General features: G+C 41.4%; 4 protein-coding genes across 16 annotated transcripts in view; 3 read left to right on the top strand and 1 right to left on the bottom strand.

The window, feature by feature from the left end:
- Window positions 1–24,510: 24,510 nt before the first annotated feature.
- On the top strand, window positions 24,511–88,548 carry si:zfos-2326c3.2 (misshapen-like kinase 1). Of its 4 annotated transcripts, XM_062393314.1 has the most exons (34): window positions 24,511–24,675; window positions 26,347–26,412; window positions 37,593–37,649; window positions 40,719–40,844; window positions 41,089–41,199; window positions 44,311–44,401; window positions 44,581–44,711; window positions 47,713–47,767; window positions 47,942–48,020; window positions 51,435–51,607; window positions 54,331–54,403; window positions 55,190–55,310; window positions 56,087–56,203; window positions 56,531–56,665; window positions 59,765–59,830; window positions 63,701–64,027; window positions 65,253–65,387; window positions 65,590–65,727; window positions 67,611–67,681; window positions 69,071–69,150; window positions 70,928–71,016; window positions 71,118–71,212; window positions 71,399–71,483; window positions 71,827–72,003; window positions 72,867–72,969; window positions 73,594–73,749; window positions 73,897–74,040; window positions 74,615–74,749; window positions 74,877–74,977; window positions 76,678–76,827; window positions 81,024–81,183; window positions 82,393–82,532; window positions 83,468–83,547; window positions 83,644–88,548. In XM_062393314.1, coding segments are annotated over exons 1-34 (3,825 nt in total). In that variant the 5' UTR covers window positions 24,511–24,618; the 3' UTR covers window positions 83,645–88,548. The 4 variants fall into 4 exon arrangements, with proteins under 4 accessions (XP_062249298.1, XP_062249299.1, XP_062249297.1 ...); XM_062393315.1 differs by having other exon boundaries at window positions 71,923–72,003; window positions 83,468–88,548; XM_062393313.1 differs by having other exon boundaries at window positions 83,468–88,548.
- Window positions 88,549–90,727: 2,179 nt separating this feature from the next.
- myot (myotilin) lies at window positions 90,728–118,986 on the top strand. Of its 2 annotated transcripts, XM_062393327.1 has the most exons (18): window positions 90,729–90,851; window positions 98,749–98,801; window positions 98,930–99,104; window positions 99,300–99,362; window positions 99,646–99,787; window positions 100,162–100,185; window positions 100,845–100,964; window positions 101,105–101,306; window positions 108,005–108,227; window positions 108,833–109,962; window positions 111,198–111,345; window positions 111,720–111,821; window positions 112,446–112,483; window positions 113,200–113,338; window positions 113,523–113,730; window positions 113,848–114,013; window positions 114,339–114,472; window positions 117,032–118,986. In XM_062393327.1, exons 2-18 carry the CDS (start codon window positions 98,794–98,796, stop codon window positions 117,172–117,174), a joined length of 3,165 nt encoding a protein of 1,054 aa, XP_062249311.1. In that variant the 5' UTR covers window positions 90,729–90,851; window positions 98,749–98,793; the 3' UTR covers window positions 117,175–118,986. The 2 variants fall into 2 exon arrangements, with proteins under 2 accessions (XP_062249312.1, XP_062249311.1); XM_062393328.1 differs by lacking the exon at window positions 111,720–111,821 and having other exon boundaries at window positions 90,728–90,851.
- A 4,827-nt stretch (window positions 118,987–123,813) lies between these two features.
- hdac3 (histone deacetylase 3) lies at window positions 123,814–130,484 on the bottom strand. Its single transcript, XM_062393329.1, has 15 exons — window positions 130,304–130,484; window positions 129,597–129,679; window positions 129,322–129,464; window positions 128,685–128,766; window positions 128,090–128,146; window positions 127,943–127,998; window positions 127,718–127,851; window positions 127,467–127,547; window positions 127,250–127,323; window positions 127,022–127,086; window positions 126,623–126,712; window positions 125,708–125,766; window positions 125,337–125,416; window positions 125,045–125,202; window positions 123,814–124,941 (listed from the first exon to the last, which is right to left on the bottom strand). Exons 1-15 carry the CDS (start codon window positions 130,356–130,358, stop codon window positions 124,872–124,874), a joined length of 1,287 nt encoding a protein of 428 aa, XP_062249313.1. The 5' UTR covers window positions 130,359–130,484; the 3' UTR covers window positions 123,814–124,871.
- A 2,667-nt stretch (window positions 130,485–133,151) lies between these two features.
- LOC133958493 (NACHT, LRR and PYD domains-containing protein 5-like) overlaps window positions 133,152–144,179 on the top strand; it is a 12,197-nt gene continuing 1,169 nt past the window's right edge. Inside the window, exons 1-12 of one of the 9 annotated variants that reach the window (XM_062393317.1) lie at window positions 133,152–133,221; window positions 134,526–134,717; window positions 134,818–134,937; window positions 135,039–135,158; window positions 135,259–135,378; window positions 136,214–136,338; window positions 136,642–138,445; window positions 139,698–139,871; window positions 140,744–140,917; window positions 141,298–141,471; window positions 143,188–143,364; window positions 143,735–143,911. In XM_062393317.1, coding sequence (XP_062249301.1) covers window positions 134,674–134,717; window positions 134,818–134,937; window positions 135,039–135,158; window positions 135,259–135,378; window positions 136,214–136,338; window positions 136,642–138,445; window positions 139,698–139,871; window positions 140,744–140,917; window positions 141,298–141,471; window positions 143,188–143,364; window positions 143,735–143,911 — 3,209 coding nt within the window. In that variant the 5' untranslated portion in view covers window positions 133,152–133,221; window positions 134,526–134,673. Of the gene's footprint in view, window positions 133,222–133,500; window positions 133,633–134,036; window positions 134,318–134,525; window positions 134,718–134,817; window positions 134,938–135,038; window positions 135,159–135,258; window positions 135,379–136,213; window positions 136,339–136,641; window positions 138,446–139,697; window positions 139,872–140,743; window positions 140,918–141,297; window positions 141,472–143,187; window positions 143,365–143,734; window positions 143,912–144,179 lie in introns of those variants that run through there. The other 8 variants (XM_062393319.1, XM_062393321.1, XM_062393326.1 and 5 more) reach the window with 8 other exon arrangements.

Raw genomic sequence — 144,179 nt, 5'->3', positions numbered from 1 at the left:
TTAGGTTCCAGCTTTAATTCAAATGAACATTTCAAATCTCTCAGATCAAACTATCTTTAATCAAAATTTCAGCTCAAGTAATTTAAATGTTTGAAGTCTGTAGCTAATTCTCCCGATTTTACCTGGAGATCACGTCTGACTACGATTTAAGTTTCCATGGAACTCGACCAGTTACATTTGTCATTGTTTTTGTGATTACAATGTAGAAATATGAGCAAATCAACTATGAGGGACAGAAAGTAAATAGCAGCTTCACGTCTCCTGTATGCAGTGCATTTGTACAATCCTCACAGTAGAAGGTAAGAAAAAGGTAGAATGGTAAGATCTGTGTCGAAGCCTCGGACAGCTCGTCTCACCTTGGGATATTATCAGGGTCGGTGATCCTTCATTTGTTCCTACTAGGCACAGTGGTCCAGGGCTCCTCGTTCTGTACGCGCTGATTTCTCTGCTCACTTGGATCTGTGGAGACACACCCACACTAAAAACAAAAAACAAACAAACAGGGAAATACGGGTTTAAGATTAGTTCACAGGAAATACAGTGCAGTCAAACGGCTGTGAAAGTGGCAGACAGAGTGACATCTCTGACTGTTTCTGTGGCATGCTGCGTTACAAGATGACATATCATAGCTCAGCTAGCAGATGGGAGGGAGTGAGGGGGCTTCCTGTCTGCTGTTGGGCACAAAAGCATCTCTGCAGGTTATAGGGACAGGAAGTCTACAGACTGGCTTACTGAGGCACTATAGCTGTGTCGATGTGATTCTAAGCCTTAAAGAGGATTTAGACTGCAGGCCTGACCTGGCTGTCTCTTTGAGTCCTTGGAGAGAAGTTGCTGCTGCTCTTTTCTCGCCTCCTCCTGCTCTTCAATCTTTGCCTCCTTGTGGTCAATCCGAGATGACGTCTTCCCCTCTTTGATGATTTTTTCAATCCGGTTAAAATACTGATCCATCTGAGGCTGGTGAGACACAGAGGGAGAGAGACGGTTAATTTGAGACATGAAGTTCATGTTCAGCATGTCTCCATTCAATCTACCAGTCAGCAGGTTGTAGATATTATTATTCTACAGAGTTGACCAATTGTCCAGTTTATCACTTGGAACAGTCCTGACCGCCCGAGATGAACATTTCTCTTTTATGTCTTGGAAACCATGTCCTTTTAAATCAGAAACAGCTCTTAAATCACTTATTTGACACGTGCAGAAGAAAACATCTTGGTGGGATGAAAGCAGAGACATGAACTGATCTTCGGCTGCATTAATGTCAAAAACACTGCTGACAAAAAGTTCACATCATATCTTCATCCCTGCATACAATGCATTGCTATTAATACTGAATTTTGGAAAGGGAAACCTGCCACATATTATCCTGTAGATTATATTCAAAGCTTTCAATCTGTAATCGTTCAGACCTTTTCTAAGAAAGTAATAAAATAAATTTAAGATTTATGTCAAATGTACTACCACCAGCTCATCTTGGCGTCTGCTAAGTCAAAGTCCTTGCCAATGGTGGTGAGCACGCTGCACAGACACTCTTAAGACTCTTCGTCATGGTTGTTCAGCAGCTTGACCAGGCAGTCATGCATGACGGGCGCCTTTAGCATCTTGAGCTTGAAGAGTTCGCTGATGAACTTATTGTTGCCAATGGAACGCCGGCGGATAATATCCTTGGCCATCTGCAGCTCTATCAGAAGTCGGGGACGATCCGTCTAATGGGAACAAGGAAACAAACCTTTTGAACAGAGTTGAAACCGAAACTAAAAGACGTTTCGGGAAAGATCTGGCGTAACACTTCAGTCAGGTAAGTCAGGCTTGAAACAATCATTGAAACGTTTAGTGTAGCCAATGACACTGACACCATATGCAGATCTAGTTGCTTTCAGACATGTACATGACAACTGAAATGTCTGTGTCAGTTGATACGGACACTGTCTGGAACTTTTCCAACCGGTTCCTGAGGAAAATGTGCAGAAACGTTGATGTTGAAAACTTCCTTTTATGCTCCAATAAACAACTCATAATTACCCTGAATTACTTTACAGAAATGTGAATGTGATATTAGGGGGCACAACCCTGCTCAGATACTTTGGTGCATTGGTTCTTATGGCCATTGATGTTTCAGCGTTTAATTCAGAGAAACTCAAATGTTCTGATAAGCTCAACAAATGCTGAATCAGACTCCACAGCTGTTAAATAAACAAAAGCTGCTGAATAGCTGCAAAAACCTCTTTTTGTGCCCGAGCTGCCCAGCCAACCTTTCAGTTGTACTAAAAGTGTGACACGTGACACGACTGTGTTCATCAAGCAGCAATGTGGCCTCATCTCTTGGATCACAGAGCACACAGGATGTAGGAAAAAAAACTGTAGCTGCTATAAAGACTGCAGCTACAATGGCTTCTATAGAACGTGTTTCAATCAGTTGATTAAGATTAAGATTAAGAATAAGAATAAGATGCATTTATTAGTCCCAAACACAGCCTGTGCTGATGTCTTAATAACAAAAAAAAAAGCGTTTTCTGGAACAGAATACAAATACTCAATGTCTCGTGTCAGACATGAACAACCTCCTGCTGCGTTCTTCATATGTTTAAGGCAAAGTTCTGATGGGCATCTATTAAATAACATTATATACATTTCCAACAAGTTTTACCAATTACTATGGAATAATTCCTGGATCCGGGTACCAGCAAACTGATATGATCAGGCACGTACCAGCAAATTGATATGATCAGGCACGTGCACAGATAGACCCCTAGTGGTGCTCAAGCACCTGCCCTTTTTGCCCTGGATGAGAAAAGTGCCCCTTCAGCTGACTCCAATGTTAAAAAGCCCGAATTAAAATTCAAGGTGATAATCTCCCACAGAGCTGTTGATAACAGTCCCCATCAAGTCTCTCCACTTCTCTCTGTGAAAACATAATTATATTATGAATAATAATAATAAATACACCTGTGTATCGATTTTTGTGAAGATCGGTCAATCGAACACACGCTCCGGGGGTCTCGGGGGGCACCGTTGAGCCATTTTGCGACGCCCAATGAGAAATTGTATTATGTAGTTGGTACTTTCCAGGGTTGAGAAATTCTGGTTATATTATAATTATTATTTATTTCCTCTTGTAATTACTTGGTTGATGTTAGTTTCTCAATTCACTTTTTTTTATATGTTTTTTTTTAATACAACTTCAAATATCCTGCATAATCAACATAAATCATAGTGCCTTAAAGAAGTTCTCTACATAGTGCGCTCTTGAGTCCTGTTTCAACAATGCAAATACACTCAGTATTATATCCTATGCTGTGGTTGTGCTCTAAGCAAACTCTATAAGGTACCTCGTAATTCTACCTTCCAGGTTTATTCTTAAAACCTTGATTAAAAAATTGACACAGCTTTCAACCATCATGGAGTTCCTGTCTCCTTAGACAAGTGATTTTCAACCAGTGTGCCGACGAGACATTGTCCGGTGTGCCGTGGGAAAATATCTATTATCACCTAATTAACCATTGTCGAGTGTCCGTGCTGTAATAAAGAGTGGCAGATCATGTAATACTCTTTTATTCCAGTGGGTGGCAGCACACAGCTAATTGACTGTAAAAAGACCATAGAGTTAGTGCTGCACGGGACAGGTGGCAGTGACAGTGGTGCTTCACAGGGCCCTGGACAAAATACTGACCCAGATGAAGGCCCAAGTATGAGTGGTAGACAAAAGAAGAAAGACAAGACGGTGAACTCGAGGCAATACAGCGAAAGCTATCTTTCATTCGGATTTACTTTCACCGGAGATGCGACAGCACTGACTCTGCTGTGCTTGGTGTGTGGTGAGAAGCTGTTTAATAGCGCCATGGTGCCGAGCAAGCTTAAACGCCATCTCCAAACGAATCACCCGTCCGTTCAAAACAAGCCGATGGATTATTTTTTACGCTTACGTAAAAACAATGAGAAACAGGCAACTTGTTTGAGAAAAACCACGAAGGTAAACGAGAGAGCCCTCAAAACTAGCTACCTTGTTGCTGAACTCTTAGCTAAAACAAAAAAGTCCCACACTGTGGCAGAAACATTAATACTGCCAGCTTGTAAAGCCATCGTCAATGAGATGCTCGGCCCTGACGCGGTCAAGGAAATAGCTAAAGTGCCTCACTCCGATAACACAATTGCCAGACGTATTGATGACATGTCTGCGGACATCGAAATTGTTGTTTTGGAAAAGATGCACATCAGTAAGAAATTTGCATTGCAACTTGATGAGTCGACGGACATCAGTGGACATTGTCAGCTCCTGGCCAACATGCGATTTGTGGATGGAGAAGCCATAAGAGAAAACTTCCTCTTTTGCAAGGCACTGCCAGAAAAATCTACTGGAGAGGAAATCTTTCGGGTCACGTCGGAATATCTGGACAAAGGAGGACTTATGTGGGAAAACTACACAGGTGTCTGCACTGATGGAGCCGCAGCCATGGTCAGGCGCATCAAAGGCTTCGTAAGTAGGGTCAAAGAAAGAAACCCAGATGTTATTGTAACGTACAGTTTTTTCCACCGTGAGGCCCTCGTTGCAAAGACCTTACCAGCAGCTCTAGCTCCTGTGTTGGATGATGTTGTGTGCATAGTGAACTTTGTGAAGACGCGACCTTTGAAATGTCGCATATTTGCGTCTTTTTGTGAGGAAATGGGAGCGGAGCATAAAGTCTTATTGCTCCACACAGAGGTCCGGTGGTTGTCGCGTGGCAAGGTGCTGGCCCGTGTGTATGAGCTGCGAGAGGAACTTAAAGTATTTCTGACAAATGAGAGGTCCGATTACTCAAAGCTGCTTGCAACTGATGAGTGGTGTGCAAAGCTGGCCTACCTGGCTGATATATTTAAGATAAGATTTTTTAAGATTAAGATATGTTTATTTATACCAAACACATGCACAGACATGCACTACACACTCATGCAATGGTAGGTAAATTTAACCTCTGCATTTAACCCATCTGTGTGCAGGACACACAGAGCAGTGAGCGACCATGTACGGCGCTCGGGGAGCAGATGTTGGGGGAGTAAGGTGCCTTGCTCAAGGGCACTAGACAGGGTAGGGAGACTCTTGGATTTTTGGACAGATCAATCCAGGTTCGTCTTTTGTTGTCTCTCCGTGGAGTCGAACCAGAGACGAACCAGAGACCTTCTCTGCCCATAGTCCAAGTTTCTGCCACTAGACCACCGCCTCTCCCTCTCACCTGAATGAACTGAACACACGGATGCAAGGCCGAAATGAAAACCTGCTTACAAGCACTGATAAAATAAATGGATTCCGTTTAAAGCTGCAGCTCTGGCAACAACATGTGCAGCGTGGCAACCTTGAGATGTTCCCACTGACTGAGAAAAGGCATGATGTCAACACTGCTGCAATGTGCAATTGTGCGGTGATAGGCACACATTTGAAAACTCTTGAGGAGAAGTTGTCATTTTATTTCTCTTCAGCGTTCACAGAATGCCTTGACTGGGTTAGGGACCCATACAGCTCAGCATCAGTTGCTGGAAAGGACATGGCTTTACAGGAGCAAGAGGAACTCATTGAACTGAAACAAGATCGTGGTTTAAAGCTAAAGTTTGCTGATCTTCCTTTGGACAGTTTTTGGTTATCTGCTGCCAAGGAGTTCCCCAATCTGGCCAACAAAGCTATTTGGACATTGCTCCCATTTTCCACAACATATCTGTGTGAGCTGAGCTTTTCAAGTTTGACTTCGATAAAAACTAAAAACAGAGAGAGACTGAGAGCTGTTGAGGAAGATCTTTGTGTGTGTCTGTCTTCCATACCTGCCAGAATATCTGTCTTGTGTTCAGGCCCAGGTTTCACACTGAGTGAGTGTAAATACATGTATTAACTACTATATTACTAACCATATTTATTATATGTACTGTGTTAGGCCATAGAGTGTTATTTTGGTTGCTTGTGTGCCCCAGAATTTTGTAAATGTAAAAAATGTGCCGCGGCTCAGAAAAGGTTGAAAATCACTGCCTTAAACCAACTTCTCCGTAACACTATGCTTTGCTGGTATAAATTGCATTGGAAATTGTGATGGAAATCTGGAGATACAAGAGGCTGGAAACAATGAAGTTATTTATGTGTATTTAATAAGGGGCTTGCTGCAGAAATGATCAACACAGGGAAACCACAAGGATCTCAGAGTGAAGATGCAGAACAGTGAAATGCAGAGATCTTATATAGGATAACTTAGGGCTGTCCCTCTGAACCAAACCATAGGTGCGGGAAGGAGAGGAATTCAAACATTACAGCTTCTTTCGAATCTCTTGATAAAAATCAAAGCCTCGTTGGAACAAATGAGTGGATTCGAAAGGTGTAATTTTTCAAATTAAAAGCACTCCAGCGCTTCTGTTGATGGAATCCATTTCCTTGTTTAAATGGTTTTATGCCCTGAAATATTTGCAAGAGCGGAAGATTCAGTTCACCATTCATTACCCTCATGCCCCTGAAGCTCGACACCTAGCTCAGAGACCTTCGGCTCAACATCGAGTTAATATTTACGAGTTAATATTTACAGGCCTGGATCAAGACTCAGATTAGGAGGGCAATTAGGAGAGGCGGTGGTCTAGTGGTAGAAACTTGGACTATGGGCAGAGAAGGTCTCTGGTTCGTCTCTGGTTCGACTCCACGGAGAGACAACAAAAGACGAACCTGGATTGATCTGTCAAAAAAAGAGTCTCCCTACCCTGTCTAGTGCCCCTGAGCAAGGCACCTTACTCCCCCCAACATCTGCTCCCTGAGTGCCGTACATGGTCGCTCACTGCTCTGTGTGTCCTGCACCAGATGGGTAAAAAACAGAGACCTTTTCACACAGTGGACTTAGGGCCTGATCTACTGATGGTTTGCAGGTGTAAAAACTTGTGCAAACTTGATTTCACCTGCAGAAAAACATGCAAGCTGAACTACCAATAGTGCGCACTGAGGATTGTGTGCAGAATAACGTTGTCCGTTACATTTCCCACAAATATGGAGAGGACTCAAATGTACCTGCAAGGATATGTCGTTAATTTATTTCAAAGTAGGCCGACACTTGCCTGTGTATTTTCTTCTTCTCTTCATAAGAGTTTGGGCTTTTCCTTTGTTGTAACAGGTAAAAAACAGCAATAACATGTCAACTGTCGTTCTATAATTTCATAGATGCAACTAAGTATAGTTTTGTTAATGTTATTTGGGGGAAGAGGGGGCAAAATGGCTCTTTTGATAGATTATCTTACCTACCCCTGCTCCATTACGTTCATCTCCTACCGTGTCCTCTCTTCCCTCTCGATTCCCCGGCGGTGTGGGACCGCTTGTATTGAGGGACCTCACCACGGCCTGTACCCCATTTTTGGTCCCTCTTGCCAGGGCACTGATGGCCATCGTCACACGTGTATGCTTCCACCCCCCTCCTGTTTTATTTGCAGAGGTTTAATAATGAGACATTTTTTCTTTTGTTCTTTTTCTTATGTCCTGCCATCTTGTCTTATTATGTGTGCCTAGTGGTACACACCAATTATTTCATCAGTTGTCCTTTTCCTTTTACCCACAGCCAGTCTGTCTCGCAGATTCCCTTCCCCATATACCTCAAACGTATCACTACATTCCCTAACCAGAAGCCATGGATGAACAAAGAGGTCCGTCTACTGCTGAAGGCATGAGACATCGCTTTCAGATCAGGTGATGCTCAGGCCTACAGTTCATCCAGGGCTGACCTGAAGAGGGGCATCAAGAAGGCCCAGCACTGCCACACGCTAAGGATTGAGGAGCACTTCAAAAACAACTCCGACCCCAGACGTATGTGGCAAGGCATCCAGGCTTTAACTGACTACAAACCCACAAACAGCTCCCCCCAAAACAGTGATGCCTCCTTCCCTGACAAGCTGAACAGCTTTTATGCTCACTTTGACAGGGAAAACCAGGAGGCGGCTATCAAGGCTGTGCTCACTTTAGACCACCAGCCCCTCACACTCTCCTCCATCGACGTGTGTGCTTCACTGAGCAGGATCAATGCACGTAAGGCTGCTGGCCCTGATGGCATCCCCGGACGCGTGCTCAGGGCCTGTGCTGGGCAGCTAGCTGAGGTCTTGACAGACATATTCAATCTGTCACTGGCCCAAGCAGCTGTCCCCACGTGCTTTAAAACCACCTCCATAGTGCCGGTGCCCAAACACTCGACTGCAGCGAGCCTCAACGACTTCCGCCCTGTTGCACTCACCCCCACCATTATGAAGTGCTTCGAGAGGATGGTCCTGGCTCACCTCAAAACCTGTTTACCACCCACACTGGACCCCTTCCAATTCGCCTACCGCCAGAACAGGAGTACGGAGGATGCCATTTCCACGGCACTTCCCTCCGCACTTTCTCACCTGGACAATAACAACTCCTATGTAAGAATGCTGTTCAAAGACTTCAGTTCAGCTTTCAACACTATCATCCCCTCCAAACTGATCACAAAACGCGGCGATTTAGGCATCAACCCTTCCCTCTGCAACTGGATACTGGGGTTCCTATCCAACAGACCCCAGTCTGTTAGGTTAGAGAACCACACCTCCTCAACCCTGATCCTCAACACCGGCGTGCCTCAAGGCTGTGTGCTAAGTCCTCTCCTCTACTCACTATTCACGTATGACTGCATTCCTGTACATGTAACTAATACTTTTTTCAAGTTTGCAGACGATAGTACGGTGATTGGCCTCATCAGCAACAACGATGAGTCGGCCTACAGAGAAGAGGTCCAGCACCTGGCGGCGTGTTGCGGCGACAATAACCTGGCTCTCAACACCAAGAAGACCGAGGATTTAAGGAAGAAAGGCGGCACACACATCCCCATCCATATCAATGGGACGGAGGTCGAGCCTGTCACCAGCTTCAAGGTCCTGGGTGTCCACATCTCTGAGGACCTCTCTTGGACCCTCAACACATCAACCCTGGTCAAGCGTCTCTTCTTCCTGAGGAGACTGAGGAAGGCTCATCTGTCTCCTCAGATTCTGGTGAATTTCTACCTCTGCACCACCGAGAGCATCCTCACCAACTGCATCTCAGTATGGTATGGCAGCTGCTCTGTTGCGGACCGGAAGTCACTGCAAAGGGTGGTTAAAACTGCCCAATGCATCACCAGTTCCTCACTCCCCACCATTCCAGCTGTCCAGGGCAAGAGATGTCTGCGGAGAGCGCGCAGCATTGTCAAGGACAGCTCTCACCCCAGCCACAGACTGTTTGCCCTCCTCCCTTCTGGGAGGCGCTACAGGGTCCTCCGTTCCCGGACTAGCAGGTTCAGGAACAGCTTCATCGCTGCAGCTGTCACCCTGCTGATCTCTGCACTGCAGTGATAGCAGCAGTCCCCCTCCCCCCCCGGCCCCACACTCTCACTTTTCTTTACTACTGTATTATCCTGCCTATAGTATATTCATATCTATATATTTTTAGATATTTATCTTGCTTAAAGTTATTATATCATACAATACCTGTTAATACTGTACTACTTCAGATATATTACTTCTTGCTCATAGTTCTTATATCAGACAAAAGCTGTTAATAGTGTACAATTTCCTTTATTTACTGCTCATAGTTCTTATATCATACAATACCTGTCAATACTGTATTATTCCATATATATTTGCTACTGTACATATCTTATTTATTTACATTTCATATACGCACAATACTCTGCACTTTAACTCCTTTTTTTGCACTTCTGGTTAGACGCTAAACTGCATTTTGTTGTATAAGTACTTGTACTGTGCAATGACAATGAAGTTGAATCGAATCTAATCTAATCTAATATTGTGTATCTTTGAGTTTCATTAATATTTCTTTGCTGTTGCTCAACAACATGTTTGTTTGCCTCTTCCACTAAAACCTACAATTCCATTCCAAATTACTCTAAACAACAAGTTACTTGCATGCAGATGCAGTTTAAAAAAATCTGAGTGTACTCCACAGTAACTTTGTGTGACAAAGTTAAAGTTAAGAAAAAGTCTGATGCAACCTGATAACGCATGCATCCACCATTGCTAAGCAACTATATATCAGCCAGAGCACCTCAACCACCACCTTGGGAGACCTCCTCCCTGTTGACGAATGGGACATGGACCGGAAATTCCCTATTTGAGAAAAATAGATTTTTCTCAAAGTTGGTTTCTGTGAATTCATCTCACGGGTGGTAAGTTTGGTGTTAGTCATAAGAACTGGCTGAGATTGACAGCTGAGACTGACTCCTGATTAGTCGATTCTGGCTCTGGCTCCAAATGAAGTCATCAGTGCAAAATGACAGCGTTCATACATGTTGGCTTAATTTCTGGATAGTGGGAGTAAATGGAGACATGTTGTCCATCTTTATATCAAGTCTATGGTACCTACAAGAGTCCTAATATTCCCTTGCATGGTGTATAAATCCAGCTTTTCTCCCTGTTATCATCTTCTTTAATTGCAAGATGCTTCTGTAACCTACATATACACTTTAACCTACGCAGTTCTTTCCGGCATACCCACACCCATATGATTTCATAATGGACGAGCTACACAGATGTCGACAGGAAAGACCATTCTTGGTTCTCATGATCCCAGTAGCCCCCCATAACAGAGGGACCTGTGATGTCATCCGTAAGACATGGGGCAAAGAAATCAATGAGTGTGTTCGTTAATGAAATCTGAACTAGTTTTTGGAATCCATTTTGACCAATCAAAAAAGAAAGACTCATAACTGAAGAGAAGACAAATTGGGTGGAAATCAAGCTGCACTTCTGCTTGTGCTGTTTGCAGATGACAAAAAAATGGAAAGAGCAACAGCAGTCGCTTTTGTTATCAAAACCCTCACAGGGTATCAGAGCAGAGAAAGCTTGAGATGCCAGGTTACAGCTGCAGTCAAACATAATGCACTACCGAGACGTCTCCTCAGACCAACTCTAAAGTAAACCATGTTAGCTTTAAAAGTTTTTGGTTCCAGATTTGCGTTTCCATTTTTTTTTGTAGAGACCTGTGGTGAATAGATAGTGAATTCTTATTTTTGATTAACTATTCTATTAAGTTCCGCGAATGGATGTTTAAATAAACAACTGGTTGCTCCCTTGTTTACCAAAAACATATTTATTTGAATATTTAAAACTAAGTCTGTCAGGCCTGGACTAGAAGGAGGATTCACGTGCCAGCACACTTATTGAGATCGGTTCCTCTATGCAGAGTGACAAAAGATCAAGGCTATGAAAAAACTTGATTAATCTATTCAAAACACTCACTAGGAAAAGGAGTTCTTAAAACATAAATCGCTCCCTACGGAGGTCAAACAAAAGGCTAGGGCAGGAAATCAAAAGCGCTCCCGAAGGAGGAAAACCAAACTATGAAAATGAGACAAAAGAAAAGGCTCACCTAAAAAGGAGGCTCAATAAACTAACTAAATCTCTCTAAACAAAAATCACTCCAAAAGGGAGGAAGAAAAACAGATTACCAAAACAACACAAAAAGCTAAACTAGAAAACTTTAACAAACCAAAAATCACTCTCATGGAGGAAACAGAAAAGAACTTACGCGGCGTAGCAAAGATCACGGTCAATACGACTATGGCTGTGGAAGGGCTTGGGTGAACGAACAAGAACGAAACACTTCGGCACAAGACAAAGGGGAGACGCAGACTATAAGCAAATGAGGGTGAAGGGAACAGGTGGAAACAATCCGGAATCAGTGACACATGAGGAAGGGCAAGTGACCTGAAACGAGAGGGGAGTTAGGATTTCAAAATAAAACAGGAAGTTACGAGACAAAAACCCAAGACAAGACAGACCTCACCACGGTGTGACAGTACCCCCCCCCTCTAGGGCCAACTCCTGACGGCCCAGGCTGGTCCCTGTGGAAGTCTCTGATGAGAGTAGCGTCAACAATGTGACAAGACGGGACCCACTGCCTCTCCTCAGGACCATATCCAACCCAGTCCACCAGATACTGTTTACCTCGGCCCCTTTTGCGAACTGCCAGCAACCGCTTGACCTTGTATACTGGACCGCCTTCAAACACTTCTGGGGGTGGCGGAGGGGTAGCGGCTGGAACCATCAGACTCTCCTTGGCGGGCTTGACCCGGCTTATGTGAAAAGTCGGGTGAACACGGAGGGATCGGGGCAGGTGAAGGCGAACTGCTGCAGGGCCGATGAGCTTGGTGATGGGAAACGGACCCACGAACTGCGGCGCCAGCTTCTTGGAAGGGACCTTAAGGTGTAGATCCCTGGCGGAGAGCCACACTCTCTGTCCTGGCTGGTAGGTGGGGGCGGGTCGTCTCTTGCGGTCCGCAGTTTTCTTGACTCTGTCCCATTTGCGAATCAATACCTGCGTGGCAGCTGCCCAGATGCGGTGGCAGCAGCGAACCATGGCATGGGCGGAGGGCACAGACACCTCCAACTCGTTGTCTGCGAAAACAGGAGGCTGGTAACCAAATGCACACTTGAATGGTGACATACCTGTGGCCGAGGTGGAGAGTAGGTTGTGGGCATACTCGACCCAGACCAGGTGTTTGCTCCATGTTGAGGGATTCTGAGAGACCAGACACCAGAGGCCGGTTTCTAGCTGCTGGTTTAGGCGCTCGGTCTGGCCGTTGGCCTCCGGATGGTAACCCGAGGTCAGGCTGGCCTTAGCTTCGATGAGCCGGCAGAACTCCCTCCAGACCGGGAGACGAACTGGGGACCCCGGTCTGAGACAATGTCTTTGGGAAATCCGTGAACCTTAAAAACATTGTTCATCATGATCTCCGCCGTTTCTTTGGTGGAAGGCAGTTTTTGCAGAGCAATGAATCTAACCATCTTGGAAAATCTATCCACCACTGTGAGGACAGTGGTGTTACCTTGAGAGACCGGAAGCCCCGTGACGAAGTCTACCGAGATGTCGGACCACGGTCTGGAGGGGATGGGAAGTGGCTGCAAGAGTCCCATGCGTGACTCGGAGGACGTCTTGTTTCGGGCGCAGACCGGACAAGCCTCTACGTACTCCCGGACCTCCGGTTCCATGGAGGGCCACCAGAACCTCCGGGAGATAGCGAACATCGTTCTTTGAACTCCCGGATGGCAGGAAAGCAGCAAGGTGTGGGCCCAGTGGATCACCTGTGGGCGTTATTCAACCGGGACAAACAAACGATTCTCTGGGCACCCACTAGGTGATCGGACCTCACCATTAGCCTGCTTAACCTCATCTTCTATCTGCCAAGCCAGTGCTCCAACCACACAGGTAGGTGGGAGGATCGTTTCTGGGTCCTTGGCAACAGGTTCGGGGTCGAAGAGACGAGACAGAGCGTCTGGCTTGACGTTTTTGGACCCCGGCCTGTATGAGAGAGAAAAAGAGAATCGGTTAAAAAAATAGCGCCCACCTGGCCTGGCGAGAATTGAGTCTTTTGGCTTTCTTGATATATTCTAGATTTTTATGATCAGTCCAGACAATGAATGGATGTTCAGCCCCCTCCAGCCAGTGTCTCCACTCCTCCAGCGCGAGTTTGACCGCCAGCAATTCCCGGTTACCAACGTCGCAGTTCCGCTCCGCTTTGGATAGCCGCCGCGACAGGAAGGCACAAGGATGCACCTTACCATCCTGTTATGACCGCTGGGAGAGGATGGCCCCGACCTCTTCGTTGGAGGCGTCCACCTCTACCACGAACTGTCGTTGAGGGTCCGGCATGGTGAGGATGGGAGCCGAGGTAAAGCGATGCTTGAGGATCCGAAAAGCAGCATCAGCTTCAGGAGACCAGTGGAACTGCACCTGTGTGGAGGTAAGAGCATGGAGAGGGGCCGCTATTGTGCTGAAGCCTCTGATGAACCGCCTGTAAAAGTTAGCAAACCCAAGGAACTGCTGAACCCTTTTGCACCTATCAGGTGTAGGCCACTCGACCACAGCGCTAATTTTAGCCGGGTCCATCTGCACTCTTCCAGGAGCTACGATGAAGCCCAGGAAGGAGACAGTGTCGGCATGGAATTCACTTTTTTCTGCTTTGACATACAGGTTATTTTTTAGAAGTCTTCTCAATACCTGGGTTACATGGTCGTGGTGTTTTTTCAGGTCAGAGGAGTAGATAAGTATGTCATCTAAATAAACATACACGAAAAGGTCAAGAAAGTCTCTTAACACGTCATTTATCATTGCCTGGAAAACGGCAGGAGCATTTATGAGACCAAAAGGCATGACTTTATACTCATAGTGTCCACTGGGTGTATTAAACCCAGTCTTCCACTTGTCACCTTCTCTGATCCGCACCAAGTGATAGGCGTTGCGAAGGTCCAACTTGGTGAAGATCTTGGCCTGTTGGAGCTGGTCAAACACGGATGACATTAGAGGAAGTGGATAGCGATTCTTTATAGTGATGTCATTGAGTGGGCTGTAGTCAATGCATGGTCTTAGAGAGCCATCCTTCTTCTTCACAAAGAAGAACCCGGCTCCGGCTGCTGATGAAGAGGGGCGAATCAGCCCCGCTATCAGGAAGGTTTCGATGTACTCCTGCATGGCTCCCCTCTCCGGCCCAGAAGCCGCGTACAAGCGGCCTTTAGGAATGGTTGAGCCCGGAATCAGCTCAATGGCACAATCAAAGGGTCGGTGAGGAGGAAGTGAGAGGGCTTTAGTTTTGTTAAAAACCTCTTTGAGGTGGTGGTAGCAGGAAGGCACGGAGCTCAGGTCCGGGTAATTGGGATCTGCGACGGGATTGACAGAGATCAATTTAATGTTTGTGACTTCCTCCTCCCGAACCGAGAGGTTCAAACAGTTGCTCTCACAGTCCCCTCCCAAGCCCAGGATCTCTCCTGTTCTCCAGTTTATATGGGGATTGTGCTGAAATAACCATGGCTGTCCCAAAATTAGAGTCTGTGACGGTGACATGAATACATAGAAACGAATCTTCTCCTGGTGATGGTTAATGCACAGTTTGAGAGGTGCTGTGATATGCCTGATTGTAAAAAGTTCCTGTCCATTAAGTGCTGTAGCTCTGATGGGCTTAGCTAACAGTTCTGTGTGAAGGCCCAGTTGTTCTACTAGTTCCCAGTCCATCAAACTTTCATCAGCCCCTGAGTCGATGAGCGCCTTGAGTTCCGTAGTGGTGTGGTGCATTACCTGGACGGTCGTGAGAGTGCGTGAGGTGGTGCCAGAACCCTTGAATTCACTCACCACCATGGTCCTTCTGGCAGTGCAGATGGCAACGAGATGACCGGATTCACCGCAGTAGAAGCATCGACCCTCCTGCAGACGTCTCCGTCGTTCCCCGGATGTAAGTCAAGCTCCTCCTAGCTGCATGGGCTCTCCCTCTTCTTCCGGATGGGAATAATGATGTTGCTCTGGCGGTGATCGACGGGTGGTGGAGCATCCTGGCGCTTGAGTGAGTAGGGATCTCTCCATCGTTGTGGGTCTTGGGAGACGTTGCTGCCTAAGTTGACGGGTTCTGTTGTCTGTCTGGATTGCGAGTGCGATGAGTGAGTCGAGATCTGTAGGTAGGTCCAAGGGAACCAGAAGGTCTTGGATAGGAGCTGCCAGCCCCTTCGAAAACACGTCGTATAAGGCCGTTGCATTCCAGCCACTCTCCGCCGACAAGGTGCGGAAACGGATAGCGTAATCACACACGGATTCGCTGCCCTGTCTCAGCCCGCTCAGCTCCCCAGCCCTCTCCCGGTCGGTCGTTACCGTGTCGAAAGTCTTCCGCAGCGCCGCTTCAAACTCTGTGAGGGAGTGGCAAACTAAATCTCTCTAAACAGAAATCACTCCAAAAGGGAGGAAGAAAAACAGATTACCAAAACAACACAAAAAGAAGCTAAACTAGAAAACTTTAACAAACCAAAAATCACTCTCATGGAGGCAACAGAAAACAACTTACGCGGCGTAGCAAAGATCACGGTCAATACGACTATGGCTGTGGAAGGGCTTGGGTGAACGAACAAGAACGAAACACTTCGGCACAAGACAAAGGGGAGACGCAGACTATAAGCACATGAGGGTGAAGGGAACAGGTGGAAACAATCCGGAATCAGTGACACATGAGGAAGGGCAAGTGACCTGAAACGAGAGGGGAGTTAGGATTTCAAAATAAAACAGGAAGTTACGCTTATTTTGGCCCCCCGATATCTCTTCATGACTGGACGCGTGGCGAGGGACTCTTCTGTTTTTGAGACAATGTTTCAAAATGGTTTATGCCTGTGTCTGGCTTCGCCGAATCAACTTACCCACCGTTTGCCAAGGGACCGAGCTATGTGTTCTCAATGGATTTACCCATTAAGATACTGGCAGCGTCGTTGCAGATTAAAGCTATTTACCTTGAAGATGTGTGCATGTTGGACTGTGCATGAATCATCTGGGGTTCACACTAACAGATCCTCCTCACAATGACTACTTCAGGGTATCAATAACTGATTCCAACTGTAGCTGGAGCTCTGTCATTACATCAATGCTACAGGACTCTGACCAGCTTCGGGATGTTTGCGAAATATGTCAGACTCAAGTACTAAATGGCTGTTAAATCCATCTGCTGCACCCGCATCACACTGTTGCACAGAGCCGCTGTTACTGTGTCTACAATCTCAAGTTACGGCCTTGTTATACAAGATGATAAACATTTGGCTTGTTTGTATTTCTTCTAACCAATCACAATTGTCTTGGGTAGAACTAAGCCCAGGTTGCAGCAAAGCCACTGCTGCAAGTAGCAGTGGGATGGAGGAGGAGGAGCAACTTGCGAGGTGTTCACTAATACAACTGGACAATTTCACACAAAAAAATAAAGTTTGAGTCAACTGTGTAAATAATTGATCCAAATCTTAGTGGAAACTTGCTATTTTCAGCAGCTAATGCATTGTTTGTTGCAGCTCTGAGGTTGTTGTTTCCCCTAACTCTCTGCCCACTGGCAGATGCAGAAGGGGAAGAGATTGCTGTGTGATTGAGGCACCCAGTGACAGGCTCATACTCACAGTCTACATCTGGGGAGTCAGACTCAATGGGCTCTAGCTTATACCCAGTGCAAAATGTCTCAGACAAATGCAGTTGTCAATTTCACCAATTAGAGCGCCCTGTTGCCGCATTACTATTTGGAGAAAATGTTGTGAAATCGACCAACAAACACCTGGTCTGAAGTCAGTGGTACAATATTCTTCAGTTATTTTCAGGGTGCATTATCGAGATAGTAATATGTACCTAAAGAGGCGGGTGCACAACAAGCGTACACAAACCGTCTATGAGTGAGACTGTTTTCTCTGCAGGGACATGCTGTCTTATACTATCTGTCTCATCTCTTATAATTACAATCTGCCAGGGTGCAAGGACATTAGTAAAGGGAATGAGAGATGGCAATCTGTTGGTTTTTATCACATGCTATGCCCAAAACACACACATGATAAGTCAAGTACAACCTGTAGAACCATGTATGAAGCGCAGCATACTGTTTTGCCGATGTTAAAGCTTGTAAAAGTTAAATTCCATGTAATTCATTAAAATGCAGCCCAGTATAGCCCACTGTTAACAAGATGGACAACATATCAACATCATCCCAAAACTGAAGCAAAATCATCTTGATTGTCCCCTGGTGGCTGGCACAGTAAAGTTAATAAACCCCTCAGGTTAATATATATAAACATTTATATAATTTTGAGCCAAAAAAAAGTAGTTTCATGCATGAGTAAGAATGAACTCCTATGCTGGTTTATTCATGTTGCAACTAAAAAGTTCTTGAAAATAAAAACAGATCTGATAGTGAAGTTATGTATTACTGATTGATGGAAAGTACTATCTCTCAGATAACATGTTCTGGAATGGGATTAAGCTTGGGAACTTCTGAACTCTACAGCATTTCTCTGAAAATAAATGTTGTAACCTAATTAAATAGAATGTATTCCTTTTGGATACTTGTATGATGTCGGCCAGGATACACAGCTATATAGAAGACATTCCAAATTAAATTGAAATTACTAAAACTCTAGATTCAAATTCATGTTTAATTGGGGGATTTAAAAGTATAATCCTGCTAGTATTGCAAGTAACAGAGGAATATCTCTAACATTTAGTATTTTCCGTCATATATAAAAACAGTTAGAGGTATATGTACATTTTAGATCAGAATCAGAATCAGAATTCTTTTTATTGCCATGTATATTTGCACATACAGGAAATTGCCTTGGTGTCGTTGGTGTATTTTACAAAAAACAATATAAAAACAACAATATTGAACAATATAAACAACAATATAAAAAACAACAATATATACAGTAAAAGAGTTACGTGCAGTTTTAAGGTGCAGAGATTGGTGATAGTGCCAGTAATATAGAGTAAATTAATAAATATCGGGAGAGGTGAGCTTAATCCTCGCTCCCTGAAGCGCACCAGAGCCCCAGCGCGCTTTCCTCTCCCTCTCCGCCTCAGTCTCGCTGCGTGTCCGAGGAACACCGCACCTTTAATCAGTAAATCCACTAAATCCACGGAAGAGGCGAGAAAGTTGGGACATAAATCAGATGGTGTTGTGTCCCTGATGTTAAGAAGCTCGTCCATCGTGAAAGTAATCCGAGTTGGGTCGCAATTAACAGAATTAAATACTAAAAACAAACACAGAAGTGCGCACCAACACACGTGGCAGCCGTTCGTAGCGCCATCACAGTAGGATGTATTGCACTACTGTTGTATTAGACTGCATTGTTTACAGAAAAGTGACTGAACTGGCAACTGTGTGTGTTCCAATAATCAAAGCTAAGGTGTAATTGCACTTAGGCAGGTAACCATTTTCAGGGACTTTCCCTGCAGTGACCGCAAAGTAAATATCTTGGAGCATGATGTCAGACAATGAGGGGCTTGGTGTAACCTCTGATAGTCCCCCACCTGTGCTCCGTACTCTGGGAACAGCGAACATGCTGCTGCTGATTCCAATTAGTTTCATTGCTTAGTTGGAGTCACAGTCCTTTTTTTTATCTGCTTGGATGTTGTGTAGGGATGACAGTGTCACTCTGTCCAATGAATTAGTCAAGACTAAAATGTCTCAATTATTGGATGTATTGCCATGAACTTTTGTATTCTTATCTGTAATTTTATAAAACATATGTAACCCACTGGGTTCATGCTAAAGCTAAAGAGGAGACCAGAAGATCAGCAGTAAATGTAGTGGGTGAATTGTCAACTATACATCGTCGTCAGAAACACAACTTCAAATGAATGCTCATATTTCCTGTATCATCTGTGTAAATGCTGACAGTAACTGGTTGCCAATCTATGTGTCTCATATGCAGAGTATTAAAAGGTGCCTGAAGGGTCCACACAGAGATCCAATCAATAGAAGATAGAGAAAGAGGAAAAGAAGGGGATGGTAGCCACCCATCAATCTGAGTTTTTCTGTTTTCTTGCTCTTTGATTATGTCTCTTCAGTCCATACATCTAGAACACCAGAAGAAAGGACTGCTTTATCATGTATTTTCCAATGGCTCTTTACTGCCTAGCTGCTGCTTCTTCGCTGGTTTAAAACTGTCATGGTCGAGCATTTGTTTATAAGAAATATGTTCAGACTCTTTTGCTCTGTTAGCCTGCTAGGGACCAAAACCTGCTCAACCCTCACATTCATATTATACATATATTTACATTTAGAAACAATTAATGTTGATAAGGGTCACACAAGCCGTCGACAGCCCCTGAACACATTAAGAGATGTTCTTTAGCTTATTCCAACTGAAAAACATTAGAAATTCAGTTGTATTTTGTTTTTTTAACAAGTAGCTCAATACTTTAACTATGAGCAAGGTAAGACAACCTTGTGTGAAGCTGTGGAAAGTGATTAATTTAGTATTTGTGAGTAAGATTCCAGCTCAAGACTTTCCGCTCTCGTGCTTCTCTGCTTATTATCTTCCTTTTTATGTTATCTTCCTCCCAAAATATGATTTTCCTGTTGAAGGCTATGTATTCTACCTAAAATAGTTATGCAAGGAGGCCTCTTTAGGTGAAAAGAAAGCATTTTAATAATGTTGAAATTGTTGTTGATGCAGCTAATTTATTTGGAGGATTTGTTGTCTTTTAATTATAGAATCTACATTTATTCTTTTTTTTTCAAACCATGACTTATGTATCCATAAAAGCCACTTCCAGATTTAAAGCTGGAAGTGGCTTTTATGGGTACATAAGTCACGTGGTTGTTTTCGCTCTCTCTCACTCATATACAAAGTAATGTAATGTAACATGCAAACATAAGCAACCGCGCCCCCTTGTGGTAAGCAAGCAAATAATAGAATGGGAAAGGGACATATTAAAATGGATGTGGGTGTGGATAACATTTTGTTAACTTTTCATATGGATATGATCAAATTATTTGTCACAATCCCTTTAGAACTCTACACTTACTGTCCAACCAAAATCCCTTCAATAGCTTTTTCCTGGTTAAATCTCGGTGCATTTTTTATCTATTAAAGTTTGTGAGCCTGTCTGAGGCTCTTCCATGAGAAAAAGGCAGATAAAGAGACACTGAGGGAGACAGATAAAGAGAGGTGCTCAGCCAGCCTGGTAGAATCACTTCACTATGCCTCTGCAGAAACGTTTTCTCGCAGTAAAACTCATGTGTATGGGTGCTTATTCGTATATTTTTATATTCAGGGGGACCAAAAGTCTTCAGATGGAAAATAAGAAATGTGATCTATTGTGAGGACATGCTCCTTCAGCAAGCAGCCACTTTGACGGGTCTAAGTTTAAACGGTCGCCGATCCAGACTGCGTCAGCGATGATTGCAGACAGATTCACATGGTCTTTTTTCTTATTCTACCAGCATGGCCTCTTTAATGTCTCATATAAACTCTTTCTCTCTTTTCACAGATCCTAAGCTCCTGTCAGCTGCACTCATTGGAGCCATGATTGTACTAGAATTATGTTTTTGTAGTGCTATTATTCTCTTTGGAGGGTCTTGGGGGGCGCTGACATTGGGCTACAGGCGAGTTCCACCCTGGACACGTCCCCTATGCTTGCTTAGTTAATATGTTTTTTTTTTTAAATATATGTTATTATTGTGATCATGGTGATTGGTAGCGTTGGGTTAAATGAATACAAATCAGGACGTCAACCAATGTAACTCCGACCTGCCCGACCTGGGTCTGATGCATCATTCATCACAAGTTCAGGAGGAGTCAAACGACGAGTGTTCCAACCACCTGGTGTCAGTGTGTCTGTAGACCTGCAGCTTAAACTCCACTTTCTTTCAACATGTCGTGTTGTGCTTTAGATTACTAAATTCTCAGACTTTACAGCTGCAAGGAACATGTGGAATTGAGAGAGATCTTGTTCAGGATGACAATATCCTGAGTTCTTTGATGACTGCAATAATGTGAATCATAGGCTGTGGTTGAAAAAGTGTTATATGTGAGGAATTATCCCTTTTAAGTCAGTGCTCTCAGGAGATGGTTCACATAAGTGGAATGCAAACTCCCTCTTGACTATAATTACTTTTTATGTCACAAACACACACGGAAAATAAGAAACGATAGAGACAGACAAATGACATTAGTCACCCTGGAATTTTCTTTTTCAGTTATTTCACAGAATGACGATTTGTTTAGGTTGGATATGAGCCTTCTTGCTTGTGTGTGTGTGTACAGGCAGCTGACCTTAGTGTGAACAGGGCCACTGTTTGTGACCACAGAGAGACCATTCTTCACTGCAGCACGCACATTCACGCGCGCACACACACACATGCACACACACACACACACACACACACACACACACGCATACACACACATTGCCTTACCCCCTCATCTTACTCTTTAATTTGTCACATTCACACAAACAAACATTGAGAGGGAGCAACAGAGTCACTTGCCATCTTTCTCTTATTCTCCTTCATTCACACTAATCTTTCTGTCACTGCCCAACACACACACACACATACACACACACACAGTGTCTGTGTCCCAACTCATAATGACCCTTATTTCATCATGCTGACTGTGACTCACTGGCTCACTCAGGGGACTGGAATGTCAAACTCCATCTTCCCAATACATTTTACATTTGAACATATAATTTCATGGGTAAAGCAAATGAACACTGTGGAATTAATAACTGAGGTTGCAACATACATACATATATATATATATATATATATATATATATATATATATATATTAACTTTGAAAACAGAATTAATCTGAATCTGAGACATTTCTTCATACACATAAAGTGGTTACTGGACTGTTTTACCTCTTTAGTGGGCTACATTATGACACATGGCATAAGTGAGGTAGAATTTTTACTTAAACAATGAGCACATATCAATATTTTAATAAGATTTGTTCAGGGGTACTTGTATTGTCACAAATATATGTACCAACTGTCTCAAATTGTTTACTATCTATGTTTGGTTTTAAGCCGCATCCAACAGCAGACAAAGCTAACAACAAACTGGTGAACATAGTGGACACACAAATGGAGCTAAAAGAAACGTTAAACGTTTATGAATCATATTAAAGGTTAAGTGTGTAGAATTCAGTGAACTCTAGTGGTGACGTTGCATGTTGCAGCTCAATACCTCTTACCTCACCCTCCTCTTCCAAACATGAAGGAGAACCTGTAGTAGCCTTTGTTTATATTCAAATCTCAAAAGGTGTTTAGTTTGTCCAGTCTGGGCTACTGTAAAAAAAACATGGCAGGCCTCTGTAGAGAGGATCCATTATCAAGGTAAATATAAAGTATTTGAATATAGAGGGCCCATTCTAGGTTAAAGATAACATTTCAGACTACTTAGATAATTACACACTCATGAGGACATCACTAAGATTATTTTATATTCAATAGATTCCTTTCACCTATATCTTACACACTGAACCGTTGATTCAAGTCAATGTTGAGTTATTGACCTGTTTCCCCTGCCCCCAAGTGGACAAAAATTCAGCTCAAATATCAGCGAGCAACCCCTTAAATAATAAGCTGTATAGATAATGGATGGATGGATGAGCAATCATACAAAATTCTGAGACTTGAAAGTAGTATCAGCATGTTTATTTTGCCATGGACAGGCCCTATTTCCTCAGAGGTTAATTATACCGGCACAAGGAGAATACAGAAAAATCGGAGAAAACAATTAAAAATTAATGAATTTAGGGCAGTTAGAACATTTTTTAAATCGTACTAAAACATCAAATTTTGAAGGAATTTTTTCAATCTTCTCTGATCCAGAAATGGGAATGTGCATAGTGTAGCATGTGTGAATGATAAACTGTATCTTAAACTGATGCCTTCACTGGTTCATACTTGATGTTTGTTGGCAGTTGATTTTATGTAGGTAAAATTACAGACAACCTAAATGCTTAAGATGTTAACTGTTGTAAAAAGGGTTTGCAACATTAAGGGGCAGGAATGATTAGGGGAATGTTCAGTGTTGTCACACTTTAAATTGCCCAGTTTGTGTAAATGTGCAACCAGGGGCGGATCCAGGGGTGGGGCCAGTCCTCATCCTGTCAGTTGTTTAAAAAAAGAATATAGAAAACTTACACCTCCTAAGACCTCTAGCAATGATGTGTCTTTGCTCAAAGCTAACTCTGAACAAAGTATGACCTAAACGTGCATTTTACTGAGTTGTACATGGATGTTGGACATGTATTTGGCCCCTCATGTAAACTGTGGCCCCTAAATGGCCCTTGATTCAGAAAAATCCTTGGTCCACCACTGTTAAGTTTACTAAACAATAATCTTAGTACTCTTTTTCACTTCTCCCTTTCATCACAAAAAACACACGCGCACGGACACGCAGTTACACGTGGAAAGATTGTGGTGCAGCCTCCAACACTTGATCACTTCCAGTCGGCTGCACTGGTGAGGACGCGCTGTTGAAACAGGCTGTTGGCAAAGCACGGCCTCCTTGTCCACTCGTTTTTTTTTCCGGGAGTTTACTTGATGTCAATTTTCTGAAAAGCCAATTCTCAGGAGCAAAAACTCAGAGATGTCGAGTGAAGCTGAGTACATGCAGCCGAAAACATAGAGCTGGGCACTTCAAAATAAAAGCTGAGTAGTCATATTCTGACTTGGGCTTGAGACAGAAAATGTCCACATCCTGAAAATAACTCTCAATCACACCTTTGAACATTGGAACTTCAATATTGTTCGTGGAAGGTAATGATGAATTACCGATGGTTGTCGATTCATTTCCTCTCCATAACAATATATAATAAAAGTCACAAATGTCATTTTTTTGGCAAACTGCAGAAATCTAGGATTTTTCCAACTCAAGGGCATTTGAGGGGCTAAAATTATACAGTAAGTTCAACAGCAATGCACAATTCATAATTCAGTGAGGTTCAAATTTACGTGTTTTGAGCAAAACCACACATTATTGAATATGATGTGAAAATTGTTTTTCAAGGTTAGAAAATGTAAATTCTGAACAAATGGTCATATTTAGTGCTTGTATTATTTGTAGGTGACACTACTGACAGTACAGGGACACCTAGGGAGCCAATCGGATATCAGCTGAGGATCCCCCTGGCCTCTGGAACCACGATTTATTGTGAAAGCTGTTTCCAGGAAGTGGTGTGTGTTCGCGCCGCCTAGCTTGTCGCTTCCAGCGGAGCGTCCGAATGGACCCGACGGGAGGAAACGCCGTTAGTCAGTAAGTTAGAGAAGAAAGTGTGAGCGTCCATGTCTGCACCACAAACATCAACACGCTGACACGGTCACTGGCAGCAATGTCGAGGGAGAACACCACCCGGAGCCTGGACAGTATAGACCTGGCAGCTCTACGAGTAAGCACACAAACTGTTCTTTCTTTAAGAAACCTCTGGCTAAACAGTGGAGGATGTGGAGGGCTGCAAACCTAACGGTCCCTAGCCACTGGTTCTTCTTCTTCTTCTTCTCCTCTTCTTCTTCTTCTTCTTCAACTCTCCACTCACTTCTCGTCGTGCTGGAGAGACCTTTTTCTTTGTACCGTGTTTGAACTGTTAGCGAGGAACGTGCGTGTTTCATCCTGTGACGTGTTGCTTTCTGCCTGCGCCGTGTCCTGTTTGTTGTGAAGTTTACAAGCTGCTCTGTTTACACTCGGGGTTTTCCTTCTGGCTCGCTGGTTCGAGGAGTTGACCTGCAGCCGAGCAACAAGTGGTCGACAAGCTGAAAAACTTTACCTGTGTGTGTTTAATGTGAGGCAAACCAGCAAGAAATCAGTTCACGTGACTGGTTTTAACTCAAATACACATAATTATTAAACTTTGCTAGTTTAAAGTAGTGTTTTAATTGTATTCACCTTTTTTTCATTGCTCAGTCTGTAAAAGTCCCACAATGTGACCATATGTCAACAGTCCTGTTAAATCTCTCATTGTGCAAATATCTCTACGCATCAAAATTGCACCTTAAAGACGTTTTCAATGATTCTATAAACCTTATTTAAGATTCTTGTAGCTCATAATGTTATCAACATTTGTAGTTGCACTTCCTCAGTCCACATCCTACTGGAACACTGCATTGTTCTTCATCTGCCCTCAGAACTGAGCATATAAACTCAAACTTGTTGTATTTTAGCTTGGCATGAACTCAGGGCCTGGTCACACATTCACAATTCGTGGATAACAGTTCGCCAAAGTTTAACTTTTATTCGCCTCCCACTCGCACACATTGGAAGTGAAGGTGAGTGGAAGGTTCACCACTAAAACATTTGTGTGTGTGTGACCGGCACCTATGGTACGTTCACGCCACACGCAAAAGCTAATTTTTCGCATCATGAGGCTACATAAAAAGTCACATTTTCATGATGAAATGTTGCAAAAAACAATTAAGTTTGAGAATGTAACTCACCAGCTTAAGGTGCTGCCACCGACCCAAGCTAGCAGGTCATCAAACTGGCCACTGGTCAGCCTCAGGTGACTCTGGTAACAGAGGTCATCTAGGCACAGCTCCAGGAGAAGATGGTAATATTCCCTGAGCTCTCCATCTCCAGATGGTCTTATGGACCCACACACAACACCGCTGGTTACTCTGTTTCCACAACAACGAAGCAATTGTGGTCCCTTCAGCCAGAAGCCCTTCTCTCCCCTTCTCCTGAGGACAACAGGAAAATGTAATCAATTTAGTTTACTAACATTGCTCATGCGATCAATGCAAGTAAACACAAATCAGCCTACGGCCAAACTTCTGCGAGTGTTGTCAAGCAAAAAATTGTCCTCGGCTATACTCGGGCTCCCCCTATAGGTGGAATGTATAATAAACTGTCGGAAGAACAGAGGGTCTGAGCTGAGACTCTCCTTGCACAAAGCTTTACTTCGGAGGCCAAGGAACCATGTCGGCTGATAAGTCCAGAGATTTTACCCAAATGTGACAGGCTTGTTTGGCCTAATTGCTAAACCTCGATCAAAATAGCTTTACCTGACTTCTGATGATGAGATAACAAGTCGACAACTTGAACGTGTTTTCATGTCCCCCTACAGGATCCAGCAGGTATCTTTGAATTGGTGGAAGTTGTCGGCAATGGAACCTACGGTCAAGTTTACAAGGTAAACGCTCATTATTATTTTCTGCCTTTCCTTTTCAGTTTGGTAGCTGTTGTCTCATGCAAGTAATAGAATAAAAACTGCTGAAATGTGTGATGCCGATAGTTAATATAATGTCATGTTTCTCATCTAAATATGGTTGGCAGACTCAAACGCTGGCGATGAGTTTGATTGTCAAAGTTGATGTGTCTATCATCCATCCACTGCTCTGTCACATGCAGATGTGCTGTGTTAGCATGTATGCCACATGACTTATAGTAAAACGCACGACAGCCAGTTCCAGTTCTTGTAAGAGAAAAAACAACACAAAACTTTCAGTTGACAGAAATATCCTGTGGCACTTTAAACACACACACACATGCGCCGCAGCATCTGCATCATCTTTAAAGGGCCCTGGGTGGGGCTCACTTCCTTATCGCAATATCTGTTAGTCTACGTGTGTGAGTGGTTTGTGGTGACAGGAGGTGTTTAGTCTTATTTCAAATTGTGCAGATGCTTGTGCCCTATGTTCACATGCTGCTGCCTGACCACAAACTGCTACTTTGGCCGTATGGTGTCGTTTCTGTTTTGAAAATCAAAAAAAGGACTTATTGAAGAGGATGATTTATTTTTTTCCTGCAGGACAAGACATGTCCACTTAACTGTGTTGTGTCGAATTAGTTTCTATACAAACAATGCTATACCAAACTATACCGGAACAGTAAATCCATTTTGCAGTTCGACCAATCACATTTTCCTTATTATATAGATAGATATATAGATGTTTTGTTTTAGTTTAGCATCTTTTGCGTGGTATAAAGTTCCTCAAGGCGCTCTCTGGCTCATGGTGGATACTGCCGAGAATCTCCTGCTGTTTTCTCTCATGAGCTCACTCTGACATAATCCAACGTTTTGGCCAGTGGGCCGGCCGCAGCCGCTGACTCTGAAAATATGCGTTCTCATGTACAGCCCCTCCGGATCATTTCATGAATTCAGTTTTGAAAGCTGCTAAAAAGAATGTGTTGCTCATTTATGTATTTGGCAAGTTGAACATTGTTGGACAATTCATGTTTTCCAGCAGAATGTACAGTACAGTCAGTAGTACTGTACAGTAAAATAACTCTAATTGGGGTGGTGTGAAGACACTGTCAGTGCTTTTGTTGCTTAAACCAAACCACAGACTGTGGACAGTTGTTTTCCTTGTACTGGGTTGGTTCAGTAGGAGCACTTTCAGTTTAGTGGAGAAGAAGTCAGCTGTAAAAACCGCTTTGGAAGAAACAACTTTGGCTTGGTCTTGCTTAAAATGTAGCTTTAAGATAAGGGTATGAATTAAGGCAGAGGTTAAAAGTTTAGGGTGAAAGAATGAATGAAGTCCATGGAGACTTCTCAGCAGAGTGAGTGTGTGTGTGTGTGTGTTTGTGTGTGTGTGTGTGTTTGTGTGTGTGTGTGTGTATGTGTGTGTATGTGTATGTGTATGTGTGTGTGGAACTGAAGGTAGGTGTGTGCCTCAATAGCCACTTGATTTCCTGAAATAAGAAATGTTGCAAGAAATGCTCAGGGACAGCATGGCCTCTGTTGGCCCTTAAACAAGGTGCTATTATTACACAGTTGTAGTGGTAAAATCATAAATTTTAGTGAAACTCCACAGAATAGCAATGTTTCTGTGTTTCTTGCCATTAATTTCTGTTTCATGAAATGACTCCTCCTCAAATTGTCCCTGAGCTTCAGTTGAAGCATCACCAGTTCTTAGATTATTCTAATCACGGTTTGCCCTTTAAATGCATTTACCGTTATGTTTGTAAAACTCATGACTGCACTCGCAGTATAGCAAAGCTTAATCGTCTCTTATTGCTATAGTCAGTAATGGAGTTTTCTGCAAACAGGCTATTAATTGGACATCGATGAGGCCTCTTGTGTACAGATAACAGACACTTCCTAAGCGTGTGTATGTCTGCGATTGGGCTTTCAGCAGTGTAACAAGTCTCGTCGTGGGAAACCAGGGCAGGAACTGGGGCTGATTGAACAACGACTTCCTATACACACACACACACACACACACATACACACACATACACACAAACATACACATGGCCCCCAAAGAAAACACTTGGTTGGGGACTGATGTGAGTGCCGGAGATGCTGACTAAGCATCTGGTCTTTTCCTCTGTTTATTTATGTGTGCAGCATTTTCATTACATTGAAGTTTAAGTGTTTTTAAATGGGAACCCAGCACGGATGCTCTGATCTTATGTTCTAAGCTCACACTTCTGCTTTACTGATATATTATATTTAGTTTTGAACCTTGATGCAATGTGTCTCTATCAAATATGTAAATACATATATGAACTTTATTACATGAAAGGTGTTTATCTATCTTGGAAGAGTAAGACAACAAAACAATCACTTCCTGTGCCAAGATGGACTGGGGACTACAAGTCCCGAAGACACTCAGTCGTTTAACAGATCTGTCATATAGGCTACTTGTATTGCAGACTCACAACTTAAACACAGTAACACACCCTTTCTACAATGATGCTGAAATCACTGCGCCTTTCCCTTTAATAGTTGCTCTTGAAGCGTCACTCAAAGGTTTCTCCTAAACATTTGTGTTGCAGATGAGCAAAATACAACTACAGCTCCCTAAAAAGCACCGCTTCTTTGCTTTGATAAGCCGGTTGCAGAGTTTTCCACATAGTCTTCTTCAGAGTCCTTATAGTCTTTATAGATGGAATCGCAAACTCTTGTCCCCATTTCAATCTAGCTAAATTAAAATAGCTTGGAGCTGTGTGACCCTTATTCTTAGAGATGTATCCACGGCACATGAAATCCACACATGTTTAGTTACAACAAACTTCATTGTAAAATGTCTGTTTTACTTATGATTTCTGTAGTCTACAGGAGCCAGATGACAGACGATGGAGGAGTGTGTGAAGTGTTTGAGTCCAAAAAAACAGGGTTGAATAGTGCTGCAGCCAAATCCAAAACAATTGACGTAACTGGTTACTTCTTCCGACGGAATGAACCAGAAGAAAAATAAACACAAAATGCCTCCATAATGCCCGTGTGGTTTCATCCAACAACAACACACTGCACATAAGCTCTCGCTCAAGGGCATGCACAGGGTTCGTGTTAGCATCACTACATTTTAATTTTGGGGCTTCCGGAAACTTTTATGACATCACACATGGGACTCACTGTTGAGTGCAGTCTGTTTTAGGGCTTTCCTTTTTTTTACAAATCAAGTTTGAACGAATATGACATGACATGTATTTTGTTTGAATATATTCAAAAACCCATATTCCTCCCTCTCTATTTTCGTAGCAAAATAACTTAACATTACTGCCCTTTATTTACTGATAGGTCAAGAGGGCATGCAATAGGTCAAGCCGACAGCCCTCTACTGTATCACAAGTGATGGTCAGATGCACTTCTAGTCTGTAAACTTTGAAATCAAACTGGTCATTCCAGTTCGAATATGCATTTTCCCCCCACATTTGATTGAATGTTTCGAATTTCGAATAAAAGTGTCAGCCCTAGTTTGTTGTCATCCCTACTTCAAACCACACTGACCCACTTTCTGTTGTTTGGTTCAATGTTTTTTTGTCCAACTTAAGTTAGGTTGCTGTTTATTTCTACTCCAAATCAAAGCCTGCCCGCTGATCTGCGGCTAACATCAGGAGCGGATTGTTGTGATTGTTAAATTTGACTTTGACTCGTGTTGCACAGCCTCGTATGTTGAGGATTTGCCGGTCAGTCAGTGTGTCAGTGAGAACTGACACTGGAGGACAGTGACCCCATTAGCCTCATTTTCATTTGAACTCAGCGGAATGGCGTCCTGGTCGCGGCCATTCTAGTATGGACACAGTCAGAAGAGATGAAGTTAGATGGGGAGCAGAGAGGACTGGAGAAAACAATCAGGCCCTTTTTCATCCAAATAGCCCCCGAGACTGAGAAATCAGCAGCTACTTAGAAACTCAAAGAATCCTCAGTTCATTTTTGTTTTTGCATTACCACCACATTTTAAGAGCTGTGATGATTAGACAAAATAAGATCAATAACAGATTGTAAAAGCCACAGTGTAGCTTGAGACAACATCATTGCACGAAAGAAGAAAACAGAGTCATCATTGTTGCAAATGGGAGAGAGAAATTGTATAAAAATGCCAAAGAGACGAGTGGGAAGAGTGACGGAGACTTTTAAGGCAATGTCGCAAACTCCACCCTATGGCTTTGACTGGAAAGCAACGTCATGGTAGAGAGGAGTTTTTTGAACAAGAGATAAGACTGCATGGACCAAGATTCCTGCAGTGTTAAATGCAGGTAAAGTTCCTCTGTCCCCCAAAAAGTTCCCAGAAAACAGTCTTTGGTCAAAGAGGGAAGTGGTCCGACCCATCACATCACTACTTTTATATTGACTCCTCTTTGACCTCAAACTTCTGTTCGCTTCTCCTCACTTTAAACTCGATTTGATCGTGCACAGCATCTATTTCACATAGTTAACCTCTTGGGTGTCCCAAGCACATGCACCTAAGGACAACATCTTTTTTGTCCATCTCATGTTCCAGCTCCCATGCACAGTTGGTTCACAATAGTGTTAAAAGATGTATTATGTGCAGGAGCAATCACATGGTAGTTGTATGCCTGCAGTGGTTTTGTGGCCCCTAGAAAAAGAGATCCAGCCCTTAGATGTGGGTTGTAACAACCTCACAGGAATTTCTTGAATTTTGTTTTGTTTTGCCATGAATTATTGTCCGTTTGTGCTGTCTTGGGGTTACAACGGAAAAAACAGACATATTTACAGAGGGAAGATTCAGAATTATGTCTATAGAGCTGGACAGGAAAATTTGTTTTTTGATTCCTGAACAGCACAGTAGGTGATGGTCCATTGTCAATTCAGATGTGAAACTTCTCAAATAAACATAAGTTTCTGAGTTGCTTTGTTGGACTTTTCGAGCAGTATTGTGATGAGACAGAACCTGTGCTTGCTCCTCTCTCATCATCTTGTCATTACTCACATATGCACACACACACACACAGACACACTCTCAGGCAGGGCGTTTCCCTATTTGCAGAAGGAACTTCCCTTCCCTGCAAGCCATTGCTTTAGAGCCATCTGTGTGGTTTTCTCTCTCTCTGTGTGTGTGTGTGTGTGTGTGTGTGTGTGTGTGTGTGTGTGTGTGTGTGTGTGTGTGTGTGTGTGTGTGTGTGTGTGTGTGTGTGTGTGTGTGTGTGTGTGTGTGTGTGTGTGTGTGTGTGTGTGTGTGTGTGTGTGTGTGTGTGTGTGTGTGTGTGTGTGTGTGTGTGTGTGTGTGTGTGTGTGTGTGTGTGTGTGTGTGTGTGTGTGTGTGTGTGTGTGACAATGTCAAAATCCACTAAAGCTTAGCCCTATGGACACTGCTGCTGCAACACAGCTCTAAGGCGGAAATTAACAGCTACTCTGACTTAATGAAACAAGTTAAATTATTCTTGCTTCATCAGTCTGTTGACTTTGTCACTTATCTGCTTGGTTAAGTCATGTTAATAGCATGTATAAAGTATATTGAAACGTATCTCAAATGTTGTTTTGTCGCTTTAATCAGGTTTAAAAGGTCAAAGTCGTCCAAATTTGCTCTCGGGTATTGCTTCAATAGTTCTTAAAGCTTGCTGACACCATGTTCATGCATCACAGACTGTGCAAAGCCATCAAAAACTTTGCTGCAATACAATTCCCAGCATGATTCACTTCCTCAAATCCTTCTAGTTTCAATGGTGTCACCCATCTTCCTGTTACTGGCTACACATGATTCTTATTGGACATATGTTAACTAATCTGCTCTCTGACATACGAAAGATGTCCAAATGTGGACTTTGGCCATGTCTGAGGCAACTAGACAATCCCTACCTCATCACATCCTGCACAGGGGAAAACACTGGAGAGGTTTTATTTTGAAAAAGGTATTGAAATATGTTGAGTTTATTATTCATATTAAGACATAGCTCAGCTGAGTAAAAACATTCTCTCTCCGATAATACTGTCACACATTATTAGATTTCTTTTTTTTATGAAAACTAACTTATTTTGTAATAAAAGCCTGTGTTCCAAAGCCAAGCGTTGGTGGGTGGAGGTTTGAGCTGAGGGAGACAGGAAACATCCTCTAACACAGTGTGGAGTTGCTTCATCCTTGTCTGTTCGAGGTAAAACAGAAAGACTGGGAGGGAGGCACAGGAATAAAAGAGAGGAAGGGGAGAGAGGAAAGTGAGAGAGGGCAAAGGAAGGAAGGCAGATGTGAAAGGCAGAGAGACAGAGAGGAAGCAAGAGGGAGAGAGACAATTGAAAACTAGAGAGAGAAGAGGAAAGCAGCCCTCCCATGAGACTCAGAGCCACAGATAGTGTTGAATACCCTTGAGTGTGTGTTTGTTTGTGAGGGGGTTGGTTTTTTAGGGTAGAGAAGTGAAGACAAGAAGTTATGGCTAAGATTAGAGAAAGTCTCCGGAAAATAAATATAAATCTGTCTGCTGTCCTCTATCACACTGAAGGGGGGGTAGCCTCCTAACTGTTATACCTAAATGCCAAAACTATATTTAAAAGTATAAGATGTAATTCATATGCTCTTTAATAAAGCTAACACAAATGCAAAACTCACATGAACAGAAGAGTGGTCTTAATGCAGCAGAGGCTTAAATATCCAGTCTTTTATCCCATGGTATCATGGATCAAGCTTTAATATTATGAATCCCACAATTGCCTCAATGTGTTATGGTGCCTGACTTCAATGCCCTGGTTTGTCAAACCCTATGTTAAAGTTGTAACTACAGGCGCTCTGTTAAAATGGGCTGTCTCATCAAACTGAAGTCCAGATAAAGTAACGGTGATGACATAATCAGGGTTATTTTCCCAGGCATTAAAAAGCTCCCTCCAGAGCCACTGCAGACTTTATACAAGTCTCTGACACACTAAGGAGTTCTCCCTGAGAGAGCCGGGCCATCTGATCATTACCTCCACATGGGAGGTTATGTTTTCATTGCTGTGTGTTTGTCTGTCTGTCTGTTAGCAGGATTACAGACAAACTAGTGAACTGGTTTCCTTGAAACTTGTTGGAAGGCTGGGGCAAGGGCTGACGAAGAACCCATTCACTTGTGGAGTGGATTTAATAAAGGGATTGGTAATGCTGAGAATGTAATGACTTTTTAATGAAAAATGGTCTGATCTCAATACATGTATTTGCAAAACAAAGAGGCCAATCAGCCCCGGCATGTGCTTGGCATGTGAACAGTTCTCAAGATATGAGAACACTCAAAGAAAGACAGTCAGACAGAGAGAGGTTTCTGATATTAATAGATACATTAAGTTCATGTTTTCAATTTTGAAAACACTATCTTTAATGCAGTGTTCTTATTTAACTAGTACAAATAGATGAGTTCATTGCTGGTTTGAGTTTGGGTATGCATTTCAAAATTGGAGAAGAAAATCCCTATTCAGAACACGTAATTCTTTGCTCACCCTTACTCCCCATGATGAGATGACCAACATTCCAATCATGTGCAAAACTCACAAATTGACACTATCAGTAGTGTTTAGACCAATCAATTAAGGTTTTCAAAATTACTTTGATAAGATAATATCAGTTGATAACTGTTTAAATCAAGTCATTAATTTATCTCTCGTCTCTGATACATCAGAAATCAAACCACATGATATTGACGAAGAAGATGGTTTCTTCCTGAATCTCCTCTCTGACAGAAGAGACACACACACACACACACACACACACACAAACAAACACTCATACACACTCACACACCCAGTGGGAGCGGCTTCACTTTCTCAGCTCTCTCTTCATTTGCAGCATTATTCTCAATATAATAGAAACCAGTCCAGCCCTTTCAACCATGTAGTGCCAGCCAGTGAAAGTACAATGAGAATTGAATGTAGGGGGGAAAAGGGTTGCTTCACACACACACATACACATTCTTCTGAGAACTATCCATGGACTTGATTCACCAATTAGCCTGTTTTATAGTTGGCACAGAGAGATACACACACACAGTGTGATTTCAACTAGCACCATCCCTACATTTTGAGGGATGAGCCGTGATTGAATCCAGTCAAGCACAAAGTGCACATATGTAACTAACAGAGGAGGATATGAGAAAAGGACACACAGAGGGGGATGGGGGTATATAAAGTTCAGAGAACAACAGTGAGAGTGTTTCTCTCAACTGTCCCCGCGCTGTCTACATTATAAATGTGTCTCTCTCTATGTCATTTACAAATGTATGAATATATTGTAGTAACCTTTTCCCTGACACAATATTTGTAGTGTTCCCTTATTCTGTGTGTGTGTGTGTGTGTGTGTTGGATATATTGTGTGCAATTGATTCCTGGTAATTTGTCACAAGCCTGTGTGTTACATTCACAGGACGTCAATGTCGGAAGTGCAAAAGCTTTCTCCAAATAATTAAAGACCAAAGGGCCCTTTGAGTGTGTTGTGCACATGTGTGCGTTTGTGCATGTGTTTGTGTGTGTGTGTCAGTGCCGCAGATTGTTAATAGGTATGGCCCAGTTGGGGAAAGAACGTTTCCCATTTGTAAGTTGTGGCCACAGCACAGCCAGCAGACACCATTAAGTCTAAAGGGACAGGAAGGCCATTGCCTTATTTATCACAGTAAGAGCAGGAGCAGCTTGGATGTCACAATTCTTCGCAATTATGGAGACGATGTCCTCAATGCGGGGACAGAACCAAGGCCATATTGAACTGGGGTCAGTGAGCCTGACACAGTAGATCTCACATCCAGAATTAAAGTCAAATATATGAGAAGTCAGCCAGGTGGTTGTCTGAAAAGTTTCGGTCTCAATGCTCCCAGTTCAGCAACATCTTAGGGCCTTTTCACACCTGAAAGTCAAAACCAAGGTTCATTTCTTTGTTACACTGTTTGTACAACATGCAACAGTCCTGTCCTAATCACCTGGGCTGCATCGTCCTATACTTATATACACTTCACTACTACAATTGGTTTAGAGATGTGGATGTGTTTGGCGTCAGCGTGTTGTCAATTCGGTGATGGTATGGACTCACTTTTAAGTGCGTAGAAAAATATTAGTTGTAGTTGCAGTAAGTTTATGTCAAAGTTTTTCTTTTAAGTCAAGAAGGTCCAGGCCAAACAAGGTATCAGTGAAATGGACTTTAAATTCAATTTATTGTGAAGCATGCCTTTTGCATTTTGCTGTTTTTAAGAATATTCCTAACCTTCTAATCTCAGGTCTAAACTTATATATTTTACAAAGAATGCAGTGTTCGACAGTGTTTTGGATTTTTCGATTATATTCAAAAATCAACCTGGAAAACATTTGACATGACATGCAATCGTTTGAATGTATTTGATTATATGAATCCCCCCACGTTAGAATGAATGTTGGGATTTTGAAACACATGTGACATCCCGACTGGATATATTTCTGGGTTTCATATTGGTGGTTTATCTATTAACTCCACTTATTCATTAAAAAATAAAGTTTTCACAAGCTGAATGACAATACCTAAAGGGCATAATGCCATGTACGGGTGAGCCTCTATTACATGAGCCACGGTAAAAAAGGGAAGTTGTTTGCTCAGGACCACTTTGTCTTGTGTTATTGAACAAACACACAATTCTATAAACACAGTTTAACAAAGCTCTTATGTAGCAAACGTCCCAACGTTTCCTTAAAACACTCTCTACCAACATTTCCAGCCTTTGTGGTCAAATGCTTCCCTCAGATGTGTTTGCTGTAATGTTATTCTGTTTTTGGCTGACCTTGTGGACAAAAAAATAAAATTAAGGCTTGGACAAACATTTCACGAACCTTTTTTATTTCATTATTTGGATCGTGCACAGTCTGTACATTTGCGACACATTTTGAGCTGTGCATGTACATCTTCATGAGAAGACAACCTCACATAGCTCAACTAGTGGATTGTATTGAAAGTAACATATTGAATGGAAGTTTCAGAGAAGCAGTGCTGAATCATATTCTTTGAAGACTCTGCCGATGTGAAAGTAGTTGATTTAGAAACAGGTTTCAACACCGTGCTTTTCCCAGTTCTACTATAGAGAACTCAGTCCTGTGAGTAATACCTCTTTGGAAACAATAGACAGTGTTACTGAAATTTGGTGTTGACAAGATAAAACCTAATTAGACAAATACAAAATATTTTTTTATTTCAAATTCATCTTGTCCTCAAGGATTTTCGCTGGATCTCTGTCTAAACCTGAATATTGACTGATAGAGACTAGTGGGATTTGTCATGCCCTCCAGTCTGTTATGAACACACAAACACACACACACACACACACACACACACACTGCCATATATCTAAAAGGCCTACAGAGTAGCTTCTAGCTTAGTATCTTGTCAGCTTTCTGACTCATGACAAGGTTTTCAATTTTCCCCTTTTCACCTGACTGCACTTTACAGATTTACTGTGTCTGTGTGCGGGCCTGCTTGCTCCTCTCATCTCACGTAGTGTCATGTTCTCTCTGACTATGCCTCCGATGAGAAATTGAAATAATGTAGACGTGTGTCATAATAATAATAATATCACAAATTGCAAATTATATCACAAACCAGATGTTCATTCAAAAGTTTATACGTTATGCTTATAAATTCAACTGTAGGCACAGTTTGTGTTGTAATTAGGAGATGATAATATAGCGTGCCTGGTGTCCAATCTCTTATATTTTGATCCTGCCTGTCTTTCCAATTCACAAAGATGCCCATGTGATTTAATGCAAAGAATTATAGAACCTTTGCCTCCGCTTATTTGATGATCCATTTTTGTTGTCTTAAGCACATGAAAAATGCTACGGAGCTGATCAAATTGTAATTGAACATATTTGATTTTTACATCTGTAATCAGCAAGTAGAGAGGAATTGTTTGTTTCATTTTGCAGTTCATCCTGGTTTGATTGTAGAGCCATGGCCAAGTTTTTTTTTGTTCATCCCGTAGACAATTTATTCCAAGGCCAAAACCTTTGAGTTCTGTTCTTGTTTAGGAACAGCCACATGTGAGACCTTCTGTCCCGGGGACATTTGCTGATTCCAAACAACACTCATGGCTGTGGTTAAGAGTGATATTTACTCCATGTTTCATTTTATTCTGTGTGTCAAATTAAAAATGTTTATGTAGGTGTTAAGTCTTTCATATCTGCTGTGATCTGAACTCGTTCTTCTTCTGTCCCACCAGGGTCGTCACGTCAAGACAGGCCAGCTGGCAGCTATCAAAGTCATGGACGTCACAGAGGTAGAAACAGGCGCTTCATTAAGCCGCACACATACTGTCTCTGCCTCTGCTCTCTGCTTGGTCATTCTGTGGCTTTTCTTCGGGGGATATTATAGTGAAACATCAACACAACCAGAAAGAAATGCATGATGTCAACGTTAATTTATTCACAACATACATTCGTATGCACAATTATTCTTAATATTACAGCAAGCTGAAAATCCTCAAACATAAAAAACGACCAGTGGTTTAAAGTCAAAGGAAAATTCAGTTGCATTTTATTTCAGTTAAGAGTGGTGGTGTCATGGTGTCTGCTAAATCAGTCAGCATGTGGTTTGTTATTTGTCTTTGAAGGCAGATAAAGAAACCTCCCTCACTGAAGGCATCTGTTGCATTATGGGAAAACAGATTGACAGATGGAAAGCAGAGAAGTGCATGACACTGGTTCACAGAGTTAGAGTGGTATTAGGAGTTTAAAGCAGCCTGAGCTGACTTATTTTTAGGCTACATATATACTACTAAGTTTTTACATGAGAACTAATCAAATCTCCTACATACACACTCATATAAATGTATACATCAATGTCAATGAATCCTAAGAAGTCATCAAACTCTTAAGAGACCAATGTGTAATTGAAATTTGATGTTTTATTATAAATAAAAATAAAACACTAATATAACAAAATACACATTTTGTTTTTCAATGTAAGTGTAAACAAAAATATGATATATAATGTTTGGGGTCTATTTACAAAATTTTCCCTATCAAACAGAATGAGAGAAAATATACAATATACAACTCAGACTGTTATCAATCTGAGGATGAGAGAGTCTCTCTGAGGCTGTGAAGACGAAGACGATTTGACTGAGTGTGTTGTGTGTTGTGGTCTTCCAGCTGTACACGAGGACGGACAGCTGAGGTGTAGTGGTCTGGTTGAATATTGCTTGTGGTGTACAGATGTAGAACAGCAGAGTAGGGTTAAATATAGGCTAATAACAACATGTTATCACAGACTGTGATTGTAGCCATTAATTAACTAGAATAGAGCTTATTAAAGCACATACTTCTCTCTAGTCCCAACAGTTTCTTTAAATTAAAAAAAAAATTGCACCATATTTAAAGAATAGACTTCAGTACCCTAAACATGTCAAAACAAATCACACACTGTTAAAGATCATTTCATCAAGGTCAACATTTTGATTTCTTATTTATCCAAGATTTTCTTTTTAACTAGCTTTCTGCAAAACAAATGACATTATCATCATTATTACTTTGCCTTTTGTATTTATTAGCGACAGATAGCAAGCAATAAGACAGTTTGCTGTTGTTAGCCATTAACTGTGTCTAATATAGTCTTATGGAAGAGCTATGGCTTGTTCAAAATACAAAACACGCCTCATTTTCAGCCTCACGGTTCGAAGATGTAAAATCTTTCTTTATTTTACGTCCCAGCTAACTGAACCTTGTTTTTTTGTCCTGACAGACAAAACAATCACACACAAAAATGGAACAGGAAATAGTCATATTTCACAATTTTGTCAATTTTCATAGATTCTTTTTAATTAATGTAAATATCTGCAGAATAAATGAAAAGTGAAATAATCCTTAGTTGCAGCCCCACTAAATGTGAATCTGTAGTTTCTGTATAGCTTCCATACAAAATGTCACAAATCTGCTTATTTCAGAACTGATTGATTTGCTGTTGAGGATACTTGGGGACTTCTGTGTTGAGGGGAAGTCTTTAGCAGGAAATGCTGAGCTATTATCTCCCTTCTCACTTCACACTCACACACACATACACACACATACACACAAACAATCACACACGCTATATCCAGGAGTCTTTGTGTCTCGGATGGGGGTGAAAGCTCAAACTCTGCCTTGTCCTTTTCTCCCCTCCTGTCCTGTGGAGATTTAAAGGAGGTCAGTGACTGAGTGACGCTCTGTTGTTTCCTCTTTTCTGATTAACAGCCACATCCAGCTCCCCCAGCTCTGCTCTACTGCTCCTTCCTCCTCCTCCTCTCCTCCTCTTCTCCTCTTTCTCCTCCAGTCCAGCGTAGATTTAGAGGTTCAGTGAATTGGAGGAGTGACAAGTCTTTTCTGGGATTTATGGCAGAAAACAGAAAGTGCTGCACTCTGTTTCCTCCGGTCGCTCTATCTGTCCTTGCCTCCGACTGACTGATCAGCCTCCGTTGAGAAGTGGGAGCATTTGTATTAAGGTCCAGTGGACGGGCGAAGGGTCATGAAGAGGTGACACGACAGTCTGATCGGAGATGCAGTCTGTCTGGATGTATACGTGTTCATGTTGTATGGACTATAAAACTTCAGCTTTTCGTGAATGTTCCATCCTTCAACATTTAAGCCTTTTTATAGAGTTATGATTAAGCATCAACATATTTCTGATTTCTGATTTAAATGTGTTTCTTAGAGGAAGAAGTGTTGAAGGAAGTGCAACTATTAATATCTTCAATGTGCTGTAAGCTGCCCTCCTGTCTGCTTGTTTTTATGCCTTTGCACACTTAACAGCCACATTATCTCAACGCCTTGGGGTATTTTTTTTGGTGCAATGTTCAGTTGAACTTATTATGTTAAATTGTCAGATGTCAAGGTCACTGCGTCCTCCCACATCACATATTTTACCTTGTGAATGCAATAGCTCACAAACACCTTGAGGGAAACTTTTCAAATTTGGTATAAAAGTTCACTTGGACTCAAAGATGAACTCATTAAACTTTGGTGGTGAAATGTCATGTTGACCTAATGTTCTTGTAAAATGCTATACATGCAGAACCCAAAGGGAATTTCAGTAAATAGGACACAAACATTCAGTTGGAGTCAAGAATGAAACCATCTGGAAGTTAAAGCTCACGGGGGCCTCAGAAATTATGCTTTGGGCCTTTTGAACATGAGTTTTCAAATCTCTGACTAAAAGATGAACTGATTATTTTTCAGCTGTCAAATGTAACTGTTGGCTTAAATATATGCATGTACACTGAAACTGCTCTGCAACGACAGAGGGATACAACAGAATGGTAATTCTAATGAATAATCTGAATAAGCTTACAATATGTATATGTTGTTATGTTTAGGAGGAAGAAGAGGAGATCAAGCTGGAGATCAACATGTTGAAGAGTTACTCCCACCACAGAAACATCGCTACCTATTACGGAGCTTTTATCAAGAAAGAGCCTGCTGGTCAGGACCACCAACTCTGGGTTTGTAAACTACTTAATCTGTGTTTTTATTGCTTATTCCTTTTGAGTGAAAGAAAATTGAAATAACTATTTATTTTCTAAAACACCTGCTACCCCTCCAGGTTTGTCCTGTCAGGAAACGTCATATATCACCGTCATATTATTAAATGGACTTTCAGATCAGCAGACAGTGATATTAATAGTTGTTTTGATTGGTACAGTATCACTGTGTGTGATATAGACGCCTCTCCATCTGTCCATGTAGTTGGTGATGGAGTACTGTGGAGCCGGCTCAGTGACGGACTTGGTGAAGAAGACTAAAGGAAACTGTCTGAAGGAGGACTGGATAGCTTACATCTGCAGAGAGGTGCTCAGGGTAAGGTCACATGACACAGCATGAGTGCACACAAACACTTACTGTCACCCCTGTACCTTTACCGGACCCCCACTGGGTTTCTGAAGCTGATTATGATATTGATATTTAAGACTTTAGAGAATTGGCCATTACTTAATTACATATCTTGATTATTTATTTATTTACATCCCCCAATAATTTCAAAAATCAAAGCAGTCTGTCTAAGAGCCTTGCAGTTGAGTTCTGTACAGTTTGTAGTCTGACTATGTTTTTCCTGTATAAGTATTTAAAAAGGCGTGATGAGATAAAAGAATGTAAAATGATTGAATTATCTTAAGTGTTAAAATAGGTCGAAAAATGAACTTTTTAACAATCTATCAGTTTTTCTGTTGTTTATTATAAACAGTAATGTAATGTATCGATGGTACAAACATACACATATATTTTTGTATACATTAAGCTAATATTGGCCCAGCTCTAATCCATACAGTATTCCTTTGGTCTGGTCTTCATTCATTAACATTAATTCATGTCATCAGTTTGAACTTGAAACTTGTCACTGTTTTCAGTTTTGTATGTGTCTAAACTGAGCTTGCCTGATCCTTGCATAATTTTTTGTTATTATTGGTAAATCCTGAAATGAAACTGTTATTGTAAGATATATTCAATTGTGCTTACCAGGAGATCCCCTGGATAATTCAATACTTATTTCTGTTTTCTATTTCAATTTCATTTTTGAGATATAATATAATTTGTCATGGCTCTAAACACTATGCTATCCATCAGCCTCAACCTACATTACTAAGGATAACGAGCCACATTCAAATTCACTGTGTGAATTAATACGAATGTAAGTGGGAGTAGAACACTGCAGAGCACATGTACCAAATGTATTCAAAACTGACCCAGAACTCCAAACTAAAATGATTTAAGCTGCTGTATGTTTCTACAAAGTCAAATGTATAGCTTCCACTTGACATATGTGATAGAACATGCAGTGTTTTAAGCTCTGATTGCTCGACTGAGCTGCTCACTGCGAGCTGTAGTTTTAACATATATTACACAGGGATTGTACTTTTGACTCCTTTATTGAATCGCTGTTTGCCTGCTGTTATAATGGTAATTCCACTTTCACACATGTAATCCCTGGAAGTGCTCCAACCACCACCCATCTAATATTGAACAGAAAATTAACCCTGTACTCAAGATAACACTTCTTACTGTACAGCTCTGCAGTATACGGGGGTGTGTACACTATGTGGAGTACGTCATGTACTGTACTAACACAGATCCCTGTTGCTCTGTTGCATAAGTGGCAGATCTAGGATTTTTCTCAGGGGTAATAAAGGTGCAACAATTTACACAGAGGGGTCAATTAAATGTCCAACATCCATCCCCGCCATGTTCACACCTCGACTTCTAGATTTCTATAGACATTATACTAGCAGGCAAGTATAAAGTCAGTAGTAACTGTGGAGCGTCTCAATCTGACATTTGTGGAGTCCAGTGCATGTCTGAAAGCAGCTTAAAGTGCAAAGTTAAGTGATTCCTTGTTTACTGTTTGGGCAAAGACACACATCATTTGATCTATTTTGAAAATTACTCCTTTTTCAATGTTGTGTTGTCATGTTTATTAGTTGAACTGTTTGTAAGTGAATAATTTAATAAAAAAATAAAAAACACTGCTGAGCAGACAGGGGCACTTTAGCAGCCAATCCGATATCAGCTTGAGCCACTGCCTTCATCTAATGTGATGACACATTTTTATTCAATTCAATTCAATATAATTCAATTTATTTTTAATAACACCAAATAATGACAACACATTATCTCTAGGCACTTTGAGTAGTATGTTGAGACCTTACAGCAAAATCCAAAAGTTCCCGCAACGTGCGAACACTACAGTGAGCGTGGAGAGAACAAACTCCCTGGTAACTGGAAGAACCCTAGAGAACCAGAATCAATCTGCCTTGACCAGTTGGGATGAGTGGAGAAAAATGGAGAATAGAGCAGAGGAGGGTTGAAAAGAGGGGAGAGAAGAGACAGAGACCAACAACAGTTGTGTTACTGTCATATTTAAATCTCTGATTGCTTGTGCCTATGAAATAATAAGGATGCTATTTTTACATGTAATGGTGCTATTAAATGATAGCTATTGCTACTACTGATATTTATAATAATGATAATAATAATAATAGATAGGTTTTGTCAGATCTGGGTCCTGCAGATCTGCTGCCAGAGACACTTGCAGTCTTTAAACAACTTGCACTACATACACAAACAATGATAAATGAACTTCTTCAGGATGTATAGGCTCTTAGGTCAAAAGAGAAGTTGATGTTTTCTAAGAAATAAGATTATTTTCAAAAGCATCAAAGGGAAGAAGCCAAGCCGATTCGTTATATTGCCGGATCGGCTCGTAGAGGGAGTAATTGATTTATTTTCTCATTTGAGTAGTTAGAAGGCCAGTTTAAAACACATGTCTGTAAGATGTTATGGTTATCATTATAGGGGATCACAAGGTCCTGAGAAAGACTCCAGGATGTTTGCAGTGCCCTCTGCGTCGGTGTTTGTGTTTGCGGCTCCTCTGACAGACCTGCACATGCAGATACAGCGTATCAGCTCATATTAACTCAGCTCCTGCATATCATGTCCTTGATGCTGACATGATCAAGGACAACATTAAAAAGATTACTTTTTTTGGTGGTTTAAAGCTGTGTGGGACAACAGGCTTTGGATGGACGCCAGTGTTTTCTCTGCGGCTGTCAGCCACGCTGTCTCCCCATTGTTTTATTGTGCACAAACAAACTCACGCAGACACTCAGCATATCATGGTGAAGTCATCGTCTGAATAAGACTCACTTCCTCTGTTTATTTAACCTCCAGACCACACAGAGACACCCATATTCAAACTGTGCCACTACCACTCTGTCAATCTGCCACCTAAAGAAAAGTTATGTTGAATTTCCTCAGGAGTGGGAAGCAGTTTGAAATGAACCCCACTCTCTATTCAGCATTTCTTGACAACAGACAATGAAGGCAATGTTTGTGACATCGTATTTATAGTGATCATCATCTGACTGTGTTGTGTGTGTGTATGTGTGTGTTTATGTGTGTACGTCTGTCTTCCAGGGTCTTTCCCATCTTCACTCCCATCATGTGATTCACAGAGACATTAAGGGACAAAATGTTTTGCTCACAGAGAATGCTGAAGTCAAACTGGGTATGACACATCTACACATGCTTTGCAGATCCTCAGACACACGTGCGTCCCTCCAGGCCGACTTTAAGAACAATCAAAGTCATGCACACATCAATAAATCACACAACCGTGCAGAGAAAAAAAAACCTCAAAGAAGTTGTGGTTGTTTGCAGATTGTTCTTCATGTCTTTATGTTTCAGTTGACTTTGGAGTGTCGGCTCAGCTGGACAAGACCATTGGTCGGAGGAACACCTTCATTGGCACCCCCTACTGGATGGCTCCAGAGGTCATCGCTTGTGATGAGAACCCCGATGCCACATATGACTACAGGGTACTTGATGACGCAGTAGTATTCTGGCAATCTAAGAGGACATTTTTGAGTAACCTCTTGGGATGTTGCAAAAAAAAACACTGAGGATTATGTTGGTTCCCATCAGCTCGGTTGACTCATGAATATAAACGTAGGGCATCCAGCAGAAACATGAAGAGCGTTTCAAACAGTGATTAGTTCTGTGGAAGGTCATGTTCTTTAGTATCAGTTAACACAAACCATATGTGAGATTTTAACCACATTCAAACATTGAAGTGACACAGAGATTAGTTGTACAGTATTGATAGTAGGTCACACATGTCAGTTAGTCTGTGTAGTCAAGCACATAAATAAATAAGTACAAAAATAGATTTGGGCCGTAAAAATGTTTTTGGGGGAAGTGGTTATTTGAATGTACCAGGAACCGTTAAGCAGCCTATGGAGAACCATGTCTATTTTGACAGATGCATGTGAGATGGAAAACAGTGGGAGGAAGAAAGAGTTTTTAGCTGAACCAGGTCGTAGAAGATATAAGAGGAATCGTGTCCATTAAGCATCTGATTTGGAGCAAAAAAATAAAACAAAAGGTATCGGTACAAAACTTTGCATATCATCATTTTAAGAGTGAAGAATCCCATGAATAATTTCTTTCTGATGACTTCCAGCCCTGCTTCTACAATTTTAAGATTTGGTGTTGATTTTCAATCTTTTTGGACTCTTTTCCGCCGCATGTCAGAGAGTTGGTTGCTCGGTTGCTCTACGGATAACTTCTGGTTTAATTCTGAGTTTCCGTCCTACAAAACTCGTTCACTTCTTAAAGGGGTAAATCACCATTATACTGAATGGATAAACTTCTCCGGAGCAGGTTAATTTGAAGATAAGAGATCAAGCAGCATAGAAGCAGCGCCTATCGACCAATTAATTCATTTGAATCATGACATCACAATTCTTAGAGGATCCTGTGGAGCACAAAAAACAAGAAGAGGATCCTGTGAAGCTCAGTGCTCAAATTGAGGTGGACAAGGGTCTTCAAAGACTGACAAAATACTCATACTCTGATGGGTATCTTTATGAAAGATGTAGACTCTCAACAGAGGGAACAAGTCATCTGCCAAAGTCGAACATAACTAACCTGACATGTAGGAGCAACATGCTCACAGTACCACAGACTGTCTGCACCGCTCTACGTTTCTTTGCTTGTGGTAGTTACTTATATTGATGTACTTGGTGTGTTAGCAACCAAATAACCAGACATAGTTAAATTTATTTTATACTTCTCTTTAAGTTAGTTTATCCTATGAAATTAAATATTTATTTGGAATGGAGGATAGATAGTTCAGAAATTTATCATTGGACGCCCACATCCCTTCAGCCCGGCTGTCTCTGTGAAACAGTCATCTCTCACCAAAGTGACAGGATAAGGGAAGTTTAAAACAATGTCTGGTTTGTTAAGTCAATCCCCGCTCCTAACACACCCAGTACAATCTCCCCCTGTTTCCAGATGCGCCAGGCGCATCCTGTCACCACTGTTCAGTTCCACAGGTTTTGTTGGTAAAGAACAGATTTATATCTCTATACCTAGGCGTAATTATGTCTGTGTTACATAAAGTGCTTTTTATCAAATGTGACCAGAGGGGTAACTTACACATTCACACAATCAGAGATCCTTTTACCAGCCTTCCTTCCTGCATTTAGCAGCAGAAAATATGTTTGTTTTAGTCTGGATAATATGTATTTACTCCTCCCATTAACAGTTTGCTCCTCAGTTGTGAAATATGCAGATCTGCGATCAGTTCACTTTCATGTCTGTGATTGGTCATTTGCAGTAAATCCCACCCCTTTCATGTGCATGTGCTCAGATCTTGATGGGGAAAAACTGGGTTGACTTAATGAGTTCGATAACCAATTTCGTGTGACTGCTTAGCCAGATTGCGACTGTTAGGTTAAGTCCAGCTGGATCTCAGTTAGATATCCTGGGTATGTTGAATTCACTTCGTAGTACAAACCCCAGAAGGTTCATTTCACATTATAACAGCAAAAAAGTAATTTGACCTGGGAGTGAATGCTGATATTGGTCAATCCTATTGCAAGATACGTTTTTGGAACAGAGGAAAAGGGGCTTTATATATCCCAAGTCAACCCTTCTCCTACACAATTTATTTACAACAATAACAATGTAGCTGACAAGGTAGATACAATTGCAATTATCCATAGCACTAACTTGACACCCATCGATGAACTACAAGCGAAATAGAGAAAAATTTGCTCATCTTCCCCAGTACAAACCAGTCCTCTCTCAACCATAAAAATCAACCAGTGGTTGAGCAGATCAGGGATCAGATAAATAATGCAACAGCAGGTTATGTTGTCTACCTGATTATTTTAATTCACTGCGGCTGTGGCTGATTTAGAGCCATTTTCAAAATAGGACAGATCATCACCCACCTACAGATACAGTCACACATGGGAGAAGTAAAGCTTGCATATGCACCGTGGAGCGACAGCTGCATTCACATCTGGGCAGAATACATCTCCTGAGTTTTTCTTATCTTTATTTGTGTATTTATACATACATACCAGTTTATGATATCTGATTGCCCGCCAATCTGCCAATGACACATGAAATGACTATGTCTAGACGTCAATTCCCTTGTATTACACTCCGAAGGTTTCCATCATTATTCACAAAACAATTTGATTTTAAACAAACCTCTTCATTCCATCTACACAAAGTGATGTTATCAATCAGAGTTCACAGAGACACGTTTCAATGTAAATCATCTTATTCTATCTATCTCTGGAAGCAATCATTCAGCCCCCTTTGAATCCACGGTTTCTTGTAAATTGACAGAAGTTGGGCTCGAAATTGTTTTTGTAATCCCTTGATCTATACTCCCACACCATGCACAAACTGATTTACCATTTGAATTAAAAGAGGACATGCAGAGTTTACAGGAAATGACTGGATCTCGAGCCGAGCTTTGTGCACCATTTTTAACCTTTTCCTGTCTCTTGTTTTCAGAGTGACCTCTGGTCTTTAGGCATCACCGCATTAGAGATGGCCGAGGGAGCCCCTCGTAAGTGACACACAAAACCATAAGGGATTTATGTTAACAGATTGTTGCTTTTTTTTCGCATCTAATTTGGTAATTTATTAAGAGCTAGTTTGTTAATTGTTCATCTATCTTTCTTATTGTCTCTGTGACTCTCTCTCTCTTTACCTCTCTGCCCCTCTGTGTATCTTTTCTTAGCTCTGTGTGACATGCATCCAATGAGAGCGCTATTTTTAATTCCACGAAACCCTCCGCCCAAACTGAAGTCGAAGAAATGGTAAGCCTCTGAACTTTGTCATAAACACACACACACACACACGTACAAACAACAGGATGTAGAGGGTGGTGTTTAACTTTTCTCTTCTGAAAACATGACTTGAAAGTGGACTTTGTTGTGGGTTTCATGCCTCATCAACTGAAACATATCCCAACTCTCTGTTTCTAAAAGAAAAGCTCAAAGTCACGGGTGTGTACAGATATAGAAACATGAGAGATGACACCTGAACAACGTTATAAAATAACCTGTGAACAGAATAGTTTTTCTCCGTTTTTGTCTGGGTTGTGGGCTCCAGATGGTTGAACTCTGAGACTTCATGAAGAGGGTAACGGAGCAGCAGTGGGTTACTGAACAGACTCAAATACAGCTGCAGAGGTGGTTAGGAGGAACAGAAAGAGCCTCACAACCAATAACAGTGCGAGCTGTCGCCCCTCTGATTCGTCAGAAGGAAATCAGGGTTTCAGTAGCTGATTAGACAGTGGTATGAAGTCAACCTCTACACATGGCGTCCAAGAAGAAAACCAGCGCTCACAAAACTGCTAGATCAGACTTTGCCAGAGAATAACAAAAAGCCTGGTGAATATTGCCAGCACATTCTTTGGTCAGATAACACCACATTAATTTCGATTGGACCAGATAAATGCCTGGGTGGACCAGGGCACGACAACCACAGTGACTTGTCTACAGGGTCGATTGTGAAAGGACTGTTTAGATACTTGTTCGTGCAAAAAAGGACCAGTATAGAATATCTTAACTGATTTAGCCAAGTTCTTATCTGTATCTGTTATCCCTGGGCTTACGGTATAAACAGTATAAGACTCAACACACAATAAAACATTTAATTACTCATAACACTAATAAATAGATAACAGAAACAAATATGTAAACCACGGGCTGAATGAGGCTGGAAGGTTTTCCTGGAGTTGACATAGATAAAGGCCAAACACAGAAATGTGAGTATTTGATTAAAAGTATTAACAGGAAAAATAAAGCCAGAACATAAAGAGAACACAGTTGTAATTTTGAAAATAAGGTTGTAATATTATGAGGAAATAGTCTCATATTACGAGAATTAAATATGCAATTTTAGGTTATGTGTAATTCTAGCAGGGAAAGATTAGCCTTTCACCTTAATTGAAATGAGGAATGTGAAGCATATTTTTAAGTTATTGTTTAGTATAAATTTCACAAATAATTCATCTTTTGTGCACACCAGCACCACAATATGATAAGAAAAGATTGTGTAAGAAACTGTGCCTATTCAGAAGAAAGAACCACACAGTGATTCAATCTTTGATGGCGGTTGACTGTGAGATCAGCGTTGGTAACATCTGTGTGATTTTCAAAGATGCTCCGTAGCGTCTCAAGAAATAATGGCATTTGTTCAAGATTTTAGATTCGAGGGGAGTGGAATACTCATTCTCCTTACTGATTATTTCTTCTTATAAATACGAATTATCTCATCAAATTTCGCCTCTCCACTTGTAATATAACAACTTTGTATGTATTCCATGACTTTACTCTTGCAATATTACACCTTTATTCTTGGAATCTCAGTCTCAAGATGCTTGACAGTAAAACAAAGCTCCACCATGACAACGATCCTTTAAACTGAGTTTTTAAGGAAGAAAAGTATTTTAAGGTGGAAGGTAGAAGAACTCCTCCTGCACAGAGCAGATGAACAGCATCATGGGTGAGACATGGCAGGACATCATGCCACAGATTTGTGCAAGACTGGCATCATCCATGCCCAGGAGGAGTGAATCGTTAATTTTAAAGATCTAAAAAGACTGAAAGAATAGTGGACTGAGACTTTATTGTTCTCGCTGTAGTTTAAACTGCATGTGGTCCCTGCTGTTATTCATCTTCAGTGGAGATTCATTCAGTAAAATAATGTATCCATCGGTCGCTCTCCCCACTGTCCTCCTTCTCCTCCTCTCCCATGCATACTGAATGCGCTCTTGGAACTGAGCTTGAACTTGAACTCATGCCTTCTTTCATTAACTATTAATGTCAACAGAAATACAAGTTCAAAGGACAGCTATTTATAGTGCCAACAGTCTGTAGTATCAAAGAGTTCTTCCACCTCCAGGCCGCCCTAAAGCGACCAGGAACCCCAAAACTAAGCAGCAACAGACTGCCTGACTATTTTCTCAGAGTGAAAACCACAGACAACACGTCTCAACATAAGGTACACAGACACGCTGCCGAAACTTCAAGTCTGCATCTTTGGATTGGATTTTGGGATTATCCTCTGTACCTCTCAAACAAGTGATTACTAGCCTGCAGTAGGTGAGATAAAAAAAATATTTGAGAATGTTGTGGCAGGTTATAGATGCTGCCATTGATTGTCATGTGTGGATAATGCACATGGTTATTTTTATACCAGTCTATTACATTAGATTTGAAAACTTGTTTTTTCAATGTATTAAATGTATGTGCTAGTAAATTCATGTATCACTTCTCCTCAGTTAAGCCACTAACCATTTGTAAACTCAAGTTTATGTGTATAAACTGTTTTTATCAAGTCCATTGACCACAGAGTTATATAGAGATGAAAACTAGCAGAGACCTAAATAATTGTGATAAGTGAAACTTGGATTTAATGCGGAAACAAAGTGATCAAGTCTGTCCCGGGTCAAATTCATCACTATGAGCAGTTGATTACATAAAAGAGTTGCATAGCTTATTTCTGATAGTCCCAGAACCTGAAGGAAAGTAATGGGACACACAAACACACTGGCAGTGCTGCTCTCTATTTCTCTCTCTCTTAGACTTGAAACGACGCCATAATGATCAACACTGACCATCCCATAATGATATTGTAAACATAAATAATGTATGGCGAGCTGGAGGAGATGGGGGGGCCCGTTTGGTTTGGCTCTATTCGGTTGGCATAGTGCACACCGCGGATGATAGAGACACCGAGAGGAGCAGGAAATTACGGATTATTGCTCAAAACTGTAAAAAATAACTTTTCATGTATGAAAAGACACAACATGATCACACTTATTGGACTTAGTGGAGCTGTGCATGGCTCTCTGGGTGTCGGCCCCGGACTTGGTAGTGTTGTGACCAGGCCTTGCGGCTTCTCCCTCGGGCTGTGGAGCTGTCCGTTGTCCCTGCGTCCGTTGCCAGGTTGGAATGGAAATAACGCTTTAAATGTATTTGTAGTGTCTTCATAGACCACTTACTGTATTGGGTCTAGTGTAGCAGTGAAACCAAAGCCGAAAGACTTTAACTGCATATTCTTAAGTATTTGTTTATTTATCGCAAGTCATAACGTCATCGCAATATTCAAGAGCATTATCAGATCTCACATGTTTTCCTAACATCTTGCAGCCCTACTGTACTTTAAACAATTTGTTTTCATGGATTATTTTTGGGTTCCCCCTCTCTCTCCGTCTCACACAGGTCGAAGCGCTTCCTGTCGTTCGTTGATAATTGCCTGGTCAAGAACCATCTGCATCGACCGGCCACCGACGCCCTGCTGAGACACGCCTTCATCCGAGACCTAGCCAATGAGAGACAAGTTCGCATCATGCTCAAAGATCACTTGGACAGGACCAGGAAAAAGAGAGAGAAAGGTGAGTTGAGATGAATGCTGTAAATGCTTTCCTGAGTTCTTTTAACTTTTGGCACAGTAGCAAACAATTGGAGCTGGTAACAAAAGGACAGTTTAACTGTACATGTGATTCAGTTATGCAGACGTACACTGACCTGGTGAACTTCACAGAATCGCGATGCAGATATTTGTGTCACATTTCGGTGCCTAATCTAGACTAGAACGTAGATTTAGCCTAGCTGGCTATTCGCCACCTCAAACTTGCGTCGACACAACACAATATCTAAAACTTCGGTCCAAAATGTGGTTGTATTTTACGAGAAAGTATTCCAGCACCGGGAAGTGCACATCCCAACAAAAGGGATGAACATGTGTTTGACCTCCTTGCATGACCTCATGACAAGCTCATCATCCGGCAGCGTGAGCGTCCCTGGCCTTAGTGGTGTGACGAAACAATTGATGACGAATTTGGAGCTGGATTATTTTTGCTGTTTTGCACTTATTATTATTAAACTTTAATGTCCAATTTGCTTCAGGCACCCGAGAAGCTTAATAAAACCTAAAAAGCAATACCCAACCCTAAACCAGTTGCATTCATGGCACAGCAGCCGGAAACTGATGTATTTTGATATATGCATAAAGTAACATCTTTGAAAAAACAATAATGTATACACCGGGGCTGGCCAGACAACACGTGTCCCTCCTTCTGGGCCAATTAAGCTTTTGAACTTGAATTTATGTCAAATATTTTAGCTGAATTTGGAGAGAAAGTGAGGAAGGGCGATAATAAGAGAGCGTCAGGGGAGAATGTGGGGTCAAGCCAAAAGGCTGTTCACAGCTGACCTTTCCTCTTCTTTTCATCCTCTCTACGTTCACTCAGAGCGATGTTCGCCACAGCAGACAGAAAAATAAAGGGGGGAGGAAAGAGAGAGACTGAAAATGGGGCAGGTTAGGAATATGGAAAGGCGTGGGCGGGGGGGCAGAGGGGCGTAAAGTCTTAGAATAATTTATTCTTATGGCCATCTGGTTCTAATCTTCAGTTAACTTATAAAAACACACTAATGACTAGTAGACTTTCTGCATGCTTTGTGTGTGTGTGTGTACACAATCTGTTTAAGAACAGATTTGTGTGTATGTAGGAGTGTGTGTATACAATGTGTTTAAGAACAGATTTGTGTGTGTGTGTGTGTGTGTGTGTGTGTGTCTGTGTCTGTGTGTTTGCGCCCATATTCCCCTCCAGAGTATTGAAATGCTAGTACTCTCAAGTGTGTGTGGGAAAAGTCACTTCTTCAGAAAAAAGGCAATGCTCCAGACAAGATGCGAAAAGGATATGTAATTTTCAGCTTAGCCAAGAGTGTAGTTTGGACAAAGATGGTCTCTGCTTTGGCGCATGATTCAGACACACACTCACAAACACATACAGATATACACACACACATACACACACACACACAAACACACACAGCATTTGACAAAAGTTGGCGTTAATGCAGACTCCTCCTGCAACTTTGGCTCAGTACGATAAAACCTGAGCCAACACATTCAAACATGACATCACAGCAGCAGAGCAGAGATTTCCTCAGCGCTGCTTGGTTCTGCTCTGAACAGACACACCTGTATTGTGTTACCTTTAAAGCGTGTAAATGGCAACATACGGCTTGTCCGGTCAAGTCAGCCCGAGCTACTCACGCCATATGCCGGCCAAATGTTGTTACGATAAGCTTGCCAGGGCCCATCGTCCTGACCTCTGGGCATAATTGCCCGACCCCTGGATTTCTGTTGTAGTGGCCACTGTCAAAACTGCAAATTATATAGACTTACCTCTAAACACATGGAAAAAAAAACTGAAAAATTTGCATGACTCCAATATTCATTTTAACCGTTGTGCAAAGATATTATTATCAGCTGTCTAACTGACCCTCTCTACAGTGCCTGTATGGGTCCCATGGCAGGAGGTGTATGTGGAAAGGAGAGACATTGTTTTTATGAATGAGGTTGGGTGAGCATTGAGATGACTCAGCGTTTCTCATCTGAAGCCGTGCCCCGCTATAACAACTCTGTGCCATATGTGCTCCACCAAACAAGAGTCTGATTTACTTTCTTATTGCCCCAGTTTACCCACATTAAGCTCTGGTGTGGCTTTTTTTTTTATGACAAAATTGCCACTGGTGGTAGACGATGTAACAAGACGGCGGGGCATGGAGGAATTTATAATGATACAGTGGCTCGTTCAGAGAGAGCCTGAGGAGAATACCCACAGAAGTGCTTACACATCAAAAGTGTTCTCCCAAAGCACCACCTACAAACCGTACGTCAGGGTTCTGACAACACTTACAGAAAAGCAGCTCATATTGACATGGACGAGTAAAATGGATAAAATGGGGATGCAGCTGGTGATACATGTTCAAAGATTTACAACCACTGTGAAATAGCCATTACAGCTTCAGTTAAATATCATATATCACAATAACTCAGTGGAAGGGAGCGTCGATAATTTGTTTCTTGAACACTTTTTGCCTTATTTGTAGAAAACCTCTTCATGTCCCGATAGACATATAGATAAATGAAGTCGTTTGAAAAGAAAAACAAAAGTAAAACTAAATATTTTATAAAAGGCGCATTAAATGATCCTGTTTCCATTAGTCCTGGTGAGGAGATATTGGATTTTTGTTTTTTTCTATTACCTTATATCATATTAATTAATTATTTTTCTCTCTCTTTCTCTTTCTTTCCTTCTACGTTCAGAGGGTCCAGAGTATGAGTACAGTGGCAGTGAAGAAGATGAGGACGAGGTAACAGAGGAGGAAGGAGAGCCCAGGTAAAAGCCTTTTCACACTTGGCATGAATATTGAATATTGTTTCAGCATTTTGACGTTAAAGATAAACAGGAGACAAGGGCGGAGAAAACAAGCGTGTGACATGTAACAACAGTCCCCTGGCTGGGAACGTAACCGTGCCATCATGTGCATGGATGTGACTTTGCACCTTAACCACTTAGCCATCAGAGGCCATGGAAAAAATGCTCTTGGGGATCCCAGGGTGTGTTATGAAAGTCTGCTCCCATGTGCTGAGAAATAATTTAGAACCACAGCAGTTGGCGCAGATTTACATATGCAAAAAGAAATGTTAATTTAATGAACCCCGTCAGATGCACTGATTCTGCAATATGGTGTCAAGAAATATATGGTTAAGGAAACCAGGTGAACGTACAAACTAGGTGTCGGATTTCTTTAAAATGTGTCATTTCTTTCATTATCACTTACACTACATAAACACTAATGTCACTTTGAATGTCCCGCAGCAAATTCATTGCTAATGAATCACTGCGGGACATATGTGTGTGTGTGTTTTTTCTATGGCAATGGACAGATGCACTAGCCTCTCTGTTACTGTCTCTGGACTTTAAACAGCAGATGGCACTTGGAGCCGGGCACTTTCTCCTAGGATGAGCTTTAAGTGTGTATTTGCGTAACTGTGCCCATATTCTCTCGGTAGATGGCTGTCGCAGTAAATATCACACCGTTTCTCTTTCTGCCTCTCCCTCTCGCTCTGTCGCTCTCTCTCTCGCCCTCTCTTACTCTCTCGCCCACTCTTACTCTTTCAGCTCAATCGTGAATGTTCCTGGTGAGTGGACGTTGAGACGGGAGTTTCTACGTTTGCAGACCGAAGATCGTGAAGGAGGCAGAGAGGGAGGTCAGGAAGGAAGTGCTGCTTATCAGAGACAAGTAGGTTTCAAGTTCATTCGCAACTTTGTACACATTCATATACAGTAAAGATGCCATCACTTCTATTTCAAAGCGGGTGCTTGATTAACTTCCCAAAATGTTTAAAATACAAACTGAACAGCTAGAAGCTCCTGGTAAAGAGTTTAACATGCTCGAAACATCACAGCAAATTAATTATTTTATTCTTTCTGAAGAACTGCAAATATTTTTCGATTAATCGATCAATTTATTGCTGGAAAAAAGTTATAACCAATAATTTTGATAAACAGAAAATATTTGTTGTTATACTCTAAGCCAAAATTGTAAATAATGACTGGTTCCACCTTTTCAAATGTGCCTTTTTCCTATGTCAAAACAAGCATATTACACTCTACCCATTGAGGGAATAATTGGCAGATTAATCATTAAAGAAAATACCTCCTAGTTGACGTACCAATTACAGATAATATTATTACTAGTTCCATGCCAGTTCTAAACCTGCCTGTTTGTACTGTTGGGTTGAACTACCTTAAAATATTTGTTAAGATACATTATTAGTTAGACCTCCTCAAAAAGTTCTACACACTTAGTTTTTGTGCTTTTGTGCACAGAGCCTTTTAAAAACAGTCTATGGTGCAGAGTGAAGTTAGAAAACTCTGCGATCATCCTATCTGGTTTATCTGGAATGAAGATTTTAAAGCCCACGTTTTTCCTGAGATGAAACCGAGTTTAAGTCTACGCTATTGTTTTTTCGATAATTCAATTGGAAATATGATCATATATGAATTCCTGCCTAGGCGTTACAGCAGCACAGGCAACAGTTGGCGGAGCAGGAGCACTACAAGCAGCAGTTAGTGGCGGACAGACAGAAGAGGATCCAACAGCAGCACGAGCAACGGCTGAAGTTAGAGGTTGTAAGTACTGCCGACACACTCTTCTGTAGTCACTCAGCACTTATGGACAGTCAGGTGGCAATAGTCCCGCTAGAGAGAACATTCGCTTTATCAACTACATCTTGCCTTACCTTCCACCTGCTGTGTCACATCTGTCCTGTACTGATCTGACAGATTCAACCTGAAAAACGTCATCCAAGTGGGACACTCTGTGAAATGTTAATGATCTAAAATCTACATTTTTCACGATCCATTTATTGTAATTTGTGTAAATACAAATGATTCCGTCTTTTGAACGTGGCTATGACTAAATTTTTATCGCACTACGTATATTTCCCCCGCTCGCAGCAGCAGAGGCAGCAGCTGGCGGACTGTGCCTTTCAGTGGGCAGATCTTCAGGAAGTCTTGCTTGGGGAGGAGTCAGATCTCCATGACAACAGAATCTTACTGGACGGGAGAAACGGGAGGAGCGACAGGAGGCCGGTAAAGATCAATCTCTTACTTAAATCAATTCTGTTTCCTTGACTATTATGGGAAGTCAAAATTCTGAAATGTTTTAGTATTTTAAGCCGCACCAGTGAAAAGGCTCTGATGGCTGATGCTAATTGGTCTGATGGTAAGTTGGTCAAGAAGACGCAAATCTTGATTACTTTAGTGATCTTTCCTACCTCAGAACCTCAAGTGATCTGATTCATGAAATCACCTCATTCACTGGATAAAATTTTAGTTTACAAAAAGATTAAAAAAAAATCCCACATACAACAAATTACACAACTTCGCTTTGCATTTTTTTTTACTTTGTAGCATTTTTTTGCTTGTACTATTTCTCACAGGAACTTGAAAGCTCATGGTGTGTTTTTGATCTGATTCACCGATTTAGTCATTGCACCCGTCAGGTTTCGGCATCCTGGTGATGAAACCGTTCTCTCTTCAATGTAGCGGCACAGAGGACAGACTGTTGAGGGCAGCTTATTACACGTTATAGTTTAAGCTAATCAAACACTCCTTTGTTGATGCAGGTGCACCTAAACAAGTATATTTCTAAGAGAAGAGGCCCATATATAAAATAAATTAGCATGTCATAGTAATTTTGAAAAGTTTTGTACACTAGTTGGAGATTGAATACGTTTCAGAAATCCTTTGCTTTGTATCTGTTCTACAGTTTTTGAAATTAAGAAGAAGTACTAATGTGGTAATCAACTTTAATGTGCGTTACAGAGTAACTTTTGAGAAAGTATGTTTAGACAGGCTGAGGTGTCTCTGCCGATTCGCCTCATTTCAGACAAAGACACATAGCCCTCCCTACGAACCCAGGTTCATTTTACAGTCATTAATTTTAACACATACTTGATGAATCCATCCCACACACCAATGACTTTAAATAGGTCTATTTTAACACCACAAAGCAGGTTCGTGGCTGGGACTTCTTCAGGTAGAAGACAGTGTGTTACGATTCTATTAATATCTGTCTAGTTACATTATATGTCTACTTGGTGTGCTCTTGTGTGTGTGTGTGTGTGTGTGTGTGTGTGTGTGTGTGTGTGTGTGTGTGTGTGTGTGTGTGTGTGTGTGTGTGTGTGTGTGTGTGTGTGTGTGTGTGTTTGTGTGCGTGTGGCGGTATGTGTACGTGTCAGATCCTGATGACACAGATTGTCTCTAACTCATTATGTTCAGCTTGTGTAATGGATCTATCTGACGCTTCATTAAGCTTTAATGCAATGCATTTGACTGTGTGATGGGTTCAGTGAGTGTGTGATGTGATGTCTTGTATTGTGTCAAATGAGAGAGCTTGCCTGGGTGCGTTCTCAACTGATTGGTTCCAGTCAGTTCACACATTGATTTGGCAAGTGTCATGTGTGTTTCAGTTGTTTGTTGGTGGTTTGAAGATTAGAGACGTGGGCTAGTGTTTGAATCTCTGCAGTGGACGGGGACAGTAAATGGTAATTGGTGGAATTACACAACTCTGTTGTGATAAAGAAAAACCACTTCTGTAACCACTTTGTTATCATTTTAGAAATCAGTAGTCTGACTTCCCATTGATAGACTAAAAATACTTCTATGGTCCTCCATAGAAGTGATCCTCAACAGGAAAAGTCCTTGTGGCTCAGCTCCTTCTTCTCCACAAAAGTGTGGCACCATCTCCACATTACTGCTGATGCCACATGGACCCGTCCGTCCATGTCACGCTCCATCTTTCCCTCACTGGTGAACATGACGCAGAGATACTTAAACTCCCTCACTTGGGGCAGTAACTCACCCTCAACCTTGTGAGAGCAATCCAATCGATTTCCAACAGAGAAACACAGCCTTGGAATTAGAGGTCCTGATTCTCATCCCGACTGCTTCAGTGTAAAAATACCACTGTTCCAAAGTACACCTTTTGAGAATTGCTGGCTTGTGTGTATAGTATAGTAAATATTTGTTTTGCTTGTGGGTGGCCTGAACCCTCACTGTCCCAGCAGACTGTGGTTATACTTAGCGATCCCCAGCCGCAGGTTTGTGGAACTGCTTGTCTTCTGGAAGTGTAGACTAAAGGAGATTGATGCTTCGAGAGTAAAGATTTTATCGGCATAAAACAGCCTTTGCTGCCAGAATGACTTAGCGACATTAGGGAGCCCTTGTTCTCTCCCAGATGCTAGGGTATTGTGTGGGTATCTTTTATCTCTAAAACACTAATATAACATCAACTTATTGCATCGTCTTTATTACAAGATTTGATTTTAAGCTGTTAATAATAATATCAATCCACCAAAGTTACGTACATACTACAAAACCATTGTAGAGAACATTCAATAATGGCACATTAGGGACATAATAAAACGTGTACATAGTGTTTACATGAATAATTAATAAGGGGATTTTGTTAAATCTAAACTGTTAATAATGAGACCATGATAAGTGCTATATGATCAATCTCTCAGCTTTATTTACAGACAACATTTCCCATAAACATTATCTCCTCCTGTTGCTTTTTTGTGACCCTCCAAATCCAAGCTGAACAAACGCAATTTAAAGGCATTGGTGCAACCACTGCAAATATTTAAATTGTGCAGATTCAATTAGACATTGTAAATTTAAAAGAAAATCCAGTATGAAGTCTTTCGACATTTAAGGTTTTTCTAGGATAAATTGGAAAATAGGTCATAATGAAATATTCAGAGTTGAGGGCGCTGACTAAAAGCGCCATACCATGCACACTCTGAATATTTTAGTTCCCACCTCTCAGACTTGTGCTGAGGACCTTGGTGTACCCTAATTTGTGTGTGTGTGTGTGTGTCTGTGTGTGTGTGTGTGTGTGTGTGTGTGCGTGTGTGTGCGTGTGTCTTCCTCCTTTTTTGTGAGGACTTTGTGAGAATATCCTGATGTGGGACAGGCTTGAATTAAAATGATTGAGTTCTTCAATCAAAAAGTTATCAAAGTCATGGAATATACTGACAGGTATCTTATTTCAAACATGTGGTTCTCTGTTTTCAACTGTGTGTGTGTGTGTCTGTGTGTGTGTGTGCGTGTGCGTGTGCGTGTGCGTGTGCGTGTGCGTGTGTGTGTGTGTGTGTGTGTGTGTGTGTCTGTCTGTCTAACCAGGACCAGGCGGGCAGAAAGGGGAGTGCCGATGTGTCAGTAAGGCCCCTGGACTTCACAGAAGAGCAGGTAACAGACCATCACTCTTCGTCTTTTCACTTGTCATTGAAAAACAGGGGGAATTTGTTATTTAACCGAACGCAGATCCATTTTTAATGATGCTGATGGTTTCAGTCAGTGAAGACACATCGCTTCGGGTGTACAAGATGTGTGCAAACAGTGAACCTGTCAGGAGAATTTGATCTCTCTCTCGTTCTCCTCTCTTGTCCATCCTCTCGATTGTCTTATGTGATATTTAAAGTTTCAAACTGTTGGACATTAAAACATGTTACATGCAACTGCAGGACTTTGTAGCTGGCATTTTGTAATGTACTGACTTGTATCAAAGCTCTTCTACGAGATGAGATGATTGTTTCTTGAAGCTGAAGAGAGTATATGCTTTGAGGAAAAAAAGACTGAGATAGTGAGAGAGAGATTATTTAGCTGGTGCTGTCTCTGGCAAGACACCTACTGTATACTATGAAGGGAGAATTGAAAGAGTGAGGCGGATAGAGAAAATGTATATAAGACATAGGAATGGAGAAAGGAGGCAAACACAAACGGAAAACAAAGTAAATTGTCCGAGTGTCTGCAATTTTATGTTTTATAATTTTCAGTGAAAGAAGGGTTTCCTTCATGCTTTAATACACCTGGAGGGACTGGTTCCTATTTTTTTAGTTTTCAATCAATAAGACAGTGAAGGTTCAGAGCTTTTAATTCAGCGTTTGTGTGGGACTCCATTAAGGATTCAGAGAGACCTCAGTGAAACACTGCACCATAGTGGGAGTGTCAGATTTTGAGAAGCTTTTAGGCCCACTTCTCACAGCACGCTATCACTTTTGTCTCAAAGCCTTCCCTCTATGTCTCTCCCCAGCTCACCTCCCATGCCTCCTCTCTCCTTGCCTCACATGTTTCCTCTCTGCACCCCTCACTCCATTGTTCACAGCGTGGAGCCGCTTTCATTTCTAGTATCTCCCGTTCAACGTATTCCTCTAGAGTGTTACTATTTAATCTCATTAGGGGTTTCAGAAATACAAATTCACTATACAAGTTTCTTTTGGCTGTTTTCGATTTCTGAAAACTCTTTCTGTTTCTCTTTGCTGCCTCTGAAAGGTCCTTATCTCTTTTCCCTGATGATGATTCTGTGGCGTAATGAGAGTGTCTCTTGACGTTTGCCTGATAGCCTGTAGATTTGTTAAATTTAAGGACTGGATGTACAGATGGATACATGAATTAGCAACTATTTAAGTATAACTGTTGTCCTTAGATGTATTTGATGTATTTTGTATGTGTTAAGCAGATTTAAGATCAGCTTTTGTTATATGAGAATTAAACTTCAGAATTTATGCACAAATTAAACATGACATTAAATGATTCCACTACATCAGGTTGTCCTGATGACGATGTCTGTAACCTGGACCCAGGACGAGACTGTGACTTAATTCAATATAGTCTAATATCTATTCGGGGCAAAAATGTCCATTGTTACATGTTGGAACCATGACAGCTTAGATGGCTAACTTGGCTTGTTTACTATACTACATCAGCACTGTTGTCACAGTGACCTTCCTGCTGAACTCTGTTCAAACATCTTTCAGTTTGGTAAAACTTGATGCTTGATCTACTATTCAACTGACATTGCCTTAGCTGGGTACAGCGCTGATTAATTCGACACAACGCAAGATTCGCTCTCAGCTATACTTGCACTCCCCCTAGATTTTACACATATAGACCGTTTTGTTTAATTTGTTGTGACATTTGAGATGAACCAAGCTGACAAGCTAACACAGCAAACAAGTAGCCCACGCAGTTATTGACATCCGAGCATTAGGTACGTCAAATCACATCAAATTGTTCTGCTAACTTGGCTAGCCAAATCTCTATCAAAATGGGTTAACCTGGCTTCTGATTATAAGCTACCGGGTTCCAGCTCCGTACACCAGTGTTACATAATGCAGTTCCAGGAATCCAGGGGGCGCTGTGGCGATGACGGGCATGCCATTCTCCCTATTAAAGTTTGATCACCATTAAAATGGTTTTGATGGTTATTAAATGGACTAATTTGGGCATGAACCGATGTATTTTTTTTTGTCCTCTTTCACTGTGTTGCATTCATTAACATTGGGTAACTCACTAAATAGAGAAACGAATGGTTATTTTTCAGTGGTGATTTGGATTGTAAATTGCAGTTGGCTGACATGAATTGTTTTCCTGATTTTGCTGTGAAAATGGACCTTATTCTCAGGCCCTGAGACGCTGATGTGTGACATTGGCTGGTGGATGGTATGTTGAGTATTTCAGTTCTGTGTGAGCCTTATATTGTTCTCAAGAAAACAGCATTATATCTCAGGTGGTTTTCCTGTTATGGCAGCATTCACATGAATCTAACCTCAGCTTGTTGTCATGTGGTGGCCATGTTCACGTCTGAACAGCAGGATGGCACGTTGTGTTATTCCTTTGGGTCTACTGGTTTGCAAGGTACTACATGGCTTGTGACAGTTACCCTGAAAGTTTAACTACTAAAACCAAACTGATGTGTTGGAGCGTGTGGGTCTTTAAGTGCATCTTGGGCCCCATTTTTCTCCAGGCATTCTGTTCTTTATGTCCAAACCCGACTCAAGCCTGATGCAGTTAATATAATCTGAGTTTCTTACCCTAGTTTGTGTTATCCTGACACTATCCCTTGTTTTCGCTGATAAGCAGTGTAAAAAATCTGCAAAAGTAACATCAAAGACGCAACCCCTAATATAATTTAAATAGTTTGGGCCAAATCTGACCTGTCCCCTCAGGTCCTGATGGATTTGGGTCGGTATCAACACTGTGGTGCGTTTCTGTGTGAACTTTGTGGATGCACAGCATATAGCACCAGACTGTCTCATTACACTGCCTCCCAGAGTTTTTCTTTTGTGTCACACACACTACAATACAGCTTTGTGTATTTATGTTTGGTTTTTTTTATGTGGCTAGCTCACTGTGTCATGTTACATCCATCTTGTTTGGACTGTTTGGACCCAGCTGGAGCTCATTCGCATTCCTGATCTGCACAAACTTCTACAGATATTTATGAATGTTGTGCCAGAGTCAGCTGCTTCACTGAATGCAACTTAAAGAAGGTTTTTTTCTCACACATTGGTCTGTGGTTTAAACCAAATCAGCTTCCGTCTTACTGTGTGTGCTTTCTTTCTATGTGTCGCACAACAAGCTTGATGATCCAGTATATGCTTATAAGATTTTCCCATCCATGTTTGTCTAAAGTGTTTCTACAGAACCTGGGAGTACACAAACACAGCATACAATAAATTTACACTGAAAACTAGTCTTTTTTATGCAAACTCAATAGTTATTGCTGACGGGGTTGATCACACATGTCGAAGTATGTATTCATCTTGACTCATTAGAAACTGAAATGTCATAGCAACTTCTGTGGGATTTTTTTTCGGAAGTGATTCTTCTTTTCATCTAAAGTAAAATTTGATTATCCAATATTATCCATTTTACCAGATCTAAATGGCTTTCTAAATATGCCAAGTATGTGATTTGAGAATAGTGACATTCAGCCAGATATAGGGCCAGTTTAGAGTCAATCTAATCAAGTAGATTGAGTTAATCTTGGAAAGAGGGGTTGAAATCAGTTGAAAAAGAACCTTGTGTCATAAAAACATGAAAATAGAATGTGCTTTATCGCGTGAATACAAATCCAGAAATATGTCTAGAATCTAGAGTCACGGTAGTTTAGATTTAGATTCTTGACTTCCAATAACCGGTCTTAAGTTTCCTGCTTATATTGTAAAAAAAAAGTCATTATAACCTCACAATTCAATAGACACATTTGTCTGACTACATGTAGGCACTCCCAGGCTTTGTTAGTTTCTACATGTGCTTTTCATGTTTGCTACATAGAGAGCCGTGGCCCCGAAACAGCTGCTTCAGAGTAAGTCCCAGCACCCCCAGCATCAGCTTCAGCATCAGCTTCAGCTGCAGTCCAAACCCCAGTCTGTGGCGCAGCATCAGCAGCCCTCCGTGGCCAGACGTTCCCACCGCACCCTGCCCAAGGACCAAACCCAGCTCCTGTCACTGCAGCACGACCACAGACACAGGGAGCGAGAGAGGCAGAGGCAGAGAGAAAGGCCTGTGGCAGCTGTCCAAAAGCTAACAGCTAAAAGTGGGATTACAGCTGCCGCTGCTGCTTCCTCACCCAGCCGCCCTGCAAACAGCCAGCGCTCAGTGGTAAAACCCTGTCTTCCTCAGCCGTCTAGCACCCGTTATTGCCTCCACATCCCACTTTTTCCCACTCTGTCTGTCTCTGTCGCACCCTCCTCTGTGTTCTCATGTGTTCGTCCCTCCTCAGTCGCTTTTATTGTTTTTAGTCCCTCTTTAGACCCCCATCAATTCTTCCCAGCTCTTTTTCTTCCTCGGTTTGTCCACGCCATGTCATCCTTAGGCAGACCTTTCTCACCAAATGAAAATAAGCAAAATGTTTGAATGGTTGAAAAAATACAGTTGCCCAAGGAGGAAGTCTGGAACTGGTGCTCTCCAGTGTAAACATTGTACCAGCAATGACTTTTCAACTGGTTATTATGAGTGACAACTTGAAAAAAACTCAAATGAAACATTCAACCTTGGATGTGAAGGTGTTACAGTGTTCTAAGTCAGCTTCATTTATTTATTTTCTTTCCATGTAAATGGGTCATGGTTTGCTGGATGCTGACTGTGGAGGATGACAATATGTGGTTCACACCCTCTATTCATAGAGCAGTAGCTAAACCACACAAGGAACATGAACAGGAAACAGACCTTAGGTGTTAAAAGAGAAACAAAAGCAGGTTTTACTCTTTTATTAAAACAAGTTCCGACATCTGACTGCTTAGTGGCACTCTTTATTCTGTATGAGTGTGTGAAAACATTCTTAGAAGAAGTTCATTCCTAAACCCTGAGATAGGAGTCAAAACCTTTTTATAAAAAGTTGAAATTTTTGAAGTTGTAAGTTTTGTAACCCTTTAAATTAATTCAATGTGTGATTTTTGTTTTAAATACAGACTGCAGGGACTGCAAAAGGTTTTAGAATAAGGAATGCAGCAAGTCCACCCTCAGTGACCTGCCAAAATTGCTGAATCAGCCGTTATCAGACATCCAAAGATGATGTGTCGTGGCTGCATCACTTTTCAAGCACACCTTATTAAAAAGGTTCTACAGGATATACAGTCATAGTCTCAAATTATTTTCTTGACATTAATATCTGCTGTAAAAGGAAACATGTTTTTTTGTATCTAAAATTCATTTCTACGTATTAGTTTAGCACAAAGTAATTTATGTCTGAAAAATAAATCTCATTGGTCTTGTTGATCCCATCTAACACACACAGACACACACAGACACACACACACACACACACACACACACACACACACACACACACACACACACACAGTCTTACATGTTTATTCTGCTGTAGATGGACTTCCAGGAATCAAACTTGGCGCGGCTGCTCTTGGCTGCTGGTCTTCCCAGCCAGGTGCACTCGAGGATGGGCTCTGGGAGCAGCTCTAGTCCATGTACCCCAGCCATGCAGAGAGCTCACCTCAGCCAGGTATACTAATTTTAGCACATAACACCTTTTGCTTGTCTTTTCTTTCTTGCCTCTGTTTTAAGAAAATGTTTTGTCTATGTATTCTGCCCTTTTTAGTACAGCATTGTTTTTACAATTGCAGCTCAGAAACATTAATAGGTTAATCTTTTCTGGGAATTATAGTGATTTCTATTATGTGGTTAAAAGTGTCTTATTTCCCCAGAATGCCAATCTGCGCTCTAGTCGAGAGGCCCCTCACAGCAGCTCCATGTCAGATATGCCCCTTTCTCCCCTGTCGCCATTTTCACCCATGTCCATCACCGATGATGTCTTCTGGGACTCAGTCGATGAACCGCCTAAAGTGAGTTGCAACTTTTTCTGAGGGTAACCTAGATCTTAATGTCATGCCAGGCACAGCATGTAGCCTGCATCACAGTTGGTTGGCAAATGTGTGTGAGAGAAGCATCCTGTCACACCAAGCAAGACGAGGCGTACCTATCACAGGGTTGGCATACTGTTGATGTGTGTTTGTGTTTTGGGCTGTTTGTGTTAACGTGCTTGTGCTGGGGAGGGGCTGTGTTTTAGCTCAAGGCTTGTCCTGAAGGGCCTCTAACTAAAACCATCTCTGTGATTATCACACCTTAAATACTCCAAAACATCTAATTCCCTTTACTCTCACTATAACAGCCCCGCTCGCCCACTAGATGTTTCACTAAGTGGCTCTGCAGTTAGGTGTATTTACTAACCGAACACCATATGGAGTTGATAGAACAACTAATAAGTGCTACATAGAGGGGAGGGGAGCCCAATAAAGCTGTCTGTTTGCTGTGTTATGTTGCTGAGCGAAGAGGAGACCATATGGAGTCGATAGCGCAGTTAATAACTCACTACTCTCTCCTGTGACCTCAATGTAGAAGCTGGAGCTGCTGTAGGAGACTGCAGTGGCCTTAAGAATGTTTTTTAACATTTTGGAGTCATACAGCACAAGCTTATGTGTATTTTAGGACTTTTCCAGCTGTCTGAAATCAACTGAACAGTTCCCTGATTTATTTAATATAATAAAACCCTACTAACCCTGGTTTTGAAATCCTCAACGTGCAATGATTTTCAAAATATCAAAGACTTTCACGCGTGTGCCGCAATATTAGACAGGAAACAACAGGCAGCAAGTTCTGCGCGTGTGTGTGTGTGTGTGTGTGTACGTCTGTTTGTGTGTGTTCTTGTACAGCTATCTTTGTAAGGACCCGTTTGAGTCTACAACCTACGGTGTGAGGACACTTGGGAAAGTGAAGACCTTTAGACCGGTACTCACTTTGTGGCCCCCCCCCCCTTTAATTGAATGTTTGGGGGTTAAAGAATCAATTTTAGGGTCAGGGTTAGAATAAGGTTTAGGTTAGGTTAAGGGTTAGGGTTAGGCCTTTATTTTGGATGGGTAGGGTAAGGGGCTAGGGAATGACTTATGCCAATTAGGGTCCTCACTAAGAAGCTTTACAAACATGTGTGTGCATGCCTCTGTGTGTATGTGTGTGTGTGTGTGTGTGTGTGTGTGTGTTTGTATCCAGATGCAGGATGTGGGCAACTTGTCAGAGTGTGATAGTTACTCTCACAGCTCTCTTCCTGCTCTGCTGGGTGTGTCTTCCTCTCTGTAACTGGGTCGTGTGACCCAGGGGACGAGAGGTTGAAAGGTCACCAGCTGGTCGGCAGAACAAAGTTTGAGAAGATTCATACGCATTAAAAAAAAAACTAGTTTAAAAGAAAACGATACTTTGCAGAACTCACGCAGACTGATTTATTATTGATTTCACTCTGCTACTTTGTGTCACGTCATGCGCACAATGTTGAGAAAGATCCCTGACTCAGATGATGTTTCCACATGTCATGGTTTAGAGGAACAACACTTAAATGTTAAGAAACGTTAAAAACAGCTCAACCAAATAGTCTCATTAAATCCCCAGTATTAAATATCTCCCAACGAGATATTAAAGATTTTATTGCACTTTGCTCTGCAGCGTCTCAGGCACTGCTGAAGTTGTTGTCCACATCAAAACTGTAGAAAGCTCGCTCTAATTAGCTGCAGTCCCTGTTGGGCTGGACCTGAAATCCTTGTAAAGAGCTCGTTCCAACCTATGAAGAGAGAAAATAAGTACTGAGGACCACGGGGGAGGTTGCAATCTTTGTGTCTTTATTTACCATGTGTTTGCATTACGTCTGATAAATCTGCCCTTTTTCTCGTGTAAATATCAGGTCCCAGAACGCACTACCTCCAAGTTTTACTGTAGAGAGCTGGTGATGGGACACAGGAGGGCTGCTTCAAGGTACAGCACGGTCACACTGTGCTCACACCACACACACAGGCAAAACACAGATAGTCATCTAATAATCTGAGAGCTGTAAGAATGTCACCAATATCTCAGGGATCCCACAGGGTCTTAAAAAGTCGAGGGAAAAGGGAAAATCTAATTAAACACACTAAGTCTTTAACACATTTAAAAAGGTGTTATTTATGTTAACATCTATTTAATGTGTTCTGGAACCAGAGCTAGTCTAATAATGGGTGTTCACTGTTACACTCTGTAGATCTTAAATGGCAAACTGGCATGTAAACACTAGCGTTATATTTCTTACCAAAACACAATGTGCGTAACATTGAGGCTTTAAAACAACTTCTTCCTCAGAGCCATTTTAAAATACATTTGATATTATGCATCTATAAAAAAAACAGTTTAATGCTTTTAAAAATGAGGATCTTATTTAAAATACTTTTTTTTGCCTTATGCACAGTTTATAATGTCACTATGTTGTAATTATTTTATACAATAATCAAACTACATACAAGACTAACATAGACTGAATAACTGATAGTAATCTAAGCCTATAAATACCTGTGTCAGAATTTATCTCTGTACACTCAGCTTGGCTGTAGAAAAGACTAAAGTTCTGCATTTGCCTGTAGTTTGTAAAATAAGATAAAATGGTCTATTCTCTACTGGACTACTTTAAATCTTTTTCAGTGATTGGGGAGGTGTAAGTTATTCTTCGCTTCCAACATTCCTTCATATATGTTGACCTTGACATGGGTTTTAAATTTAATTTGTATTATTGACTTGACTCCCTGGAGAATCTATGGAGAATTATATTGAAATGATAAATGATAAATGAAAGAATTTTTGAATTAATCATGGCGGCATGATTCCAGACTTCAGATGGTTAATGAGGGTTGTTTGTTTGTAGGTAAGTAATGCTTCATCGTTGATATGTGTTTATAATATTTATAATTATAATTTAGCAATGCAGCTCCCTTTAACAATACACAGCTTTCTCTTCTTTGACAACACCCACCATCTAATTCTGAGCATCAGCTGAGCTGGTTGCCTCAAGCTGAAAATACCAGTATCTGTATCTTTGGTATTGTAACCTGGCTGTAAGCAATTCTTCCAGCCAGAGTGAATCTTTATTGTTGTCACATTACAACTCAGTGTACTGGCACATGGGTAAATCAGATTAGTTTAGCTTAGATGATTACTTTTGATTAGATCAAACTAATGGTGTGGAAATTGGGTCACTGTGCATTGGCAGCGTGAAGGATATACTTGATTAGAATTGATAGAAATGCTTCATCACAATTCCCTGTATTGTACCACGTGTCTTGTTTTTCACACTCCACCTGTGTTACTCTACCTGGGTGTGTCTCTCTCTCCATCTAGTGGCGGCTCAGTGTCTGCAGCAGATAAAAGCGGAAGGTCTCAGTCGCACGTCGTCTCCTCAACCAGCAGCAAGCCCCCAGGTCTGTGCAGCCTTAGCTCAGCACCTTTTAATTCTCATCCACATGCTGTGTTCTGCTTTATGAAAAGAAAAGACAAACCCCAGAAGGTGCAGCTTGCCTCAATTCTGTTGAAAGAGTCGAGAGATGTTAGTTGTTCAGTCACCTCCTGTGGTCTTAATCCGGGATTCTCAAACTACAGGCCTCTGATCTCCAAAATAAAGGTGCCAAGGACTTGTGACCATTATCTCCACAGATTGTTGAAGCATTAAAAGGATCCCTGTGTTTCCTGTAAATTGCCCTGCAGCAACGCATGCAGTCGCTTATCTGTCAGAAACACTTAAAATAAGATTAAGATGCATTTATTAGTCCCAAACACATGCACAGACATACTCATGCAGTTAGGGAAATTTAACTTCTGCTTTTGACCCATCTGGTGCAGGACACACAGAGCAGTGAGCGACCATGTACGGCGCTCGGGGAGCAGATGTTGGGGGAGTAAGGTGCCTTGCTCAGGGGCACTAGACAGGGTAGGGAGACTCTTGGATTTTTGGACAGATCAATCCAGGTTCGTCTTTTTGTTGTCTCTCCGTGGAGTGGAACCAGAGACGAACCAGAGACCTTCTCTGCCCATAGTCCAAGTTTCTGCCACTAGACCACCGCCTCTTACGGGGTTGTGTACATGTGCACTAACATTTAAGTCACTGGTTTCCAGCTGAGCCCACACACACACTCAGTTTATCCATAAACACACACATACACCAAATGCATGTAGTCACACCAAGCCCACCACACACTTCATATATGGTAAATACACATACTCTAAGCAGGGAGATTGTACAACAAAGATTAAAGGTATAAATCGTGTGTGTCTAGACAGGAAAATAGATATCACATCTATTATAAAGCCCTTATCCTCGTATCCACTTTGCCTGGAAGTAAGGAAACTACATTTTTACCTACAAGGAGGGATAGACCGGGAGAAAATGTTTTGCAAGTTGGCCTCTGTGTGTAGTTGGGAGGGAAAGGTTTTTGATGCCACCCACTCAATTTGGCTCCTGGCCTCGGCCAAACTTGTTGTGGAGCCACAGATCAGAGATTCGCCTAGAGACTCGTTTGGCTTTACTGTTGTGAAAAGTCTTTTGTTTGCTCTTTCTGCAACTGAGAAAAAGCTGCTTTGTTCTTTCAATTGCATTGTTGTAGAAAAGTGCATTTGTTGCTGTGATAGAAAACATAATATATATTTATTGATTATCCTGGGTGGGAGGCAAGAGATTTGTAACCTCTGTCTGGAGTATGGTGTTCCAAATGCTGGTGAAAATGTTATCTTTATTTACCATAAGAGCCCATGTGATTTGTCGAACAAAAAGATGTTGCTTCTTTAAAAGTTTTATATCGACTTCTGACACTCAGACCTGTTCAGATTGGATTTGATCATCTGTCCTGAGAGACGCGATCATATATGAAAAGCTCTAAATGCACCGGTTAATACCTGGCATTAACATTTGCCTTATTGCGTCTTCAGTGACTACTTTTGATTTGGATCATCCAGGACAGATGCTAATACCACGACAGAGACTCCGAATATATGGCGGCCGCTGTAATACTTTTGTGTCATTTCATTCGTCTTCCTAAGGAAAATAGACCATTCCACTGCACCCTATTATGTACAGTATCATCCCTAGGCAAAGGCTGCCATTTTTTAAGATGACCTCTTTCACCATCGTCTGAATATGGGTTTAGTGTTTTTAAATATTTTCTCGTGGCATAACAGCTGATTGTTTGTGTGTGTGTTCTGTAGGTTACTTTAAGCTGGAGAGTCCTCTTCTAAATCACCGTCTCCAGCAGCACAGAAACACAAGAGAAAACATGACCAGCAGCCATAGACAAGTAAGTTAGCTTGACATTTTCATAGCAATGAGCATGTGCTATTTTTTATGTTGCACATACCTGTGCATATACTGATCTCTGTTCTCACCTCCATCATGCAGGGTGTAAAGTCTGCTCTTGTCCGGCTCCACAAAGCCACAGAATACTCCTCTTCCAGTGATGAGGTCGGCAGCAGTGATGATGAAGAGAGGAACAGGTGGGGATCTTGAAACCCCATGGATGTCTTTAAGGTTTATTTGAGCCATCTAAACCACGAGAACCAAACTGGGACCAGCTTAATCTGTCATTGGTTTACATTTACACTCCCACAAATGTGGGATAAATGTGGGATTCATTATAAATGAGTCTTTTCTATAATCGTGACTGCTCTGTGTGTTCCAAGGTCTGCTTTGTCCAATGGAAAAGGGAAATACTACAGAAGAATACCTGATGGTATCGTGCTGCAACCTCACCACAATCTGCACCAGGTACACAGCACACACACACACACACACGGACACTAACCTGTGTCCTCTCCACACTTCTCCCTGCATCTTCATGTTTAACAGCTGCCGGCTGTCCACACTTTCCACACTGTACCGTCTAAACCACATTCTGTAAATCGGTGCTTATGGATTCACAGGCTCTGTGGTTATTAAATCAGTTAAAATATATAACCTTTTAACTATAAAAGACAAAACTATAAAGAGGTTGTGGCGTGATCAGTCAAATTCCTGTTAACGCCTGTCCCGCCAGGGGGCTTCAGCTGCTCCATCACTTTATTACTACTGTGTGTGTGTGTTTGTGTGTCTGTGTGATTGTGTTGTACAGACTTCTCGGCTGGGTTCTGACGATACTTACCTGCTGCCAGATCTTCTGCAGAAAACCTCCCACTGCAGTCCTAACCATAATGCACTGTGCCAACAGCAGCAAACACGGGAACTCAGCTACTCACAGTCACCCACAGCCCCTCGATGCCCCACACATCAGGAACTCAATTCAAATACGGTAAACAGAATGTACAGTCAGACAGACTCAAGGAGACAGACTCACACATATTCAAACAAACAGACTCACACACATTCAAACAAACACAAACACACGCACACACACACACACATACACACACAAGCACATAATAATATAATATTATTATTATTATATAACACATAATATTGATTTTCAAGCTATTTATTTCATGTTGTAGTTCTCTTGTTTAATGTTTAGTCGAGAGTACTTCTGAGTCTGTCTTCAGAAACTATGCATTTAATCAATAAATCCACTGCAAAAAGTTCATGGTTGAAAATAATTGATTCTGGTTATTGACATATGAAAAAAGAAAAAGAAATGTGCCAGTGAATTACCACAATTTGTGATGTTATTGTGAAGATAATAGGCTGAGCGACATTGTCCATTGTCAAAACTACTTAACATGTTTAAAATAATTACCCTGACCATTTGCACCACTTAGATTTATCCGCTAGAGGGAGGTAGTGGCGCAGCTTTGGTGCTTTCTTATCAGTATTAACATGTCTTGGTAGGACTACAGTTGTATCAGTCTTCATAATAACACAAACACTTTCTTATCCAGCCATGTGTTTAATATGTTGAAGCCATGTACGTGCTCACTGCTCTGTGTGTCCTGCACCAGATGGGTTTAAAGCAGAGGTTAAATTTCCCTTCCATTGCATGAGTGTGCCTTTGCATGTCTGTCCATGTGTTTGGGATTTTTATTTTTTTATTTTTTTATACAAGAACCAGTTGTTTGCTGCAATTGTTTTAAGGAAGTGAGTCTGAAAGTTGTTGATCTTTGAAGTTGACATAGTTGTAGTCACTGGATTAAATGTCTCCACTGTTGTTCTACTCATCAGACTGTCAGCAGTCCTACTGGTAAAAACACCTCCTCAACTTCCTCCTTCCTGTCCTTCATCGATCCGAGATTGATCCCCATATCATCACCACCACAGAGCCCCAGTGAGTACATTGTTTTTAATCAATATTATTTCTAAACAAGAACAGACACAAGTCAAAGCCCAGAAACCAACATGATGTCGTACACAGACACACATGAGGGGAGAGATGAGTTTCTCTTGTGTCCATGACACAAAAAAAACAATACGTATTAACGTGCATATCATCCACATGCAGTTATTAAATCCAGAAATTACCGAAATATGAAGAAAACAACGCCAATAATAGTTATATAAAGAAAATAAAATCATTTTATAAACAAAAATGTGTTTAAAGTCCAGGTATTGTTAAAAGGAGCCCAGGTTCCTCCCATTTGCGTTGGCATTTTGAGCTATCAAGAGGACTAATGGTTAATGATAAATGAAATAGTTCTCAGAAGATCCAAATACAGCCAAGTCTCTGTCAGGAGAAATCATCTGGTGATAGACCTCAGAAAAGAATGAAACACTTGTTGGCCTAAATCCATAAATTAAGGACAGCTCTAATAATAAAGGATGTAACAGTGTGTCATCAATACATTTTAATCATCATATTATCTTATCAAAAATAATACCTGGCTTATTTTCTGGATTTTTTTTTTACATGAGGTCATCATCATGTTTTTGTGGACTATCTGCTCTCATGTAGCTGGTGTTAAGGGTGAGCCAATCAAGAGAGAGAACCACAGGAAGGGCTCTGTGGTGAATGTGAACCCGACCAACATTCGACCACAGAGCGACACTCCCGAGATCCGCAAGTACAAGAAGAAGTTCAACACAGAGGTTCTCTGTGCAGGACTATGGGGTTCGTAGTTCAATATCACTTGTTGTTGTTCCTTTGAAATACATATCTGATCCTGTGATTTGTCACACCTCAGGTTGACAGAGAGATATATGCATGGCCCAGCATTTTGCTTGAGAGTGTAAGGTTTGTCTCCGTTCTGCTGCATAGGTGTGAATCTGCTGGTGGGGACAGAGAATGGTCTGTGGCTGTTGGACAGAAGCGGTCAAGGGAAAGTTTACTCTCTCATCAGCAGGCGAAGGTTTCAGCAGATGGATGTGCTGGAAGGACTCAATGTGCTCATCACTATATCAGGTAAATGTTACTTGAGAGCCTTTGTTTGACCCTATAGATTGAGGCAGAGAGAAACAGAGAAGCCACTTTCATATCTCAAAATATCACAATATAGTGAGGAATATTGGGGGTCTTCTTGTGATGTAGATTGTCATAGTAACTAGTCACACATCTTTTGGCCTTGCTAATGCATATATTTGAAGAATCAGGTATGCCATCAACACTTGGCTGATTTTCCATCCCAAAGAAAATTGAAAATTAATTAGAGTAAAATCAAAAGGTCACAAATTTGCTTCCACTGTCTTGAATTCCACTCTGTCACAACCTGACTTAAGGCTTGACAAAGTAGGGGGAACCCCAAATTAGTTTAAACTAAACACTATCTATTCGTAGAATAAATAAAGTAAAAGATTAAATGAAGAAATCAAAGTACTAACAAAACCAAATGCTGTGGAATCCATGTGGGGTGAGAAACTTACTGAATGTTGTCAGCTTTTATACTGCAGCCAGACCACGTGAGGGGAATCTCCCTGACAAATTTGTACAGTTTTTGGCACAAAGACATCTGTCTATGTTAACATGATTACTGCCCTAGGTAAAAAGAACAAGCTCCGTCTCTACTACCTGTCCTGGTTAAGGAATAAAATCCTCCACAATGACCCAGAGGTGGAGAAGAGACTGGGTTGGACCTCAGTAGGTGACCTGGAGGGCTGTGTCCACTATAAAGTGGGTAAGTACACACTACTAAGTTCTTATTTAAGCGCACTACGGATCATATTAGCACGGCTGTCATTTCCCCATGACATAAAGCTCAGAGGCGGAAGTTACAGACTTGTAATGGTGTCTCTGTTTTTCAGTGCGTTACGAGAAGATAAAGTTCCTAGTGATTGCTTTGAAGAATGCTGTGGAAGTGTACGCCTGGGCTCCAAAGCCCTACCACAAATTCATGGCCTTCAAGGTTGGTAACATTTAGTGGTGTGTATGTGTGTGTGTATGTGTGTGTGTCTGGTATCAGTGTGAAAGAATTGTATAGAGATTTTTTACACTACATGGGAACACTGTAGATTATACAATGTTTTTTTGCCACACTATCAGCAGGATTCTACAGATTACAGTGCAGATTGGCCTTGATTGACCATGTTTGTGACCAGTGAAACATTTCAACTAAAACTGGGAGAATAGTTAGACACTTTTTACCTATTTAAAGTATAAATAAATAGTCAAAAATGTACTTGCTTTTAAATATATTTAGAATTACGGATGAGTCTCTGCGGTGGGTTCATCCAAATCCATCTTCTTCTCGAGCGTGGGGTAACTGCATGTAAAATCACCTGCCTGCTCCGATTAGCTCAGTGAAACAATTACCCTCATGATACTGATACACTTAAACGTATAAAATGAAAAATATTTAAATATACATTAACAATGTGAACATGTGACACAATGCAACTTATAAATGTAGTAAAGTCGAACGTACAGATATTTGCTGATTTATGTGGTGCTTCTCTTTACATCTAGTAACAAATCACTGATAGACGTAGACCACTATATCTATTCTAATAGGGTCACTTCCACAACATTTGCACATGCACACAGTCATGACACATCCAGGCTGTAGGAGTTTATACACACAGCGTCTCAGAAGAGCAGTGTCCCATTTCTTTGTGTCCTTCGTGGCCTGAGCTACTTTTTCCACACTTCATAGTTTAAGATAGATAGATAGATAGATTACTTTATTCATCCCCGAAGGGAAATTAAGTCGTCATAGCAGCCGGTACATTTGAATACAATAAAATACAATACAATACAATACAATAAAATAAAATAAAATAAAATAAAAATTAAATACAAAATATAAAATATTGCGGTAGAAACAATAAAAACAGAAACACAAGATAAATGGGTAGATAAGGTGCAGTTGCATATGATGGTAAGTACTGATGATATGATAATATGATAATGATAATGTTGTTGTTAGACAGTATATAAAAATAGTACAGTATATATAGTATATTATTTATATTTATATATGAAGGTAATTATACCAATATAATAATAGCAGTATATAGTAATAATAGCAGCAACAGTATATATCATAATAATAATAGTAACATATAATAATAATAACAACAACATGTACACATGTATAAATATGTGTATATAGACTTATCTATACAAAGAATATATAAAGAGTATGATATAATATATGATATATAGTATGGGTATAATAATAGATAATATAATATACTATGAGTGTAAGAATATGTAAACAGAGTGTGCAAAAGACAATATTATTGTATAAAGTGATGAATTGAGACAGGTATATTTAGTGCAGTTGTGTGATGGTGGCTCTGACAGAGGTAGATGCGTTGTACAGTCTTAACCCTCTCTCTTCAGAAAAATACCAAAATACACATGAAGCTCTCATTCTGAGTTAATAGCATGAATATTTGAGGATGTCCATCTTTATGAAACTGCTCGTCAAACTGTCAAAGCCATTGCTGATTAATTATTAAGGAAGTGGTTCTGGTGATGTCCCGTTTTATTTTGAGAATTTATCAGTAAAGAGATTGGTTGAAGTCTTACAAATTTTTCACACTGTCCTTATTCTAACTCATCACATTCTAAATATTGTGTTTGTGTTACTTGTTTACTCAGTCTTTCAGGTCTCTGCCTCAAAAACCACTCTCTGTTGACCTGACAGTGGAGGCAGGTCAAAGATTAAAGGTCATCTACGGTTCCTTGTCCGGGTTCCACGCCATCGATGTCGACTCTGGGACACCGTACGACCTCTACCTGCCTACTCATGTAAGAGTCTCAGTTTTATTTAGATACAAATGATATGTATGTATATATATATATATATATATATACTTTGTACACAGAGGCCTAGTTAAAATGATATATCAGGAACACTGATGGATTCCCTCAAATTTGGCAAACCTGTTTGCTTGGACCCATGGATGGTCAAAGGTCCAGATTTCTTTCAGGCAAAACAAATTCAAAATTGGTCCAAACATTCACAAATAAACTGCTTTCATGAACTGAACTCTGATCCTCCAAACTCCTGGAAATGGAAAAGGAGTATATTGTCTTTTTATCTAGCTGGTTTACCTGCGTTTAAAAAATACCCAATAATCATTTGTGTAAAAAATGTGGTATTTATCAAGAATGATGTGGTTAGAATTTGGTGGAGAAAGGTCAAGGTGACCTCACGACACACATGTTGTATGAGTCTGGACAAACATGATAATAAAATAGACTTGTGGGTGGAGGCGTAAAAGTGTGAGATGGTAATTGTAGTTCAACAAATACAACACAAACAGGGATTTTCAATGAAAAGTGAAAGAGAGAAAAACTAACCAAAGCATGATAATATCTGCGATATCTACGTTTTTTAATGTTTTTACCACGATAGAAAATATAACAGGTATATAAGCAACATAGGACAATACGAAAATACACAAAATGAAGCAGAACTCTCTTAGTAGAAAACAATATGGGCAGTACAGAGGATATTTTTAATGAAAATGCTTCCTCCAGTGCTGAACCTTTAAATATTTTTTAGCATAGAGATCTCTGATGAAATGTAGATGTTATTCTCCCTGTAGCTAGAGTTCTTTATCTTACCTGACTTTGATTTTGCCCCACATTTTTCTTATATCTTACAGCTGTTAACTTTCTATTCTACAGCTAACCTCACCCCCTCAGTCCCTCAGGATGCTATTCTCCACTCCTCCTCCTACTCTTAGTCTACAGATGTCACCCACTTCTCTCTTTATTTCTCACTGTTTTTCCTCCACTCTCCTCCATTCGTCTGTAGCAGATACATTCTTTTCTCTTCCTTTTGCATCCATCTCCTTTTTTTCCTCCTCCCACTCTATCAGCCAATGTTGAAACGTTAATTTGCTCTCTCTCTCTCTCTCTCTCTCCTCTCTCTCAGGGTAGAATATTGAGACATATTGCGAAAATTGTATGATACATGTTTGTATTCTTAACTTAAATATCTCCTACATTTGTTCATATGGTGAGTTTGTACTAATATGCAGCATCAAGCAGCAAGATGAATTTTGTGAGTTTAGAGATTGAAGTTCTGATTTCAGGGATCTAAAGCAGTGGGTCCCATTGAACACATGTGATCAGATCTCGCTTTACGGTTCTATATGCAGATAAACACACATCACTGCTGTGTGCAATAAACAAAATGAAGTTTTTGTGAAAGATGGGCCAGTCGTCTCGTTTGTGTGCTTGTGTGTGTGTGTGTATGTGTGTCTGTAAGAGAGAGAGAGAGAGAGAGAGAGAGAGAGAGAGAGAGAGAGAGAGAGAGAGAGAGAGAGAGAGAGAGAGAGAGAGAGAGAGAGAGAGAGAGAGAGAGAGAGAGAGAGAGAGAGAGAGAGAGAGAGAGAGAGAGAGAGAGAGAGAGAGAGAGAGAGAGAGAGAGAGAGAGAGAGAGAGAGAGAGAGAGATGGTGGTTGACACAACACATTGAAACACCTAATAAGTTATTTTTTAAAATACACGTTTAGCCAGGAATAATTAAATAAAATCACACAAGATAATCAGCATAAACAAGTTCTTGATCTGTCACAGAACATAAAACATCTGAAAACACCACAGATCATTAAAGAGTCCAGGTCACCTGCTGCTTTATAAAAAATAAAATCAACCAATATTCTGGATTTTATCATGTTGATGCAGACAGGGACCGGCTCAATGTGGACGTGGAGAGAGAGAGAGAGAGGCAATGAGGTCTGACTGAAACAATTTTACTAATTTACTCAAAAATCTAAATAATCAATATCTAAATTTGTATATAGAGGGTCAGCGGACATCAGCTGAGGTGACCCTTCAATGTAACCCAGGACACGCTCACACAGCTAAAAGAATGTAACCACTTGCGTCTCCGACCACCTCCTGATGTGGTCTGTGTGATCAAATCTCAAACATATCACTCCTGAACTCAGAGCTGTCCACGGAAAATATCCCTCGTGTTGTCATAGTGATGCATCAGGTTACCTCAGTTCAAACAAACAGCGTGCATCACACTGTAAATGTGAAGTTTAAAATGCATTGATATCCACAAGGCAGGGGAGCTCAGAGACACTGTCAGATAATATGAAATGTAGGATCCAGCAATGTGTGGCTTTGACCCGTGTGAGGGTACAGAGCAGAGACACATAAAAAGTTCCACTGGACTAAAAAGTACTACTGCCAAACTTCAATGTTTCTTCATATTGAGATTTCCTTTTCTAGTTTATCCTCGTGAGCAACCAATCTCTATTGCAATGTATGTATTTGCTCAATGCCTAACAATAAAAGCCTTCAGTGGCTAAACATATAACGTAGTATATACACAAGTAAGCCAACATGTGCTACCTTCTGTAAGAAAGTTGAAGATGGAGCAAGAAAGATGTATGATGAGAAAAATAAGCTAAAAATACACCCCTCCTGTTCCACTCTCAGTGTGTGTGCGTGCATGTGTGTGTGTGTGTGTGTGTGTGTGTGTGTGTGTGTGTGTAGGTTCTTTCCGTCACTCTGGTATATTAAGCGAGTCTGCAGAGAGCTACTACACTGGTGTCTTATACTGCTGCCGCCGCCGTTGTGATATCTTTTCACCTCTCAAGCCGGGCTCATTCTCTTTTTTTTCTTTTCTCTCTGACATACACACACACACACTCAGCTGCAGTGAACTTACAAACCCACTAACCTTTACCTCAACATGCTCATAGTTCACTTTCTTTGAGGACTCTTACGGACCCTTTACACTCCCAGGATTTCTTTGTACGCTGATACGCACTCATTCACACACACACACACCATCTCTTCCCACATCGCTCATCTTCCCACATACACACGCACACACACACACAAACAAACAAACACACACACAAACAACACATTCATAACCCACATTTCACACATGCAAATGCAGCACTCACCCACTTGAAGAAGCACAAACACACACACACAAATCGTTTATTGTTGCCTGCACACTATGTCACAATGCTGATTCCAAGGCAGAGGATTAAGATTGCGTTGCGTCTGTGGATGCCTGTTCTGATGCTCAGGATCGTGGTGGCTCACACTCTGGTAATGTAGGAAACATGTTCACGTTAACCTGCTGTTTGATACAAAGCACCAAATTCTGCTGAACCCTTTATTTCTTTTCTTCTGCTGGAGCTTCGTTGTTGGATTAGAACAGGGATTCCCTGTTTTGGTTAAGATGTGAGCTGCTGCAGAGATTAATCAAGAGTGGTTTTATTTCTAGTAGAAATATGTTGCTGCTTTCCAGTTTGACAGATACTGACATATTGTTTTGAGACTGTTCTTCTCAGTAGTACATTCCTCAACTAGTTTTTTGCTGATGAATAATTTTCTTTCTTTTTTTTCCTTCATAATAATTTTTGGCTTGGTCTCCTGTAAAACACATTCACTATGTCTGACATGCATGTTTCTGAATTATTGAAATACCTTTTTTTACGGATTTGACTCGATGCATGTTTCTAAATTGGAGGAGATGTATTTCTGAACTGTTAAAGAAATGTCGGAAATGGTCTGATAATTGTCTTGGGTTGGTTCAGGGTCTGAATAAAGGTAACGGTCAGATAAACATTCTGGAACATTTAGAGAAGTGTCTTTAATGCATAGAGAAATGGTAATGCAAAATTTTAGTTTCATGAAGATAGTGTTTGTGGCCAAACTCTTAAAAAAAGATAAGAGGTCATTCAAAAGAACTGAACGCTTTTGCTAATAGTAGTCTCTTACTGTTAACGTTCTTAACTCTCGTCATTTTTAATGGGTTTACCATAAGAATGAAATCAAGAACAAAAGATCATTCTTTTTTGCTTTACAACCTTTAGACATTGTCAGTTAACATCTGAACAAAAACACTGCCCACTTTGCGACAGTTTCTATCTCTGAGATGTGCCTTTATGTTTTATGTACGAAGAAGTGGCGAACATTGAAACGTTGTTGGTTTTTGATAGATTGTGTTCGGTTCACAGATCCAGGGCTCCATCCGTCCCCACGCCATCATCATCTTGCCAAACAGCGCTGGGACGGAGGTTCTGGTTTGCTATGAAGACGAGGGCGTCTACATTGACACCTACGGCCGCATCACCAAGGATACAGTGCTGCAGTGGGGGGAGATGCCTGCATCAGTCGGTACGTTTCATTCCACACACACAAACATAGAGCTGGGCAATATGAGCGAAATCTATTTTCCTAATAAAGATCACATTAACAGTCAGTCAGCCTCACAAGTGGACACAAGGAGTGTTCATATTGGTTCGCAGGCATGAAATGACAACACCCACAAGTATACACAGTGTTTGTGTTGCAAACTAAGATATTAAATCATTCAAGCAGCTAGAGTTTATAATGACTTGCTGTTTGATGCACTGATTCGAGACCAGGAGGTGTCCTGAGCACTGAGGACTTACCCTGAACCAGATTCAATAAAGACAGATCTGGGACAGGTTGAACTAAAAATAAAAGGGTAGGGATTCTCAATGTGAGCGTGTTGGCTTCAGTAGATGGGTCATTATTCTCACAAGGACATTCTGTAGGGAATATATTTATACACACACAAACACACACACACACTTCACAGGGCATGGCCTTACATTGATTTCCTGGAGACTTACCCTAACCTTAACCATAGTTACTACTCAACTTACCCTAACTGTAACCTTTTCCTTAAACATGTAATAAATGTAATGAGTTCCATTATAATGACTTGCTTTTGGTCCCATAAGGTGAATTTATTAATATATTTAGGTCCCAACGTCATGAATAACACCAGGACCTCACATGCAGATTTCCTTTTTTAATATTTTATGTAATATTTATTCAACTTTTAAGGAAATACAATAGACATTAAGCCCCTTTCCACCCCTTGTCCCACATAAGATTAAATGGGGGTGGGGGGGGGGGGACAATAATAACCATTTATAAATAAAATAAAATAAACAAATAAATAAAATTTAGGAGGCTTTCCTTCTTCACATATCAATCGGATAAATGATGGAAGAGAAGAGCACATAATGTGTTTTATACTGTAAATGAAATAGCTATTAACATGTGTTGGTGGAGTGTACATGATCTGTGATTGTTTCCTTTGTCCTGTATGTGATGAATTATCAGGCCCCAAAGGTTTAGAAACATCATGAGCGCCCTGAGCCACAGAGATATTTTCAGGGTAAAAGACGACTTCTACTGTCCAGAGCAAAACAGTACTTTGTTGTTCTCCTGACTTTTTATGACCTGGTACCACTCCAAAATGGCTATTTCAACATTTGAATTTGAACACACACACACACGTGTCCTACCTTAACTCTACCCATCTCTCTCCCTTTCTCTCTCTGTCTCCAGCCTACCTGCAGTCTAACCAGGTGATGGGTTGGGGAGAAAAGGCCATTGAACTGAGGTCTGCCAACACAGGAAACCTGGAGGGAGTCTTCATGCACAAAAAGGCCCAGAAACTCAAGTTTCTCTGTGAGAGGAATGACAAGGTAGGAGAAACAAACACATACATTAATTTATCATCTAAATGTAAACCTTCAAATTGTATAAAGTAATAAAAGCCCCATGTTCAGTCAACAGTAATGCAAACACTACAGTTTTGTGGTCAGTTTACTGAGGTCACAGATGTCAAGCAAATGTCATGTTAAATCTAGTTGTTCATAGATATTTAGATGGATATAATGTGTTGTTTAAAATGTTTAAATATATTATTTATGCTAAATGAGCTTCCATTATCTTATACTTAATACAAATTAAGAAGCACCAGTATCAGAAATTCTTGATATAAGAAATTGTAGCTGGGTTCAAAGTGGTCTTGAATCAAGTTTCACTCACTGGATTTCTCTCAGAACTCTCAGCCACACAAGGCCAAGCCGTCCTTAGCAGATGCACTTGTTTGTTTTATTAAAAAAAGCCAAACATGCTGACAGCTGAACAATCTTCATGAGAAAACTCAATCTGCTGAGATATGGCTGAAAGTCCCCTGAGAAATCTAGTATGTGGACATAGAGGAGGAATATTCTGTGGTTGAAAAGTAAAGTGAGTTTAGATATTTGTTGTCAACCATATTACTCATCTAATTTGAACAGAATAACCTAAGTAGCACCTGCTGCACACTACAGGATTTTCAAATCTTAACTGGTTTTAAAAATGTGGGCAACTAATTAGATAACGACAGATGTGATCGATTTGATATATTTAAACATGAGAGCTCACACAAGATGATCCAGTCAAGATGCAGGACCTCACACTTAACGTTTAAACAAACCTTTTCTGACCAGTGATCTCAGAGACCTGGGACGGCTAAATCGGACCAAGAAATCAGGCAGATTATCTTCTGCTGTGCAGAGGCAATGATCCACAACCACAGTAACATTTGTGGACTCTCAATGTTGTTCCTGAACCTGAGTCTCTCTTTTTGCAGGTGTTCTTCGCCTCAGTGCAGTCGGGAGGCAGCAGTCAGATTTACTTCATGACTCTTGGACAGAACTCTCTGTTCAGCTGGTAATGACTGGACCTGTGAACTCTGGGATCAACTGGTAATGTCTGCCTATTTTATTCTGTGATCGCCTGGTGATGCCTTTTATTATATTTGTGCAGACTCGTGTTGACCTCCATGGACAGAAGAAAAGGATCATCTAAATTCTCCTGGATACATCACTTATGTCTAGTTGTATATATGGATCCACAGTTGAGTTGACCATGATGCCAGCTGCAGAACAAAATGCTTGAATCCATCGCCCCCTCCTTGATTTTTGCAGTGACATCACTGTTGCCTCATTTGTCAATGGAAGAGTAATCTTTTACATGCCTGATCACTTTGGTCATCATTTGATCATTCTGATTATGTGGCGAGTTCTCATGAACACCAGATCAATGGTCAACATCTGGCCACAAGATTCCTCTACCCATCTGTCCGACACCACAGGAGTCTATTCAGTTTGAACCATATTCAGCTTATCTCGCCGGGATCAGTTAACTTTTCTTAAGGACACCATTGTTAACAGTTACTATGGTATTTTATCTGTTATTCACTTCTATCCATTTGCCTGGCTGTGGCGTGGGACTGGATCATCTGCTTCGCTCGCATGCAAGCAGCCACTGTGCGAAAAGGAGTGAAAGCGACAAAAGAAGCGGTTACTCAACCGTGTTCCCTCTGAGGACAAGATCTGGGCATCTGGGGCCAGATGTTGGGACCAAAATGTGGACTGAGTTGGACAGTAACCTTGTGTCATCCCACATTTTGTTGCAGTTGCTTGAATTAAGAGGGTTTTTCTGACAGTTACTCTGGGTGACAGTGAGTCAGCATGACCATTACCATTATAGACCCAATCAGTTATATTGAGCTGTTTCATTAGCTGTAATTATACTGTCCATGCAAACCTTATAGTGAGGACAAAATTCAGGATTAAGATGCACAATATCCTTGCACCATAGTTCTCTTTGACTATTACCAGACCATTCTGATCCTAATTAATGAGATTCAAATTCTTTCTCTGCTTAGCCTGAAATCAGTTGCTAATTTATCCAATACATTTTCTGACGCAAACCGCTTTGGATCAGTCTTTTCTGAGCGTTCACTCTATTTCAGATCTGCACTATTTTACTTTAGTCTTATTATGATTTAATTAAGGACCTGGAGAGCCTTTAACTTTACTGTAGGAGCCATAATCCAGATGTACAGCATTAATAGTAAAGACATAAATCAACTCCACTCAAAAAGGCAGTGAATGCTTTTTTTTTTGTTTTATTGCATCTATTGTGTAAATACTGATGAAACAAGCACTGTTTTCTAAATATTGTGTAATTGACAGGACATCTGGATGTACAGTATGTGTACAGAAGTATAGGCTAATGAATGTGAACTTCTATCCCAAAGCAGAGTTTAGAGTCTTATTTCCATGATCCCAGGACACTTGTGAACATGGACATGAGCTCCTGACAGTGAACCTGAAGGCTCATATCCATGTGTTTAAGAACAAAAAAAGTATCATGTGAGTTCTGTTTTGTGGTTGATTTTCTCCAACATGTATAAGTCAGGCTCTTTGCACAATGGCCTCTCTGTACATGTTTTCTGTAATATATCATACTTTGAAATTATTTATATTTTTCAAAGTGGGAAACCTTTCAAGTCATTCTCTAGTCCAGTCAGTGTGTAAGAGATCTGTTTGTTCACCACCCAACATGGGACGTACACTTGTTTTTAATGGGTCACCTTGAGAAGTAATTCTTTTTTGTTGACCCTAGGTCTGATGAGATGCAATTAGCTGGGCTGAAAAAGTCAAAAGCCCCATTTTATAATATTTAGAATGTTTTTCAATTTTTTTCTTTTATTTACACAATGAGCTTAAAGCAAGAAACCAAAGATCAAAGGCTTTGATTTATTGGTGATTAATGAAAAGAGATCTGACGAAAAATAATCTATATCTGCAAAACAACCAGGGTTTGGGGTGTATTATTTAACAATGTTCAAAAGACTCCAAGCAACATATCAGCCCTCAAACCCCTGGACTGGTGTGTGTTGCTAATTCTTACAAATATGCAAGTTATTGTTGCTAACATTCTTACATTTAAAAGCCGACATTTATGTTTAAGACAGTATTAGATTTGGTGAAAGTGAAGTTATTGGGTTTTACCCTCAAATGTGAATTTTCAATTTGGTAATTTCAGATTCAATTTCACTTTACCAGTCTCTTTATTCCTTCGTCCGATTTAGCTTAAATAGCTGGTTATACATTCCTCTCTATATTGTAATTAATCTTTAGTTTTTTGACTATCAGACATTGTGCCAAATGTTTTATATCCAGTGATACATTGAGTTTTTATTGATGTCCTATTACAGCAGCTGGTTCTGTGAGAGTAATTTAAACTGGAATACAAACTTTCTGATATTGCTCAGTTGCTACCAAAACACAGGAACAGATATCTAGTTACACAGGAATTGAAATGTATGCTGACAGATGTAGAATACTAGCTAACATGGGCTAATATTTTTGGACTATTTGAACTACCTATAGTGTAATGCAGAGTTTGTAGTTAGCATGTGGCTAAGATAGCCACTTTTGGTAGCAAGCTAACATTTGCCTAGCTGTGTAAAGTTTCAACACAATATTGATCCAAAATGGTGGAAACCGTTTCAAACTCATTTTGCATACAATGCAGTACATGTATTGCGTAATAAACTTTTTGAAAATTCAAATTCATTTAATATCAAGCAAGTCACAAGGGTTCACTTTTTTATTTTTAAATCTTGACAACTTCGTTCAGTTACAAAATACATTCGAATTATCTGTCCAGCAGAAGAAATGAACATTAGCATCAGGCCCTGTGCTACTTTGTGTTAGATTAGTCTTAAACTACAACAGTGATTCCACCAGCTGTCCAATGTACAGTAAAGCCTGTATTTGCATACATGTGCGGCCAAACAAGTACTGATCAAAAGCTACTTTTTTCATTCATTACATTATGCATCCAATAATGTATTTGTATGAATAGCAATTAAATAATCATATGCAATTGTATTACAATGACAGATTTGATAATGATTTGGACTAAAACCTATTGTTAAATTTAGTCCTGACTTGGGAGTTATGTTGATATTTAAGGAAAAGAAGTTGACTGACATTTTCCTTGATCAGTATGTTTCTGTTAATCTGTATCTTTCTTCCACCTGCTCCAAGAAACTGCCTAGAAATCAGCTCATATTCATATTCAAACTTAAATCAGTGTAGTGCCTAAAGACGTGTGTTGATTTTAGATACGGACATATTCTTCCTCTGCTTCACTTTATGCTGAACATTTGACTATAGCTCTGTCACTAATGAGAGAGAAACAGATCAGTGAACCTCCACCCACACCTTCCACTGTTTCAGGCTCGCTGTGACTCACTTCTCCAACTCTCTCGCCAACTCTTCTTCTCTCATTTTGTCAACACGTCTCTTCTCTCTGCTGCGTCTTATTCCCTCAGCTCTCTCCTCAGCCTGCACTCATCTCACTCTCTAGTGTCTATCACCATTCTCCAGATCAGTTTGTTCCTCATGTCTCATTCTAGATTGTCTCTGTTTCTCTTGTGTCAAATGTCTCCATTCACCCCCAGCCCACCTTCAGCCTATTGAGGACGTTTTTGATAGCGTGACTGAATTGAGTACTTTTATTGTTCTGTTAATTCATCTGAATTAAGACATTAAGTATGACGAATAGAAGATTGATGTTATATGCATATTGTGTCACTTTTCGTAACTAGTACATACATCAACTTATTTCCTTTACACCACAACACTGTCCCTCTCTATTCTATCTAACATTTACCAATCGTATGAAGAAAACCATAGATCGGGCCCAATCTGTTCTTTTGACTGTTTGTTGGAGTGGGCGGAAACATGATGCAGAAAAATGAATGAATATGCACAAAGTTTGCCACGTTCCCTCACAGCAAGACTATGTAACTTGTGGCAGGTGCACAACAATGCTAAATGCTAAAAACTTAACCTAAACCCAGGTAGAAAGGATTCATAAGGTTAGTGACTTAGTAATCTCCCATGCTTACCAATATCTTAGGTTTGCCAACATTTGCCACTGCAAGCTACCATGGACATACCAGACAGAGTCAGGCTCTGGAGGGTACTGGCCTGATCACGGGTGCATTCTTTTAATATAACTTTATTTTGTTTCTTCTTTCAAAAGTTACGTTTTACTGTTTAAAGTGCTGCAACTGTTATTCTCCAAATAACAAGAGTCCGGATGAGCAATGCAGGTCAAAAGAAAGTGTGTGTTTGTGTGGGAGGGTGTGACGAAGACTGTGAGCAGGTGTTTGCTGAAGCAGAATTGAGTCTGCGAGGGAAGGAAGTGTTAAGAAGAGTTAGAGGAGGACGCTGGTGGCTTGAGTGAGGTGTCGCGTAACAGAAGAAACTCAGACGTTGCTTAAAAACACAAATACACAATTGTAAAAAAGGAATTTACTATCATCCTCGAAGCACAAAGTAGATTCAAGAAAAACCTTGGAAAACTCTTGTTGAAAGTCAAACTATTTACTGAGCTGACAGAGCCAGAGATAGAGCACCACACTGCACAGGTGGATTGACGGTGATGATGATGGCAACAAATGTTTAACACCAATAGGCTGATAGCAATTTCCTAGTATTTTGTGTTTACGGGGGATATTTTCCAGAAGTTGAGATTTAGCCAATTCTTTACAGCTACTGTTAGTATTTTGAAGTTTTTTTTTTTCAGTGGAGATTTACAGGACAATTTTGTTGAAAATTCACAGAAGTTGAGATTATAAAAAAACTAATGTTAATATTATGTATTCCAGAATATATATTTCTTTTTGATTCCATGCCTCTTGTGTTGTAAGGATGATTGTTACTTTTTTGCACTGGACCTACAGTATGTTTGATTGACTGACATTGACTGTACCCCTGTTACCTTGAGATGAACACACACTTGTTTCCGTGTAAAGATGCAAAAGACATTGAGACAGCAATAAAAACGTTGAATTGAGTCAAATGCTGCTTCTGTTTTGGAGTTGTCTGTCCATCTGTCCCACTTTTTTTATCTGATATTTCAAGAACGCCATGAGCAAATTTCTTTGAATTTGGTAGAAATGTTCACTGTTAGTTAACAAAACACGTTTTTGGTCTTGTAAGCGCAACATTTCAGGAACACCTGAAAGGAATTTCTTCCAAATCTTCACTTATTTCCCTTCTTATGTAACTTGTTCTCAAAAAACAAGGTTTAGCCTTTTGGCTTTTTGTACGTGGTATGTTGACCAGTTGTCGCCTGGACTCAAAGATTAACTGAATATATTTCAGTTGTAAAAGTTCACATAGATCTCATACAAATCAGTCCACAAAAATGTTTGTTAACTGAAACTGCACTGGTCGGCAGAGGCGTACAACCGCAGAGCTGTGATTCTTGTTTCTGTTGACCACACTGTCATCGAAACAGAAGATCTTGCTCATTCCACTTGGTAAAACACAATCAGCAGGAGCATTTGCTGTTGTGATTTCCCGGCGGTGACCTGATCAACTGATGCTTTTGTCTTTCAAAGTCAAAACATCTATTCACGGCAACTGCAAAGCCGCCCATTATCACTCTGCCCAACAGTCAAGGGGACAGTGCCTCGTGACAACACCACCCACGTCTCAAGGCTCAATACAGCATGCCATAGATCCTTCCTGGTGGTTTAATCCACTTTGGATGGTTGACCCTCCCTCAGAAATGTTCTGATCCCCTCTGGACAGCGGTCAGAAGGTTGGGGGACTTGTGAGACAGATTTGTCAAATAATGGACAAAATTTGCATGCCATGATCCTGATGTGTCGTCGCTGTGATGGCTCAAGTTCAAATATCCTGGATCCTGCAATTACCACAATGCAAGTGTATAGAATGTTTCATTAGACCCAAGATACCTCGAGGATTATGTATTCACATGCTCCTTGGAAGTTGTGAAGTCATTGTTCTGACTCTGATGGGGTTTGAAGTCGTAATTTGGTAAAAACATGGAACTTGTAAACAAAATGTATATATTGATGTGTTTAAAGTGGTTAAAAGCCAACATGGCACATTTTTACAATATTTGCATAATAACAAAGAGCAATGAAAAAGGATCAGGTGTCACTGACATATCAATTATTAAGAAAAAATACACATGTTCAATCAAACAGTTCAAATTTCAAGCAACTTGTGGTGCCGTTCATGTGACTTTTCCCAGTCGAGAACATATTTTTACGATTATTCCGACACGATATGAACGCACATCTGTTTGAATGGATTACTGGAAAATATTTAGTGATTTTTATGACAGAGCTTGAAGGCCCGCTGCTTAGACTTCGATACAAATAAAGCAATTTAAACATCGCATAGACTGGTTTTGTTTGTGAAAGTTATACATATTGAAGAGTAACACTAATCTTTGCAATGAATACATGTTGCTTTTGAAGTCAGACAAGAGTTATGATCACCTCACTGTGGACAGAGCGGTTTTTGTTGAGTCATGATCAGAGTCGCTCGGCTGCCGTCTCAGTGGACAAACGGAGTGCTGCTGCTGGATTGCACATCTCCAGATTAGAGGGCTGGAGTCCACCTGCATTTACAATAACCTCTTTCATTCCTCCTTGCAGGAGAAACAACAGATATACTGAACAGTGATTATTGTAACAGGTTGTGAGTTTCCACAACACCATCTTAGTAATTCTCTGTTTTTAATGTGAGTTTTAAACCCTGCCCCCCCCCCCTCTCTCTCTGTTCCCTTCTGTCTCTCTCTCGTCCAGGGGTGTCATATGTCCCCTGAAGACTCACTGGCACCAATCACAGGTTTCCTGGCCCCGGCCTCACTCTCTTGGATGAAGTCAGGTCATCGAGCCTCCGGCCGTGTTACCTCAGCCACCTTTTCCTCTTTTGAAATGAAGTGATCTGTGTCACTTTGGATTTGACATCATCTGCAGACACCGAGCCAACGCAGGGACAGGTGAAGTCTGCCCTGCAGTGCTGCTCGTCACTGTTGACACTTTACTCCGCTCTAAATTTGCCTCTTCAGTACCCCAGCACCAGCCTCAGATTCCCCCTAACCCCATTCCACTACCACAACCCCCCATGAACACGCACACACACACACATGCCCCTGCCTGTGCGTGTGTAAATCAGTGTGTCAGCTCAACCAGAGCAGGGAGCGTCCACCAACGAAGCCATGACTGGCAGCCACAGAGTCACACAGCAGTTGTGGTTCTAACTCTTGGATCGTTCCCGTTGGATCAGTACATTTGCCGCCGGTGTTGTTGTATGTGATCCTGCTGGGAAAAGAGCAGACAGGTAAGGAAGGGGAGGGATTGGGTTTAATGATGTCCACAGCTGGTAAGAAGCACTGTCTTAAAAGGTGTAGTCCTGCAGGCCTCTGTCACGTGGCTGCATCTGCACTCCAACTTGATCAACTCTACACAAGTGCACCGTGAAGGAGTCAGTCGGATCCAATTCACTCATCAGCACTTATTAAGAGGACAATGTTAATGTTAAGTGTGGGAATTCAATAGTGAAGGGTTCGAGTGTGTCAGTGCTTATAGATCTGTGGTGCTCATGCTTTTGATTGGTAGATAATCAAATGCTGTAATTCAGTTGGTCAAGGGCCGAGATTCCGGATACTGAATCTGTTATTGATACTGCAGCCAGTGCTGGATGACTCAGCTGTCAGAACGAGGAAGACATCTTAGATGAGTCTGGGGTCAAATCTATCTATCTATCTATCTATCTATCTATCTATCTATCTATCTATCTATCTATCTATCTATCTATCTATCTATCTATCTATCTATCTATCTATCTATCTATCTATCTATCTATCTATCTATCTATCTATCTATCTATCTATCTATCTATCTATCTATCTATCTATCTATCTATCTATCTATCTATCTATCTATCTATCTATCTATCTATCTATCTATCTATCTATCTATCTATCTATCTATCTATCTATCTATCTATCTATCTATCTATCTATCTATCTATCTATCTATCTATCTATCTATACATATGTGCGAACTGTACAAATGTGGATTAAATTGTGTGTTTGTGAGTGTGTGTGAGTGTGTGTGTGTGTGTGCGTGTGTTGATGTGTACTGTCCACATCAAAGCTGCAAACTGTTGCTGCATTGGATGGACAATCTGTTACATCCGTTTAGTGGTTTAAAGAGTGTAAGTGGAAAAAAGTGTGTCAGTTCTATCCTGCAGTGTGCGCCTGTATGAGCCAGTGTTCAGCCGCTGAGCTCTGTGGTTGGCGGACTGAGGGATCAGGTGACTGAGTCCGGGCTAAATCGGTCGTTTTCGAGCAGACAAGTTGAGGAGGTGGGGGAATTGGAGAGGCGGAGGGTTAAGAGGTTTTGGAGAATGATGCAAGTGAGAAAACGGACTTACGTCTCAGTGTATGTTAGGAATCAACTTCAGTCCCGTTAAAGTGTTACTTCACCCCCAACTCTAAGCCAAACTCCACCCATTGAATACTTTTGAAAACATGGCAGGGGGCAGTTGCTGTGGAGAGGGAGCTGGGGGGTGGAGCGACAGTGTCGCGGTCAGTGGCGTCATCAGGCCATAGACACAGATTTGCAAGGCTTCTCTTCTAGAGGGCTCTTCAGAAGTGGAGGACTTTTCCTCTTCAGAATCCTCTGAAGTGACAAATGACGGGACACATCCCTACCAGTAATGTCCTTTCCTCGGGGGTATACAGTGGCCTGTCTCCTTTAATCCCCTTTTCCACTGGTCAAACAATCCAAACTCATCCACCAACATTCAGTCACAGGTCAAATGACTGTGCAGTAGAAACAGGTTTTTATTGGCTCCGATCAGCAGTGATGAATTTAGGAGGAACCAGGAGAGCGCCTCAGTTTTTGGTGCGTTTGTTACGTCGACCATGATGCACTGGGGTCGGGAATAGAAAACTCCTCTCCTGGCAATGGGAAAGGAGTTGATTACCTGTTTTGGTCCGTTTACCCACATTTAGTAACCTGCTCATTGTGTTGTAAAAGAGGTATCAGAGAATGTGTGTTGAGGACAATAACTAAAGCTAAAGCCACCAGAATAGAGTAAATCAAGACCACAGTTTGTCTATAAACAACATTTCTTCAGTCTGATAATGAACCTGCTTCATCAGAGGACTCTCACTTGAAGATAAATGTGACGATGACGAGACTTAGCGAAATCTTTTTATAAATTTAATAGGAAAAGTGAAATTAAAGCTACCATCAAACCAAATTTCATATTAATGATTTTACACGTGCATAATCTCTTTTAAGTGATAGTGCAGAAAGAAATCTTGAATTCCACGATGGGATATCTGCAGTAATGACGTCACCTCCTCGTCAATCAAATAATAAACAGTTACTTGCGTTTTGTATTGAGCTTTTCTTTCAGTGAAGTTCATGTTCTAGCCATAAATAGTAGTATAATAAAATGGTACTACTATTAAAGTAGACTGTAGTCCTCTCCAGAAAGAATAAATAAATTAATGAATTGATCATGACTATAATTTGCATTATTCTGCTCTTGCTATAATAAATAAAAAAAAACTCTCTGGTTTCCAAAACTACTGTGAACTTAACCAGACAACCATCCACCACTGACCACAACGTATTCAATTTGGTGTCTCTGTGATAAAGAGTTTTCTCTGAAAAGAACATTTATGTAAATGTAAGAAAAAAGAGTGAATGGCATCCCTACCAAATTGTTTTTTCAGCTTCTCTGTGATGTATGTGTTTGTATGGGGAGTGTGTTTAGCTCACACACCAGCAAAGTTTCACACTCAGCATGTGTGTGTGTGTGTGTGAATCGTTCTTGTCCTTTTGACTCTTGTTTGGCCTACAAGCCAAAGTCCACTCCAGTGCCTGATCTTACTGATCCACACAGTTGAATGTCAATCACAGGAGAGCCCACAGCTTATGTAATGATTGGTTGCCAGTAGATTTAAACACGTCCAGCTCTGCTGCCAGAATGTGCCACTGATGCGCTATATATGTCCCCAGCTCAGACCTGCTGGGGGTTCGAAGGCGTCACAGTGTTGCATGCAGGGCTGGAATTACACAGTGGGTGGTTTGTTTAAATTTAAGAATGTGGATTGTGGGTAGATGTACAAGAAGGGCGGTGGCTCGATCCCAGGCCTTGGTGCAGCTATTGAACCCCAAAACTGCCTCTGACGTCTGTGCTGACAGTGTATGAATGGTGTGATAGAAAAACATGCTGTATAGAAGTGTTGTATAAATGTTTGTGTGGGGGTGAATGTGACTTGTAAGCTTTGGTACTTTGAGTGGTGGTGTCTAAAACACCAACCAGTATTCTGGATTGACAAACCACAGAGTGTGTGTAACGGGTTTCGAAATCCCACAACTGCACAAGCAATTGAGTGATTTTGTAATTTGAACTATATGTAAATGACAATTAGACATTGATACATATTGATAAATAACGGGTGCAACATCGACACAACAGCACAGGGATGCTCCCACTTCAGAACTAGGCCTGAAATGAGTCCAGTCAAATATAGATTCTATTTTACAGTAACAAAGCAGCTTCTGTAACCAACCAGGCTCCCAGAATACCCTGCAGGTGGGTACGGTCAGAGTTATTTGTGGTGTAGTTAACTGGCATTATGATCCAGAAGCAGCCTGCACCTGAGGTCACCAGTGTTGTTCATTGGATGCAGTGAACCCAGTTTGGTCGGCACATTAGGGCCATGACTGATTCCTTACTATAACTATTCAACATCACTGGTCTTTACCTCCACCAAGGAGGTTGTGTTCTCAGATTCCAGGAGTACGCAAAACCCCGATTTTCTTGACATTTAGGGATTTCCAAATCCATACCGATAAAAAATTTTTAAATAAAGACTGAACAACATTGTGTTATGCTGTTATCAAGTTAACGTTTATAAGAACTGTTTGATAAGTCAATGATTTTAAAAGGGAGCTTGACTGACCTTTGTTGCGATACTCGACTTCTTAACGAGTACTTTGTCACATTGTTTACATATCAACATCCTTAAGGCCAGCGCATGCTTCTGCGTTTTCATGGTCCCGCGAGCGCAAGAGCCCTTCCGGGCACCTTACGTGCTTATGTATCCCTTCTTAAGTGCATACGTGTGTCGCCCAATTTGTCTAACTATAGACAAAGCTCAGCGAGCCTCACTCAGCCCGCAAGGGATGTGATTGGTCGGCTAACTACATCCTTTCCGGAGTCGCATTTCCGGTTTCATGCCTCATAATACAGGCAGAAACAACTGAAGATTTAGACAAACGAATATGGACCAAATAGAAGAGCGGTTGGCAGAAGAGATCTGAAAGTATGATCACTTGTATAACCCGTCACTGACTGGCAGATTTGTCCGCCAGAAAAAGGCTCTGAGGAGAACGTTGACGTAGAAGAAAGAAGGCGTCTCTAAGGCCGTCTTCGACAAAACACGTTACTCCGCCTAGTGTTCTGGCACGGAATTGCTTCGTAACATGCGCAACGTTTTGAGAGGCATAAGTTAAAACGAGTCCTACAACACAGCTGCGTGAAAAGCCGCAGACGCAGTTGCAGAAGCATGCGCCGGCCTTTAGTCTTTCCCTGGTCGTTTCCCTCGTATGCAAAATATTTTCAAATGGAACCGTGGTCGTGAAGACCATTCAGCAGCCGCCATTGTAAATGTAAATTTACCCTTATGCTGGCAAGTCCAGCTAAACAGCGTTACCAGCAGTGGCTACAAAAGCACACATTTTCTAAACATATTCAATGATGTGTGGCTTTGCTCAAAACTATAGAGCTTATGTGTAGTGTGTGCATCTGTATGAGTGTGTGTATGTGTGTGTTTGTGTGTTTGTGTGTTTGTGTGTTTGTGTGTGGCTGTGTGCATACCCATCTTTATCCTTACTAACACTTCCTGTATGTCTCTACCCATCCTCTGTATTGCTTGCCAGGTAGCAGATTAGTTGCACTCTGTGAATACCGTTATAAATCCTCTGGTTATGTTACACAGGGACAATTGATATGAGGGGTTCAGCAGCAGCATCAGCTGTTGTTGTATCAACAATGAGCTTCAAACCAAACCAAAGTACACACACACACACACACACACATACACACAAACACACACAGCTGTCAGCAGCGATTATCTGAGGGGAAAACTGGATGAACACATGGATGATGTATATGTTGCAGCTATTTTTACTTAAGCTGTGACCCAGTCATTTAGTGATCGTTAGTACGAGTGCTATACATCCTTCCATAGACAGATGGAGAGACACCAGAAAACTCAGGAAATAGACGTTTGGAGTGAATGTGAATTTTACCCTATTCTACTTGTCTGTGTTTGTCTTACTAATGGAGACAGTGGGATTTGTCTCTGGTGTGAGAGTCGGTGCTGTGCTCAGGAGGCAGGAGGGTTTAATTTAGCCTGGAAACCTGAACCTCGACCTCCTCTGTCAGCTCCTTCTCTGAGCCCAGAACAGGGCACCACAGGGCTGTAAAACCATGAAAGTCTCCATTCAATGGAGGACACTTAGTACCCTGGCAATTAGGAAGTGATGCATTTATTGCCTAAGATGTAAAAGAGCTTATAGGAACACACACTATGCAACAGTGTCATCGGAGGGATCCTCAGGAATTTAGATCTGAATGGTTTAGATTGACACAGCTGTTGCATGCTGTGTGTGCCTGCTTGCGTGCAGCCATTACTCATGTTGCAGGGACCTAAAGCTGTTAATACAGTCACATTATGGGGGATTGTCTCATTATGGGGACAAAAAGCAAATCATCATAATGTAAATTACATTTTAAAGTGAAAACATGTGTTAGGTTAAGGACAGAAGTCAAATGAGGAGCAGAGCAAGCAGGGACAAGGAGTTGATGAGGTTCAGTTTCTGTCACATGTTGCAAATGTCAGACATGACAAATATACGACAGCACATATGTGATGATACATGCATCAGCTCTGTTGCACAAGGTTAAATGGAACATGCCTTGGCTTCAGTTCTATACATTTTTGGATTCTTCACTCCAGTTCACACACTGTTTACTTCCCACCATGGACTATTGTTTGTGTCCTGAACCAATCTTTATGCACAACACCTACTTTATGTTATATTTAACTTTTATTTATATTCATTTTGTTGTCTTTGTATGTCCATGTTAAAATGAATCTTTATTTTCAGCTTGTTTAAATATTTGGATTAAGTGTATAACGTTTATGAAAGAATCACTTCAACTTTCTGGTTCCCCTCTGGAGAACATGTCGCCATGTGTTTACTATAAGATAGAAGGGAATAACCGACGGAATCATTTTCTTAAACTTTGGCTGTTCAGCAACATTTAAGAAGGAACAGACTGTTGACAGCAGCCACAACTGTACTATTTGTGTTTTTTCATAAACAACTCTACCCTAAATAAAGAAACTATAACATTAAATTAAAACATTCCATTAAAGGTGTATCACATTTTGAAAAATCTACTGAAATTCAATCGACAGCAAGCAACAATAACAACAACAGCTCATTCATTCTGTAATTTTCTATTGGGGCGACTCAGGGAACAAACAGTCCTCTCAGGTCAGAGACCATCATCGTTGATCAGCCCATCGTCTTCTTCATGTTTGGTGAAACCAATGGCTGCCGACCACGGGAGAGAATCTTCTGTGTTCTTTGGATTATCTCTGTTTTAGTGAGCAAACTGGTTATCTGCTAGTTATCAGTTTAAACAGACAGGGGCAGACTGTATTTACCATTAACTCCTGTCTGACTGCAGATCATATGCTACATCGCTTTACTTTATCATTGTTTAACTTCTGTCCCTGAATGCATGTTTCACCATTCAGAGAACTAAAATGACTGTCCCAGATTATCTATCATGTTTGATAAAGTGGGACAACTAAAAATATATATATTTATATGCGTTTCCAACTGTGGCTTCTGATTGACACTTACCCCGCCTCTCTCTGTGACATCACCCCATGAAGTCATCTGATTCCATTCACATACAACTGTAAATCTAACTTTGCATGCAGATAATGCAAATGATATGATTACGTGACAAACACTAAGTAACATTATCTTACACACAGTAACTATGAAGCTGTAGCTGTGACCTGGGACTATTGAAGTTCACTGTATTCGCAGCTACAGTTCTCGTGGAGCAGTGGGGGGGCGCTGTGTTGTCAGTCACTGATAAACAGCAGTTAACAAACGCATGGGTGACGTCAGGGTGAACTGCCCTGATAAAGAAGAACAGTTATATAACTGAAGATCTCTTGAGCATCTTTTTTAAGATTTCATAGAATAAAAGTTCTTTTCCACCAGTGAAAAGTCTTTCTAGAATTTGGTAAAATTGAAAATCAATTCAATTGATCATCGATGGACTGGAGATGAAATGTATCAGGATCTGGCTCAGGCTTAGCATGTTTCTTGTTTGTAACAGTACAATTTAGAACACGTTCTATGAGCTCACAACCATAACCTGACTTCTGACTGTGGCAATGTGCTGCTTTTAACTGAGGAAAGGTCCATTTGGCTTGATAAAAGACGCCAACTGATGATGTCTTATATGTTAAGTTCAATGTTTGAAAGTTCCAGTGTGAAATTATCTATGGGCAGAAATGAGATATTAAATAATCCTGGTGATTTTTTCACTAGTGTGTTTCATCTAAATTGTACAAATTGTTGTTTTCTTACTGTAGAATGAGCCCTTTATATTTAAATACTTTATATCAGGAGTGGGTTTGCTCTAAGGAGGCTGCCATGTTTTTTACAGTAGCCCATATTAGACAAACTGAACACTTTTTTAGTTTTTATGACAACTGAAGGCTACCAAAGGTTCTCTTTCATGTTTGGAAGAGGAGGGTGAGGTGAAGTGAATTCACCTGCAGCGTGCAACTTCACAACTAAATTCTCGACACTGACCCTTTAAGTATGCTTCTAACCTGCATGTGTCACATCTATCTCTTACTCCCAACAATCTGTCACTACACACACACACAACTCACACACACTGCTTGTTTATCCAGAAATCACTTTATATCATCCTAGGATGGATTTTACTGACCATGCACACGCTCTCTTAACCTTACTTATTATTCATGTGGCGATACATGCTCATACTCGTGTGTGTCTACAGCAACAAGTGTCTGCAGCACTGTGAAGGAAGCTGTGGATAGAGTCAGTGTGAGATGTTTGACGCTCTGCTTCTGTCTTTGTAGAGAGAAAAAAAAACCTCAGTCACTGCCTCCTGGAGCGCCTGAAACATGGCACAGTAAGTATGACTGCGTACACACACACACACACACACACACACACACACACACACATTGACAAACACAACATAAACTGATATAATCCTTTACCAGGTTGATTTGTACCGCCTTGTGTGTGCCTGTGTAGCGTCCAGAGGGTGCAGAAGAAGACCAGCACCATGTCTCTGACCATCTCCTCCTCCTCCTCTGCATCTGCCACTCGAGAGCTCCTCTCCAGCTCCTCAGGCTCCTCCTCTTCCTCCAGCCTCCTGGCTCAGAGACACTCCGGCCTGGTGCAGCCGCCGTGTGTCAGCCCTCAGAGGGTAGGTGCTTCCTATGATGTTAAATCAGCTCATTTGACAGACATGTGCGGTTTATTATTTAAACATGGTATTTACGTTTGCTAATGTGACTTGTTGTTTCTCTATAATGTTGCAGGTGCATGACTACACAAATAACTGTAGAAATAAAGTGATTGTTAAGCTGATTAAATAAAAAAGAAAATTCTCTGTGTCCAGACTCAGAGTCCCATCTACAATCAACAGCATTCAGGGAATGCAGTGGCTCCTACATTTGTTAAGGTAAAATATCAGACTCATCATTATAAATATATATATATAGAGAGAGAGAGAGAGAGAGAGAGAGAGAGAGAGAGCGAGAGAGCGAGAGAGAGAGAGAGAGAGATTCTATATGAATATATTCTAATTCTTCCTTTACTTCTTTAATCTGTGTCTGTATCTTTGTATATGCACCTGCTCACTCATCATCATCATCATCTGTTCACTCATCATCATCATCATCATCATCATCATCATCATCATCATCATCATCCCCATCCTCACCATCGTGGTCTTCGTGGCCTAGTGTCTGCATGAGGTGTCCACAGTGAAGGGCCAGCTGGTGGTCCTGGAGTGCAGACTGAGGGGAACTCCACCTCTGCAGGTCATGTGGTACAGAGAGGATGAAACAATACTGGACTCAGATGATTTTAGGATTCTACGCAAGAGTAAGTTTGTGTTTATGACTTCATTCAGTCATTAATTTGACTTCAGACAAATCCTTCGGGGTCTACAGTCCCTCACCCTGACTACAGGGAAGGTTGGTCAGCATCTAGGGGCTGGAATTTAGCGTCAACACTGGGTGAGATCAGAGACAATGTTTTAAACATTCAGGTACTTCAGTATTAAACTGGAGACGATGCCTAATTGAGCATTATTCTTATTTCCATGAAAATAAAACACATTCATTTCACCTCAATAACATACACTACACAATACTGTAACTTGGATTCACAGTAGATCTGTTCAATTATATGAGCAGAATATAAAACAGTGTTCACTGTGCAGCAGAACTAACTTTTGTCTCTCTCTGTTTTTCCAGAGGCCAGTTCTGCATCAGTGCCAGGTGAGTGCACAGTATTGATTTCATACTAATGACTTGAAAGAGGTGGTTCCCAATATGGTTCCCCTTCACCCATCCATTATCTGTACCCCTTATCCTCTTGAGGGTCATTACAGAGCTTGAGCAGATCTCAGCTGACGTTGGTGGGGGGTAAACAAAATGACTGCCAACAACCTACGTCTAGATTAAAACCATGACTAATGATGAACGGTGGGATATTGCTTAATTTGAAGGGGTCAGAAGCTAAATGGGACTGGAACACCTTGCTATTTTTACCTCAGTGAGCTAGCGGCTCCATGTGGACACAAGAGAGAAACACATCTTGGGAATATGTTGTCATGGAAGATTTTAGAACAGCTACTGATGTGATCAGTTACTCTCACAGATTAACTGGGTTAATAACTTGTATGTCTATATGTCTATCTTAAGTTATGAGTGCCAATTTTGGTTCAATACCGACATTATGTCTGGTCCTCACAAATCGAATTGGCTTTCTAGGGTTAGAATTAGATTTAGGTTAGGGTTGAGGGAAGAGTTAGGTATTATCTAAATGAATGTCTGTTCTATAGAGAGACGTGCATGTGTGTGTGTGTGTGTGTGTGTGTGTGTGTGTGTCCATCAGTATGTGTTGAGTGTTAATGCCCTCGTGTTGACCTCTGCAGAGGAGCTGTGCACACTGGTGATCACTGAGGCCTTTCCAGAAGACTCAGGCCTGTTTAAATGTGTGGCCCAGAACTCCTTTGGCACCATCTCCTGCTCAGCAATACTGGAAGTTTTTAATGGTGAGATGTGATCATCCATGTTTATGTACAGTAGAAGAAGTTCACCTGTGAGACTTTACCATCATTAAGAAAATGGTCAGTCTTGTTTAAGCGGTCTCTCATCTCTCTCACCCCCCCCCCCCCCCCCCCCCTCCATGTAGACTTGGAGGAGCAGCTGGAGATTGAGGCCATTCGTCAGCAGGAAGCAGTTCCTCTCCAACAGGAGAACGAGGCTGTGTTCCAACAGGACATGTCCACCAGACTGGGCAGCGACGACTTCCCCCCTCCACTGCCCGATTCTATGTACTTGCCCCCTCCTGAGTGGCCCGACAGCCCTTTAGAAGATAGCATGCCTGCTGCGGAGTAAGTATGATAGCACACACACTCACACACACACACACACACACACACACACACACACACACACACACACCAACACACAAACACAGACGTCACTCTCAATATCTTTAAACATTATATAACACTGACCTCCGTGTTACCATTCTTTTAAACCACTGATGATACTGGTACATACTTGCTATAAAATTACTGGTCGTATTTTCAGTTAATACAAACAAACCATAAATAAATAAAACAGTCACATTCATTCCTGGAGTCATTGCTCACATGCAGGAATGACCCCTGAGCCCAGTCATTAGCTTTCTTCAGCTGCAACACAGTTGAACTTGCAGGGTTGTTGTTGTTGTAGTGAGGATTTATACTTTTAGTTTCTGGAAGACTGTATTTATTGATGTATTTATTCATTCATTCATTCATTGAGGCACTCATTTAGTCATTTTCATTATTACAACCTTTAATTTCCTTTGTTTTTTTAAATGAACTCTTTACAACCTTGTAGTTCTTCTTTATATCCAGACGAGGTCGCTGTTGTACAATGATAATGGTTGTATAACAAGCTTCTTTTCAAGTTCACCTTTCTTTTTGTCTTTCTTTGTCTTTCTTTCTACTATTTTATTATTACTTTCTTTGTTACTTTCTTTCTTTCTATTCATTATTTTAATTTTTTAGCGAAACTTACTTAATGAGAATACGAAATATTAATTAAATCCAAGGTTAAGTCCAGCTATTACTAAAATAAGTAAGTACAGCTTTAGAAAAGAGTTTTGAACATTAATTTTTAATACAAATTAATTGAATGGATGCAAACAATAAACAGTTTTTTTCATATTTGTGTGCAAGTTAGTATCTGGTCCGCACATGATGATTTTCAAAAAACCCATATGCATCTCTTACGACTTCAGTAGCACACAGCAACACAGCAAGTTTTATTTTTACTTAGAAATATCATACCTAATACTTCCACAAATATCTGTCTACCCAACAGCAGATAAGTACATCATTGTAACTTATATTTAAACCACACATGTGAAAAACTAATAAAGCAAAAAATTCAGTTTCACTCTAGGTAAAAACATTGACTCTTAAATATGCACTGAAGATAAACCAGGTAGGACGAACACAAAGTTGTCACCATAGTCTGTTTAAAGCTCAGCACACAAACAAGAAATTAATTACAAGTAAATTGTAGAACTGTTTGAGGAGGACTCACCATGACAAGAAGGAGTTCTGAAGTAGCTCCGGAGCATTAACACAGGACAAGAGAACACCCAATAATAATTAATCATAATAATAATAATTATGCTAAACCAATCAGCGGGGTCAGCGCGCTCACGTCCCGTGGCGTTCCCGTCGTGAGCGCGCGCTGTCACCTGTGGCGCTGCAGGCTCGCGCCCCTCTCGGAGTGCGGGTCGCGTCTCGCGCAGGGAGTCAGTGTGAGGAGGGGGACGCGCCGCTGACACCTCCGACGAGGTAAGAGGACATTCTGCCGGGCTCTCAACTAGTGACGCGTTTAGCCCGCGTGTCTAAACCGTCACTCTCGACCAGGGTTTCACTCAAATATTCGGTTTGTAACGGTTAAACTTCTTCTTCCTAGTTGATATCATGGACACTGAATATGCTCTGTCCTCCTGAGAAGGTCAAACTATGTTTAGAGCACTTGGAAAGTGGACTTTAGTCTATTTGGGGTTTGGTTTAATCTGCATGGTTGTATTTCAAACATCCTGGCCTGCTCATAGTTCAAATTAAGAATGGTTCAAAACTTGACTTCACAAACTGCGGAGCTCTGTTGTGTGGGTGTCACCAACTACACGTTTCTCCATTTGTGGCTGTGGGTTCCCGTTGTGGTTTGAAGTGGAGTTTCAGTGGACCCTCGTCGGAGCTGCTTCAAGGGTCCACCAGCAGGAGTGTGTTTGTGTTGTTGTGTTGCTGCTGCTGCTGCATGATCCGAAGCTGAGCTCATGTGAAGAGTTGTGATAGTTGTGTGTCCTTAACCATCAAAGCCCCTGTTGTAGAAAATTACCATTTAATGGCAGCGTTTAGTATTCACAGATTTGTGTGATGCTTCCAAATACACGTGATGATGATGCATTCACGTGCAGTTATAGAACATGGAAACTCTCCAATCAGATTCCAGCTTGTGGATACGTTATTGTTTTTGAAGTTTTCTGGATAAAGCACCGGCAGATCTCCATCTGTGACAAACACTGGATTTGATGTTACCGCAAAATGCCAGCAGATGTACAATCCCACAGGTGTCCGCCACAGGTGCTACTTCAACATCTGATCTCTTCAGCGTTTGTGTCTTTGGTGTTTTATTGACCGTGTCCTTAAGTTTGACTCTACGCTTTGGTTCAGATTCAGGTCCAGTGGGGGTTTAATGGCGTGAAAGATGTCTGAGTGTAAAGTGTCCGTTCTATATCAGAGTGCAGGACCATGATCTCATCTGTAATGTGAACTGCAGATATGGCGTCTGTGTCCTTCAGAACCCCCCCTCATCCCCAGCGCTGCACACAACAGCAGTTGTTGTCAAACTGTTGGCAGCGGTCTGGCTTTTAAGGTCACGTCCAGGTTCTCTGACCAACTCGAACTTTAACTGATTATTTGATGGTCTCGATTGTTTGGTGAGAGACATGTGGTGATTGTGCTGCTGCGAGCTTTCTCCTCATAATAAATGTAACAGTCCCTGTTAGATGAAGACACAGTGTCCTTATTGGGACCGGGTAAAGATTCAGATGCAAGTTATTTTGTAAGGAAGTGTTTTTTGTTGTTGGTATAAACTCTCAAGCCTTTCCACTTCATTTAGTTGAATTAATTTTCCCCCAGAATAAATCTGAGGTGCTAGTATTAGTATTTGTACTAGTATTTTCTGCTTCTAGATCCTATGACGCCTCCATGTTGCTGTCCCTCTGTTGTCATCCGTCAAGAGGACTAACAGCTTAATGTGCTGCTACCCACAATACCATGCGTGGGTGCCTGCATGCGCGTGCATGGGCATGTCCAAAGGGTTGGGTCACCAGTACAGTGTCTGCACCTGCCAGCTGATGTCCGAATTCCAAGACTAATATAGCTCTGCCCACTTAATCTCCCAAACACAGAGACGCATGCCATGGCAGTGATTATTCACACAGGTTACTTTCACATAGTTACATCTAAAGCTACTGCAGCACATATGATAGTCATGGATGAGTTTTTGTGGAGGATACCAGTGTTAGCATTCTGCATTAGTATGTTGGCTGTCGACCTTTTTAAAGAGGAGATGAGGAACGGTTGACTTTTAGTGGGTAACATTAGTCGCTGCAGTGTGCGTAATGTGCAGGCTTGTCTCTGTCTTCCCATGGCTTACTGGCACAGTTCACCGGAGCCATTGTTAATGTTGTTATCTCCACCTGCGCCGGTCCTGCTCTGTCAAGCCAAAATAACTGTGTTGGAGCTCAGTCGGGATAATACTTCCAGCCAATATTAGCTCACTACAGATATATCAGATTTGGCCTTGACAGTGTACCTACAAGTTGATTAGTAACGAGAGATGTCCGTGGAGAAACAGCAGAAAGATGTTTAGCGTTATGTAGAACAGTGCTGGGCGATAGAACATAATCAACTTGAATGGCACTCGGCAGAGCACATAACTCCGCCATGCCCATTCAATTCAATCAAGCTGCACCAAATTTCCCTCACTTACAGATATCAGTCCCCTAGATGTGCCTGAGTTTTTTTTCATCAAGATTCTGAATAATTCCATAGAAAATCTGTGAAATATCAAAATAAAAACACCCTATCTCGCAATGTTGAAATCTAGATCCTCACCAAAACTGAATGGGTTTGTCCCTGACTGATTCTGCATCCTTCCACCAGGTATTGTGGTACTCCATTAAGTCGTTTTTTGCGTAATATTGTTAACAATCAAACAGTTCAACCAGTAGGTAAACCTCCTTGGTGTAGGTTATACAAGTCTGAATACAATTTTCATCTATAGCATTATAGTAAAAGTCCAATATGGATACTTGTGCATTGTTTAAACACAGTGAGGAAGTTTGTCACATAATGGAACTTTCTCAGATTTGTCAAATGTTTTGCGGAAATCCATCTTTACACTTCACACAAGAACAAGAAGTGACACTTATTGTGATAATTAACTGATGTTAACATAATTTCTCTCCATCAGAGAGCACTGACCATTTTATTTTTCCTCTGTAAAAAGAAGCCATCAGATATTATCCTGTTCACAGTGTACAACCACACATTGATGATTACCATCAAAACTTTAGCTCAGTATTAGAACAAATATATTTTGGCTAGTATATAGTTATTTGATTATTTCAGCTTCCAATTTATTGTTCTACAAACAGTATCAGACTATAGGCTTCATGAAAGTATTGGTTTTAGGTTGGTCTTTGGATATAGACCTAAAGTTGTTATTTAACTAGGCCTAGGACCAGGAGACAACCATAGCACCACCATAAGTTCTCTCGTAGATCTTCATACTTGTCAACTGTGAGGTAATGAATCGAAATCTGCATGCCTTGGTCTAACATGTATCCATCCAAATCCCCACATTCACCCATCAGCTCCAAGGTTAGACTGTGTTTCCTTCAGATGGCGTGGGTAGAGTGATCAGTCCAAGTAGTGATTGAAAAAAACGATTGGGTTTGTGCCCTCGTGCCCTCTGGAGAAATGCAGAAAAGCAGTGTGTATGTGTAATTGAGTGTGTGAGAGAGAGAGAGAGAGAGAGCGAGCAAGCGAAGAGACAGACGGCCATTGTCATTACACTCCTGCGTAGCCCCGACGACGTGGTAGTCATGGGAACAAAATTCTTTCCTGGCAGAAAAGAGGAGGAGCAGCCAGACTCGGTATCACAGACACACAACTACTGAGGAGGCTGAAAGGAGATCTGTCACTCTCATTAGACAAGTCTCACTTGTGCCACAGCAGCCACTGGAATCAACCTGCAGTCGTGTTTTCATCACTGCTTGGTTTACCCTGATGGAAAATATCTGAGTCAGTCATGGCAACATGGCGACCACTTGTTGTTATGTCAACAGCAACTGTTGGTCAGCTCCACTTTTCCTCCTGTTGTGTTCTTACTTCATTTTCTCCGACTGGATGTTTACACTCCTTTTCTAAGGACTGTATTTACCAATAGTTTTTGTTTATTAAGATTTCACAAATGCTACGGGACAGGTTACCATGTATCTTGGTGGAACGTTGTGATACAGGTCAGAGAAGAACCCATTCAATTTAGGTGCAGATCAGGGATTTTTTTTTTTACATTTTCATAATATAGTAAGTTTTCTTTTTGATAACTTTCACTGATTTTCCAGGGGGAAAATTCATGGAACTCGATGACAGAAATCATGCACTTTTAGAGGAGTGATATCTAGTGTTTTGGCTGCAGCTTGATTGAATCAAAGGGGACTGTTGGGCCTTTGTGAAGTTTGACTGAGTCCCATAGTCTTCACTTTGAAATTGAGTTTCTTCCCTCACAGGAGATGGTGTGGTCACAATACCAGAAGGATGAGTTTTACATGATACCTGGCCAGGTATCTCAACACCACAAGCCTGTTCTCATTTTCAATTTTCATTCCAGTCTGACTAAATAGAAGATTAGCAAAGATCTTGACTCGAGTGCAAACATCCACCATGTTCCTTGTCTGTTCAGTCAACTCTCGTGACCTGCGGCCATGTGTAAGGGGGTTGAGCTGTGATTTTTAACTTTTTATAAGCATAGAATGAACACTTAAAAACAACAAAACAGTTTATTTAGAACATAAATAATTGGATTACTATAAATAACTGAATGTAAGTCATCAAGCTAGTATGTGGGATGTAGTATCTGATGTACACTATACTTGACTTTGTATAACATATCACCTTTAAAACAGCATATAATATTTACTATAAGATTTCTGATATTTTAAGGCTCCTCATTGGTGGAGGTCTAAGCTCTGAAAGATGTACAGGATGGTCGATGATCGGTTGTGTTTTTGATCTGAATGTACATTTGATGAATGTTTGGATGAATGTTTGTTATTTAGAAGTTGTTGTGCTACAGATAAGTGCCACATTTCTGGGTTAGCTAAAGATATAAAGACAAATGAAGCAGTTATCTTTGTCCTTATTGGTAAACTCAGACGGTCAAATAAACTTCAATCAACTTGTCATAATAACTTGCATGTTTGACCTGCATATTATCGGTCAGAGAGATGCTCTGGCTCCCTTGGTCTTCGTAGATTCTAAATAACTTACAGACGAGCTTTGTCGCTACCGTGGACTCGGCCCGATTGTCAACTGTTAACCACAATATGGCCATATTTTACTTTGTACATCTGCTCTGTCTACACACTTTGATCAGCAGACAAGCAGACATACCTTTCATTCATCCCTAACCCACTCTCAATGCAACTCAGGAATTAAAACAGTGTCAAACTTCAATTCATTAATTCATTTGTGTCTGAGGCTCTTTGAAGACTGGTGTTATTTCCAGGTGGAGCCGACTTTATAGGTCGGCTCCACCTGGAAATACGGCATGGAGATCTGAGGAAAGAAAGGGTTCTGGAAAGAACCCGTGTGGGGGACTCATGATGGCTATTTCTGTTGCTCACCCATATTGCTCCCTCTTCACTTCCCATCCTGGATCCTGTATCTTATATATCTTTATAAATACTTGCAAACCTTTAGTAATATGTCCGTGTGTTTCCTGTCAGCTTTCCAGCGCCTCAGCCGTCCAACCACTCCTCTGAAAGACCCTTCAGTCAAGGCGAGGAAGAGTTCATTGCCTTGAGTTCAGAAGGCCAAAGGTCACCAGAGGTCGCGATCCAAGGCTTTGCACCCAGCCCCCCCCTGCCACCTTCACCACCACCTCAAGCTCCAGACGAGGAAAAAGCTCAGACGCCCAAACTGTTCAGCCCAAGCAAGCTCAATTTCAATGTAGGAAAATTTTCTCACTCTACGTTTTGTCAGTCGTTGCTGCCGCCATCATGTGAAACTACTGTGTTTGTGTGTCATGTTTAAAAGCTTGAAAGGAAATGGCATAAGATTAAACATAGTCAGTATAAAAAGATGGAAGATGCAACTCTACTTCCTGTTGTAGGTGTCAAGGATCTGTATTTGTATTTAGGCCCTCTGCAAATTGCGTGTCAGTCTCAGTTGTAAATCACGACACTGAACTTGATCAAACATCAGTTTTATTAGAAATATTTAGGAACTTTTATTCCATGTCCAATCTGGACCCATGGAGGAGGCTTGGGTTTTATATAAAAAAGGAGGGTTTAGGGTCCCTAAGGATTTAAAAATCAAGAACATGAGTTGATGAATAAGTAAATACCTACATTCTGTGTACAGCCACACAGCATCTGTCTCATAGACACACTTATCTGTCTATTGAAGTTCCATAACATAGAGTTCTTGTTGGTATTAGTAGACACGAAGAAACATCTTCCAACACTGATGCTTTCAACTTCTCCTTGAGTGTTATTTTTGCTATGTTGTGTCTGAGTTTTCGTACCTTTGTGTGTCACCTCTATCTCTCCCAGTCCTCCCAGTCAGGAGGCAACAACATGAACCTGTCAGACCTGCCGACCTTCAAGCCGAGCACCTTCCCTCCCAGTGCCTTCAACTATGAGCGACCGAGGCATTTCATCCAGTCGCAGGCGTCCTTCCAGGCCCCCAGCTATGAGAGTGTGGAGAGGGAGGCTCAGGAGTACCAGAATAACTCCCAACAGAACCTCAACAGCTCCCAGAATAGTCTCGGTGTCACAGAGACACAGAGTCAAGCAACAATCAAGTCGTCACAAAGTCAGTCATTTTCTAATACCCAGTCAGTGTCAAAGTCCTTGTCACAGACCCAGTCCCAGTTTCAGTCTCTAAGCCTAAGTCAGAACCAGTCCCAGTTTCAGTCTCCCAGCCTAAGTCAGAACCAGTCCCATTTTCAGTCTCCCAGCCTAAGTCAGAACCAGTCCCAGTTTCAGTCTCCCAGCCTAAGTCAGAACCAGTCCAAGTTTCAGTCTCTCAGCCTCAGTCAGAACCAGTCCCAGGCTTCTGCCCAGATACAGATTCAGACCCAGGCCAATGGAATGGGCAAGTCCTCTCCCTCCTCCTCAAGCCTCAGCTCTCCCATCTCCACCCCGGCCTCCTCTGCTGTGCCTCCATTTTCCTCCACCGCCCCTCTGCTAAGTCCCACTGCTACCACCCCCTCATCCTCTGCTGCTTCCTCCCCTTTCCCAGCCTCCCCCTTATCCTCTCTCCCCCGCACGACCATGCGCTCCACTATCACCCTCACCCCCAGTGTCCCTAGTGCCACCGGCCTAGGCAGTGCCACCCTGCCGGCCAACCAGGATACCATGTCAGCACCCGCCGCGTTCCTCTGCTCTGTGCTGCCCTCCCCTTTCTCCTCCTCCAAACTGTCTCCCAACTCCAACCTTCCTTTTCCCTCCACTTCCCCCTCCCGCTCCCCGCTGCCCCCCTCTAGCCCTCTGCTACCCATAAGGATGTCCCCCTCACCTTCCTCTATCTCTCAGCCGCCTCCCCCATTTTCTCCCTCCCTCCCTCGCTCCCCTCTCTCTCCCTCCTTCCCTCTCCAACAACCCAGCACTCCCAACAGTCAGAACAGAGTCCCGCCTGCTGTGGTCTCTCTACCTGCCGGCTACAAGGTGACGCCTAACATGTGAGTCACAGTAAACATTAGTTTGATATGAACATGACAAGATGTCCCACTACTTGTTTGTGTAGAAAGATTTAAACAATTATTCAGAAAGAACAGATGATTTCAGCACGATTTTGAAAACAGGGCCCGGTGTTTCGAAACACTACACACAATTAGCACAACCACACACCCAATAAGCAGAACACCTTGGATCCTTTGCAAAATGATAAATAAAAAGACCTAATTCTGTTTGAGCCAGTTACACACTGCTGTTGCTCACCTAAAACACTTTTAGCAACTCTACTTCTCAGTGATTAGAGTACTGTAAGTGAAGTACACAGAGAAAGTGCAAATAGACAATAAATTCACCAAACACAACACAAGAACAATGCTGCAGACTCATGAAAATATAATTTATTTCTCTCCATATCCCCAAATCTGTCAACATGGAGATTCAAAACAAAACATGTCACAGTTGTCATGCTACTACAGTAGTGTTCATAACACTGTCAGCTCAGCAAACATCAGACAAGCAGACAATTCTGTTTCCAGTACAGGTTACTATGACAGATTTCACTGTATATCTGCTGAGATTTGGCTGAACTCTTAGTCCAGCCTCCCTCAGCGTCAATCCGTGGTCCACTAGTGTTGCGCAAATTTCATTTGATAAATTTGGTTCTCTTCTTCTTTGAGCACGTTCTCCTCCTGCTTCTGGTCTTCCTCTTCCTCTTCCTCTGCCTCCACCTTGGCCTCTACCTCTGGCACGGCCTCCGCCGTTTCCTCTTTTTGGTTGAAGTCAGGTGAACTCACCTGCTGCATTTGTATAGTGCTGAAACCTGATTGGTGTGTCCATAATTAAGCAGTCATGTGTTTGCACACCCGATGGCTGTGTTGAACCAATTGGCCCATAGGCCCGGTCATTTGACAGTCAGTGCTTTGGAATTGCAAGGAAGTGACATCTTGATATACTTCTGTGTCTAATGTATACAAGTGTGATCGCCATCCTGCCTCTTCCATTTTAGCTGATGGGACATGGACCAAACTAAAAGGTCAAAATTACTTATTTGATGACATTAAAATTGAAAGCTGTAGCTGCTGGACCATGTTACCAAACTGTATCGTCCTCGATCACCACTCTGCAGATTCTGGTTTCCACTGTGTTTAGATGACAACATTCAATCAGTCATTGCGTTTAATTATACCGTGCTTCATTTTAAATTGTCTCCCTCCTTTTGTTCTGTGTCACTATCATCCAGCCTCCCCAAGCCCATTCTGAAGAAGTCTGTAGCTCCTCGGCCTTCTTCTCGTTCCACAGATGAAGACATCGCGGGCTCCAAAAACGCTCTCATGCAGGATCTGGAGAACAAGCTGCGCTCAAAGGAGGCCAGGAGGAGAACTAGCCAGGTGTGTTTCTCCTCTGTGTGTGTGTGTGTGTGTGTGTGTGTGTGTGTGTGTGTGTGTGTGTGTGTGTGTGTGTGTGTGTGTGTGTGTGTGTGTGTGTGTGTGTGTGTGTGTGTGTGTGTGTGTGTGTGTGTGTGTGTGTGTGTGTGTGTGTGTGTGTGTGTGTGTGTGTGTGTGTGTGTGTGTGTGTGTGTGTGTGTGTGTCCTGCAAACGGTGTTTGCACATATAAACTTTTTATACCATATGCATTTAACGCAGTTTGTGTATGTTTGAACATAACAATAGTACTAGCAGTTTACCAGCACACATCGCAGCACACGTTCTATGTGTGTGTGACAAATTCCAATTCAACAGTATAAAGCTTCATTTTTGACAGAAACTGTCCTATGAGGAGCGTATGGCTCGTAGGCTGCTGGGTCCAGACAACGCCAACTACGTGTTTGACCAAGACAATCTTTCAGACTCACAACTCGACCAGGTACGACTTCGAACTTTCATGTTGTCATTGGACATCCCCATTATCACAACAGTCCTTCTGATGGTGTGTTGCAGATTCTAATGATGTGTGTTGCAGTGCTGGCCGAGCAGCACAGAGATTTATGTTGGCTCTTGTCCAACAGCCATTAGGTTTAATTTAGCTATTAAGTAAAGCCCACACATTTTTACAGTCATTTGAGTTTGAATGGCTGCAAAGGCAGACTGTTTCCACTCAGGATCTCCTGAAAGCTGAGCGTGTGCGTGTGCGTGCGTGCGTCTGTGTGTGTGTGTGTCATTGTGATTGCTTTTTGCCATATATTCTCTCTGTCTTTCACACTCATGTACACACAACACCAACACACAACACGTGCATAAACACACTCTGGGACACACACACACATGTCCTCTCAAGCCACCACGGTTTGTCAGCAGCTATTTCTAGCCTGCTTTCTGAGAACGAGCCCCTTTCACTGATGACAACAGGAGTATTGTGTCAGAACACACACACACACACACACACACACACACACACACCCTCCTTGAATTGTGTCAACCTGTTTACCAGTGTTGTTAGTTTTCAAAGTTCAAACCTATAATTCCTCTGCTGATCTGTTTTCTTTTACAGCCAGAATCACCGGAAGGAAGACACACAGGTGGACTATGGTAAAAACAATTTAAGCATCAATGTTGCTGATATTTATTGACCCATGTTTCAACTCAACATTTCAATCTTGAAAATATAATTTCTTCTCATAATTCCTGTCCAGCATCTATGCTGCTGTAAAATTTCATTTAAAAATAGCTCATGAATACCAGCTCGTATTCTTGTGACACTTTGTCCATTTGATGCGGCAGCTGAACCTCGAGCTGCTCTGTGCAGTCCCTAAGACTAACCCTCATGGGCAGTGATGTGTTCACATATATCACAGTTGCCCTCTTGAAACACAAATATATGTTTCTGTAAAGTATTTTTTTTACCAAAGCCAGTTTGCTGCATCAATGAGAAACAAGATTTAAAGTGAAACAAAATTGTCTGACCAGATTTGTAGACTGAGGTGGGAACCACCAGTTGAATTATTTTTGCAACACAATAGTAGTTTTAAGGTATTCAAAAAGTATTCTGAAGTATTTATTTATCAAGAATCTAGAGAAGTATTCATAAAAATCCCCAATCTACAGAGTGTTCTAAAAATGAATCTGTTTGTCAGGAGAGATAAAGGATAGTGACTCAAAATCCTCACACAGCAGCAGATCTGTCAGAGGACAGGAACAGAACTGTGTGTGTGTGTGTTTGCAGAAACTAGTGGACTGTAAAATTCAGCTATTGAAAGTGAGGTGAAGTGCGGTTATGAATAAATAATTGTTCTCTCCCTCTGCAGGGGGAGGCAGCACTCAGGGAGAGATGAGAGGGGAAATGAGGGGTCGGCCATCCAGGAGAAGTGTTATGCTCCTCGTTTCCTACAGATTCCCTCAGACCTCACTGTGGAGGAGGGACGCTTCTGTAGGATTGACTTCAAGGTCAATTACACACACACACTCACGCAATAACACCAAGATCTTAACTTTTCCATCTTTATTAATACACTTGTGTCTATACTTGCTACAAGGTCAGGGCCTTAAGTATATATCACAGTCAATAAAAAGGTGTGATAGTGATGGGGTCAAGTAAAGGGGGAATAAAAAACCTCTCTCCTCTCTTCAGGTCGGAGGCCTCCCTACACCAGACCTCTGCTGGTACCTGGACGGCAAAGCCATTCGTCCAGACGACTACCATAAGATGCTGGTGTGTGAGAAGGGGATGCACTCATTCATCATAGAGATTGTCACTGTGCACCATGCTGGTGTGTATGAGTGCGTTGCCAAGAACCGAGCTGGGGAGAGCCGGTTTACCATTAGGCTCGACGTCCTAGGTAAGGTGCTTGATTTTACTTTTGGAAGGTTTTTGCTGGAATCATGTTTTTAATTTTCTGTGGTGAATGAAAGTGAGCTGCACTGATAGATTAAATCAACCTCCTCTGCTCCCTCAGCCCAGGAAGCTCTCCGTCCTCCCACCTTCGTGCAGAAGATGTTGAACTCTCGAGCCCTCGAGGGCGACACTGTTAGGTTAGAGTGTAAAGTGGACGCTTCCCCTCCTCCACAGCTTCACTGGAAGAAAGATAAAGACATGCTGCGCATTGACCCCAACAGAATGAGGTGGGTGTTTGTAAATGTCCTTCTTAAAAAATCATCTTTTATAAGAACGTTTTGTTTCAAAGGAATGTTAAGAATCAAGATTTTCTCGAACTTCAACCCACCTTCACAATTACAATCCACTTTTCACAAAAACACCACAGACTAGTCCTACTCATGATTAAACGTAGACAATCATATCAAACAATTAGGGGAGTACCTCAATTAATCAGTGACTCACCCTTTTATTGACCCCCATTTATTGTGTCTGTGTTTTTCGTTGTGTTTCCACCTGTGTCCTGACAATGGGACCAAGGGATAAAATGTAATATTGGAATTTTTGTCTCAGTTTGTACCAGGACGGTTCAGGACGGCAGTGCTTGTTGATAGAGAGGTTGCTGAAGACTGACGCCGGCTGGTACACGCTCTCCGCCATTAATGAAGCTGGCATGTCCACATGCAACGCCAGGCTGGATGTAGGCAGTAAGTCCACTGTGTGTTTATCCAAATTGGCCATAAAGGTTTGTCTCAGCTGTCTCCTGTACGAGATAGGCTGGCAGTTACCATAGCAGCCCCGGCTGTAAGCTCAAACAACAGATGGAGAGTGCTGTATGCTCAACGCTGCATAAGATCCACCTCCGCACTCTGGATCACGTTAAACACTTTGTTATATGATTAAGCGGAAACTTGATATATATATCGATATGATGCTTCGACCTGTTCAGCTTACCCAGAGTAAACTGCATGATCACCAAGTCAGAGTGATAAGTATGGAGGCCGTCCATACAACACGGCTATCAGGTTTCTGCTTGATCACATATCCCAGCTGCTGTGTGGAGATGGAGCTGAGTGAGAGGACTGACAAAGGCTGCACAGAAGAGGGCCTGACCCTCTGTTACACATGAGCTGCACTGCTCAGCTGAGCAGCAAAGCTGAAAGTGACTCCAGAGTTTAGATTACAAACCTATAGCTGAACAGGACCTCACAAGAGAGAGGTTCCTCAGCTGCGGGTGGTTCAGAGTGCTCATATCAACTCGTGGCTTATGTTTGTTGTATGGACGTTTTTACTGGCAGAGGATGTCCATGCAAGTGGGTCTGAACTTTCTCCGTCTGTTACTTTCCACACATGAACAACGCAGCGGGGAAATCTCTGACCTGTTCATAACAACATAGACATTTCCAGTGTGTTCAGATGAAGGGTGGTGCAGCAGTCAGAGGTAGGACGTAACGTATAAGTGCCGCTCTGGACATCACATGTTTTTGTTCATAGCGCATCGTCAAACCTCAATTCTTATCACTAAATTCTCTTAAGCTCTTAGTTGGTGTCTTCTTTTTGTGTGGCAACACTCACTCGATCATTTGCGTTCTCTATGTCAGGAGATCATTAGGAGTTCAGCGCATGTCTGAAAGCAGCGAGTGTGAGAGTCACAGTTAGTGAATGTTCTTCAGTCATGAGTTGAATTTGCAGTGAGTTAATTTTTCCATCTCATTGTGCCTGTGTGTTAATTACAGAATAAGGTTAAAGCAAACAAAAGGTGGATGAAGGTATTACACGTTAAATAATCATTTGACTAAGTTTGAAAGTTTGTGTTTTTGCTCACTGTTAAACTCATTGGCTGAATATTGTTACAAATCTGCATTTCTGTATAGCTGCTTTCAGACATCTCCTGACATTCTGCCGAGGGGCTGTACGTGAAGACTCACAGTTTCTTGTGCCAGCCCACTCGTACTGTGTTGTCGTTTCTAAGAGCAGATGCCAGTGTTGAAAAATATGATCTCTGCAGTGGACTAAATACGTTTCATCCCGCCTCTGTCTGCTGTGTCAGCCCTCACCTGAGCACTCCAGAGATTTCTGTTTTGTTGTGAACCTGTCTGAGCGGAGAATCTCCTGCTGCATTCTTCATATGTGAAAGGCAAAGAAAGTCCAGACCCAATTAGGTGGACATCAAGTCCGATAACCACTCAATCATTTCCCAGATTTAGCAGAAATAGCACTACCAGGTTTATTTGTGAAGCTCAAAGGAAGCTGTCTGTTACATTACCAGGACTTGGATGCTTTTGATCTGCTACAGTGGACCTCATTGACCCCTTTGGTCTGTTCTGTGTATGATTTGATAAACAACATGCTCTAAATTTTTTTGTCTTCAAGACAAAAGTAGTTATATTGATTATAATCTGTACATGGGCAAGAATCAGTGAGGTTCAGTGGCACAAAGACTTGAAAATCATTCACATACATGCTTGTATTAACAATCCCTGACATACATTAAAGTTCGGATACACACATTCATCCTTTAAAATACAACACTTACTCCATCAGCGAATGAAACAAACTAATAATTGTGTTTGTTTTGAGTAGGAAGGTGAAACATGGAGAACTGTGCAGCCATTGTTCAACACGACTGTGTGTTGGTTACTTATCTGAGCGGGCCGTCCTGTGCTGTGGCGTGCAGTCCAGACGAGTTATTTTCAGACACCTGGCATGAAAAGAATGTTCAGCATGAGTCCAACCAACAGTCAGATCCTCTGCTGCTGTTGGTGGTGACCCCAGTAGTGTCATACAGTGCATATACACATATATATATATATATATATAGTATATATACACTGTATATGATTTATATGAATTATCAAGAAACGTGCAGATCTGTAAAAACTGAATGAAGAGCAGATTCTCTCCCCAGCTGCTGGATATAACTCAACACTGTTGCTTCAGTAAAGACACAATTTCATGTGCTTGTAATGGGAGAAAATCTGTACAACATGTTGAACAAAATTCTGTTGTGTAATGATTCAGATTTTTTGCATTCACTAACATCTGTAGGTATAACTAAAATAAAATGTCTAAAATATGTTTTAAATCCAATAATCTTTGAGGCAAAACATTACAGAGGAGTTGCTGATACGGTCGTAAAAATACGAAATATGTGTTTGTAATCACTAATGATCACTTCCAAATCACTGTTATCCCACCAACAACAAAAAAAAATCCTGTTGTCTAATGTAAATCATTAACTGCTCATTGTCCTGTTCCCCTCTCAGCTCGCAAAACCCAAGCCATGAAAACAGCGCCCCCTGGCTCAAAGACCCTGAAGCTGCTGTCGTCTCTGAGCCACGTGCCCACGCTGACTGTGGAGAGCCCCGCCCAGCACACCGCCCCGCTGTACGAGAGTGAAGAGCTGTAGGCCACACCTTCGCACATCATACCTCATCTCTGAACTGTAGCACTGGTCCGGGGTCTGTGATAACTGTAATGTCCACGCAGAGACAGTTCTGAGTTTGAGGCTTGTAGCACCGCAGCAGATGAGCACATGTCTCAGAGTTGTCTGGAGGCCAATCCAGATCAGGTTGAATAAATGCACCCAAACAAAAAACACTGTGGTTGATGTACAAGGCAGATAAGCTTGGTCCCATATTCAAGTCACTAAGCCGCATCTGTGAACATCTGTAAAAGGCAATAGCTGTGATGCAGTATTCTTCACTATTATTAGAAAATGTATATCTTAGTGTTGCTTACAAGCTCGCCACAAATCGTCCTTGAACTGTCAAAGGTTTAGTTAAAGTTCCGAAATGGCCTTGTAGAGATTGTTTCAAATACCTCAAGTAACCCACCCTAACCTTCACGAACACTGGTATCCACTATGAGGCACAATGGTGGTCAAATGCCATGTTAGTAAAAGTAATCACTCCTCATATTGTCCATCTGGTGCTGTCTGCTCCTGCTGCGCCCACTCCGCCTGTTTCATAATTGTGAATTATCTTGAAACACAGTGTCTAGCTCTGTTCTTTGGTCTGTACAATACCCACAATCCAACACTGCCAACATCTGTCACTGCACTTTAATCATGACAACTGTCAGTGTCTCATCCAACATTTGCCCTCATTTTCTTTAGCTTGGAGTTGTAAAGGGATATTTTCATGTTTGAGCTTGGGCGTTTAAATGGGTCTGAATTGCAGCTGCTGTTGCCTTTCATCTTATCTTGTGTGTCCCTGTGGTTTTAAGAGAGATCAGATGATGGTCACTGCTCAGATTCTCCGCTGTGATATAAAGTCAGCCTAATATGTGTTTTTAACGTCGGTCTCTAATATACAGTGTATGTGAATGAAACTATTTATTTGAGCTGAAGTAATTATTTATCGTTATTTGTACTTTACGTTGTCCCTCTCTTGCAAAGGGCTGCAGCCAGAGATGTACAATATCAACGAGTTGGACAAAGAGGGACAAGCTGTCATTACTGAGCACTAAACCAGATCGGCACCCTCAAATCGGAATTATTGACTGAAGTTTACATTTGATCACATCCGCTGTGCAGATAAAACATGTTTTACACTTAACCCAGGAGGAGAGACCTTTTCTCTTTAATGCATGTTTGCATCATAATGTTCAGTTGACAAATGGAGTTTCAATCAGAATCAGTTTGTCAGCCTGGGTCCAGTTATGCCAAACTCAACTTCTGATCAGAGGTTCATTCAAAATGACATTTCAGTAAAAGGCTTGTTTTGCCTGCTAACCTTGGATCTGCTGGTTATTATTGCGAGCCAGGAGGTCATTTCACCAAGACTAAATATGTCTGTCTGGATCAGCATGTAAACAAAAATAATCTGTCTTTTAACCCTTTGTGGTCACAACTCAGTGCAGGAATTTCTTTTTAAGAGCAAGACCTAAAATCTTCACATGTGGGTCACAATGTACTTAAATGGACCTGCTGCCCTTTTTACACTACAAACTCATGTATTTGGACTGGATTCATACAGTGAAATTGAAAATGTCATTTTGTGAGATGAAAAGCATTATGTCTACAGTTTTTTGAGATGTTTAGATCATACAGGGTTAAACGTTGCATTTATTTAAAGCACCAGCACAGTTTGGTAAGTTAGGCCCTTTCTGTTGACAGTTTGAACGCAGGTAGACGTGTGTAACGCTCAAGTATATGTTTGTTGTGTGAGAACCTCTGCATATCACCAGATGAATGAGGAATAAAGTCTGTGTGACCTTGGCTTTGTCTCCAGCTAAATATGTTTTTCTTTTTTAATGGATGGCACAGACTTAAGATGCTCTGAATTATAAGGGCTCATGATTCCATCTGCTAAAGGCATGAAAACCAAAATAGGCATAAAACATTTTATATTATGGCAGGTCATACAAATTTACAAAGTAAGAAACTATAATGTCATAGTATAGTAACAAGCAAAAATAATTCATTAAAGTAAGTCATAAAAGGCATAATATACCAAGTTTTAAAATTGCTGTATAGTGTCTTCTTAAAGTTAGTAATACAAATATTTTGTATTGACTATTTTGAAAGTCATGAAATTGTCACAGTAGATACAAATGTCATTGGTATAGTAAGTGATAACAAAATGTAATCGTACAGTAAGTCATGATACATTTTTACAGGATAGAAAGTCATAAACATCTTATAGTATATTAAGTGAAAATAAAAATGTCATAGTATAGTAAGTCATAAATATATCAAAGTTAAGGAAGGCATTGTAAGAATGTCATTGTATAGTCAAGCATTACAAAGTTAAAATGTGATTTTAATATAGAGACATATATGTCCCTACTTTTCGATTGGGGGAAGATTTTATGTTTGAGCTTCAGAAATGAAATGTGTCTGAATTTAAGCTGGTGCTACGTCTCTATGTGTTTCTAAAGTTGCTCTCTAATATACAGTGTGTGAACGGAGCTATGAAGATGAACTTAAGTCCTGTAATGTTTTTTTTATAAGATTACAAATTGGTATGATGGTGCTCATTAAAGGCCCCATATTTTGCGCCTTTCTGGGATTTAATGAGGTAATATAAATATCTCTTAGCTGCATCTCCATGGATCCTAATAAACCCTACTTGACCTTCAAGTATCTGACCTTCAGTTATCCTTCAAAATGTTCATCCTCATCAATGCTGCTAGAACCTGTATCCTGATGATGTTTTACTCTACACTTGACATCTACTGCACGTGTGTCCGTCCTGGGAGAGGACTCCCTCACATGTGGCTCTCGTAGAGGTTTCTACTTATTTGACCCTGTTAAACAGGTTTTTAGTAGTTTTCCCTTACTCTTGTTGAGGATTAAGGACTATGGGCTTTTCAAATAAAATTTGAAAAACCGACTGTTAATAAAACTTAGTCGTGAATAAATTTCAAACTTTGTGCCCAGAGTATATTTAACCAGCTCAGTAAAGTGAGTGGTTATGATTTAGATGAACTTTTAGGTTTCTATAGTATTATGTTAGTGGGTGTGTGTGTCTCTCTTAAACTCTGGAGTGAATCAAACAAACACAAAGTAAAGTTCAGTTCTGTTCAGGTTCAAATAACTTTGGATGAGTGTTGGTGTTGATAGAGAAAATGTAAAGTGAGCCCAGGTCAGTGAGTATGGAAGAAGACACCCAGACTCTGACCAGGTACAAGCCAACTGCTGCTCCTGTTCTGATCCTGAAACAGCAGCGCTAATAATTTATCATTAGTCTGAAACCCTGTCCTCACACTTGTGTTGCTTCCAGTCGACATTTACCACCTATGTCACATCAACGAGTTGACCTCTCTGTTGTGTGTGTGTGAGTGAATGGGGGCGGGGCCTGTGTGTGCAATTCTGCATTCCAAAAACTGTTGAACTGATAAAAACTGGTTATATAGGGACTCTTTATTATCTATTTACATCATTGAACTATGAATATGTATAATATGAATAGCTGCTGATCAATCCGTAACAAATATTTTGTCGCATACAATGCTACTGAATCACTGCTCTCCTCTATGAATCCTCAAATAATAGTTAAATTGGACTTTCGGCTAAATCATTTACCACACTCAGAGCAACCAATGGTTTCTGTCCTGTATGAATCCTCATATGACTCGTTAAACTGCGCTTATGTTTAAATCCTTTACCACACTCAGAGCAACAGAATGGTTTCTCTCCTGTATGAACTTTCATATGTGAATTTAGCCCGGATTTTTGATTAAATCTTTTACCACACTCAGAGCAACTGAATGGTCTCTCTTCTTTATGTATTGTCATATGAACAGTTAGCTCGCCCTTTATTCTAAATCTTTTGCCACACTCAGAGCAACTAAATGGTTTCTCTCCTGTATGAATTGTCTTATGTAAAGTTAGCCTGTCCTTTCGACTAAATCTTTTACCACACTCAGAGCAACTAAATGGTTTCTCTCCTGTATGAATCCTCATGTGTGTCTTTAGCATGTCCATTCGTCTAAATCGTGTACCACACTCGGAGCAACTAAATGGTTTCTCTCCTGCATTAATCCTCATGTGCAGCTTTAGCATCTTCTTTAGTCTAAAACATTCACCACACTCAGAGCAGCTAAATGGTGTCTCTCCTGTATGAATCCTCATGTGTGTCTTTAGCGTGTCCATTCGTCTAAATCGTGTACCACACTCAGAGCAACTAAATGGTTTCTCTCCTGTATGAATTGTCATATGTAGAGTTAGCTTGGCCTTTAGTCTAAATCTGTAACCACACTCAGAGCAACTAAATGGTTTCTTATCAGTTTTACATCTCATATCACTTAAAGGCTGTTTGTTGATCCTTATATTCAAACAACACTGAGGCTCCCTAGTCTCCATCCAATCATCTTCACTGTCTTCAGTCTCAGAAGAGTCCTCAGTCTTGTCCTCAGGACCAGTTTGTAAATGTCCATCAGGACCTGAGTTCCTGGCTGGTTCTTGTTATCCACCGTCCGCTCTGTTCTCCTCAGTCTGACTCTGATGAAGCTGTGACGACTGAGGTTTCTCCTCATCTTCTTCACTCTTCACAGCGAAAGGAGTCAATGTGAACTTGATATCAGCCTCCTCCAGTTGTTGAAGCTGCACTCCCTCCTGATTGGTCCAAGGTTCCTCCTTTTCCTCTTTGATGTGGGGGGGCTCTGGGTCCTGCTCGGGGGGAACCTCTTCTTTACTCGCCACCAGTTGCATGGAGTCTGCATGGAGAGCAGAGATGTTTGGTGTTGTTTGGTCTCAAATAGTGTCAAAATATAAAACAATGAGTCGATACAGATTCTTTGATACTTTTCCAAAAAAAACTTCTGTAGTTTGATAGTATGATATGTAGTTTGTGTGCAGGTTAATCCTGGGTTGAAAATGACATAATTACAATGTCATTTATGTTCATTATTTCAATAAATTGTATTTATCTTCTGAGTTTTTTCTCGTTTGCATTCATGCATGTAGGTGTTTTTTTGACAATGGATAATTACCCTTCATTTTATGGTATAATGTTTTTATGATGTACTGACATGAACTTGTATTGGCTCTGCAGGTTTTCCTGCATCGTGTGAAAGAAAAGTTTTAGAACCCACAGGATATATGAGATTCTAATTTAGACCTTGGGAACACTGGCTGTGGAACAGCTTGCTTATGTTAACTGATTAGAGGGTCACGCTGGCTGCTCTACCAGAGATTCAAGGTCTCGCCCACTTTTTTCACGTCCTAAGCAGTTCATAGTAGAATATACAAACAAAATCTCTAAGCACAGCTTCAATGTTACTATGTCAAATATGACAGTGAGCAGAAATGCTAAATGAAAACTGAAAACAGCTTTCAGACATTACTCTCATTTCAAGCAGACAATTTCAGTCAATGTTCAGTCAGTGGAAAATCCATGAATACAGATTTCACAGAGTTTATTTTCTCACATGAATGATTAGAAAATATATCATGTCTGCTCCAACTTGTACTTCTCTTAAATAGTCTTTTCTACTTGTCGCTGCCTTTTATCAAGTCACATCTGAGGCCTTGCATTCATTCATTGACTCTTTAACTTTCTTTCTCCTTATTTCATTCCCAAAAAAATGTCTATTCTCTGAACGGTAATAAGTTTTTTTTATTTGACCTGACTGTTTATATTTTTGTCTCTTACACTTTTTCTTAATGGTTTAAAGATTTAGGTCAAATTCAAATCGACTTCTTGAAGCTGTTAGTGACGACTTGCTCTGCTCACATAAAATACATTTTAAATCCACAACTGTTTGTGTCTTTCGAAGAAAAGCAAGCTCCACTAGCTCAGCCAGCTTTCCGGCTCCAGGGAGCGGGGACTGACCTGCTCTATGCAGCCTTATTTCGGGCTTCATCACGGCCTCGAGCAGCCTCCTCTGGCGGCAGATCTCCCGCTCTGACCGCTCCAGTCGGTCTTCATACTCTTCCACGGTTTCCTCGAACACAGCGGCGATCTCCTCCGCCGCCGCCGTCAGCCGCTCGGTGAGCATCGCTCTCAGCGCCGGGACTCGAGCCTTTCCTCCTCCTTTCTCCACCTGCAGCAGGAAGTCTTCAGCGGCAGCGCTGATCCGCTCATGTACCGACACCCGCAGCAGCTGCACGGCGCACATTGTCCTTCTCTCTGCGCACTTTGAGTCTCGAACAAGCGGCAGCAACCCGGGCTGAGCGACGAGACCAATGCGGAAGTGCAAAAAGCTGTGGACTTTATATGTATCTATGGCTGTGGCCACTTGAGTCTGGCTCAGTGTTGCCAAATCCTCACTAAGGAGAGTCGCTATTGGCTGTGCTAAAAGTCACTAAATGACGTCATCGCCTGTTTGCATCATTGTAACGGACGCTGTAGGAGAAACAAAAAGTGAGTAAAAATCAGTGTGCATGTGTGTATTGGTTCCCCTGAGATGACTGGTTCCAGCTGGGAGGGTCTGAGAGACGAGTGCGAACCCATGTGACTCATACAGGGTCCCTACTGACCTCTTTCAGTTCATTACGGATAGTAAAAGCCCAAACATGTGTTTTCCACAATATGGGTCCTTTAAGATGTGTGCTGTCCCTGGTGGCTGGTTTCAAAATCTAAAATATCAACTACACGTGAACAGTTCAAATTGTTTTTTATTAAAAACTAAGGTTGTTGACAACAATATCAAAAATCACATTAAAACAGTTTTTGGCTAAAAGAGGAGACGGTGGACGGTACAAATCATTTCCACTGTGGCTTCATACAGCGTTCAATTGCCACAGATGTACTTCTGATGAAGCTGCACAGTGAAGTTCATCTGAAAACAACTACTTCTGTACAGATTCACCACCAAACGACCTGCCTGGTCACCAGTTGTCCTCTAAAACATTATACTTACAGCTCACATGTAAAACTCCAAAATGGTGAGAATGCCGTGCTCTGGATCATTTGAGGTGTAAGGCACATGAGTCATATTAGGATTTCAAAGAAAACTGTAAAACAGACAAGAGTTGAAGTCAAATTACACTTGCTTTCAAACATCTGTGCTGGCTGGTGACTCATCGCATACACTTCACACATGATTGTGCGTCTTGACACCCGGTGTGGCGTCTTCTTTGTGTCTTCTCACTGAGTATCATCCTGTGGACATCCCATTGTGTTACTGTACACGTATTTCAGATGCTCATGATCTGAAGACAAATCCTTATGTGAGAAATTCATAAAATGTATTACAGTTGACAATTTCCTCTTTCAAAAGGAAAAATACCAAAGAGGTTTTATCATAATCTACATCTACAATTTGTTAGTACGAAGAAGCACTGATCCTTCGTACTAACAAATACGAATAACAAATAATATTGTTTTACAGGAATAGACATAACACAGCTGATAAACTTTATGTACATGTGTTTCAACATCCAACGTTCTAAACACCTAGACAGTTCCTGTTACATGATTTGACGTGTCGACTCAAAACCCCTGTATGAGTCCAGATGATATTTGTTCTGTTGATTTATAATAGAACAGTCATGATGTCAATGTGGAAGATGGATTAGAGAAACTAGTGATAGCAAACAGACAACTTGAGGGTGCCGTCCTTCCTGAAAGTTCTTTAAGGATGTCATGTTTGCAGTCTGCAGAGGATGCAAACTCGAGGCTGCAAGGAAAAGCTTCACCCCTCTTCGTCCTCAGATCAAATCTCTACGTCACTCTCTTTGTCGTTGTCGTGGTCGCCATCGTAGAACTCATTGGGCGCCTCTGGCCTGAGGAAGTGACATTATTGAAAGACAGTTAGATACAGGACAACGGCAGAACACTTCAGTAAGCATGCTGCCCTTATGTGAGGCCGAGTGCAGGCCCACTGACCTGGTGTAGTTATCCTCAGCCCCCCTCTCGTCAGGGTCGGGCTCATCAGTGCGTTCGTAGCTCAGCATGTCAGAGGGAACGTCGTGAATCTGGACACTCGGTGCGTGGTTCAACATCTTCAAGTTCTCAAACACTGTCTGACGGATCTGCTCCAAGTACTGCAACAACATACAAACACTTGATGTATCATTGTCCTCAGACACAACAAGCGACCTTGACCATGAAACACCTGGATAAGGACTTACGAGCATTTTCAGTGTTCTCAGCCTCTGGGTGTGTTTTAGTGTTTTACCTGTCTGGAGTTCTGGTTTTCTATCCTGGTGCTAACATCAGGATGCAGCGTAAAGTCTGGAGCAAAGTATTCAAAATACTCTAGAGGAAGCAGAAACAGGAGAAAGATGGAGAAGATTCACCAAAGAGAACAGATTAACAGATCAAATCAGTGCTAGCATTCAACTATATTTAAAACCAGTAGCTTCACTGAACTTCCTACAGATGGCGCTAAAGTAAAAAAATGCTCAATACGAATCTACTCTATGGGTGCATTAAAACAACATTATTCTAATAGTGGAACAGCCATCACAAAAACTCATTGATGTGCAGCATATGTAATAACAACAGAGGGCTTGATATTGAGTTTACATCAAGTAAAGTACAACTCACCGCTATAAGGCAGCTCATCGCTGATGGGTTCATCCACCAGCAGAGATGTCTCAAAGGTCCTGCAACACAACAGCACAGAAAGTATGTCAGTAACAAAGCAACAACCAATGACCTAAAATGAAATGATGGCCTGTTAAAATCCCCATTAAATTTAAAAATACATTTTCCAACTCACACTGTTATGAGCCAGTGTTAATTGCTAATTTCTCTCTTGTCGTTTGCTAAATATGCCAAAAACTATTCATGGTATTTTTACATTTAAATCTCTTGTTAATGTCTGTTCTCTTCTTGTACGACTCAGATGACTCATCGTCCTACTAGGATTAGGGCTAGGTACTGAAATATAATGCTGATCAGGTACCAGCTTCAACACGGCTGATAACTACTGTACGGAATCACAACGCAGATTTCAATGCCTTATTTTGAGCAACCATGTATTGAAATGGTTGCTCTTATTACAGGGAACATAAACATCCCAGCACGTGCCTTGTTAACATAACCCTTGACTCTCTGAAAACGCACTCTACAAAGCTTTGGCAGCAGGTAAGCCTACAGTCAGCTAGTAGCTACTTCAAACACGAGTAGCAAAAAGCTACACGGTTCAAAGGGTGGTTGTATTTCACTCAGAAGGATTCAGACACCAGGATCTGCAACAAATGATTCAAAACAATTCCATGCAAAGGGATGAACACGACTAATGTGGAGCGTCAATCATTTTGTTTCATCCGTTAAATCCACAGGAATTGTCTTTCCCTTTTGAACTGCTTGTTTATGTCAGCTAATATCCACAGCTGCCTCCATAGCTTTATGTTTTTATGGGAAACAAAGATATGTGGAATCAAACAGCGCTCTGACACCAATTTCACAGGATCTTAGTAGTCACAGGGTTGTATTGGTTCTGTGCACCAGACTCACCAGCAGCGAGCCACGTTCCTCACTGTGTATCCTCCTCCTCCCAGGACCAACAGTGGAATCTTAAAGCTCTTTACAAACTCCACACAATCACTGCACAACACAAAGAAAAGCATACACAGATTAATACACACAGGAAAAAATAAATAAATCCCTTGGTCTTTAAAAAACTTCTTAGAACAATGTTAATACGACAGTAATTTACACTGTAAACAATTAGTCAGATGTTACAATGTTTACAAGGACAACACATACAACAAAACACTAGCTGTAGAATAAAGCCCTTTCAATCACAATCTGTTAGTGTGATAAGGAGAAGAGAAATGATTTGACCAAGTTTTGCACTGATGAAAACCAAACGGTGGTTGATAATGACTCTTAAATGAAATAAGCCTGTCTCACCCATGTCCTCGTATACTGAGGTTGAAGCAGCCCAGTCTGTCACAGCCCAGAGAATCTGCTCCACACTGCAACCAGACCCAATATGTGTTAACAATCCTTCAGTGGGTACAACCTCACAAAAGTTTTACTCAAATTCTCAAAGAGCTGCATCAGGTCCTGAACCTGAAGTTTATGTTATTTCCTCTCACACAGAGTAAATGACCAATGATGACCAAGATGAAGACTGACCTGCAGGACGATACAGGTGGGTTGGTAGAAATCCACCACCTGTTTAATAACCGGCTGGAACAAGTGTCTGTAGCCTGAAAACACAAAGACAAACACACTCTGGCTCTAGTTCTTCCTATGACCAGTTGACACTAGTACTGATAATGCAGGTTTTTTTGTATATCAAACAGTCAGTGTTAGGTCTCAATAATCAGATTTTCACATGAAGTGAACTCACTCTGGTCATCGATGCCGTCTCTAAGAGGAACATTGAGGCAGTAGTATCGTCCGCTCTCTGCCCCTACCTCATACATGTCACCTAAAGGAAACACACACACACACAATCTGTTTTAACGCACACTTGTCTTTATAAGTTTGATTAGTTACAAGAGATAATTTGCAACTTACTTATAGTTTACTCTAAATTAAGCAAACACTAAATATTTGTATGCTAAAAAAAATTGTTTGAGTTGTCAAAACAGCTCATACCTGTTCCAGGAAAAAAGTAGTTCCCATATTTGTGGAAGGACACAGTCATGACACGGTCGGTCAGGTAAAAGGCTTCCTGGACGCCGTCCCCATGATGAATGTCTATGTCGATGTACAGAACCCTTGGATGGTATCTGTGATCAACACACACCAAACATGGGACAGTTGTAAAAAAGGGACTGAGGAACAATATATTGACGTCTATCCAGATGAGTGTGTTCTTACTTGAGTAGCTCCAGGATACTAATGACGATGTCGTTGACGTAGCAAAATCCAGACGCCTTCAAACACAGGAAACTCATTTAAATAACTAAAGAAACTCACAGCAACAAATACAGAGACAGCAACCAATTAACTAAATTCTGTTCTGACCTCAAACTTCTTAGCATGATGCAAACCTCCTGCCCAGTTTATGGCAATGTCACAGATCTGAAAAAGACGGAGCAGAAATGATCATCAGTCACAAAAGTCCTGAAAAGCCCATTGGTCATGCTGCTGCCAAGTCAGGCAAGGACCTCCAGATTACATATCACTCTACTTTATTTGTTTTTACTCCGGATGTAAAAAATAGAGTCGCCCAGCCGCCTCCTCAGGTTCTCCATACACCATCCATACAAGTTTACAGATTCTGTTGTCTGAAAACACAATTTGTGTTTATATGTGTGTGTGTGTGTGTGTGTGTGTGTGTATTCTCGTGAGAGCAAGAAAGCCAGCGCTGTGGAGTCAGTTTGTGTGTTTCCCTAGGGTTCTGGGACTTTCATAAATAAAATTTGCACTTCTTCTACATAATAAACCGCTCATGGTGATGAATTTAGAAGTTTCTACAGTAGAAGTAAGTCGTGAGGAGGTTATCTGGCTTCAGTAAAGCAAAGAAGGGTTCACATTATCATCTGACACACACATCAGCGATCAGCAGCTGGTAAGCATCAGCCTCATGATTTTCACTGCAGGAACAGCTGTGAGTTACCTTGTGGTTGAGCTGTGTGGCTCCCTGTAGAGAGGCTCCAGTGTATCTTGAGCAGAACTCAAAAAGACCTGGAAACACAGGACTACAAATGGACACAGAGTATGTTTAGTATGGTTTAGTCAGCTCTCTAATAACAGCAATAATACACTTGTTTATTAAGTGAAGAATTCTGACATTCACACTGCTGAATGAGCCAAAAGCCCCTTCAGGAAAGCCACGCCACCCGGCAGCCATCTTTGCAACACCAAAGGGGCAGTTACAGTGTTTTTGGTAATGCAGTAGCTGCACTGGTGTCATGGAAATAAAATCTGAAGTAAAACACACTGGTTGCACTTCCTCTACACATGACCAAGACTGTGGAGCAATATAACTGGCTTAGAATGTTTCTTGTTTTTCTGTTTTTAAGCAAACAATTGGCTATTATTGGTTGGAGGGGTGGGGCCTATGTCAGCAGTATAAGTGGTACTTATCTCACTCTTGTATTAGAGGAAATGAGACATTATGAAACTGGTAACAAATATGAAACCATGGGATTTCTCTGTGCTATGTTAATAACTGCAATGAATAGCACAGATATTTCAGAATTTTAGGTATTAATTATTTCTGGAAGAGGCTTTTTAAATAAGAACGTACTCACCAGTCATCTCCCACATTGAATGTGTTGAGGCTCTTTGTGAAGCCCTGCATGTTGTTGGGGCTGACCTTCTGCAGAAAGTCTATGTAGTCTTCAGAGTGGAAACGACACATGTCATGCTGAGATGCTTTGTATGGCTTGAACACCTAACAAACACAAACAAGAACAGCAGGACACTATAAAGTCTTTCATTTTGATAATAGCAGTCAGCTATTACTTCAGGATGAGAAGCATCGCCAGGGTCTGAATATGTAGATCCACCTCCCTGTGCTGCTCACCATCATTTTCTTGTAAAGTCCATAGTGCAACACCAGACTGTGAGTGAGGGACAAGCGGTGTGGCTTCATGGGGTGGCCAGCACCTGGCAGAGACAGTTTTCACATTTCAGTACAAGTTAGTTCAACAGTGCATTTGTAGTGTATACGAGTGACTCCAAGGGAGGCAGCAAGTCATCCGAGATTCAGAATCACACTGATGCAAAGTGTGCTTTATCATGACTCACTCGACACTGACAAAATGACACAAGACTCTGACACAAAAGCACCTATAACAGATTAAATGATAAGTTCGATCTCCAGTTGCACAAGTTCAACATAATTCTTACAACAAAGTAAACTGTGCAGAGAGCAGAGTTTGTGTACATGTTCAGTTCGAGTGGAGCAGGTGACTGTATGTCTGCCAACGCACCGGAAGCACTTTATACAAACGGACAGACAACAAAAACAAGGGTTTACATATAAGACAGTTCATGCAGACACTGTAATGTGACGGACGCTAACCGTTATTATATTATTTTACATCACAGAGCTGTGGATGCGCTTCAGTCACAACCTGCACGACGAACCCCGCAAAGCATCATCGGGGGCGTAAGATGCGAAAATGTAATGTTAAAATAAAAACCCCAGCCTGAGGATATTAGCATGTAGCTGGCTAACATTAGCACCGTTCCCATTGTCGCCCCGCTCAATGAGGCATCAAAACCCACCGTAATGAAAGTTGCCCACGTCGGGGTCGTAAAAGTAGGAGGTCCGGTTGCTCATCCTGAAAGAAATATGGTCTGTCTGTTTCCCCCAGTGAAGCGGTGTTGTTGCACCTAAAAACCCCGCATTTCTCCTCAATTAGCAGAGAGCCGCCATAGTGAGAACCGAGATGCTGCGTCATCAGACAGCGACCGCGCTGACGGGGAGGGGAGGGGGAGCTACCGAATGGGACGAGAAAATATAATTCGAGAAAAATTACATCCAACAGAAATTAACAGAGAATAACAAAAGGAAACTCTCCTTCACACATCCCGAACTTGCCAGTATTAATAAAATAAAAGCTCGAGGAGCATATATCAGTTCGAGATCTGAGACGATTGAAGAAGAATGCAGCGTATTTCTGCAGACTAGAAAACAAGATATAGAAAGGAATTATGTACAAACTCTGAGGATAAATGCTGACTGCTCAGACCCAACGGTCATTTCAAAAGAAATAAGTCATTTCTATCAAAATCTTTATAACTCATAATTTTCTGCTGGGTATTCAGACAATGTCTTAAATAAAATGAAAGAATATATGCCTCAAATTTATAGTGACTTCAGGAAAGAATGTGATGAGGACTTAACAGTGGATGAACTAAACAGAACAGTCATATGCTTACAATAGGATAAATGTCCTGGGCCTGATGGATTAACAGACACTTTTTACAGCCACTTTTGGGGCAAATAACTAACTTATTATTTTAAAATTAGGGCCCGAGCACCAAACAGAATGAGACAGGGTGAGGCCCTATTGAAATTGTAAGGATTATTATTATTAATCAGGCAATAGAATGGGCTTTTAGTGGCCATTTTGGCCATAATCCACATTTTTACTATGACAAACTTGATGTAGGGCTTTCATCAGATCAACTCGGGAGAGTGTGGCCTAGGGGATAGAGCGGGTGTTCTGCAGCAAGAAGGTTGCTGGTTCGTATCCCACTCTTTCCCATCTGCATGCTTAAGTGTCCTTGGCAAGATACTGAACCCCTAAAATCAATCAATCAATCAAATTTTATTTGTATAGCCCATATTCACAAATTACAATTCATCTCATAGGGCTTTAACAGGGTGTGACATCCTCTGTCCTTAACCCTCAGCAAGAGAAAGGAAAAACTACAAAAAACCCTTTTAACAGGGTAAAAATATGTAGAAACCTCAGAGAGAGCCACATGTGAGGGATCCCTCTCCCAGGACGGACAGAAGTGCAATAGATGCCACGTGCAGGAGAACATCATCAATAATCAAAGTCTCTAGCAGCATTGATGAAGCACAGTCCATGCTCAGCAACCATCTAGACCACGATCCACCATCCAGACCAGACGCCACTTCAGTCCTCAGTCACCGTCCACCGCCGCCCACCAGGAGGACCCATCACAAGCCACCACTGCGGTCCAATGCGGTAAAATGGCCTCTCATAAATGCTGAGTGTTCTAAAAATGTAAGTTGCTTTGGACAAAAGTGTCAGCTAAATGACATGTAATGTAAATGTAACTTCCATTTCTGGAAAATTGAAAGAAATTGTAGTTTTAGTTTACCTTGAATCCCGGCATCCCAGGAGGATCACAGGGACCGGGGGGGAGCAGATTGCAGGACACTGCAGAGGAAGGAGACAAAACACTGAGGACTGTTTTCCACATATGTAAGTTCACCAACAATCGATGCTTTCTTGCATTTGATTTTCTTAATGTATAATTTAATTGTGGCAGTTTGTGACCGTCCGATCCTTCTGTGGTAACACTGTATGTTGAATTTCTATGTTAACAGTCTAAAAAAAAGACGATAAAACAAAAGAATTAATTACAAGTTGCCCACTCTTAAAGAATAAAAACTTCACCTATTGAAGGTTATTCTGTGAGCTCCAAAGTGTCACATATTCTATAAAATATTAATTTCTAAAAGTAAACTCTGTTCTAGGAAACATGCCCGAAATGCTGAACTGCACACAATAACTTGTAATTATCTAAATCTAATATGTCACAAACTCTCCAACTCATTCTGAAGCTGTTTCAGAAAAATCTAATTATATCCAAAGCTGTTTTTTGTCTGAGAATATAAATATTTTAAAAATAGGGAACAACGACCACTTTTGAAAAACTCTTTATCCTGTAAATTAAATTTACACTGACACATCAGTTTTAATTTTTGTTTTCATAGAAAGTAGTTTATATGGTGGAACTCCAGTTAATACAGTATAGACTTGATGGGAAAACCATGTTGTCTGCAGCCAGGTACCCTGGCTCTTTGCTGACACCATGTGGACAAACATTGTTACTGTTTCTACTTGGATCATTTTACACATCGAACACTCGTCTTATCAGGGAAAAGAAGGGGATGCAAATCTCAACAATTATTGAAATACACAACGGTCAAATAATGCATCACAATGTAGCTGTATTTCTCTCGATCTATAAACCAAACACTGTGACTGGACTGTATAAATGTGACCGGACGTGGCAGAGTTCTGCAGATGGAGTCACACATTCAGCTCTAACACCAAATATAACAAACTTCAAATCACAGGAGAAAACATGGGTTTGAGCTCAGGCTTCATTTGATGGAGTTGGGCCGTTTGGTAGTTCTACATGTTAACAGACTATTCACGGATCAGACCAATCGCAAGGAAACACGTCCTCATCGTGTTCACATGATGTTGTTACAGTTAATACAAATAATAATACAGAATGTTTATATATTTCTGTTAAAAATGAGTTGAGTTACAAACAGCAGTTTTAATTTTAGAACACACACACACACACACACACACACACACACACACAGCCACGTGATTTACAGTAACCGCAGAGCAGAGGAGGAGGGGGCAAGGGTTCAGTCTTGTTCTAATTACAAGCAGCAGACGGAGGAGACGTGAAGTCTGAGGCTGGTGAGTGTTCAGCTACATTTATATTATTCATTCATATTATTTTACTGTCACTGACTCTGAGTCAGTTTTCTGCTCGTGGACTCTAGAGAGAAGAAGATTCAGGATGAAATTTGTATTTTAAAATAATGGAGGCTTCCTGAGGTCACCGTCCCGTCCCGTAATGAGCTGAAAAGGGACGCACTTTGTCCCGTATTACTGGGAGATATATAAAATGGTCAGTAAAAGACCAGTGGAAAATTAATAACAGGGCGCTTTATAAGAACATTTACGGTAAACTTGTTCCCAGGCAATGTCATGCTCTGGGATCAGTGAGCCAACAGCATATTCACACGCGAGTACGATGATACAGAATACGGTCATTCCATTGGTCGAGGAGGTACTGTTGCTCGCGGAGAAGATAGTGGAAGATAAGTAAGTATAAGGAGAAGATAGTGGTAGGCAACAAAACAGCATGGGTGACAGTGACACAGACGTCGACACTGCTTTACGGGGCGGTACAGCTTCGAGCAGAAATACGACTCGTACTCCTCCGAGAAAAAAGCAGAAAAGGACGCAAAAATACCAGGAGGAATGGGAAAAAGCAAACGCCTGGGTGGAAAATGTGCGCAAAAATATCTATAAAGCGCACTGGACGGTGTGCCGGCGCACTTTTTCTGTTGCCCATGGTGTGCTGAGTCATCCCACCACGTACTTTTGTTATTGCAACAATATGCACTATTTCAGGATGGATGTTCTGATTTCGATCTATTGTTTTATATTTATGTATAACTTTAAGTTAAGCAAGACAGATTTCTGTTTAAGAAAGATTCGTACTATGTGTTCATGTCACTCAAAAATATGCATTTAAATCAATTCAGGATCAAATAGCTAAAAAATCGTATCACTGACAAAAAAAGGGGCAAAACAAATTCACCACGCCAGGAAGGGTGAAGGCAATCGGGTCGGCCAGCCCTACCAAAGAGGTGTCCCTTATTTATTTTTCAGAGAGTTTGGAACCCTACCTGTCAGGAAAGACAACGTGAAGTCTGAGAGAGAGAGAGAGAGAGAGGACGAGAGAGAGCCTTTTGTCCTTCACGTGAAGTTTTTTACTTTTAATGTAACTACAGCCTTCCTGAGGTTTCTGATGTGTTCACTGTATTTCCTTGTATATAAGAAGTCCTGTTTAATCAAATAAATACCAGTACTACAAACTATGAAGCCCCCAAAATTGATACTGTCGACAGAAATGCTGGAGTGCTTTTATTTGGAAATGGGTAGTCTACAGGAAGTGTTGCAAATATTTGTGTTTGTGACGTTTTCAACAGATAAACTTTGAAACTGGTGTGAAAGATCATTTCACTGTGTTCTGCTGTAAACTGAGTGCAGACTGAGAAGGAAATAGACCAGACCTTGAATATCTAGAAGAGCAGCATGGCCTGAACCACAACTGAGCCGCAGCCGGCCCAGTGCAACATGGACAAGGACCTTTCAGAGCAAGTTGGACCCTCACACACAAATTAAGAGACCTGCTATAAACATGTGTACCTCCAAACTGTATCCTCAGAGAATGAACCATTGAATGATGTGTTCTGAATAAAAACATATTTGTGTTTGCAGAGGTCAGGACCAAAGACTGAGAGCAGAGTCTCCAGGGTCCAGCTGTGTGTCTCTGAAGAGTGACTGGTCCATGAGTCTTCCTCCATGCTTCAGTAATGAACCTGGACCCTCACACACAAAGTAAGAGACCTGCTACAAACATGTGAACCTCCAAACTGAATCCTCAGAGAATGAACTCAGTGAATGATGTGTTCTGAATAAACACATATTTGTGTTTGCAGAGGTCAGGACCAAAGACTGAGAGCAAAGTCTCCAGGGTCCAGCTGTGTGTCTCTGAAGAGTGACTGGTCCATGAGTCTTCCTCCATGCTTCAGTAATGAACCTGGACCCTCACACACAAAGTAAGAGACCTGCTATAAACATGTGTACCTCCAAACTGTATCCTCAGAGAATGAACCATTGAATGATGTGTTCTGAATAAAAACATATTTGTGTTTGCAGAGGTCAGGACCAAAGACTGAGAGCAGAGTCTCCAGGGTCCAGCTGTGTGTCTCTGAAGAGTGACTGGTCCATGAGTCTTCCTCCATGCTTCAGTAATGAACCTGGACCCTCACACACAGAGTAAGACACTGTTTCTACTGTGACCTGCATGCTCTAAAGATGATTTAGTTTCCTCTAGTGTGGCCCCTGCATTAGGACACAGCTTCATTGAAGTTGGTGACTAATCTCTCAGAATCACTCAAAGAGCTCAGGGGTCTCATTTATAACCATTGTGTACGCACAGAACGGTCCCTGAAACGTGTGTACGCCCCTTGTGGTTCTTCTATGTCAGAAACAATACGCTAGAGTGCATCGAGTCTCGCTACATGGCTTTGGCGAGCGAGCTAAAGCTAGCCGGGCTCCACCGGCCCGGGGAGCCGGGCTCGCCTAGCCAGGGGGAGCCCCTAGGGAGCTCCCCCTGGAGATGGCATCATTGGCTGCCATTTCCCTTCCGTAAGATTATCAAGGACCACAGCCACCCAGGCTGTGGACTTCTCACACTGCTGCCGTCTGGCAGACGTTTCAGGAGCATCCGAGCACGGACTACCAGACTCAAAAACAGCTTCTTCCCCCAGGCCATCAAGCTTCTGAACAATCAACACTGACTTTCTGAACAGTCACCTTGTACATTCTGCTCCCCCACTCATACAAATACACTTACTTCACATATATTCATATTATTTAATTTAATATTCCCCATTCCTTCACCCTGTAAACTGCTGCTTCATTTGACTATGTTATAAGTTACGATGTTATATGTTGTATGTTATATAGAATGTTATTTTTAAATTTTTTAAACTCGTCTACTGCGTAGATGTTGCCTGCCATGTCACAAGAATTTCATTGCTCCGATGACGCTGTCATTGGTGCATGTGACAATAAACTTTGATTTGATTTGATTTGATTTGATTATCAGGACATGTCTTCACAGAAAGAGGAAGAGGAGTCATGGTTCTGAGGAGGAGCAGTTGTCCTGCTGTTCTTCGTGTCAGGACGTCCTCAAGGATCCAGTCTCCACCAGCTGTGGACACTGGTTCTGCAGTAAGTGCATCACCTCATACTGGGACCAGTCTGATTATTCAGGAGATTCCTCCTGTCCCCAGTGTGGACAAAGATCCAGAACAGGAGTTGGAGCTCAGACAGCCTGTCAGAGCAGCACTGCACATGTGTCTCGTTTCTGACAACAGCACATGTGGTTTTATTTTGTACCTTCATACAGCATCAGCATTTAAAATCGTTATAAAAGCACAAAGTTAAGAAGTTTTATTTTCTTTTCTGTATCTGATAAAAACAATCAGCAGATTCTCCGATTCTCTGTCTCTGACATTGTTTCTTGTCTTTCAGCAGATCGTGGTCTGCAGGAGGTTTTATATGAACATAAGCTCAGTGTGAGGAGGAGATGTGAACATGTGACTGAAGGAACTGATGAAACAAAAAGTAGAACCCTCCTCAACAGGATCTACACTGAGCTCTACATCACAGAGGGACAGAGTGAAGAGGTTAATACTCAACATGAGGTGAGGCAGCTTGAGACGGCTTCCAAGATGAAGATCCTCCACGACACTCCCATCCGGTGCCACGACATCTTTAAAGCCTCCACTGACCAGCAGAGATTCATCAGAGTCGTCCTGACCAACGGCGTCGCTGGCGTTGGAAAAACCTTCTCGGTGCAGAAGTTCACTCTGGACTGGGCAGAGGGTTTAGAAAACCAAGATGTGCGTCTGCTGACTTTGCTTTCGTTCAGGGAGCTGAACCTGGTGAAAGATCAGCAGCACAGTCTTCTCACGCTGCTGCGTGTTTTCCATCCAGCGTTACAGAGGCTCACGGCAGAGACGCTCGCTGTCTGCAAACCTTTGTTCATCTTTGACGGCCTGGATGAAAGCAGACTTTCTCTGGACTTCCACCACAGGGAGCTTGTGTCTGACGTCACACAGAGGTCATCAGTCAACGTGCTGCTGACAAGCATCATCCGGGGGAATCTGCTTCCCTCGGCTCTCGTCTGGATAACCTCCAGACCTGCGGCGGCCAATCAGATCCCTCCTGCATGTGTTGACAGGGTGACAGAAGTAAGAGGCTTCACTGACGCCCAGAAGGAGGAGTACTTCAGGAGGAGATTCGGTGATAAAGAGCTGTGCAGCAGAATCACCACACACATCAAGGCGTCCAGGAGCCTCCACATCATGTGTCAAATCCCAGTCTTCTGCTGGATCAGTGCTACAGTTCTGGAGCACATGTTGACCACAGATCAGAGAGGAGAGCTGCCCAAGACCCTGACTAACCTGTACTCACACGTCCTGCTGATTCAGACAATGAGGAAGAACAGCAAGTACGGTGAGGGACATGAGACGACTCCACAGCAGCTGACGAGGGCTGACAGGGACGTTCTCCTGAAGCTGGGGAGGCTGGCACTTAAACATCTGGAGGAAGGAAACATCATGTTCTACCAAGAAGACCTGGAGCGGTGTGGTCTTAATGTCACAGATGCCTCTGTGTACTCAGGAGTTTGTACAGAGATCTTCAGAAGAGAGTGTGTGATCTTCCAGAAATCAGTCTACTGCTTTGTTCATCTGAGCATTCAGGAGTTTCTGGCTGCAGTCTACATGTTCCACTGTTACACCGAGAGGAACACAGAAGAACTCAACAAGTTCAACTTTGGAACATATGGGGACACAGAGAGTACCTTCTTCCTGGATGACCTCCTGAAGAGAACCATGGCGAAATCCCTCACAAGTACAAATGGTCATCTGGACTTGTTTGTTCGCTTCCTTCACGGCCTCAGTCTCGAGTCCAACCAGAGAGTCTTAGAAGGCCTGCTGGGTCGGACATGGAACAATCCAGAGATCATCCAGAGAGTCATCAACAACCTGAAGGAGATGCAGAGTGATGACATTTCTCCTGACAGAAGTATCAACATCTTCCACTGTCTGACTGAGATGAACGACCACTCAGTTCATCAGCAGATGCAACAGTTCCTTATGTCAGAGAACAGATCAGAGGAGAAACTTTCAGAGATCCACTGCTCAGCTCTGGCCTACATGCTGCAGATGTCAGAGGAGGTTCTCGAGGAGTTGGACCTGAAGAAGTTCAACACTACAGACCAGGGTCGAAGGAGACTGATCCCAGCTGTGAGGAACTGCAGGAAAGCTCGGTGAGTCCAGACATGATCAATAACATGTTCAATCAGTGGAGATGAGTTGTTCTTCAAATACACATAGTGTTAAATGATTCTCATTGTTTTGGGCAGCATGGTGTTGCAGTGATCACTGTTAGTGCTACCTTTCTGTGAGGAGGAGGTTCTCCTGCTGTCTTCAGGGTTTTCTCTGGGTTCTCCAGCTTCCTCCACAAACCATAAGACATGTGTGTTTGTGTGCGTGTGTGTGTTTGTGTGTGTGTGTGTGTGTATGACAGTTTGAGGGTTCAGACATACGACCATGTGGGGTGCAACATAGGTTATTGATTACAGTGTATGTATATATGTTTTATATTTTAGATTCTTCAAAGTAGACACCTTTTGCTCTGATGACAGCTTTGCTGCTCTCTGCCTTCTTTCAATAAGCTACATGAGGGTTTCACCTGGAATGGTTTTCAATTAACACGATTGCCTTGTCAAGAGTTAATTTGTGGAATTTCTTTCCTTTTTAACGTGTTTTAGACAGTTGTGTTGTGCAGAGGCAGGGTTGGTGCACAGCTCTACAGTGAATAGGTCTATTCGACCACAGTTCTAATCCATATTATGGCAAGAACCATTCCACTAAGTAAAGAGAAACGACAGTCCATCATTACTTTAATACTGGAAGGTCAGTAAATCGTGAAAACCATCAAATGCTCTGATGAAACTGGCTCTCATGAGGACCGCTCCAAAAACATTGAATGAGAAGATGTGTCCAAACTTTTGACTGGTACTGTGTTTAAATTATATATATGAGCAAACAGCTAGCACAGTGTGAGGAGACGATCAATGAATCAGAGTTTTGGATGAAAATCACTGACGGTTCCTTGGAAATATAGCTTATTCTTCTTTCTTGTCAAACTAGAATTCCAACCCTGTGTTTTCACACCACCATCACCAACCAGAGCAGTGTCCGTCCCTCCAGGCTTCTGACATGTTGACTTCACAATAATATGAGGTCACTGTAACCTTTGACCTTTGACTTCTGAAATCTAATCAGTTTCTCAAAATGTAAAGAAATCCCCTAAAGACAGACCTGAGATATCATGTTCAACAGTCCATGAACATGTTCAGTCTGAATGACCGCTTGTACCAAATTTGAAAGGATTCTCCTGAGGTGTTTTTAACACAAATCGGATTTACCAGGGTGAGGGTCAAATGATAACGTTTTGTATGAAAGTTGTGTTTTCTGATTTAATTCTCATAGATTTGATATTTTCTTTAATTACAGACTCGGTGGTTGTCGACTCTCAGAGACTCACTGTGAAGTCCTGGCCTCAGCTCTGAAGTCAGACCCCTCACATCTGAGAGAACTGGATCTGAGGAACAACAAGCTGCAGGAAGCAGGAGTGAAGCTGCTGTGTTCTGGACTGGAGAGTCCAAACTGTCAACTGGAGACTCTGAGGTCCTTAAATCCATCTTCACTTTTCAGACTTTCTTTCTTATTGGGTCATTATTTATTTAAATTTCCTCAGTCCTGCTCTGTTCACTGTCCCTCAGTCATCTGTCACTCACCCAGCCTGTCAGTCACGTCCACCTCATCAACTCCATTCACCTGCACTCACCTGCTCCTGATCACTAAGAAAGTGTCGGTAAATAACATGTGGACTGAGGCCGAGCACTCTTCCTCCTCAGGTTTTTAAAATAAGACACATTCTTATTGAAACACTTTAAGTGGTCTAGTGGCAGAAACTTGGACTATGGGCAGAGAAGGTCTCTGGTTCGTCTCTGGTTCGACTCCACGGAGAGACAACAAAAGACGAACCTGGATTGATCTGTCCAAAAATCCAAGAGTCTCCCTACCCTGTCTAGTGCCCCTGAGCAAGGCACCTTACTCCCCCAGCATCTGCTCCCCGAGCGCCGTACATGGTCGCTCACTGCTCTGTGTGTCCTGCACCAGATGGGTCAAAAGCAGAGATTAAATTTCCCTACCTGCATGAGTGTGCCTTTGCATGTCTGTGCCTGTGTTTGGGACTAATAAATGCATCTTAATCTTAATTTGCAGAACCATCTTTGGAGAGTTGATTAGTATAGAATCAAACAGGAAGTGACTGTCAGGAGCCATCCCACTTTAAACAGTGTTTAATTAGACAAACCTGCTCAGTGACCAACACACAGAGAAAAAGGTGATGAATGAAACAATATAATGATATGATATTTATCTTTGGGTCACAGACTGGACTGAGGTCAGACTCTCATGTTGAGAGTCTGTGTTGACATGATGACGATCCACAACAACAGGAGGACACATTCAAATATTCATATTTCTTTATCCAGGTTGGGAAGGTGCAGTCTGGAAGAGAAAAGCTGTTCTTTTCTGGTTTCAACTCTGAGGTCGAACCCCTCTCATCTGAGAGAACTTTATCTGACTGACAACGACCTGCAGGACTCAGGAGTGAAGGAGCTGTGTGGTTTTCTACAGAGTCCAACCTGTCGACTGAAGACTCTGGGGTCAGTTCACTGACTGACTTTTGTAGATCTCATATCTATAAAACAGCATTTGTACACAATTGATCTCATTTAAATTCTAATTTCACATAATTACTCTTTATATATAACTTAAATCCATTCATTAATTAATCTGTGACATTTTAAGTATTCAGCTACTTGTTAAAACACTGAGTTTAGTTCTGGATTTCCTAAACTGATCTGCAGGACAGAGACCGGGTCCAAATAATCTATTTTACTGAATCAGGACTCGCTTTTAGTCCAACATGTCTGATTTCATATTTATCTTCCATGTTATGAGTCTGTGCTGACATGAATATGTCTCTGTTATTTTCACACATTAACTCAGTTTAATTTAGATTAAAGTTTTATTCTTTATCCAGGTTTGAGAGCTGCAGACTGTCAGAGACCAGCTATTCTTCTCTGGCTTCAGCTCTGAGGTCAAACCCCTCTCATCTGAGAGAACTTGATCTTAATAGAAACAACCTGCAGGACTCAGGAGTGAAGGAGCTGTGTGGTTTTCTACTGAATCCAACCTGTCGACTGGAGACTCTGAGGTCAGACATCATGTTTTATTGTTAAGGGTTCAGTGTATAGAATGTAGTGACATCTTGTGGTGAAGTGCGCAGCTGAACACCGTTCACCTCCCCCCCTTCCAAACATGATGGAGAACCTGTGGTAGCTTCAATTGTCATAGAAACACTGTGAAGGCCTGGCCTCAGCTCTGAAGTCCGACCCCTCACATCGGAGAGAGCTGGATCTGAGGAACAACAAGCTGCAGGAATCAGGATTGAAGTTGCTGTGTCTTGGACTGGAGAGTAAAATCTGTATAGTTTGTCCAGTCTAGGCTACTGTAAAAAACATGGCCGCCGTAGAGGGGACCGGCTCCTCTTAAATATAAAGTATTTATATCTTGAGTATTTAAATCTAAAATGTTTAAATCAAAAGCATGTAGATATAAAGTATATCAATATAAATATCTCATTCTAAAGTAAAGAAAACAACTGGTACAATTCAGATGAAACTAGTGAAAACCTCTCGGATTCTTTTCTCTTCAGTTTCTAACAATGGATCCTTTCACCTGAATCTTCCTCACTGGAACTTTAAGGTCAAAGTGCAGAACATGTGTTCCTAACAGTGAATACTGATACTGAGCTGAGAGATGTTTGTAGAATGAGCGCTGAGGACCGAGTCAGGCTCAATGTGACTGACGTTTTACTGACAGAGAAACAATCCAATGCTGGACAATGTGTACATGTAATGTTGTTATGGAAGCTAACCAGGACTTGTCCCAGTGGTCCTGTGGACTGACCACATGACAGCATGCTGCGATGGTGTCCTAGGTCTGGGCTCAGTGTCCAGAGTCCAAGTTCATTATATTTGATTTCTTTTATTTTTAGGACCAACATTCTTCAGCCCTGTTTCTTCCAATTTGGGTTAATTTCCAACATGAAACCCTTCCTCTTGTTTCAGGACTTACACAGGGTTGTCCATGCCTTTATTTTTTCACTACTAGATCTCTGTACCTCCCTGTACACACGTGTTCCTCAGGCTCCCTGCACCACTTTCAACTGGTCAAACTGCTGCTCAGATCATCGCCACTTCAAGAAAACATGATCATAGAACTACTCGCCCTTTCACACATCAACTGTGGAACATGTTCTTACAAGTGGGTTGGAAATTATCTTTAGCTGAAGCAGCAGCAGGAGATTGTCCGGGTTCGACTAGTTCACCGCAAAAGGAACATGTAGGAACATTCAGACGAGGGGGCGGAGCCAAAACACATATCTCCATGATAACCATGATTACGTTAAGTTATGTTAAGTTACAGGTTCACTGTGAAGGAGTTAGTGACGTCTCCAGGTGTCGTATATGTACGCAGTAAACTTGTTCATGTGTACGACTCCTGAACATGTCCAGCAATATATTTAGAGACATCTAGAGGTGAAGTAACATATTACAAACAACTGAACCCGAGGTCACAAGGACTTTCAAGTTGTTTTCAGTCATGAACTCTGTTAAATAGTGTCTGGACATTTTCGTGTTTGTGTCCTAAACACGTCCACTCACTCTCTGTGAATCCTTTGGACATTCACCTGCTCTATTCTCACATGGACTCACCAAGAAACTGTTTTCGGAGGCTTCAGGAAAAGTTCCAGATAATGTCCAGAACAACTTGACTCAGACTTCTGAAAACAGAGACAGTGATGTTTAGTCAAAGTCCTTTATATGAAGTCAGTTTAATTTACAGTTAAGTTTTATTCTTTTTCCAGGTTGGATCGCTGCAGTCTGTCAAAGATCAACTGTTCTTCACTGGCGTCAGCTCTGCTGTCAAACCCCTCTCATCTGACAGAACTGGATCTGAGTAGAAACAACAACCTGCAGGACTCAGGAGTAGAGGAGCTGTGTGGTTTTCTACAGAGTCCAAACTGTCGACTGGAGACTCTGAGGTCAGTTCGCTGACTAACTTTTGTAGATCTCATATCTATAAAACAACATTTATACACAATTTATATCGTTTAATTCTAATTTAACATAATTTCTCTTCATACATAACTTGAATCCATTCATTAATTAAACTGTGACATTTTAAATATTCAGCTACTTGTTAAAACACTGAGTTTAGTTCTGGATTTCCTAAACTGATCCGCAGGACAGAGACGGGTCCAAATAATCTATTGTTACTGAATCAAGACTCGTTTTAAGTCCAACATGTCTGATTTCATATTTATCTTCCATGTTAGCTGACATGAGTATGTGTCTGTTATTTTCACACATGAACTTAAATTAATTTACAGATACATTTTATTCTTTATTCAGGTTGAAGAGCTGCAGTCTGTCAGAGATCAGCTGTTCTTCTCTGGCTTCAGCTCTGAAGTCAAACCCCTCTTATCTGAGAGAACTGGATCTGAGAGGAAACAACGACCTGCAGGACGCAGGAGTGAAGGAGCTTATTGATCTACAGCAGAGTCTAACCTGTAGATTGGAGACTCTGAGGTCAGTAGATGGTTGGAGTCAGTCCACGCTGCTTTCATCAGTACTTTACTAAACGCAGTCAGTATCACAGTAGAGAGCTCCGCCCACTGACCACAGTGCCTTTACACTGTTCTGTGGTGCACACTCTCCTTAAAGGGACGGATAAGGGAAGTTTAAATCAACGTCTGGTTGGTTCAGTTGATCTCTAACTCACCCAGAACATCTCAATCTCTCCATACTCATCATGTCACCAAAACACCAAATGCACTCCTCAGAGACAGTGAGACAG

Source organism: Platichthys flesus, chromosome 8 (genome assembly GCF_949316205.1).
Source record: "Platichthys flesus chromosome 8, fPlaFle2.1, whole genome shotgun sequence".
Classification (NCBI taxonomy): Eukaryota; Metazoa; Chordata; class Actinopteri; order Pleuronectiformes; family Pleuronectidae; genus Platichthys; species Platichthys flesus.
Note: the sequence above shows the minus strand (reverse complement) of the source record. Positions and strands in the feature narration are given on the sequence as shown.

Coding starts and splice junctions, on each gene's coding strand:
- myot (XM_062393327.1), top strand. Junction 99,363..99,645: donor TGGCTCCTACATTTGTTAAG/GTAAAATATCAG, acceptor TTCGTGGCCTAG/TGTCTGCATGAGGTGTCCAC. Junction 101,307..108,004: donor GATAGCATGCCTGCTGCGGA/GTAAGTATGATA, acceptor GTTTCCTGTCAG/CTTTCCAGCGCCTCAGCCGT.
- si:zfos-2326c3.2 (XM_062393313.1), top strand. CDS start 24,619: ATGTCGAGGGAGAACACCACCCGGAGCCTGGACAGTATAGACCTGGCA. Junction 71,017..71,117: donor TGACCAGCAGCCATAGACAA/GTAAGTTAGCTT, acceptor TCCATCATGCAG/GGTGTAAAGTCTGCTCTTGT. Junction 76,828..81,023: donor ACCTCTACCTGCCTACTCAT/GTAAGAGTCTCA, acceptor TTCGGTTCACAG/ATCCAGGGCTCCATCCGTCC.
- hdac3 (XM_062393329.1), bottom strand. CDS start 130,358: ATGAGCAACCGGACCTCCTACTTTTACGACCCCGACGTGGGCAACTTT. Junction 129,680..130,303: donor CGTGGGCAACTTTCATTACG/GTGGGTTTTGAT, acceptor TGTCTCTGCCAG/GTGCTGGCCACCCCATGAAG. Junction 128,147..128,684: donor CCACACAGCTCAACCACAAG/GTAACTCACAGC, acceptor CGTCTTTTTCAG/ATCTGTGACATTGCCATAAA.